This window comes from Sorex araneus, chromosome 6 (assembly GCF_027595985.1).
Source record: "Sorex araneus isolate mSorAra2 chromosome 6, mSorAra2.pri, whole genome shotgun sequence".
Taxonomy (NCBI): Eukaryota; Metazoa; Chordata; class Mammalia; order Eulipotyphla; family Soricidae; genus Sorex; species Sorex araneus.
In genome coordinates, this window is record NC_073307.1 from 137,465,586 (window position 1) to 137,609,764 (window position 144,179).

General features: G+C 41.3%; 2 protein-coding genes across 2 annotated transcripts; one reads left to right on the forward strand and one right to left on the reverse strand.

The window, feature by feature from the left end:
* Positions 1 to 11,531: 11,531 nt before the first annotated feature.
* Positions 11,532 to 72,097, forward strand: TRIM44 (tripartite motif containing 44). Its single transcript, XM_055143682.1, has 4 exons — positions 11,532 to 11,747; positions 11,888 to 12,283; positions 43,475 to 43,552; positions 71,861 to 72,097. Exons 1-4 carry the CDS (start codon positions 11,532 to 11,534, stop codon positions 72,095 to 72,097), a joined length of 927 nt encoding a protein of 308 aa, XP_054999657.1.
* Positions 72,098 to 85,686: 13,589 nt separating this feature from the next.
* On the reverse strand, positions 85,687 to 86,535 carry LOC129405660 (integrin beta-1-binding protein 1). The gene has a single exon (XM_055142601.1). The coding sequence runs from the start codon at positions 86,463 to 86,465 to the stop codon at positions 85,863 to 85,865; it is 603 nt and encodes a 200-aa protein (XP_054998576.1). The 5' UTR covers positions 86,466 to 86,535; the 3' UTR covers positions 85,687 to 85,862.
* Positions 86,536 to 144,179: the final 57,644 nt, after the last annotated feature.

Below are 144,179 nucleotides of genomic sequence, written 5' to 3' on the forward strand. Positions count from 1 at the left end.
ACATTTTTCTCCATGTACTTTATGGATTAAGATCTGATATTGAGGTATTTAATCTATTTTGATATGACCTTTTGCCTGGTGTTACATAAAGGTCTAAGGTATGTACACACACATATATGGCATGTAGTTGCCTAGTTTTCCCAGCACTACTGTGGAAGAGGTTTTCCTTGCTCCACTTCATATTTTTTGCTCCTTTATCAAAGATTAGGTGATCATAAATTTGAGTCAGAGTCATGATATTAGACTCTGTTCCATTGATTTGCGGGTTTCTTTTTATTCCAATGTTTTCATTGTTACCACTTTGTAGTACAGTTTGAAGTTGGGGAAAGTGATGCTCCCATTTTTTTTCCCCAAGAATTGCTTTAGCTATTAGTGGGGTTTGTTGTTCCATTTGAATTTCAGGACTGTTTGATCTGTTTCTTTGAAAAATGTCATAGATATTCATATAGGTACTATATTGAATCTGTATGCTGCTTCGGAAGAGTATTGCTGTTTTGACAGGGTGTCCAAATTTTTAACGAGGTGATAGAGCTGGAGTTAATTTTTTTATTATTATTAAATTTCATTGAATTACTGTGAGATAGTTACAAATGTTCATGTTTGGGTTACAATCTCACAATGATCAAACACCCATCCCTCCACCAGTGCACATTCCACACCACCAATATCCTGGGTACAACCCCCTTTCCCACCCTCCCTCTGCCTTTATGGCAGACAATATTCTCCATACTCTATCTCTACTTTGGGGCATTATAGCTTGCAACACAGACACTGAGAGGTCATCATGTTTGCTCCATTATCTACTTTTGGCATGCATCTCCCATCCCAACTGGTTCCTCCAGCCATCATTTTCTTTGTGATCCCTTCTCTATTCCATATGCCTTCTCCCCTCCGCTCATGAAGCAGTCTTCCAGCTATGGGGCAATCCTCTTGGCACTTGTATCTACTGTCCTTGGTTATCAGCCTCATATGATGTTATTTTATACTGAGCTGGAGTTAAATTTGTAATTGATTTTTGCCTTTGGGCTATGCCTGACTGATGAGCTTCCAAAAGTACAAGGAGATGGGAGGAGGTAGTACATGTTCTAACCCATGAAAGCTGCAGATTTCAGTCACAAAACCTGCATACCTGAGATTTTCAACAAATTAATTTCTGGATGAGGCTTGTCCGAGCAGTTATGCCCAGCCATGAGTAAAGCAGCGATTGTGGAGTGTGGAAGTTTTTGGCTGCTGGGGCTCTGTTTATGCGTATGTGGGGGTTCACCCCCCTGCTTCCAGATTCCTCCAGTACAACTCAGTCTTATGCAATATCTGGGAGAAATTCTGCCACTTGTTGATATCTTTTTAGATTTATTACTGAGTGTCTAGATCATGAATCATGAAAAAGATTACATGGCACTACAGGTAGTTCCTGGGCATCATTTTCCAAGTCTTAAGCTATGAGGTTAAATTATTTATGTGGGACCTTTCTTCCTTCCTGATGAATTCTTGCAGAGCTATAATCTTTCCTCTTAACACTGCTTTTGCTCTGGTAGTTCTGGTAACTTGTGTGCTCATTCTTATTTGTTTCCAGGTATCATTCGGTTTCCTCTTTGATTTCCTCTCTGAGCCACTGGTTGTTCAGTAGAGAGCTATTTAATTTTCAGATGTTTTATTTGATTCTTTTTTCTGTGTGTCAGTCATTTCTATTTTCAGTGCATCATAATTTGAAGAGATTGTTGGTACAACTTCTATCTTCTTAATTTTATGGAGGTATGTTTTGTGGTCCAGCATGTGGTCTATCAAGGAGAATATCCCTTGTGCATTGGAGAAGGATGTGTATTAAGCATTTAGGGAATGAAAAGTCCTCTGTGTGTGTGTGTATCTGCTAACCCATTAACTTTCATTTCTTCCCTCAAATAAAGTTTTTCCTTGCTGAGTTTTAGTCTGGTTGATATATTGAGAGGTGACAAAGTGATGTTAAAATCTCCAACTACTATTGTGTTGCAATCAATGTCTTTCCTCAAGTCTACTAGCAGTTGTTTTAAGTATTTTGCTGCTTCCTCATTAGGTGCATATACATTAAGGAGTGTGAGTTCTTCCTGGTCACTTAGAAATGAACTTCACTGTCTCTTATAACCTTGATCAGCCTTAAGCCTATAAAATCCGATACTAATATGGCCACCCCAGCTATTTTGAGGGGATTGTTTGCTTGTAGAACTGTTTAACAGCTTTTGAATTTGATTCTGTGTTTGCTCTGACTGTTCAGATGTGTTTCTTGTAGGCAACAGAGTGTTGGGTTCAATTTTCTAATCTATTCTGCCACTCTATGTCTCTTAATTGGTATGCTTAGCCCACTGACACTGAGATTATTGTTATGAGATTTCCCTCCATCTTTCTGCAGGAATTTGATGTGTTTGGGGGGCTTGTTTATCTTAGAGTAGCCTGTTTAGTTCTTGTATCAGTGGTTTAAGGGTCTATGAAGTTCCTGAGTTGTTTATCTGTGAAGCTGTGTATCGTTCAGTCAAATATAAATGAGAGTCTATCTGGGTAAAGTATTCTTGGTGAAGTGTTCATTTCATTGAATTTTTTCACTGTATCCCACCACTGTTTTTGGGAGCAGAGGTTTGTGATAAGCTTGATAAGTCTGTAGTAAATCTTTAGTATCCTCCTCTGTAAGCAATTTCCTTCTTCCATCTTGCTGCTTTCAGTATCCTAACTCTACCTATAGTTTTTGTCATCCTGATTAGGATGTGTCTTGGAGTAATTTTATTTGATATCCTTTAGATGGTACCCTTTGGTCTTCCTGGATCTGGGTACATGCTTTCTTCAGCTCTGGAAACTTTTTAGCAATGATAACTTTGACAGTTGCTTCTTCATAGGGGTTTTCTTCCTGTACCCCAGTGATTCTTATGTTGTATTTAAATTCATCCAAATGTTCTCTTGTTATCTGTTGGCTTATTTTGAGGCTCTTTTCCATCTTCTGCTATTGCCTGGAGATTTTCTGCACTTCATCTTGGAACTCACTGGTTCTGTCCTCAACAGCAGAGTAACAGCTGAATTTTTCATTTCACCCACCAGGTTTTTCAGATCTGTCATTTTTGTTTGTATTTTCATTTGTATTTTTCTCATTTCTGCTTTTATATTCTCTTTTAGTTTATTGACAGTGTGTTCCATTATTTCTTTGCATTTATTATGCATCCTTAACAGCTACATTCTAAATTCCTTGTCAGAGAGTTTATATAACTCATTATTGCTGCTTGGGTCATCTGGGCTAGCATCTTCCCTGTCTAAACCTGGTGGATTTCTGCATTGCTTTACCATTGCAACCTTTACAGTTTGGATTCTTGCACGCAGCATTGCTATTGTATTTTGGAGGGGATATTTGTTGGAGTAGGGGCTAATGGACTATTGACCTAATATGGTTGGGATGGTCAAGCTGCTCTACTGAGTTCCGAATAAGAGGCTACTTTGTGGTTCTAATGGCATACCCTGGGGGATATTACACTCAGAAGACCCCCCCTCCCAACTCCGGCCTTCTATCCTGAACTGTATGAAAATTACATCCTTGCAGATTCCATTAGTAGTCCAGTGCCGCTGCTAGCTTGGGGTCCATGCCCACCCTGATGTCTTTTTTTAAGTAGTGTTTTTCTGCCTTTGAGCTACTGGCCAAGGAGTAGAATTCTTGAGTTATATGGGAGCTCAATTCCTAGGGTTATTTTTTGACTGGATGTTCTTTTAAATAATTCTCTTAGTCCTTTTAAAATTTGTTTATTTTAATATAGGAGCACTGCTATTTATTTAGCCATTGATTAAGCTAAATGAATTGAGCATGAGCTCCACATTACTATTAAAAAATTAAAATTTTTTAATTTTATAAGTTAGTTCACAATGTTTTATTACTTTCAATATTCAAACACCAATCCCATCACCATTACTCCTCCCTACCACCAAATTCGGAATGTTTCCATCCCAAGCCCCAATCCCTGTCCCAAAACACAACTGAAATAGTATATTTCATATTGACTGTTATGAAGAACTGCTGAACATGCTTACAAAAAAGTGTTCATATAGGAAACAGTGTGAAGATTGTTCTATTTTGGCAGGAGCCTTTAAGACATCCTATAGGATATCACTAACATGTTGTTAAAGTTTGGTTTCTGTTAGTCTTTAGTCTCCACACTGTTAAAATGAAAATAATTATTATCAAGGGCTTTGTAGAATAAATCTTAAGAAAGCTAAACCATTGAATAAATAAAGCAATGGAATCTTTGAAATTTGGGGAATGGAGGTGAATAAAGAGGTGATTATAAAAATGAAATGAAGAATTTTAATGATTAGTTACAGAAATTATTTAACATTAGTTAGCAAGTAATATAAAATGAGTAATTAAAGTACATTAGTATATAATATAAAATGAATGTAAAATCATAATCAGAGTTTATCTGGGGTTATCTTTACACATATTTTCATTTTTACATACATATTTTAAGAGATTGAGTGTATAGAGAATTTTATTATGAACAGTTCACCACTTACTTATAAGAATTGGATGAAATGATAATGTTTAGAGGGCCTTGGTTCAAGGAATAATTTTGGAATCCATCTCCAAAAGGCTTCTAAGAAACAGAAAGAATCAGTCCCGGTGATAAAGGTTTCATTGTACATATCTTGGCAGGACTGGGATTGGCTAGGTGAGATCATATTTCACTGCACTGACTTTAATAGAGTAAGATGTTGGCTAATATGATAACAGCATGAGATGAGGCTTGGATGATCTCAGGGACTTGGGGCAGGGGAACTAAATCATTCACTAAAGTGGCAGTCTAATTACATAAGGAGATCAGTCAAGGGGTGCAGGCACTTTCCCTTAAGGAGTGGACTTAAGACACTATATACATGGTTCCCTTTTAAGTTTGAAGAGTTTCATCAGAAATTAAATGCATGATGCTATAAGTCTTATAAGCCCAGTTCTTTTGAATAGGAGAAAGTGATATTGATTTTACTGCTAGAAGGAAGAGACAGATGAGGTTATTAGGAAACAGTTAAGCAATTTGGGGCATCACCTATTCATACCACAAGTGAATAAGGAGAGACAGAGTTAGAATATGTCTGACTTTGAATCCCAACTTAGTTACTTTCTAGCCATCTAATCTTTAACAAGTTTCTTTGTCTCTCTGAGCATACACTTCCTTGTTGAGACTGCAAATGTCTACGGCTTGAAAACTATTACCTACAACTTGGAAACTATCACCTACCTAATTAACAGACATTTTTTTTAGAAACACATAATTTATTTCTGAAAATCCCCGGAACTACTTACAAAACAGTTTCAATTTGTCCTCTTGCTATACTATAAAAAATAAAGCAAAGGCAGGGCTTAGTGATTACTTTAATCCAGGGTCAGGGATCACTCCTTGCCGCGTCCCGTGGTTAAGTCGAACAGGATCCCCGAGGCGAAGAGAGAGGGACAACGGGGTAAGGAGGGCTGACAAGCAATGCTCATGCAGCATCTTTATTGAATAAGCAACAGACTTTTATAACTCTCTAGAAGGAAACAGACATTGTAAAAATATACAGGAATGTTCAGGATACATAAGTTTGGAATGTACTGGGCTTGTAGACCTCAATAATGTTTTTCTATAGTTACACAGTTTCATGATATTTTCCTTGGTTATATATTAATACACTTGAGCAACATGTTCTGCCTAAGAACTGAAAAGAGCCATCTAGAAAAACAAGAAAGTCAGCCCTTAGATTATGTAACCCCAAGACAATGTTTTCTATAAACCAGGCTTTAGACAACACACCCCCGGGACTAGGACTTTCTTTATACTAACTAGCATAGGCTCCCAACAACTCCTAATGATGCGCAGAGGACTATATTAGGTGCTGGGCTAAAACCTGGACTGGCAGCATGCAAGACAAACACCCTACCTCTGTACTATCACTCTGGCCTCAAGATGAATCAAAGTTTTTAAAACACAGCAATATACAACTAATTAAATTTTATTATATAGAATGAAGTGCTTCTATAACAATATCTAGAGATGTTAACTGGGTTTCAGGTTTAGTATGGACCTACTCTATGGTTCCTGTCTTTTCTCTTTTTGAGAAAAAAGAGAATGTTGATACAGGTATGACTGTATCAACTTTGGGTGTTGAAACAGGTTTGACTGTATCAACTTTGGATGTTGTGAGCATTGGGGAACACAGGTATTCAGGTAAAAAGAAACTGTTTACAACTATGTCCCTCAAATAACTTCTTAGTATAACCCAGTTAAGATACTGCCATATTCCTGACACTTTAAAATCATTGACATCAATTGCTTATTGTTTTGAGCGGCTATGTTTTAAGGTAATTTTCTATGTGATAATAGATAATGTGATAAAAGGGTGCAATCTCTGGAATACTCCCAAATATTACAAATCCTGAGAAACTAAACTTCTAGGCAGAGGAGTACAAAGAATCTGTCTTATTAAAGCTTCCGTGACTTGTTATCAGGACTTTTTAATAGTTCCATAAAATTCTTCCTTTAAGACTGTCACCAGAAAAGACCTAAGAAAGGTCTGTTAAGTATCAAATACTGGAATGGACTGTTTAAATTTAACTTTGTATCAGATAAAATTAAGAATAAACCATAATTATAATAATAATCAAATAATAATATTGATTATAACAAAATCAAATAACAATAATAATGACAATAAAATTTTTTTCTCCCTGAATACATAGTTTTTTTAAAACACATCCAGAACTGTTTCCAGTGAGAAAAAAATTGCAAATGTAATAATGGTTTGTAAAAGCTTAAACTAAACTATTTTTGTTAAGACTGGGGAATGGACATAACCAAGCAAGAAAAGCTATTCATTAAATATACTAATGTTTATTTTTGAGTGACATTTGTTGAATGTTGCTTTAGAATGGTGCATCAATTCTTGATGTTAATGCAAGCATTGAAATACTTTCCAGAGAAGTGCGAAATAGAATTGCATGGGATGTGTAACCAGAACAAAACAAACCTGTGGGGGTTCCCCCTCCTAAATTCTGTCGTCTACAGGCTTACAAAATATTTCTAAAATTATAACAAAAACTGAAAGGAAATTAAATGTACACTACATAGGAGATACTAAAAACTATTTTAAATAATTTTAACCTTATTCCATTCTGTGGCATTTTGGTGAAGATCAATTGGAAATATAGCTACAGGGGAATGCCAAAGGCAAACAGACACCTTCTCTCCCCAGCCCCCAGACCCCCCTCCATCACTTTCTTCTTGACTGTGCCTCAGCTACTTCCTAAGCAAACTAAAACGTCCCTTTCCCCTCCCAGACTTAAAACAAAAGTGCTTCTATGAAGAGAAACACTCAGATATGGAGTAGAGTGGAGGGACTGCTTTGCACTAACAGCAATCAGGCAAAAATGCCAGATGTGCACAAAATATGTTTAAGATTTCTCTCAAAGGGTCATTACATACAAAGTGTGTTATGTGCTGATGATATTGAAAATGTAGTGAACACTTTCATAGGACAGGCATCTACATAGTTCATCTGCAAAAAGTCATCTTCAAAAAAAAAGCCCTGAGAAGTAGGTATAACCATTATTTGAACTTGATATATATATATGTATATATATATGTGTGTGTATGTGTATACATATTGTACACATATATCATCGCTTCCCAGACTTTTGGCTAAGATCAAGTGTATATATATATATGTATACATATATATATATATATATATATATTGCTTTTGGGGTCACACCCAGCGATGCTCAGGGGTTACTCCTGGCTCTTCACTCAGGAATTACTCTTGGCCATGTGGCAGGACCATATGGGATGCCAGGGATCAAACCTGGGTCAGCCACCATGCAAGGCAAACACCCTACCTGCCGTGCTATCACTCTGGCCCAAGAACTTGATATATTTTTAAAAGCAGGGAAAAGAAAGACTTCTCTGTGGTCACAAACCAAAAAAGTTGTAGTGCCAGAACTGGGGGACTTTTGAGCAGTGCTTTTACCAAAAAAATTTTAAGAAGTTCTTTTAATTTATTTGTAAGTGGATTAGAAATGCTATTCAAAATATAATGTTGGAATTTTTCCCCTTCACAATATTTATTTAGGCACCAGGATTTACAATACTATTAATAACAGATTTTCGGACATACCGTATGCCAGTTCCACCACCAGTGCCAGTGTCCCTCCACCAGAGGCTCAAGGTCTCCTTCTACCTCCCACTGTACTCTACCTCTTTAGTAAACTCAGTTCTATAAATTGACTCAGATTCTATTAGCATTGGTCATTTGTTGCTCTCTTACAATCTTTCTTTATATCCTGCTCATGAGAATTCTGACTGCTTTCACTCATCAGGATACCCTCCAGTTCATCCATGTTGCAGTAAATCACATGATTTCATTTTTTCTTATAGCTGAATAGAGTTCCATTTTTTTTGTGTGTATATATATATGTGTGTGTGTGTGTGTGTGTGTGTGTGTGTGTTTCTTTACCCACTCATCTGTTCTTGGGCTCTTGTATTGTTTCCAGATCTTGGTTATTGTGCATAAGACAACAATGAACACAGTAGTGCAAATGCCCTTTTGAAACTGTTTCTGGGTCCTTGGGGTAGATGTCAAGAAATGGAATTGCTGGGTCTTATAGAAGCTCAAATTTTAATTTAAGATTCTAGATGTGGGACCCGGACCTGAGACCTCTATGCTCGGATCGGGACTGGGCCTCTTCTGCCCAGATTTCCCATTTTCCAGTAGCTAGGAGGTCACACCCAAGGACTGCCCCTGGCGTCATGTAATTCCACCAATGCCAACCAACATCCAGAGACTATAAAACCAAGCTCTCTGGAAGTCTCTTGCCCCAGTGCTTGGCTGTCTTCACCCGGGCCCCTCAGAGAGGGTGGGTTTCAGTTTCCCTCCCTGCCCAGAGCAGAGCCCCTGCGGCCAAAGACCTCCAGAGCCTAGCCACAGCCATGCTCAAGGACCCTTTCCACATGTTCAGATGAGCCTCATGCATGAAGGAATCAGCAGAGGAACTCAGGTGTGTGGGACCCGGGACCGAGATCTCCAAACCTGCTCAGATAGGGACTGGGCCTCTTCCACCCAAATTCTCCACTTTCCAGTAGCTAGAGGGTCACACCCAGGGACTGTCCCCCGAGCCGTGTAATCCCACCAATGGCCAACATCCAGAGACTATAAAACCAAGCTCCCAGAAGTGCGCAGCTGCAAAGCAGCCAAGCAACATCTTATAGCCTAGTTCTCCCTCTGGGGAACCTGGCAAGCTACTGAGAGTTTCCTGCCACCATGGGAGAGCCTCGCAAACTCCCCGTGGCATATTCATATGCCAAAACCAGTAACAATGATGGGTCTCATTCCCCTGACCCTGAAAGAGCCTCCAATGCGGCACCTTTGGAAAGGATGAGTAAAGAGAGGCGTCTAAAATCTCAGGACTAGGATGAATGGAGACGTTACTGAGACCGCTCCAGAAATTTGACAATCAACGGGATGATGATGATGATGATGATGATGATGATGATGATGACGATGATGATGAGGAGGAGAGAACTTTTTTTTTTTTAATAATTTATTTATTTTTAATTAGAGAATCACCGTGAGGGTACAGTTACAGATTTATACACTTTTGTGCTTATACTTCCCTCATACAAAGTTCGGGAACCCATTCCTTCACCAGTGCCCATTCTCCACCACCCGTAAACCCAGCGTCCCTCCCACCCTCCCCAATCCCATCTCCCCCCCAACCCACCCTGCCACTGTGGCAGGGCATTCCCTTCTGTTCTCTCTCTCTAATTAGCTGTTGTGGTTTGCAATAAAGGTGTTGAGTGGCCGCTGTGCTCAGTCTCTAGCCCTCATTCAGCCCTCAACTCCCTTCCCCCACATGGCCTTCGACTACAATGTAGTTGGTGATCGCTTCTCTGAGTTGCCCTTTCCCCGGAACGTGAGGAGGAGAGAACTTTTAAAGAGGAACAAGAAGATCTATCTTGGTCCTTGGCATCTTAGTATTGGTAATAAATAACAGGGAGGGGGCTTCATTCTCTCAGGGCCCAATTTGACTCTAGATAGTCTCCTTACATAAAGGAAAAAATGAGTAACTGCACACTAAGAACTTTCACTGGACAAAAATATTACCTCTCCCCACCTTACTTCACCTGGCATGCCAGCCTCACCCAAGGCAAACTGTAGAAAAAGGCAGAGCAGTTGTCACGTGGGAGGTTCTGAGCCCTGGCAGTCAGGAATGCAAACAGTCTTTGCAAACAGACAAAGCGTGGTATGGCTGGGGATCTAAAGTGTGTTTGCACATCCTGAGATTCCTGGAGCCTGGGAGCTCAAACAAGGCCCCTCCTGGAGCTCTCTGGAAATAAGAAACAATTCCACTGGGGGCCCCTGATAGAGCTCACAGCAGTGGGGCTGGGACGGACACCCCCCAACACACACACACACACACTCCCTCGCCCTTCCCCCACTTCTCCTCTGCCCCCACCCCCCCTCATCTCCACCACCAGGTGAAATAAGCACACACAGGCACACCTGCTCAACAACCTTTGAAGTCAGGTTGACACTTCCTGGGAAGTAGTGCAGGGGATGGAAAGGCTGCCCTTCCGCGTAGTGGTCTCCCCCTTCCCTCCTCCTCCTCCCCCTCCTCCTCCTCCTCCTCCCCTTCTCCTCCCCCTCCTCCTCCTCCTCCCCCTTCCCTCCTTCTCCTCCTCCCTTCTCTCCTCTCCCTCCTCTCCTCCTCCTCCCCCTCCTCCTCCTCCTCCCCCTCCTCCTCCTCCTCCCCTCCTCCTCCTCCTCCTCCCCCTTCCCTCCTTCTCCTCCTCCCTTCTCTCCTCTCCCTCCTCTCCTCCTCCTCCCCCTCCTCCTCCTCCTCCCCCTCCTCCTCCTCCTCCCCTCCTCCTCCTCCTCCTCCCCCTTCCCTCCTTCTCCTCCTCCCTTCTCTCCTCTCCCTCCTCTCCTCCTCCTCCTCCTCCTCCTCCTCCTCCCCCTCCTCCTCCTCCTCCCCCTCCTCCTCCTCCTCCCCCTTCCCTCCTTCTCCTCCTCCCTTCTCTCCTCCTCCCTCCTCTCCTCCTCCCCCTCCTCCTCCTCCTCCTCCTCCTCCTCCTCCTCCTCCTCCTCCTCCTCCCCCTCCTGCTCCTCCTCCCCCGCCCTGTCCAGAGGAGGAGGTGGGGGCGGGGGATGCTGAGCCGGATGGCCAACGCCAAAGAAGGGCGGAAAAGGGGGCGATTGTCGCTTTAAATGACTCCGGCTGGCGTGGGACCGAGTCGGGTTAGCTGGAACCCTGGTGGGGGCACGGGGTGCGGCGTGGGGGCCGCCGCCGGCGGTGGGGGTGTGGGGGGTCAGGGGGTCGCGAGGGCGCTGCGCCAGAAGTGCAGGAGCTGCGGGAGGAAGCGCGGCGGCGTTGGAGGGGGCGAGGCCGCGGGGCGCAGGGGGCAGCGGCGTCACGGGCCGGCCCCTGGCGCGGGGCGGGCGGACACTGGACGGGCCGCCGAGGAGGAGGAAGGAGCGGGGCGGGCGCAGGCGGCCCCCACATGGCGGCGACCGTCGAGGAGCCGCGGCCGCACGACGGCACGTGTGACGAGTGCGCGCCCGGCGAGGCGCGGGTGGGCGGGCCGGCGGCTTCTGCTGCTGCGGCCGCCACGCCGAGGCGCACGGGCGCCGCTCCCCCGCGCACCCGCGGGCCGGCCGCCGCGCCCCGGGAGCCCGCCGGGCTCAGCCCCGGGAGCAGCAGCAGCAGGAGGAGGAGAGTGAGGCTGACTACGACGCCAGCAGCAGCCACGAGGAAGACCTGGAGGACCAGGAGGAGGAGGAGGAGGACCAGGAGGAGGAGGACCAGGAGGAGGAGGAGGAGGACCAGGAGGACCAGGAGGAGGAGGACCAGGAGGACCAGGAGGAGGAGGAGGAGGACCAGGAGGAGGAGGAGGACCCGGAGGAGGAGGAGGAGGAGGACCAGGAGGAGGAGGAGGACCCGGAGGAGGAGGAGGAGGAGGAGGAAGATGAGGAGGAGGAGGAGGAGGAAGAGGAGCAGCAGCAGCAGCAGCGCAGCCCAGGGGGAGTGCAGGCCACCGGGGACACGGAGGAGGGCCCGAAGGAGCGCCACTTGGCCCCGGAGATGGAGGTGGAGGCCGAGGGAGTGGCCCGCGGCACGTGCCCCGAGCTCGAGCTGGACCTGAGCGCCTACTACCGGCAGGACCAGCAGCTCATCTGCACCCTGTGCCCCGTGGTCGGGGCGCACCGCGGCCACCGGCTCGCCACCCTCCACGAGGCCTTCGAAGAGCGGCGAGTAAGTAGAGGACAGCGCAGGACCGTGGGAAAGCTAGGCCGAGCCGCCCGGGTTGCCCCGCGGGTGCCCGCGAGGGACACCACCAGGACACCCTGCTACCCACCTCCATCCCCCACGCCCCATCAAAGCTCCTCAGTGTGACCTGAGCCACCGCCTGTGCGCCCCAAGCGCTTGACTGTCTTTGCACCCTGGGATCCCAGGGAGACGCCCCCACGCATAATTCACTGCACCGTGCCTACGGAGTTGCGGGTGCAGCGATAGGCCTGCCCTCCAGGATTGTGGGGACACACACACACAGTCTTGGAGATTTGCTCACAATTTATCATACCGTTGAACACACACACACACACACACACACACACACACTCAGGGAGATTCGCTCACAATTTACTGCACCATTCACACACGCACTTGCGAAGACTTTGCTCACACCATCTACTGCACCATTCCTGCAAAGTTGTGGATGCAGCAACAGGCCTGCCCCCTAGGATTGTGGGGAGAGATACACATAGCTGAGGAGACTCACACAATTTACCACACTGTTCACACACTACACAGGGAGACTTACTCACAGTTGGCCACACCATTCACAGAGATGCAGACATACACACCTGGAGAGACTCACTCACACGCAATTTAGCACACCAGTCACACAGATGGACAGACACGCACACACACCCAAAGAGACTCATTCACACACAGTCTGCTGCGTCATTCCTGCAAAGTTGTGGACACAGTGACAGACATGCCCTCTCAGATCATGGGGAGACACACTCCACTGCACCATTCCACCATTTCTGTGGGTAGAGTGACCATTTCTATAAAGTTGTGGATGCAACAACAGTAACCGACCTGACCTCTAGAGTGGGGAGACACAGACACACTCTCCTGTCTGTCTCTTTCTCTGTTTTGCACCATTCCTGTGGATACAGGGACAGCCTCAGATTCTGGACACACACACACACACAAACACACACACACCCGACTTCAGCATTCATACAGAGTTGTGGATCCAGTGACAGTCCTGCTCTCGGATACGAGGCACACATATTCACACACAATTAACCTCAGCATTCCTGCAGAGTTGTGGATTCAGTGATAATTCTGTACTCTGGGATTTCATCCCCTTACACACACACACACACACACACACACACACACATACACACAAACTACTGCACCATTCCTGGAAGGATGCAAATCCAGTGACAGTCCTGGGCTCTTGGATCCCTGAAAGAATACACGTAAATATACACAAAACTCAACTGTACCATTTCTGGAAAGTTGTGGCTCCAGTGCAGTCCTGCACTCAGGATCCCGACCACACACACACACCATCACCACCACCACCTTACAGGTCCTGAGTAAAAGGGTCCTTGGGAGAATTGATTCCCCTTAAGGTGGTTCCTGGAGCATCCCTAGTGCCTTAACCTACAGAACTTGACTATGCAAAGTATTTGCCTCCTGGAAAACTTGGGGCATGCAGGGTTGTTTTTTTTTACCACTACCACCCCTATTTATTTCTTTTATTTTTTCTTGGCCATACCTGGATGTGCTCATTCCTGCTGGGCTCAGTACCATACGCCACCAAGATTTTAAGCCCTATGAATCCAAGCCAGTGGCCCTGGGTAGGGGAAGAAGACCTCCAGGAAATGGTTTGACCATAACTTAATGTGTGCTGCATCTTTCTTTTAGGCTCCTCTGGCTTGGTTGTTGGATTGGGAGGGACAGAGAGAGGGAAGAGGCCAGAGAAGGCCGTGCTCCTCTCTCCTGTGTGTCAGTAGTGACTACCCGTGAATCTCCAGAACGCTATTTTGCAATTAGTAGATGCATAGTAGATACAGTTGAATGAATTTGTAAATGATACTTGCCTTTTATTTGAATTGTTGCTTTACTGTCTGTGAGGAAAACCATTAGAGTTAACCAAGGAGGCAAAGCTGAGTGAAGTAATCAGTCCGTAATGAACTGGTGCGTTATGAGGACCTTTCCTAAGCAGCCTTACAATTTCTGGTACCAGGATATGCAATACTTAAATAGGAAAAAATCCCCACTATTAAGTATTTCCTGACTTTTTTTTTTTTTGGCTGTTTGGGTCACACCTGGCAATGCTCAGGGGTTACTCCTGGCTCATGCACTCAGGAATTACTCCTGGCAGTGCTCGGGGGACCATATGGGATGCTGGGAATCGAACCCAGATTGGCTGTGTGCAAGGCAAACACCCTATACCCGCTGTGCTATTGCTCCAGCCCCCTGACTCCCTTTTTGACACCTTAAAGAAATTTATTACTTAATTGAGTCACCGTGAGATACAGTCACAAAGCAGCTTTTGTGATCTGGTTTCAGTCACACAATGTTTTAATACCCATCCCTCCACCAGTGTGCATTTCCCACCACCAATATCCCCTTTATCCCTCCTGCCACCCCCATCCAGCCTACTTCTATGGCACTTTTGTTCTCTGTATGTATGTCTGTCCGCCCCTCTCTCTCTCTCTCTCCTACCCCCTCCCCTTTTGGACATTATGGTTTGTAATACAGATACTGAGAAGCCGTCATGTTTGATCCTTTACCCACTTTCAGCACACACCTCCCATCCAGAGCCATGCCTTCCAACCATCGTTGTCATAATGGTCCCTTCTCTATTCAAAATGCTATCTCTCCCAGCCCTTGAAGAAGGCTTTCAACAGTGGACCATTCATTCTGGCTCTTGTTCCTACTGTCTTTGGGTGTTACTTTCATACTATGCTTTCTTGTATCCCACAAATGAGTGCCATCATTCTATGTCTGTCCTTTTCCTTTTGACTTATTTCACTCAGCATGATATTCTACACGTCTATCCATTTATAAGCAAATTTCGTGACTTTATTTTTTCTAATAGCTGTACAGAATTCTACTGTGCAGATGTACCATAGTTTCTTTAACCAGTCATCTGTTCTTTGGCACTTGGGTTGTTTCCATATTCTGGCATTTGTGAACAGTGCTGCAACATACAAGTTGTAAGTGTACATACAGTGCAGGATTTTAAAATTGTAGGACACATACTCAAAAGTGTGTTAAAGCATTCCCTTTCTGTATTACAACAATACTAGTGGAATTCAAAATAAGACTATTAGTGGCAATATTAAAGCCCTCCCATGTCCTCTTGCTATTTTAAACATTTTCCTTCTTTAAAATAATCATTGTCTTGACTTTCATGGTGATGTCTTTTCTTTATATTTTTACCATATTTTAATGCGTTACTGAAAATTGATAATCTCTTTCTTATGCTTTTTGTGGGTGGGTTGGGCACACCTGGCAGTAATCCAGGCTTACTCCTGGCTCTATGCTCAGGGATCACTCTTGATGGTTCTTAAGGGATCATGTGCCAGTGATTAAACCCAGATTAGCTGCATGCAAGGTAAGCACCTAACCTGCTGTACTCTCCCCAGTCCTATTGCACATCCTTGGGGGGGGGGGATTTGCTTCATTTAATAGCATTGTGTTTAGAGATTTATACAGTGATTGGTTGTGATTTGTTCATTTTTATTGCTGTATAGCACTCCATTTTAGGACTGCCCTAGTCTGCCGAACATTTGATTTCCAAATTCTGGAGGTTGGTCCTGACTATTAGAAGCAGTTTCTATAAGCTTCCTTGTTCATTTATCATATAGCACATCTACATACATTTAAGTGTAGTGTAAACCCCAAAGTAGAATTGCTGGTTTGACTATGTATGTATTTTCGATTTCAGTAGATTTGCATTGTCATGAATAGTGTGAGTTCTGTGGCTCTATGTCCTAGCTTCTTAACTGTGGCATAAATTTTAGCATTTTATTTTTAAATGTTTTATAATTTATTGTCAGTAAATATTTGATTTGTATACTTGTATATCTCTATATTGGGAAGGGGGTCACATAAATATTTCTCAGGCAAAAAGGAGTTGTGAGGAGGAAAAGTTTAAAAATCCTCTACAATAGCATATGTTATCACCAGCACATGCTATTGTGCAGGATTATTTTTGTTTTGTCAGATTTGTGAATATGGAATTATACTTTCCCAAATTTTATTTTTCCCCTCTTGTTACTATAGACTCTGAGTATCCTTTGTGAAGTGATTTGCATGTTTTTTTCTTATTTTCCTATTGGGTTGTCTGTTTTATAATTCATTTATAATAGTTTCAAACATGTATGTATCTGATTAATTTGTTATCCATGTGGGTTGCAAATATTTTCTACTCATTTTTACTAATTCATTCATTTATTTATTTGCTTTTTGGGTCACACCTGGAGATGCACAGGGTTTACTCCTGGTTTTGCACTCAGGAATTACTCCTGGCGGTGCTCAGGAGACCAAATGCGATGCTGGGAATCGAACTCGGGTTGGCCTCGTGCAAGGCAAACACCCTACCCGCTGTGCTATTGCTCCAGCCCAAATTTATTTATTTTTTAATTAATTAAATTTTCTTTTTATTGAATCACAGTGAGAACAGTTACAAAGCTTTCAGGTTTAAGTCTCAATCATACACTAACCAAATGCCCATCCCTTCACCAGTGCACATGTTCTACCATCAGGAATCCCAGTATACCCCCCTATCCTACCCCCCACCTTGCCTGTGTGGCAGCTGATTTTCACTTTACTCTCTCTTTACTTTGATGACATTCAGTTTTCGACAGAAAACCCACTATTATTATTTGGAATTTCCTTCCAACAATCAGACCTGCCGAAAAGGCATCATTACATAATTTGTTTTCTATTGCTGATAATGAAGAACATATGATGTCGAATGGCTGCAACAGCAGCCACGTGGTTTTGTAATTCTGGTATTTTAGTAATTAAGTCCAGAGGTATTTCTGCCAGCAGCCGCTGTGTTCCGAGATTGGTTTGTTTGCCTCTGGGATCATGACCGTTCAGGGGTGAAGGAGCCATTCCTGAACTTTTTTTTTAATATCAAGAAAGATTGCATAAGCATCCGTGTGGTTTGGAGAAATAGTCCTGGCCCCCACATACCGGAGCCATGTTAGTAGAAGCTCAGTGTTGCTGGGATTCCATCTGGAGAAAGTGGGAAATCTGCACCTTCTCTGTCTGGGGCACCCCGGTGTTATTGGCTTGGTTTGGGGTCCGGAGTATTCTCTCTCTACTCATTTTTTTCATCTAACAACAGTTCATTTTATGTAGTAGAATTTATCATCAGTTTACTTCATGGTTAGTATTTTATGTGTCTTGCTCCATTTACCATTGATTTTTGTAGTGAAGGTACGGGATTCATTTTTTTGCCCCCTGCACACAAATAGCAAATTGCTCTAACAGCATTTATTATTGTTCTCTCCCCCTTTTCATCTTTCCACTCTCTGGATTGCTCCCTGACTTTCTATAGCACTTACAACGTTGCTGCTTTGGAGTGTAGAGCAAGAGAGGATTGGGGAAGACAGAGAAAAAGGAAAAATGGTTCACCTATGGAAACCATTGGTTTGAACTGTGTGGATATATGTGGATTTTCTTATAATATAATTTTTTCTGTAAAATGCTTTATTGTAAGACAGTTTATATATGATGTACACAATATGTGTTTATTTACTGTTTATGTTATCAGAAAGGCTTCCCGTCAATAGCAGGCTGTTAGTAGTTACATTTTGGGGAGCCAGAAATTACAATGTAATTTTCAGCTGGGCAGGGTAGGCACCCAAAGCTGTTCAAGAATCAACTGTATTATTTATGTTACTGTGGTTTTTTCATTTTTGAACCACACCTGACTGCTTGGGCTCATTCTTGGCTCTGAGCTTAGGGCAGTTCCTGAAGGGGACTGGGGAGGGCGGGGCAGTCACATGTGTTGCCAGGGATGGGACCTGGCACGTGCCCTACCCTCTGTAGAATCTCTCTGACCACAACAGTTTGTTACTATAAAACGGCATTTTTGGTTACGTATTCCGTTTCTTTATGTTTTGTCTGTTCAAATTGTCTACGTTTTCTTAAAATCAGTTTTGATGTGACGTTTTCTCAGAAGTTGTATGTTTTATTTAAATTTTCAATGTACCAGTATACATTTGTCAGTCACATTCTGTTGTAGCTAGTCTTTATTCCTTTAAGAATAGCATCTGTCTGATTGCTCTAGTATGTGAAAAGCTTGTAGATCTCTGTTGTTTTGGTGTTGTTCATGTTTCGAATCTTTGCTCTCTTCTTCATTATGTTTGAATGCTTAGGTTTCATTGCTTAAAAATTTTTTTTATGATGGGGATTCCCTAAGCTTAGCATGAAGGTAAAGGTGTGTTCTTCCAGAAAGAATTTGAGTCTGCTTTTCCTATGATCTAAAAGTGCAAGTTATTTCCAACTCTCCTTAAGCTCGTGTAATTTTTTTTAAAGGTTTTTAATTTATTTATTTTTAATTAGAGAATCACCGTGAGGGTACAGTTACAGATTTATACACTTTTGTGCTTATACTTCCCTCATACAAAGTTTGGGAACCCATCCCTTCACCAGTGCCCATTCTCCACCACCCGTAAACCCAGTGTCCCTCCCACCCTCCCCAATCCCATCTCCCCCCCACCCCACCCTGCCACTGTGGCAAGGCATTCCCTTCTGTTTTCTCTCTCTAATTAGCTGTTGTGGTTTGCAATAAAGGTGTTGAGTGGCCGCTGTGCTCAGTCTCTAGCCCTCATTCAGCCCGCAACTCCCTTCCCCCACATGGCCTTCGACTACAATGTAGTTGGTGATCGCTTCTCTGAGTTGACCTTTCCCCGGAACGTGAGGCCAGCCTCGAAGCCATGGAGTCAACCTCCTGGTACTTATTTCTACAGTTCTTGGGTGTTAGTCTCCCACTCTGTTATTCTATATACCATAGATGAGTGCAATCTTTCTATGTCTGTCTCTCTCTTTCTGACTCATTTCACTCAGCATGAAACTTTTCATGCCCATCCACTTGACTACAAAATTCTTGACCTCCTTTTTTCTAACAGCTGCATAGTATTCCATTGTATAGATGTACCAAAGTTTCCTCAACCAGTCATCCGTTCTGGGGCATTCGGGTTTTTTCCAGATTCTGGCTATTGTAAACAGTGCTGCGATGAACATGCATGTGCAGATGTTGTTTCGATTGTACTTTTTTGCCTCTCTGGGATATATTCCCAGCAGTGGTATTGCTGGGTCAAATGGGAATTCAATATCTAATTTTTTGAGAGTCGTCCAAATTGTTTTCCAGAAGGGCTGAACCAGTCGGCATTCCCACCAGCAGTGAAGAAGGGTCCCTTTCTCCCCACATCCTCTCCAACAGCGGTTGCTTTTGTTCTTTTGGATGTGTGCTAGTCTCTGTGGTGTGAGGTGGTATCTCAAAGTTGTTTTGATCTGCATCTCTCTGATGATTAGTGATGCAGAGCACTTTTTCATGTGCCTTTTGGCCATTCGTATTTCTTCCTTGGTAAAGTTTCTGTTCATTTCTTCGCCCCATTTTTTGATGGGGTTGGATGTTTTCTTCTTGTAGAGTTCAACCAGTGCTTTATATACCATTGATATCAACCCCTTATCTGATGGGTATTGTGTAAATATCCTTTCCCATTCTGTGGATAGTCTTTGGATTCTGGTCACTGTATCTCTTGCGGTGCAGAAGCTTTTTAGTTTAATGTAGTCCCATTTGTTGATCTCTGTTTTTACTAGATTGCTTAGTTCCGTGTCACCTTTGAAGATACCTTTATCTTCAATATCGTGGAGGGTTTCGCCGACCTTGTCTTCAATGTACCTTATGGTTTGTGGTCTAATGTTGAGGTCTTTAATCCATTTTGATCTGACTTTTGTGCATGGTGTCAGGTCAAGGTCTAAACCCATTTTTTTGCATGTGGTTGTCCAGTTGTGCCAGCACCATTTGTTAAAGAGGCTTTCCTTGCTCCACTTCACATCTCTTGCTCCCTTATCAAAGATTAGATGGTCATACATTTGGGGTTGTGTGTAGGGATATTCCACCCTGTTCCATTGGTCTACGGCTCTGCCTTTGTTCCAGTACCATGCTGTTTTAATTGTTACTGCTTTGTAGTAAAGTTTGAGGTTGGGGATGGTGATGCCTCCCATCATCTTTTTCCCAAGAATTGTTTTAGCTATCCTTGGACATTTGTTATTCCATATGAATTTTAGGATTGCTTGATCCATTTCTTTGAAGAATGTCATGGGTATACTTATAGGGATCGCATTGAATCTGTATAATGCTTTAGGGAGTATTGCCATTTTGACAACATTGATTCTCCCTATCCACGAAGCTCGTGTAATTTTATTTTATTTTATTTTTGTTTTGTTTTCATAGATCAAAATTTTAGCCTGTTTTTCATTCATTTCCTCCTCCTAATTTGATTCTGAGGCAACACTCCCACACCCCCTTTGGAGAGTTAGAGGAATTTTAGTTCACTTTAACTCTTTGACAAGTTAGGAGGACCCCAAGTTTATATGGAAATGTTCTTCTTTAAGTGTCATCTTCTCTGGGGCCAGAGTGAAAGCTCAAGTGGTAAAGCACATCGTCAGCACCTTGTGGCTCCCCAAGTACTGCCAGGTATAATTCTGATTGTCTCCTGAGCACTGTTGGGATATCTGGAACATCTCCATTCTGGCTCTAGCTTTACCAGAGGAGCCTCTGGCCTCCACACATAGCATTGTGTTTGGTCCTATAAAAATAATAAATGTCCTACTCTGAGCATGCTATAAGCTTTACTTTCTATTACTTCCATCCTTCCTCTTGCACTTTCCACCCCTAATCAAATGCAGCCTGGTTTCTTGAGATCAATAAATGTCCTAAGATCAAGAGCTGCTTTCTGTGTTCTGCTTATGTTAGCTTTAGAATGGTATTACTAATTAGACTATAGACTTAATTAGAGTTTCACCAATTTTCCCCCTAATTACTTTTGTACTAGGATTCTGTGGGAACATTACGTTTCTTTTCTTTTGATGATCTTGGTTTTAAGATATGCTAGTCAGGTGTTTTGTGGATTATCTCTCAATATGGATATATGCGATTTTTTTTCTTATGGCAACCTGGAGTTATGGATATGGGGGAATCTCCATAGAGTTCCTTTTATGCTTTGCTTTCTTTACTTAGCATTAGAAATCACTCCTTAGATCCATATTTGTTTTGTTTTAGCTATAAATTATCCATCGTCATTCATTACATTCTTAGTTTACAATACTAAGCCTTTCAACCCAGAATGCTAATTCAATTTCTTTTAAAGGATCCCGACTCTTTAAGAGTCTGATACTTGATTATGTCACATTTTTCATGTTTTTTTATCATGTCCTATATTTTTTCATCTAATACTAGAAATTGTATTTAAAAGAACAGAGACTACATTACTGTTTTTTTAACCCCTTCATGCCCCATCCCTTAAGAAAAGCCATTTGCTTTACTTTGATAACCATCATGAGGTATTGATTATTTGGATATATTAAAGGTTTGAGCTTGCTTATAAGTTGGTTGTAACTTTTAGTTTGTTTTTTTTTTTATTTTTTATTTTTTAAATTTTTATTAAATCACCATGTGGAAAGTTACAAAGTTCTCAGGTTTATATGTCAGTTATACAATATTCAAACACCCATCCCATCACCAGTGCCCAAATTCCACCACCAGGAACCCCAGTTTACCCCCCGCCCCCACCCCCTACCCCCTACTGTATAACTAATGAATTTCACTTCATTTTTTCTTTACCTTGATTACATTCCATATTTCAACACAAAACTCACTATAGTTGACATAACTCTCTCTCTCTCTTTTTTTTCTCTTTTTCCTTTTCCATTTTTTCTTTTTTTTAATTTTTCCCCCTCATCCCCCTTCCTGCGCCTCATAGTATGGTGTACTCCACGCCACGTAGGCCAGCGTGGGCTTTTGCTTAGCTCATAGTCCAGAGGTGGCTGTTACATTAAGAACCTTCAATATTTCAACAAAAACTTACTGTTATTATTTGGAGTTTCCCCCCCAAGTCTGACCTGTTCAAATGGAACCCTTTCACATTGATGACAATTATAAATGTTAAGTCGCAGGGACGCGGCAGCGTCCGCGCGGTTTTGGATTTCTGTATAAAGTCCTGGGAAAATTCTGCCAGAAATTACATATTTCCTCCGTTAGCCGGCGTGGGGCAAAGGCTTAATTTTCACAGTCTCCATACATGGGTGCAGGCACTTGCTGGAACCCCAATTCCTAAAGCTGTCTCTGGTTCCCGCTTGTTCCACATCCACCGGCTCTGCAGGGGCATGGGCGCCCGGGCCGAAAACCCGGCCGGCCGGAGCCGAGCACGGGCCCGACTAGGGCTGGCTCTGTATCCTGCGGCTGTTTCAAGTTCAAAGCACACATTTTTTTTTTTTTTTTCCGCGCCACCAAGTTCGTACCTTCTCAACGGACCCACAAAATGTCGGACTCCACGCCTTCTCCCGGAGGGGAGAGAGACCAAGAAGGAAGGTTCTTTCCTCCGTTAGCCGGCGTGGGGCAAAGGCTTAATTCACAGTCTCCATACATGGGTGCAGGCACTTGCTGGAACCCCAATTCCTAAAGCTGTCTCTGGTTCCCGCTTGTTCCACATCCACCGGCTCTGCAGGGGCATGGGCGCCCGGGCCGAAAACCCGGCCGGCCGGAGCCGAGCACGGGCCCGACTCACTTTTAGTTTGTTTTAAGGCACTTCTGGATTTCAATGTTTTGAGGTCAGTGGGCATTTGCTTATTGACATGAAGGTAAGTATCTTGGAACTCTAAAAATGCCATTGTGTGATGATGGGTGAAAGAAGAGGATTTTTTTTTTGCTTTTTGGGTCACATCTGGAGATGCACAGGGGTTACTCCTGGCTCTGCACTCAGGAATTACTCCTGGTGGTGCTCAGAGAACCATATGGGATGCTGGGAATTGAACCTGGGTCAGCCGCATGCAACAGTAGGGGAAATAATTCAGCAGGAGTGACAGGAAGTATTGTTTTTGGGGTGTGGGGAGTATAAGGGATTGGTCCCATGACATCTGATTTGGCCATATTTCCATATAGTTAACACATGAATAAAAACCAATCAAGAAACATAGTAGGGATTTTTATTTGTGATAATTAAATTGCTTCATTTGTGATAAAATGCCTAATAATCTTTAATGCATTATAAATACCTAATAAATGTTAATTGTTGATTTTATTATTATTGCAAGGAGTCAAGTTAAGGTGACAAGTGTAGCTCTGAGAGGAGTTAATACAATTTATGTTTGATTATTCATTGTTTAAACTGTGGTGAACTTGTGAACAGTTTTCACAAGGCCAACTTGTGAAAACTGCTAACACTTTGAAGTACACTTCTATAGGCGAGAGCAGGCAGAAACCAGGCTGAAAATCTCACAAGGGGATTGGGATGGAAGAAACTGAGAGTTGTTCAACAGGACTAAGGTGAACATCTTGAAGGGGTAGTGTTAATACTTACTAACAGAAGTGATTTCAAGTCTTGCCTCTCCTGGTCTTTGCTGTATTTCCACTTGGATTCCAGGTGATTTGGTCTTTGAAGGATTTTGTGTGTCCAAATTTTTGTTCCACATTTATCCTAGAAGTATAGTTTAACAGCCTCAATTGCAATCTTTTATTGAATCTGACTTTTTAGCTACGTAGATTTCCTTTATTGTGACCATAATTTCTGACCTTTTAAAATGAGTAATTGTGTCTGACAGAGTAACTTGCTCTGATTTATGGATTTATTCATGTGAGAATTCCTTTTTGTTTGTTTTTGGCTCTGGATCAGCAGGCAGTGCCCAGAGTTTATTTATGGCTCTGCACTAAGAGATCATTCCTGGTGGTGGTCAGGGAACCATGTGGGGTGCCAGGGATAGAACCAGGAAAGAATTACAAACCATAAATCCCAAAAGTAGAGAGAGAGTATGGGGGAAATTGTCTGCCATAGAGGCAGGGGGAAGGTTGGGATGAGGGAGGAAGAATATTAGGGACATGGGTGGTAGAAAATGTGCACTGGTGGAGGGATGGGTGTTCAGTCTTTTTTTTTTCTTTTTGGGTCACACCCAGCGATTCTCAGGGGTTACTCCTGGCTTTGCACTCAGGAATTGCTCCTGGTAGTGCTTGGGGGACCATATGGGATGCCGGGGATCGAACCCGGGTCGGCAGCGTGCAAGGCAAACGCCCTACCCACTGTGCTATCGCTCCGGCCCTGTTCAGTCATTGGATGACTGAAACTCAAACATGAAAGCTTTGAAACTGTATCTCGTGATGATTCAATTAAAAAAAAAAAAGAACAAGGATCGAGTGTGTGCAAGGCCAACATCCAGCCTGCTGTACTGTTGCTCTGGCCCTTCATGAAATTTCTTATATTGTCAAGGGAATTTGTATTTGTAGCTACCTGTAAAGAATTGTTTTTATTAAAAAATAAAAATACAATTTTTTACTCATATTTCTAGTTTCTGAGACTGTGAGTCACAATTCCACATGGGGTTGTGTAACTTTCTTAAAATATGTTTTAAAATATATTTCATTATGATTTACCTGTATTTTATTTGTCTACCTGTTGTAAATACCAGTGTACCTTAGGATCATGTAAAAATATCCTAGTCAAAAAAAGGGTCTCAGGCAAAAAGAGTGTCAGAATCTGTGCTCTGTAAAAAGATTACTTTTGAGGTGCCAGAAGATTGTATAGTGCTTTTAGCACATGGCAGCATGCACCCAACTTGGGGATTGATCATCATGGGCTGAAATCCTGGAGGCCCCAACACCACCAGAGTTGCCCAGGTAATCCCCAGCATCACAGGACTGAGCTGTACATCGTCTAATGACCTAGCCTTGAACTCCCAGCTGGGCTGATTGAAAATCCCTTGCAGTTGGAACCTCCACCCCACAAACAAAACCATTATTTTGAACATAATCTGCCTTAATAAAACATACTTTACATTTAATCTTGTTTACACCTACACCTTTGAGTAATTCAACTGGAACACTGTTTACTGCATATGGTGTGTTTGGTTTCTTTTCTGTTAAAAAGAAAGCTGGGTGGCTAAGGATGTGATTTGGGACTTTGGGCGCAAGCCTTGCATCGTTTGACAGCAGTTCAATCCACAACACCACATGGCCCTTCCCTAGGTTTCACAGGTGTAGCCCTGTGATACTCCAAGTTCTGCTGGGGTATTCCTGGTGGTCCCTGCACCAAAGGGCCTGAGCTGCACTGCATCCTTACACATTTTAGTGCACTCATGCACTAAAATGCTACTAGCCCAATTGACTGAGAAACCCCCAGGAACCCTGAGCACCACTTGGGAGCCCCTTCCCTCAATATGAATTTTTCCAGTAGATGGGCCATATCCTATCAATTGAACAGCACTTGTCTAGTTCACTCTAAGATTATCTGAAGAAAAGGTAGCGTTAAAAATGAAGTACTTACAGACCGCCGAGATGTGATCCCGGGGGCCGCACGCACAAGCGTGAATCCAGACCCAGCAAAACCTTTCGGCGTGGGCAACTCCTCGCAGAATGTCTCCAGCCTGAGAACTAAGCCTCGGCCCCGTGCCCGCCCAGGAGGGGAAAGGTATTTCTTTCTCTAGCCTCTTTCTCTCCGGGGATGAAGGGCGCGGTGGCCGCCATATTAAGACGACCACAGATTGGGTTTTCAAGCCTGCAATTATCTAATATCTGGAAGAAATCTCCCTGGACTTCTTGTTAAAGTACAGAAATTCAAAACCGCGCGGCCGCTACTGCGGCCGTGCGACCTTATTTGTCTTCACAGTAGGTCTGAATCTAGTGGGGTACTCCTAACAACAATAGTGAGGTTTGTGTTGAAATATTGAATGTAACCAAAGTAAACAGAATGTAAAATGAAACTTATCAGTTACAAGGTAGGGGGTGGGGGGGCGGAATGGGAGGTGTACTGTGTGGGTTTTTTGTTTTTTTTTTTTTGGTGGTGGTATATGGGCACTGGTGAAGGGATGGTTGTTTCAGCATTGTATAACTGAGACCTAAGCCCGAAAGCATTGTAATCTTCCACACGGTGATTTAATAAAATAAAATTTTTTAAAAAATGAAGTACTTACAGGCATCTGAGGAATACTTCTCATGACTATGCTATAGAAAGCACCAAAGGTTTTGAAGCTACACCCTACGACCCTCAAATGTGCCTCAGGGTGGGGGTGGGGGGAGAGGGGCACTAACAATAGGAAAAATAGCTATGCCTATAGATGGACTGGAGGTGGCTGGGTGCCAATTCTGTATCTTTCCGTGTTCAGTCCTCTGGTCTTCAGTCAGTTCATAAGAAGCAATTCTGGTCAGGAGGTAGAGGTTGAAGGTCTTCCATAATGTATTCATATGTATTGTTTAGTTTTGTTTGGGGGGGCATGGGTACACCTCCAACGGTGGTTAGTGCTTACTCCTGGGTCTATACTCAGTGATTCTCATGGACTCGGGAGACCATCTGGAGTATTGGGAGTCAAACTTGGGTTGGCTGTGTGCAAGGCAGATGTCCTACATGCTATACTTTGGCTCTGGACCCCTTGTTTATATTTTTTATTTCTTATTCTTGTCTGAAAGGATCATGATCACATTCTAATAAATCATTAAGCATTGAGTACATAGTGGTTCAGTTACTGCTTTATTTGTATCAAATCACACAAAAGCTAAGATTATGGTAAAAGGAAAGCCTTGGTGTCAGTTGTAGCTACCCTAAAATAGTTGGGGTTTTTTGGGTCACACCTGGCAATGCACAAGGGTGAATTCTGGCTCTACACTCCCCTGACAGTGCTCAGGGGACCATATGGGATGCTGGGAATTGAACCCGGGTCGGCCACATGCAAGGCAAATGCCCTACCCGCTGTGCTATCGCTCCAGCCCCACCCCCAAATAGTTTTTATGGAAAATTTGTATAACGTCTGCAAGGACAGGATTCTGTTTGATTATACATCCCAATGAGCTTCCTTACCCTGTTTTAAGCCTTGGAAGTATGCATTGAGCAAAGTAGACAGGACTCTTACTTTCATCGAGTTTACACCCAGCAAGGGAATGAGACTAAACAGTTATATACACTGTGACAACAGCAAATTATGGTAATAAAAGAAAGTGGTATGCTAGGAAGGGGTACTTAAATATATATATATATGTATATATATATACCTTTTATTAAAGGTTCACATTTACAACATTGCTGGGCTTTTTGTTGTTGTGTGTTTGCTTATTAATTTTGGTTCCAGGGATCAAACTCAGGGTTTTGTACATGCGAAGCATGCACTCTAACACGGAACTTCATCCCTGGCCCTAATTAGACTGCTTTTTGATAAGATAATCATGGAAATCATTTATGAACATAAAACATTTGGACAGAGACTTGAATTATGAGATCTAACAAAGAGCTAGAGCAACACTACTTATTACCTTTCATTGCTACTTGCACAGAGTCCAGTGATTTTATTCATAGCAATGATAATTAGTTTGGTTCCTATATTCTTGTAAAGAAATTAATTGACTCTCAAAGTGAAAAATAACATAGTTCTGGAACTTAGAATATGATGTTAGCAAAGGTGAAACTATTATTAAGTATCCAAATGAATATGAGCTTATAGAGAGGGTTCCTTTTAATACAGTTTAGTTTCTCTAGGGTTGCATATTTGACAGTGATGAAGCTTCCCTAAAGAGAGAGCAAGGTCTTCTTCAGGGTTAAATAGTAGGAACAGGCCATCTAATTGTGTCTTGTTGAAGACATGACTCTTCCCTCAGTCATTATTGAAATTATACTTTATAATGCAAGAATTAAGGGGCTGGAGCAGTTGTACAGCGAGTAGGGCCTTTGCCTTGCACGTGGTCGACCCGGGTTCGATTACCAGCATCCCATATGGTCCCCTGAGCACCGACAGGAGTAATTCCTGAGTGCAGAGCCAGGAGTAACCCCTGTGCATCACCGGGTGATATCCAAAAAGCAAAAAAAAAAAAAAAGAATTAAGATAAAATGGCAGAAGGGCAATGAAGACACAATAGTGATAGCAAAGTCCCCAAGGAAGAAATGAAAGTGAGGTGTTGGAGGCATAGCAGAAAGGTCCTTGTGGGTTAGAGTGACTTGAAAGAGGAATAAGAGGTGATGTCAGCCAAGTAATTATTGTATTGCTCACCGTGGCACCATATTTTTTGACGTGTGTATTCTTTATAAAGTTATTATGATTGAGGGCTGGAAAAAGAGTACAGCAGATAAGGTACTTGCCTTTTGCATGGCCAATCTGGAATCAATCCGCAGAACTCTATATGGTACCCCCAAGCCTTTCCAGGAGTGATCCTTAAGCACCGTCAGTTGTCACCCAAAAACAGAAACATAAAATACTTGTGATCAGTCTCTTAAGTTCGAATCTTAGGTTATGATCAGATATTTTATAGATAGCATTTCTATCAGTATTTGTCTTCATTCATCTCATAATTAGACGTTAGTTATGGATTTCCAGGAAAAAGTTTAGAGGTAACATGCATATCATCAGTGTGACTTGGCACTTTTGATATGTGGGATGCAAGAGACAGAGTACATAGACTCTAACATTTTGTATCTCTGACCATTTTCTGTGGTGTCCCATGAGCAGGAGTTATGCAATACCTTGCATGTATCTAAAAAATGTCTCCTTGTCCTTCCTGTATTCAGTGGTCAACTTTTTAGCATAGTCCGAGTCTTGAAAAATAAAAATAATAATTTTGATAATAGCACTTATGCAGTACTATCTCAGGATCTGATCTTAGTATTTTATGAATATTAATTCATTTTATTTTCCATTTTACAGAGACAGAAACTGAGCCATGAAGAGATCAATAACTTACCTAGTGTTATTCAGTTGGAACATGGCAGAGTTTAGACAGAAATTTTAATAGCTGACCTGAGAGAGATAAGGTCCAAACTTTCCCTGCTTTTTCTCCCAGTGTTGTTGTTTTCTCTTTTCTCTGACCTTTTAGTCAAAATAAACGTGTTAATCGGCATTTTATTCTGCTGGGTTTCAGGATAAAGTCACTGACTTTTTTTTTTTTACTTTTTGGGTCACACCCAGCAATGAACAGGGATACTCCTGGCTCTGCACTCAGGAATTACCCCTGGCGGTGCTCAGGGGACCATATGGGATGCTGGGAATTGAACCCGGGTTGGCCGCATGCAAGACAAACACCCTACCCACCGAGCTATCACTCCAGCTCCAGTCACTGATATTCTTAAGCCTCTTTGGGAATAAAGAACTATGTACCTGTGACATCAGATTTTTTTTTTACCACTATCCACAACCTAGAAATTGCCCTTCCTGTCCATTAATATTCCTGCCTTATAGTTTCCTTTGCATCTGACCCAAGACTATGTCTCCAGAAATCATCTCAGTCAGTGCTCAGTATGTTATCTAGAAGTTTAATTCAGCCTGGCATAACCAACTCAGTTTCATATTTCTATTCCATTTGGTTGTCTTAGTATCCAGAGTTAGGGGCTAAACTTGTTGGGAGGTTGAGGAGCTCCTAAATGTATCAGAAGAGGGTTCTGAATACATAACCTGGGTGGAACAAAAACTTTAGTTATGGTATGTGGAGTAGAGCTAGAATGGGTTGTGAAGCACAGAACTTAGAACGAGAGAAATTTGAATCTGTGTGTATCTGTATGTGTGTAGGAGTATGTGTGTCTGTGTTTTAGCAGGGTGGGGGAAGGGAAAATTAGTATTGTGTTCCTTTATGGAGGTAAATCTTCAATATACTAAAGACTCCATAATTTATAGCAGATGACCACTTTAACAAGGATTGTATGATTTACATTGTGCATAGTAATATGCAAGATTATTCTTGTGGAACTTTAAATTTTGTATTAAACTCACTTCAGGAGTGTTCAATCAGGTAGCAATTTTCTTCAATAGAATATTTTAGAAAACATTATAATGTGCCCAAACTAAATCATAAAGTTATCTTTAATGTTAGAAATGATATTTGTGGGGGTGGGATTAGAAACCGATATTTGGGGGGTGGGATAACACCCGGCTGTGCTCCGGCTTACTCCTGGCTCTGTGCTAAGAGACTGTGTGTGGTGCTGCAGATTGCTCCTGGGTCAGCTGTGTGCAAGTCTAGTGCCTTGATCCCTGTACTGTTTCTCCAATCCTATTTTTCTGAATAATTTCTGAGCATTTATAATGAAATGTATGGCAAATATTAGGAATAAGAAAAGGTTTCAGACTTCACAACACTCACAGACAACAAAGATAATCTTTTCATGTCTTACGTATAAGTATTAGAGGAGAGACAGACAGTATGCTCTAACAGTTCAAGGAAAAGGAAAGGTAATTTCAGCAGAAAACAGAGCTAGGAAAGACTTTTCTGAGCATATGGTGTTCAAGGTGGGCCTTCAAAGATGTATAAATTTCATTAGGTATATATAATCTGTTAGGTTGCCTTCCTCTGTTCACATAGCAACAGCCTGTATTCATTTATTATAGCATTAAATTGCCCCCTCTCATGACTGTCTTCACCGGGTCCCCTCAGAGGGAGTGGGCTGTGTTTCCCTCGCCACCTCAAGCAGAACCCCCGAGGCTGAGGACCTTCAGAACCCAGCCACAGCCATGCTCAAGGCCCCTCTCCACATGTTGGACGAGCCTCACGCATGAAGGTACCGGCAGAGGAACCCAGGTGTGCGGGACCTGGGGCTGAGATCTCCAAGCCTGCTCTTGGGCCTCTTCTGCATAGATCCCCCATTTTCCAGTAGCTAAGCAGTCACATCCAGAAACTGTCACCAGCACAGTATGATCCCACCAATGGCCAATACCCAGAGACTATAAAACCGAGCTCCCAACATCAAATATCCTAGTTCTCCCTCTCGGAGAACCTGGTAAGCAACCGAAAGTTTCCTGCTCACATGGGAGAGCCTGGCAAGCTCCCCGTGGTGTATTCATATGCCAAAACCAGTAACAATGATGGGTCTCATTCCCCTGACCCTGCAAGAGCCTCCAATGCGGCACCGTTGGGAAGGACAAGAGAAGCTTATAAAATCTCCAGGTTAGGACGAATGGAGACATTACTGAAACCGCTTGAGAAAATCAATGATCAATGGGATGATGATGATGATGATGATGATGATGATGATGACGACGATGATGATGATAGCACTAAATACAGTATTTAATATCAATGTTATTTCTGTGTCCGGAATAATTTCTGTGAACATTCTGTGTAATTTCTGTGAACATTGATTCCTTTGGAATTAGGGCTGTATGCTATTCATTTCTGTGTGCTCAACATGCTGCATATTGTGTGTTGAACGGGAGATATACATGACAATTCGACAAATATATGATGTGAGGAATAATAGTTGTAGGGTTTCTATAGAATTGAAAGTCACACTATTGCATTATGATTTCATATATCAATATTTGTAGTGTTAAATTATTAAATGAATTTAAGATCTTAAATAGCAGCATCTTAAACAAGATTTCACCCCTGTAAAGAAATTCCAGAAATCTGGGTGTAGGCAGTCTAAGATTGGAATGGAGGAACACAAAAGTCAGGAACACAGGCTCTTTCCTAGTCGGCCATCCTTAAGAGTGTAGCCTTTGTGGACCGAGATGAGTCCAGTTGGCCCATCACAGTTACATGGTAAGTGAAGATGGACATGCTCCTCCTTTAAGGGTGACTCCTGCAACAGTTACTGAAAGGTTTATCATGTATATTACCTTACCTCCTTTTAGCACTCAGTTCTTATCCAGAAGGGTCATTTTCAGTTTTCATTGTCATAGTGGTCTCTGCTTTGTCCAAACTGCTCTCCCCAACACAATCTGTGGCAAGCTTCCTACCATAAACCAGTCCTCCTGGCCCGCATTTCCACTGTCTTTAGGTATTAGTTTCATACTATGTTGGTTTTTTTTTTGGTATACCAAAAATGGGTGCAATCACTTATGTCTACTTCTCTTCCCTGACTCACTTCATTCATGTATCTCACGATGCTGTCCATGTCCATCCGCATATAAGCAAATTTCATGACTATAGTTTTTCTAATGGCTACAGAGTATTCAATTTTGTAGATGCACCATAGCTTTTTTATCCAGTCATCTGTTCCCTGGCACTTGGGTTGTTTCCAGATTCTGACTATAATGAATAGTGCTGCAATCAACATAGGAATGTGGATTTCTTTTCTGCATTGTGTTTTTGGGCTCCTAGAGTATGTTTCCAGGAGTGGTATTACTGGGTTTTATGAAAGCTCAATTTCTGTTTGTTTTTTTTTTTTTAAGAAATATCCGTGTTTTTCAAAAAGGCTGGACCATTTCACATCCCCACCAGCAAGGAATGAGAGTTCCTTTCTTCCCACATCCATGCCAGCACTGGTTGTTCTTGTACTTTTTAATGTGTGCCAGTCTTTGTGGAATGAGATATATCATTGTTTTGATTTGCATCTCCCTGATGATAAATGATGTAGAGCACTTTTTTCATGTCCCTTTTTCTTTTCTTTTTTTTTAATTTTTGGGTAAAATAAAAACATATGATGAAAATAATGTTTTTTATTATAACAAATTGGGAGAATAATGCATCTAGAGGTAATTATACACACACATACACACACACACATATGGACCAGAGTGATAGCACAATGGGTAGAACATTTGCCTTGCATGCAGTCAACTCGGGTTTGATTCCTCCATCCCTCCCAGAGAGCCCGGCAAGCTACCAAGAGTATCCTACTCGCACGGCAGAGCCTGGCAAGCTACCCATGGCATATTCAATATGCCAAAAACAGTAACAACAAGTCTCACGCTGGAGGTGCTACTGGTGTCCACTAGAGCAAGTCGATGAACAAAGGGATGACAGTGCAGTGCTACAGTGCTTTTTGGGTCACACCTGGTGGTGCATAGTGGTCACTCCTGGCTTTGCATTCAGGAATTACTCCTGGTGGTTCTTGGTGACCATATGGGATGCTGGGAATCCAACCTGGGTTGGCTGCATGCAAGGAAAACGCCCTACCTGCTGTACTATCACTCTAGCCCCTCATGTGCCTTTTGACCATTTATATTCCATCTTTAAGAAAGTTTTTGTTCATATCTTCTCACCATTTTTGATGGGGTTGAATTTTTTTAAAAAAGCTCTACCAGTGCCTTATATTAGAATGGGTGATATTAGCCCCTTATTAGATGGGTGTTGGATAAATAAATTATTTTTCTCATTAAGTGGGCTGTCTTTGTATCCTGGTCATCATTTTCTTTGAGAACTGTCTCCTGGTCTTATCTAGTTGCAAGACAGGCTGGAATGCAACCAGTCTCTAAGGCATAGTGTGTTAGTAAAAAGGTAAGCTCTGATTCTAAGGAAAAAAATGGGTGTATTGATAGTGAAGGACCAAGGTAACTTTACCTTTGTTGGCTTGGCAATCCAGGAATTTGAGCCTTGGCTCTATGTTGAGCTATGTTCAGTTGAGTAATTAAGTCATTTTCTCTGAATCTTGGTTTCTTCATCTGTAAATTGGACAAAATCATTGCTTTTCCTCTTTAACTGGTTAGGAACAAACAAGATCATAGACATAAAGAGCTTAGCATACCCCTTGGGATATAATAAGCCCTTGGCAATTGATATTTCTTATTCTAACATTCTATCTTGAGTTTTGAATAATCTATTTAATGCTATTGAAGTAAGTCTGGCATTAGTATAAGTCCTGGACACCAAGATTCTTTGGGTGAAAGCTGTTCATCCCCCTCTCCTTCTGCTCCTTCTGCCTGCTCTATTCCGGTAGATATATAGATGAAAAATTTGTCTTCAGAGAAGAGACTCCTGGATATTTCAGTGTCCTGCTGGTGTCTTATGCACTAGCTAACCAAAACACAGCTGGTCGATCTAAATTTAGGTTCACAAGTCTTACTGGTTGTCCTCTTTAAATTATGTTTTAACATTCTGAACGGTGGGAATATTTTTTATAGAAGCACAGGGTGGCAGGGAAAAGCACCCTTTACTTTCTGGTTAGAATATAACCTCGGTTTTCTTCCCAAGAGGCAATCATATTGCTTACTGCTCTCTTTGTGATTGGATTTGTGTGGACTTTGGCAGGGGAAAGTCTGTGTTGAATGATAGTCTGACTTTATGTACGTGAAGAATGGAAATATTAAGGTTTAGCTGAAGTTTTAACACTAAAACAATATACAAACTTTTGTTTGCTGTTGAGTTTTGAGAATCTTTTCAGAAATGAGAATAATAATAATAGCTACCAAGTAGAGTGAGAGCAGATACTTTTAATTCATTATTTCATTTGATCTCAAGATAACTCCCATAGTAATCTGCCATTATTGTCATTTTATAGATGATGCAACTGATATTCAAAGACATTGAATTTTGTAGCAGATCACCTGGTAGTTGAATGGAAGTATTAGGATTTGAATCCAGGCCTGCCCAAAGTATATATTTCTACTATTCAACTTGCCTCTAATCTCACTTAATTTAAACTTCCTAAGTTGTACAGATACATTCTTGTGAGGTTTACTATCTTTATAAAGGTATTCAATATATAAATACTGGATATTTTATACTCATTTTCATCTGTCAGAAAATTTCTCCCTAGATATTTTGTAGAATATTTTGATTGGTAACAGATAGCTTTGTTCATTTTTTTTCTCTTCAGTAATTTTTGGTTCAGTACTTGATAGTAGTCAGCCACTTTATATATTGTTATTTAATAGCAGCAATAACTAAATATATTGAAAACTGAGTGTGCCAAGTTCTGTGCTATAAACGTTTTCCATATTCAGTTTAATTTTTGTGACAATTATATGAACACAGTATTTATTAAGGTAAGTTTATTACCTTAATAATAAAAGTTTATTTATTATTATTATGAAGTTTATGGCATGATTCTTTTTCTTTTGATCCATTCATTCAGGTGGGGAATTTGGAATAATAGGGAATTTGGCAGATGAGATCGGGTGCATTCAGGGTGGTAGCCCGGCAAGCTACCGAGAGTATCCTGCCTGCACGGCAAAGCCTGGCAAGCTATCTGTGGCATATTCAACATGCCAAAAACAGTAAAATTAAGTCTCACAATGGAGATGGTACTGGTGCCCACTCAAGCAAATCTATGAACAACGGGATGACAGTGCTACGATGCTACAGGAAATTTGGAATAATGGGAAATAATAGGGAATTTTGGAATGCCAGCTGCTCAACTACCTCCAGGTGCACTCCAACAACCTCATGGAGATAAACCTGAGGCAGCAGATGTCTCAGGTGTTGCCCAGAGATGCAGGCAGGTGCGTGTTTGTCAGTGTGAAGATGTTACACCATGCCAGTCGACCAAAAGCTTACATTCGGTAGACTGGGAACACTTGTAAAGGCGATTAGAGGCCGCCCCAGTAGCCTCCATCCCTCTGGAGAGCTTGGCAAGCTACCGAGAATATCCCACCCGCATGGCAGAGCCTGGCAAGCTACCCGTGGTGTACTTGATATGCCAAAAACAGTAACAACGACGGTCCTCATTCCCCTGATCCTGAAAGAGCCCCCAATATGCCATCAGGCTACACTAGCACATGACAGGAACGAATGGAGATGTTACTGGCGCCTGCTCGAGTAAATCATTGAACAACGGGATGACAGTGATACAGGGAATTTAACAATAAACAGTACTGTTCTGAGCTCATATAACTTAAATTTTATGAGTAAAACTAAGTCAGGTAGACAGTAAATAATATTAATTATTTATAAATACTATAGATAAAAATCTAGGCGAGAGGAGCAAGAATGGGTATGAGGAGTGATGAGAATGAGTCTGACTAAAAATCCACAAGATCTTTTTTGAAGTAGTAATTTAAAAAAAGATAGAATTAGAGCTAGTGATGGGAAGACCTGGGGGCAGTGTGATTTTTAGTGGAGTCTAGAAGCTTTGTGATAAAACAAACTTTCTGGGAGATGTAAAGGATATCTGGAGCATAAGATAATTACAGAGTAGTAACTGAAATTAGTAGGGGAGTAGTAAATGAAATTAATTTTCAAAGTATGGCTTTTGAATTTTATTTGAAGTATCCATAGACCTTTAAAGCAAGGGGAGGTGTGGTCTAATATAAATTTCACTCTGGTTCTTGTGTAGAGAATGGATTGTAGGGTATGGGAATAGTGTTACTCCTTAGGCTAGGGGGTCATGGATATAAGAAAGAGTTTGTGGATATGGCATATGTTTTTGAATTGGACCTGAATCTAAAAATATTCTAGACCCAATAAATCATTTGGGGCCACACCTGTCGGTGCTCAGGGCTTACTCCTGCCTCTGTGCTCAGGGATCACTCTTGGCAGGATTCAGGGAATTATATCGAGTGCTGGAGATTAAACCCAGGTTGGGTGCATGCAAAATAAGCATCTTACCCCAATACTATCTCTCTAACTCCTAATATAGCTTCTTAAACTGGGTTGTGACCCCACATAGGGTCACATAATGAATATTATAGAAAATTCTTAAAACTGGTTTAAATTTCATTATGATTTATTATCAGCATGTGCTTGACTCACATACCTCTTTTACCTATATGTAGGGTTGCATAAAAATTTCACTGTATCACTGTCATCACTGTCATCCCATTGTTCATCGATTTACTTGAGCAGGCACCAGTAACATCTTCATTCGTCCCTGTCGTGTGCTAGTGTAGCCTGATGGTGTACTGGGGGCTCTTTTAGGATCAGGGGAATGAGGACCGTCGTTGTTACTGTTTTTGGCATATCAAGTACACCACGGGTAGTTTGCCAGGCTCTGCCATGCGGGTGGGATACTCTCGGTAGCTTGCCGAGCTCTCCAGAGGGGCGGAGGCTACTGGGGCGGCCTCTAATCACCTTTACAGGTGTTCCCAGTCTACCGAATGTAAGCTTTTGGTCGACTGGCATGTTGTAACGATCTTCACTGACAGACACGCACCTGCCTGTGTCTCTGGGCAGCACCGGGGACATCTGCTGCCTCAGGTTGATCTCCTTGAGGTTGTTGGAGTGCGCCTGGAGGTTGTTGAGCAGCTGGCATTCCAAAATTCCCTATTATTCCTTATTATTCTAAATTTCCTGTAGCACTGTAGCACTGTCATCCCATTGTTCATCGATTTGCTTGAGTGGGCACCAGTAACATCTCCATTGTGAGACTTGTTACTGTGGGATTATGACTGGAAAAATTTAAGAAGCCCCATCCTACTTCAGACTTTAAGAGTTATAAGAGACAGAGAGGGTTACTTTAATAATAAAGGAACACATACATTAGAAAAAATTCATACTCCTAAACATATATTCATCTACTGAGGAACTAGAAAAATACCTAAGACAACTGCTAATAAACTTGAAGGAAGATATTGATAGCAACACAATAGTAGTAGCTGGAGAGTTCAACAGTACTCCGTCACCTCTCGATAGATCAACTACATCAAAATTCAGCAATAAAATGCTGAACTTGAAGGAAGAAAAGAAAAAGAAGGGTCTAGTAGATATAATTAGAATGTTATTTATTTATACTGAGTATTTATGTATAAGAAAAAATAATTTTAAATTATCCAATTATCCTCTGTACTATAATCGGTTCCCTGAAAAAAATTAGTTTCTTATGAAAATTGATGGACTGGAGTGATAACACAGTGGGTAGGCCGTTTGCCTTGCACACAGCCAACCCGGGTTCAATTCCTCTGTCCCTCTCGGGAAGCCTGGCAAACTACACCAGCATGGCAGAGCCTGGCAAACTCCCCGTGGCATGTTCGATATGCCAAAAACAGTGACAACAAGTCTCACAATGGAGACATTACTGGTGCCCACTCGAGCAAATCGATGAACAACGGCATGACAGTGCTACTAGTGCTATGAAAATTGATGGTATTATCTTTGTAAATTTAATTTCTAGTTTTTCAGTGTTGCAGAAGTCTTGAAAAGAAGTAATTAAACTTGCTGAAAACATTAAAAAAAAAAGAAGCCCCATCCTAAATCACTCTCCAAGTGATTACTTACAGCCTAATGATTACTTGAGGAAATGCTCTAATCTTGTAAACTTTGCATCTCCGAGGAAAACACTCTCCAAGGTGGATGAAGCCATTAAGCCTCATGTTTCCACACCTGATAGGTGTATGTTTTGGTCCTAGATATGGCCAAGGGGCAGCCACTAGAGAGGGATTTTCACAGAGCTTGTGTGTACTAGCTTGAACTCCTATGTGCAGGATCTTATGGTGCACTATGGGACATGGACATGAGAAAAGGAGGCAGATTTGAGACCAGAGTTGTCCATTTATACTCTTGGCAGCTGTCAGGGTTAGTCATGTCCAGAGGAGTTGCTCCCTTCTGACCAATTGAATTTATAGGTCGGGAGGGGAAAAAGACACGGGGGAAGGTTTTTCTCACCACCCATTTAGGGGCTGAGTATAGTTGTCTAAACATAGACCCCAGTTAATCCTTGAGAATATTTCTCAAGGGAGTGGGAAAGTAGATTTCCCAAAGGGAGATTCTCTGTGCCTCTCCTGGCTTTCATCTAGCTAGACAGTTCTGCTGACACTTTGTGACAGGAGCAAGGATCCCTTTGACATGGTAGTTTTAGGAAAGAAGGTATGGGTTCCCTTATTTCTTCACACGAGACACATCTACCTGCAAACAGGCTGCCTGTTCCTTAGGGATTCCTTCATCATTCTGTGCATTCCTTTCTGTTCTCTATAGCTGGGGAGAGTGAGGGGAGGAAGTTATAATACATCAGGGCTCTTGCTGAAGAGCTTTAAAATGGGTGCTGGCAGCTGGGATGTGGGGGAAGAGAGCTTTCCAGGGATAAGTGACCTTCTCCTTCAGCCAATGAGAGCAGGGTAGAGGAATGATATCACCAGACAGGCTTTATTGTCTGACCATCTCATAAAAGCAGGATTGTGTCTGGCAACTTAACCTCTTTTTAGATACTCTGGGTCTCACCCATTCCTTTGGTATGTGACCCCCCCAGATTCCTTTTCCCAGCTGTCTGCTGTGAGACCACAGAGATTAAAGACTTAAATTAGTGTAGCAACTAGGATTGTGAAAAAAGATTATTTTTAAAATAAGAATTTTATTTTAAAATGACTTTTTATCAGATCTCCATGATTTGCAAAGTTATTCAGAGTTGAGTTTCAGGCAGGCAGTGTTCCAACACCAATTCCCATCAGCAGTGTCAGCTTCCCTCCACCAGTGTTCCCAGTCCCCCTCCTGCCCCCAGCTGCCTCCCTGACAGGTACATTTTTTTAGGTTGGTTGTTGTAGTTTGGACCTCAGTTTTGTGAGTTCTGTGGTTCAGATATACAGACATAACATTCTGATATACTGCTAATGAAGCTGAGGCCCCTGCCCCTGCTATATCTCAAGGAGATAGCAATCTCGATTTTTATTTTACAAGTTTGGGGAATCAAAAGAGGTTCAAGGAAAAAGAAAAGACGTGTTATATTTGAATATGTCTGATATGGGGTCTCGTTAGAGAGTTCATGTTGGAAAAGAGTGAAAGAGGAAGGTTCATGAAAATTTAGAAAATGTAACCAATTCTCAAGTCATTTTCTACTAAGAGGCATTTGGCATTTGGTAGACCAGTTATACTCATTACTATACTACCAACAAAAATGAGTTAAGAGATTATTTGTAGTGTTTTTTTTTCTACTGCACTATATATTTTTTAGTTTTTAGGCCATGTTCAGAGGTGCTCAGAACCTAGGTTGTTGAAGGACACTCCTGGTAGTGCTTGGAGACCATGCAGTGCCAGGTATTAAACCCAAGCCCCCTGCAATGCAAGAATGTACTCCAATCCTTTAAGCTATCTTTCTGGTCCCTACTGTAGTTCTTTATCATCCTGCTCCCCTAAAACATGACAGTTATTTTATTTCTTCATGCTGCCTCTTCTTTACTAGTAAAATGAGGGTGATGGTCCTGTCTTATCCCACAAAGGAGTTGAGATAAGAAAATAAATTCATGCTATTTTGGATTGTAATACATAATCATTTGTATTAGAGTTACCATATCTTGAAATGTTATGTTCATCTATTCATTTGTTCAGATTTAAAACACATTAAAAAATTTAGGTAACATGGAAATGAATAGGATAATATTTGGTATTAAGAGTATTAATATTATGTTTTAGGTGTGAAGTGTTACCGCACTGCAACTATTAATGTTACTGCATTACAACTATTAGTATCAATATTTATGTTTTAGGCATGCACTGCATTACAATTGCCACCAAAGTATCAGTATCCCTTCAACACTACCTGTAAGTCCCTTCTTTACCCTCCTTCTGTCTCTCCCTTTTCCATGGTAAACTCAGTTCTGTTGGTAGAGTCTTAGGGTTTGTTTTCACTGATCATTGTCTAATACTTTACTTTGTTTCATTATGGTTAACATATGAGTGAGATCTTTTGATATTTGTCTTTCTCTGTCTGGCTTATTCAACTTAACATGACACCCTTTAGTTCTGTATAAATTGTAGCATAACGTAGGAATTCATCTTTTCTTATAGTTGAGTGGTATTCCATTGTGTATGTTTACCACAGTTTATTCATCCACCCACCCATTGTTTGGTTGCTTATAGATCATGGCTATTGTAAATTGAGCTGAAGTGAACATATGTGTGCATGTATCATTTTAGTGATTTTGTGTTCTAGGATAGATGCCAAGGAGTGGAATCATGGGGGTCATAAATTAGTTATATTTTCTTTTTTTTTTTTTAAAGAAGTCTCTGCACATTTCCATAGAGGCTGAACCAGATTACATCCTGACCAACAGCGAATGACGATGATTCCTTCTCCACCACATCCCCACCACCACTATTGTTTCTGGCCCTTTTGATATGAGCCATTCTCATGGTGTGAGATGTTATTTCATCAAACATCTATTTTGAGAAGAAATGGGTATCTCTCAAGTATGCTCAGGGGCCTAGGAACAATCTTGGTAATACTCAGCCCAGTGGTGTGGTAGATCATTCATTGTTGAGTCTTGTGATATAGTGCTCATTGGACCCAGCAACTTAGGGGGCCATCAGGGCCACCTCAGTAGTGCTCAGTGGGTCATAATATGCCAGGAGTGGAACTCAGGACCTTTGCATGCCAGGCATGTGCTGTGGCCATTTGAGCTATCCTTCAGACAGCTCCTTAATGCTGGTCACAGATACAGAAATAAAAGTTCTTGCTGTTACTTTGAAGGAATTTAAACCACTGTGAGTTATATAGGATAGTAACAGCATACATGTCTTTTTTTTTCTAAATGTAGGAATACTGTTATTTATGAAGCCACTGATTAAGCTAACTGAAGCAGGCATGAACTCCAAGTTACTTTTTTAAAATAAAAGTTTAAATTTTATCTTCATAAAGTTGTTCACAATAATTGTTTACATTCAACATTTCAACACCAACGCCACCACCATTACACTTTTTTGTCACCATTATTTTGAATTTTCCTACCACTACCTAGGCCTGCCCCATAATCAGATGCTAAATAATTTATTTTGAATTGCATGTTGTGAATAGTATGAAATGTCATGCGGCCGCAAAAGCGGCTGTGTACTCCTGGAATCCTAAATTTTTTTTTTAAATATTTGGGGTCTGGAGGCATCTTTGTGGCATGCTGCTCTCTTCTGAGATTCCTTTGTGAATCTCTGAATCATGGTTGTTAATAAGTTTAAATGGCCTGGTTTTGATCTCTTTTGAGATGTGCTTATGGGTCTCTGAAGCAAGGCCAATAAGTGAGCTTGTATATAGTTTAGCCGGAGGTGGTTTGTAGGCATGACTCCCACAAACTTTACTTTTGCCCATTTAATTTCTTGGGAAACATGGTTCCAAGTTGTTGGGGTCCAGCCAGAGGCACAGAAGAAATTTGGGGGTATCAGGAAGCCTGAAGGGACCATCAGGCTGCTGAGCACTCACACTGCAGGTACAGGTTGACTTGCTGGGCGGCACTGTACCTCCTACATGCCTTGTATGTCTCTTTTTCCCATATGCCATGCTCTCTTTTAACAAGTCTGGCATTGGTTAGCTCATTTAATCTTAGTACAACCCTATTAAGTAGATACTATTATTGGTTAATATTACAGTTAAAGAAATTGAGGCACAGAGTGGCTAAGTGGCTAACGAAAGATCACACAGCTTGTGGTAGAGTTGCGACTTGAATTCAAGCAGTGTGACTCTCTAGTTAATGCTGTAAGTCTGTGTTGATCTCTATAGTAGTGGATATATAGATGACATTAGAGCACTTGAAATATGGTTAGTCCAAATTAAATTAGGCTAAGTGTAAAATGCCAGTAGCTTTCAAAGATCTAGAATGGAAAAAATATATTTATAGTACCGTATGTTGAAATTTCAAGTTATAGTAATATTTTATAGTATCAAGTAAAATATATAAGTCAATTTCACCATTTTGCAGCTAGGAATGAATGCCATAAGAGACTTGTATGTGTGATTCTCATTGCATTTCAGTTGGTTATACTAATATAGATTATGCAATGCTATAACTGCAGCAACAATAGTAATAGGTGACATTATTAGGACTTAGTGCATGCTGCATAATGTGCATATGCTATTTTACTTAAACTCAAAATAACTATTTTATTATCCCCATTTTATAGAAGGAGAAGAATATTTTGAGAAAATCAGAAATTTGCCTGAGTTTAGTCACTACTTAACGGTAGACTCCAAATTTGAAGCTTTGTATGTCGGACTCAAACCTGTACTCAAATCCAGTAAGCTATAATACCATTTTCAATTTAATCTTAGGGTATTGTCTCATTTTTTTATTTTCAGAATAGTTAATATTGAATACTTTAAGAAGTAAAATATTTTTATTTAAGGCATATGGGGAGGAGAGAAAGTAATGAATTCACAAAAAAACACAGGCCTCTGTAGATCAGAGAAAGCCAAGCGTACCCCATAAAATAAAAAAGAGGAATTTTATATCCCAGGTTGAGATGTGGGTGATCCCCAAATTGCTAATATTGCCATTCTTCTGTATTTGTTTTGTAAAGCTTCAAAATAAAAATCACTAGGACATGAAGTAAACATTCCAGATGTAAGTCTCTCAGTTTCTGGCCTCAGTGAATGCTGGCACAGTGGAGCCCTGGTATGAAACAGAAAGTGACCCTGGACAAATTGCATTTAGTTTTCATTGGAATAGTTCTCCCAGGCCATTGTGCATTTTATATCCCGAACCTCTTTATTCACACAAAAGAGGAAGTGGGCCAACACAGTTCTTTGGTTGATAAGAACAAAGAGAAAAATCACTTTCTATTTCATTGTGACACATCAAAAGCTATTTGTGTTTGAGAGAGCAACAAAATGCTATTTGGTGACCTCTAACTTTTCTTTCTTCTAGAGCAAAGACTCAGGCAGACTGAAAGCAGCGGTGATAGAATTGGTCGAAAGATTGAGGTTCAAGAGCTCAGACCCCAACGTGAGTATGTTTTGGAATTGATTTGGTTTAGGTACCTCAAGCACTTCTTTCTCCTTGAGCTCCATTGGTGGGATGGTAATGATAAGCTATGTGACCACTGCATCAAGATCTAGTAAAGCCTGTTCATCAAGAGCAATCTTTTCATATGCCTAGAGATAAGTAATTTCTAAAAAAAAAAAAGTATTTTATGTCTTACAACACACACTCATTGTTTTCCATGGACTGCAGACAAGTACACTTTCAGTCTTGCTTTACCTTGGAGACAGTTGTCCACTTGCCCACTAAGTCCAGCCAACGCATCTCTCCGAGATACCATTTTAATGCCGGGGATTGGAGCAGGCTCCACATCCATCCAGTTGGAATTCAGCAGTAGCATCTTATCACTCCCCCAACTCCCCTACTTACAGGAGCCACCTGTTATGAATGCTTCTGTCTTCATAACTTCCGGCGTCTAGTCTGGGAAGTTGTATAAGTTTTTAAGTTGTTTTATATTCCCCAGGATGTTAGGGGGTTGTAGTACAGATATTCTGAGAGACAACGAGCCAGGATAAGGAGGACTAGGGACTAAACATCCCATAGGGATTGTGATTTGACACCATTTTTCTTTCTTTACATCTAAACTGTGGCCTTATCTAGTATTGGTGCCACCTGACAAACCTCAGCGCCAAATTCTCTCACAAATAGGGAAAAGAGCATGCTTTTTGACTTTCTATTTCTTTGAAAAAAAATTTAAAGTTATTTATAAGTATAAATTACTTTAAAGTTACATTTTAGGACTCGCATTTCTTGAATATCATCTGAAAAGCCAGGCAATGGAGTAGGAGACTTAACAAGCATTTTTTAAAAACCTGTGAAATAAATATACATATGACATTTACCATTTTTAAGTGTGCAGTTCAGTGGCATTAAGTGCATTTACGCTATTAGGCAGCCATCACCACTTCCACTTCCAGAATTTTTTAACTTCCCAGAACTGAAACTCTGTACAAATTAAATAGTAATTCCGCTCCCTCTCTCCTTATTTGAGATTACTGTCTGAGCAATCTTTGCGCCTTCTCAAATGGAGGATTCCCATTTATGGGTAAGGGCACGGAGACTGGGAGCGGGGCGGGGAGCTTTGCTCCAAATCCAGTATACTGTAATTCAGACTCTAACTGCAGTGCCTGTGCCCTTGCATGCTGCAGACCAACACTGGGTTTTAGCTCCTTCCCTTTCTAGTAGGTAATCAAATTGTCCCTTCGTTTTCTAATATTAAGCACTATATGAAGCAGAACCAGAATGACAGGCTCTTCAGAGTCTGGCTGCAGCCACCAGTCTTTATCTTCTATACCATTGAAAGTATTGGAGCAGTGGTAATAGCTCTTGTCTTCTGCTAGAGTTCCAAAGATAGAGTGAGAAAAAGGGTGGACACAGCCATACTGAAAGAGACCATTCAGTATTGGTTTCTGAGACAACAGCTATACTGAAAGAGACATTCAGTGTTTTCTGTTTGTCACACCCACATGCTTGTAGGCAGTGAAGAGGGAGAGGATGTGTACAAATTGCAGAGTGAATTATGTGTACAATGATAAAACAAGTGCTTTTGCATCCTTTGTGAATGCATATAGGGATTCGGATGAAAAACTTGCTCAGGATTTCTCCAAAGATAAAGGATATTTACTAGGAACGGATGATCTAGGATGATCTAGGATATGTGAACACATTCTTATCTTTTATCTTTACCTTGCCCTAAATTTTTTCGCACCAATTCATTTTATTTTCAAGCTCCTTTCTGATGTACCATATGCATGTTATCTATACCTAAATAGCTGGGAGAAGAACCAATATAAATGCAAAATAACTGTCCATTCACAAAGGGGCAGGGTGGGGAGTGGTATGAAGACTCACCACTTAAATTCATATTATTTTGCACCAAACAAAATTTTCCTAGAAATAAATTGGTGTTTTTCAAGAGAGCCATTAAGTTTATTCTGTGCTGTTTTCCTTCAGACCTTCCTCCCTGCCCTCCTCCCCCTCGCCCGCCAACACACACACACACACACACACACACACACACACACACACACACACGCTGCCATTCCTTCTATAAGTCAGTCTGTTTTAGAAGGGCAGGCTCTGAGACTTCATGACCTGTCACTTCCTGGCAGAGCAACTTTATTTAGAAGCACTGATTGAGTCATGGAGCGCTGAGCACTATCTCTGCCTCACTTCCTCTAGAATTCCCTGGAGTATCACAAAGCTTGATCAGTCTAGACACTGGAGTCTATGGGAACTGAGTTAATTTTTACCTCTGAGTATTGCCAGAGAGGAGTAGAAGACATTGAGATTAACCATCTTGTAAAATTTATAATATGCTTTAAGACATAAGAAACATAGATATTACAGATATACATAAAGGAAAGGAATTTCCCTAAAATGTTTCCCCTGAAACATCAAACTGTTAAGCTTGATGTGTAAACTTCTAGACATTTTTCCCATGTGGAAATGCTTGTAATATATTTTTTACAACCGTTATACTGTACCTTTGGTTTTATTTTGCAGACTACACCACTTATTTTTTTCTCTCACTAACATAGACTTAATTCTTAATGAGATGACTCATTTGGTCTGAAGTATTTATCAGACATCCTCTGTTCTTTCAGACCAGTGGTTCTGTCTTTTTTAAAAAATTATTATTATTAAATCACCGTGAAGTACAGCTACAAAGCTTTCATGTTTGAGTTTCAGTCGTACAATGATCAAACACCTATCCCTCCACCAGTGTACATTTTCCATCACCGATATCCCTAGCATTCCCCTCCCCCACCCAAACCCTCCCCCTGACTCTATGGCAGACAATTTCCCCCATACTCTTTACTTTTTGGCATATGGTTTGCAATACAGATACTGAGAAGCTATCACATTTGGTCCTTTATTTACCTTGAGTACACATCTCCCACCCCAAACAATCCCTCCAGTCATCATTGACTCAGTGATCCCTTCTTTACTCCAACTGCCTTCTCCCCCAGCTCATGAGACAGGCTTCCAACCATGGAGCAATATCCTAGCCCTTGTCTCTACTGTCCTTGGATGCCAGTCTCATATTGTTATTTTTACATTCCACAAATGAATGCAGTCATTCAATGTCTGTCCCTCTCTTTCTGACTTATTTCACTTAGCATGATACTCTCTATGATCATCCATTTATAAGGAAATTTCATGACTTCATCTTTCCTAATAGCTGCATAATATACCATTGTATAGATGTACCAAAGTTTCTTTAACCAGTTGTCTGTTCTCGGGAATGCAGATGTTTCCAGATTCTGGCTATTGTGAACAGTGCTGCAGTGAAACACAGGTGCAGATGTCATTTCTACTGTCCTTTTTTGTATCCTCAGGATATATTCCCAGAAGTGGTATTGCTTCATCATACAGAAACTCAATTTCTAAGTTTTTAAAGAATGTCCATATCATTTTTCAAAAAAGCTGGACCAGTCAGCACTCCTACCAACAGTGAAAGAGCCCCTTCCTACCCACATCCCAGCCAGCACTGGTTGTTCTTGTTATTTTGATGTGTGCTAGTTTCTGTCATATCAGTGGTTCTTAAACTTTAGATTACATGAAAAACCAGCAAAACATTAGAATACAGAGTACAGGTGTACCCCAGAGTTTCTGGTTCAGTGGATCTGGGGTTACTAGACGCTGTGCTGAATGTTGGCTGTTTTTCTTTCTTATTTTTAAAATTCCTTTCAACAAATAGTCATAAGAGGTCTGATAAATAGATTCATATAATTCAAATTAAAATGATTACATAAAAATGATTAAAAAAATACATACGCTTAGGAAATAAACAGGTGGAGCTGAGGTCAGAAAGGAGGTAGACTGAGGAATGTGCTTGAGCTCCAAAATAGCTTGATTCCTTTATACCATCATGTCCTGCAGAAAAAGACTGACGCCAAAGAGAGAGAAGGAGTACTAGTCAGGGTTCAGGAAGATAATCAAGATCCATGCCATGGTCTAGGAGTGGGCTGAGTCCTAAAACCACAGGAGCAGTAGGTGATATCAAATTCTAGTCACTAGTGGTAAGCCTGAGGACAGAAATCAGGGGTAGTGAGACTTGGTAACTAAGGTCCAGTGTGTATGCTTGTCACTATGGTGAGAGCCTTGTTTAAAAAGCTACAAACGAGGGTCTGGAGTGATAGCACAGCGGGTAGGGCATTTGCCTTGCACGTGGCCAACCCGGGTTCGAATCCCAGCATCCCATATGGTCCCCTGAGCACCGCCAGGAGTAATTTCTGAGTGCAGAGCCAGGAGTAACGCCTGTGCATCGCCAGGTGTGACCCAAAAAGCAAAAAAAAAAAAAAAAAAGAAAGAAAAAAGTAAAGAAAAGAAAGCTACAAATGAAATGATCTAGAACCTGGTATACAATGGGAAGCGATTTTTAAATTAAAAAAATTTTTTTGCAATGGTGGGGGGGGGGTGTTGTTTGGACCATACCCAGCTGTGCTCAGCAATCACTCCTGGTAGAGCTTAGGGGACCCTATAAGGGTGCTGGCGATTGAATCTTTGTTGACTGTGTGCAAGGCAAGTGCCTCACCCACTGTACTCCCTTTAGCCCCAAAACATTATTCTGGATAACAATATTTTGTTTGTATAACTGGAAGCAGTGTTTGGGGGTTTGGGAAGGGTATAAATTATCATAGCAGTGGGGCTGGAGTGATAGCACAGCGGTAGGGCGTTTGCCTTGCACGCAGCCAACCCGGGTTCGAATCCCAGCATCCCATATGGTCCCCTGAGCACTGTCAGGGGTGATTCCTGAGTGCATGAGCCAGGAGTGACCCCTGTGCATCTCCGGGTGTGACCCAAAAAGAAAAAAAAAGAAATTATCATAGCAGTGCTTGGAGGGTTCTGGGGCCACTTCTAGAAGTACTTGGCTCACCAGTCTGACAACTTAATGCTAAGGCTGAGGATGCAGAACTCCTCAAGCTCTATGATACCAAGTACTATTACGGCGGCCCTGGCAGTGCCGGGTACTCCAGGGCTATACCCAGTGGTACTTGGGGCCATCATCCCAGTGAAAGCATTCAGATTTGGGTCCTTGCACTTGTAAAGCATTTGCCCTTGGCCAATGAGCAGTCTTATAAAAGTAATTATAAATCTGGATGTATTTGACCTAGTCCAGCTTGCTAACACTTTCTTAAAGTCCAACTTGTTAGAAACACCTTTTGTACAATGTAGGTTTTTCATCTATAGATGTTAGTTGGTTTTTGACCACATATTGTAGTACTTGGGAGCTATTCCCAACGTGATGCTCGGGGTTTACTCCTGGCAGTAATCAGGGTATTTTGCAGTGTGGTGCTGGGGATTGAACCCAGGCTCCCTTGAACCTAGCATGTCATGCAAGCACACACTCTTTGAGCAGTAGTCCTGTTCCTTATCTGTATATATTTTTATATTTATGCTAAACTTCAGGGAAATAGAAAGATATCATTAATCCGGGGGTGTTTTTGTCAGGGGAGGGCTGTGTAATATGTGTGTGTTCGTGCTTTGACTTTTAGGAAATTTAAAGCTTTCTGACTTCCTTACTTTCATACCTTTTTGTTTTGTTTCACTTGTTTTGGGGCCACACTCAGCAGTGCTCAGGGCAGGCTCCTGGCTCGGTGCTCAGGGATCACTCCTGGCAGGCTGGAGAAGGGGGACATATAGGATGCCGGAGATCAAACCCAGGTCAACTGTCTGCAAATCAAGTGCCCTATCCACTGTTCTATTGCTCCGATCCCTTCACAACTTTTCTTTGTAATGACTATTCATTGTTGTTTTTTATAGTTTACCCAGAGGAAACAGAAGCTTGAAAGACACATTGATTCTGGTTGATCCCCCCTCCCCTGCCCATACCCCTCTACCACCTTCCCCCTGCGCAGGCTCTCAGAAAGCATTGAACCAAAAGCATAACACGCTAAGCTCAATCAAACTAACCTCTCATTATGCAGTTAATAACAGCCACTTTCTCTATTATATATCGATTGCTTCTCTTTCCCTCTCAGACGTGTTGTTCATTGTTTCCTGTAAATGGCATGCTTGGAACAAACAATTAAAATCACAGTTGTGTATCTCAAATTTATACTAATCTTATATGAAGCTTTTGTCCTAAAAAAAAAATCTAAACTTGAGCCAAGTGGCTCATATTATTCTGTCTGCAGTGAGATGAAACTTAGGATCTGGTCATACTAAGACTGTGTGAAAATACCAGGTTGCTTTTCTTTCTGATTTCCTTCCATCTTAAAAGCATTGCTACTGAAGTGTAAAACTAAAGAATTATCAGGCAAAATGAAAATAGTCAAATAGATCTCAATTTTTTTTCTTATTTTTATTTAGCATTTATATAGCATTTTGTAATTGCAAGAGAACTTTGCAGTTTTTTTATTTAATAGCTGGTATCATTGACATGGAACAAAGCCCAGTCCATCTCTTACCTGCATTAATCAGTCACTTCAAGTACTAGATTTTGAATGTAAAAAGAGTAATGTGTATATGCAAAACTTAACTTGAATTCCTCCTGTTTGTTTCCTGTCACTCGGCAGAGTGAAGCCAGGCCTGTGCTGTTCTTTGCTGGGCCCTAAATCAGAGACATTCTCTAGGGCAGTGAAGATGCCGCACCTGAAGCAGAGAGATGCAGTGAGATGAAACGAGATGAGATGATGACTGAAATGCCTCAGTTATCAAAGTTGACTCATCCAAAAGTATTCCATCAGTTAGAGGGTTATTAGAATTATTGACCTATTTATGCACTTCTTAAAAATAAAAGGTAACAAGAAATATCCTTGGAGGATACCAGTTGTATTAATTTTAACTTTTTCTTCAAGATCTATAAAGCAGGTAACCTGGTACGTACATAATAATAGATATGCATTATCTACTATTGATGAGAAATATGAAAAGAAATATTATTTGTCTTGTTTTGTGCACAAGCAACCCAAAACTTTCAAGTCAGTGAGAGGGCTAGAGATACACATATGTCTTGCTCCATGTTCTCCACTCCTATGCTGCTGTAAAGCCCATGGAAGACTGTGTATATGTACGTACATACATAATACATACTCTCTCATCCTAGAAGAATGACTTCATTGACATCACTGTCACCCCTCCCCCCACTGTCTGATTTCTTTTCTTCCTCTACTGTTCCGCAGCAACCTACACTCCTAACATGCCAAGAAGCTCTGACCTTTTCCAGCAGAGAATATGGGGAGATTGCAAAGGAGCCATGACAGCCCTGAAAAACAAAGAACTATGGCACATGTTTAAGCAGTTTTCTTTGGTTTATGTAGGACTCCAGGTGAGAAAGTACCTGTGCTTTTTCAGTCTGTCAGACTCTGAAGTATGGGAACCACCCAGAAGCAAATGCGTCTTCCTTTCATCCTCTGTTGACCCTTGAGCAGTAAAAAGAGAGAAAAAAGTTCTTTTCCTTCTCACCAATCCTGTCCTACAAAACCAAACAAAACCAACTCCCCCTTTTTCCTCTCTCTACCAGTTATAAAAGTTTTCTGGAGAAAAACGTGAAAAATCAGAGGTCAGTATAAAGAAAGGGAAAGAATCCATATCTTTCTCCTTTATCAAAGCATCTCACATGACATGATTAAAAATGTTAATTAAAATTAATTTAATTAATTTTAAAATGTTAACAGGGTTAGTGGGAAGTCAGGGACATTCTTCCCTGCCCCCATACTGTCCAAATGATGCCATGCGTCATAACGGTTCTTACCCAAGATTTTCCAGGCAGTTTAAAAGTCAGAGCAGGATAACAGCTTCAAGGTTTACAAGTCTGTAGTTTTCCCAGTAAAGATAAGCTTCATCCATCTGGCAAGGATGTAGAAAAATGTGAAGGCTCATGAATTTCTGGTGGGAACAGAAAATAGAAAAGTCGCATTGGAAAGCAGTTTTTTGTTGTTTTGTTTTTGGCTTTTGGGATCACCCTTAACAGTTCTTAGGGTTTATTCCTGGTTCTGTGCTCAGGGATCACTCCTGGCAGGCTCAGGGGACCACATGGGGTGCCTGGGATAGAACTCAGGTCAGCCTCACATAAGGCAAAATGCCTTACCTACTGTACTATCATTCAAAAATTTAAATCTAGAATTTCCATGCGACTCAGCAGTTTCATTCTTTACCTCACTGCAGAAGTGAAAGCAAGCATCCATACAAAAGCTGCATACTAGTGTTCATAGAAACAGTATTTATACTATCTGGGATATACCAACAACCAGCTAATAAATAGGTAAATAAAACATGTGGTATGTCCATATGATGGAATACTATTTGACAATGAAAAGGTAACATGTTGAAATATGAATAACTTTCACCAACATGTCAAGTAAAAGATGTCACTCATAAAAGAACAAATATTTCATTATTCCACTTGTAGGAAGTATCCAGAATAGGAAGATTCATAAATAGAGAACATAGAGTCATTGTGACCAGAGGCAAAGGGAAATGAAATAGTGGGATTTGGGGTGACTGCTAATGGCTATGGAGCTTCTTTTGGGGGTGATGAAAACTAAAATTGGTTGTGGGATGTTTGACCAACTTTATGAGTATATTAAAGCCAATGGTTTGTATACCTTAAATGGGTGAACTTGTCTTATGTGTAAATTATATCTCAAAGTTACTGAGAGAAAAGAGGCATCCCCAAGACACCCCTTTTGCTAGTATCAGCTCTGTAGAGCCTTTCTTTATCCTTTCCTCTCAGACAAAATGAGGATCAGGCGTTGGCTTCTGTCAGGGAGGCAGTATACACTACAGTGTTGGCAACCCAGAGTGTGGAGTTAGACTGGACCGGGACAAGGCCTTCAGCAGACATAGGACTCCCAAGATCCTGTGAATAACCTCTTCGTCTGTTGGCTGTGATGTAGGGGCCAATAGCACATTGTTCTATTGGCCAATAGAACCAATAGATTCTAATAGTTGTTCATGCTTCATAGGGTGGTTAGGAAGATTAAATAAGATAATCATCTTAAAGTGCTTAGTACAATATCCTGTAGATGGTGGCTTCTGCCTCTTTTACCTTATTTTGAGAAAATACCTCGTCTGCTAATTCCAGCAGATAGGCAGGGGTACATAGAGCCGCTTCTTTCCCCTACACCGCCCTGCTATGTAGAGTTTAGGAAATCTTCTAGCCCTTGTGGAGGAAGATAGTCACCTGTTTATATTTTCCAGGTCCTATATTTTAATCTTTAAGCACTTCCCAACACTGGTGAGAACTTTACAAAGTGAAGATTTTACAGGGTTGTTGCTTCCTCTTTGCATGATAATGACATAGAAATAAATTTTGTTAAACTTACATTTGGTGTGTGTGTGTGTGTGTGTGTGTGTGTGTGTGTGTGTGTGTGTGTGTGCAAAGGGTCTCCCAAGCAGTCCTCAGGATCTTGGGTCTTAGTGATAATTGGCCTGGTGTTCCTTGAGCCCATTTGGGCCACCTTGGTGTTGCTGAGGTGAGAGGGACATATGGTGCCAGGAATCGAACCTAGAGCTTCTCCCTGCCAGGCATGTGCTCTAGCCCTTTACGCTGCCTCCCTGCCCCAGTCTCAATACTTGGATCTTCTTAGTTGGAATCAATCCTCAATCCTCAACCGTTGGAATCACCTCTAGTTGGTGCCTGACTGTCACTGATATGTTAACTCTGTAGACTTTGTGTTGCTCTTTTGCCTGATATTAGTTCATTTTTCCCCAATTAATTAATTTTTTTTATAATTTTCCCCTTACTCTTTACATAAGCGCTGTGATTTACAGAGTTGTTCATGATGAGTTGTTACAAGCATTCAATATCCATCCGAACACCAGTCCCACTACAACTACACCTTCCCTCCACCATTGCTTCAATTTCCCCAACCACCCTGTAAGCCTGCCCCCATAGCAGGCCCTCCATAATTTACTTAGTTTTGCTTGTTATCAATAATTAGCTAACAGAATGATTTACAAGAAGCTTCCTCAGTAGAAAGTTAGTGAAAACTGTTGTATCTCACCTTGGAGCCATTAAGTCCTAGTATAAGAGATTATTTAGATGTTACAGGGTAAACCTTCTCTGTTTATGTTTTGTTAATTGAGATTGTTGCCTTTTGTGTTACATCCCAATCTGGTGTGATACTACTAGTTTATCAGTGTTGTTCAGTTTGAGATGTTGCTCAAGGAAGTCCAACATTTTAAACAGGGTTATACAGCTGGAATTAAATTTTTTAACTGGGTGGCAGCTTTGGTATATGTCATGTGAATGACTACTGGGGCTTCTAGAAGTACAGGGATATGGGGAAAGTTAGCCCATCCTGATTCGGTGAAACCTTGGAGATTTCAATCACAAAACCTGCATACTTGGGTGTTTTCAGCACATTATGGCAGTTGTGGAGTGTGGAAGCTGTCGGCTGCTAGGGCTCTGATTGGGTGAGCACTGTGGGTTAACCCCCCCCCCACACACACACACACATACACCTGGGTGCCATGGACAACTCAGCCTTGTGTAGGTATCCAGGAGAGTCTTCTGCCTAGTTATACTTGTTTTGTTTTGGGGTCACACCCAGTGGTGTTCAGGGCTTATTCTGGGCCCTGCACTCTGGGTTTGTTCCTGGTGGGCTTGGAGAACCATATAGGGTGCTAGAGATCAAACCTGGGTCAGCCACATTCAAGAGAAATACCCTACCCGTGGTACTATCACTTCAGCCCAAACCTGGCATTAGTTTAGTGTATCTGTGCTGCCTATAAAGCCAAGGCACATAGATCTGTTGTGGGAGTGTTTAGTGGTATGTCCATATATTCCCAATAGGAACAAGAAATCAATGCTTAGAAGCAATTACGTTTATTGTTATGGAGCAAATGCTCTTGTTAGCAAAATTGCTCGGTGCCAAATTTAAAGAAAAAGGAAATTAAGACTCATAGAAGAAATTGTATTATATTTAAGAGACATGGTCAGGCAGCAGTTCTCATCCATGGGCCATATAATTCCCGGTGGACCCTCAGGGTTTTTCAAGAGGTGAATATTGCATAGAGAGGAGCCACAGCATAAGAATTTGGGACCAACCATTTTAATAAGGGGGACACGGGAAGGAAACAAGGTTGGAAGGAGACCATGGTCAGACAAAAATTGAGAAACACTGCATTAAGAAACATAGACTCACTTGATGATGAACATCACTGAGATTCTTATTGGTGGGGGCGGATCACACTGATGATGCTCAGGCATCACTCCTGGTTGTGCTGTCAGGAATTACTCCTGGCAGTGCTTGGAGTAATTGAGATGTCAGGGTTCAAAACTGGGTCAGTTGCCTGCAAGGCAAATGACTTACCCACTGTGCTACTGCTCTGGCCCCCAAAACATCACTTAGATTCTTATTCCTTTCTCCAGAAGCTGTATCCTTGGGTTATTATCTTTATATCGGGTCTCAAATCTCCTAAGTGAAGCACTGTACCTGTCTACTCTAGGCAGTCTGAAACTAAGTTTCTGAGCTGCCTGGTGGGCACTGTTAGCAAAGATACTGAGTTTTAAGTGGCTTAATAAAATTAACACATGGTGATGTCCTTTTCCCTCTGCTGCAGCTCCTCTTATACTGACAGCAGGCTTGATAATATACTCTCTGCCACAGCTCAATGAACTGATTATTTGACCAAGATGGAGAGTGGAGAGAAGCTGTCAGGGACTCACCCATCATTGCCTCACTTCAAGTTTCCAGTGCAGGATTGTATTTGACATTTAATTTAGGAGCCTGGGTACCTAGATAGAAAATTTTAATATGATAATAGTGATTAAAATACTACCCAGACTTTCATTTAAACACCTTTTTTCCTGACCCCTTCCTTTTCTCCCCCTCCCCTTTTTTTATTATACTAGTCTCTTAGTTAAGAAATAAAACTCCTTGGCACTCTTAGGCGGAGTTTTATTTCTTAACTAAGATGTTGAATTAACAGAACTTGTGTGTTTGTTGTGTGGGGGGTTGTGCTTAGTGCTGGAGAATGAGGCAGACTGGTAGTTTTGGGGTTAAGTAATTATGTACATCAAAACCATAGAGTCAACACTCTTGGGTGTTCCAGCATTATGTAACTGAGACTTAAGCCTGAAAGCTTTGTAACTTTCCACATGGTGATTCAATAAAAAAATATGGACCCAAACTATAGTGAGTACATTTTTAAAAAGTGAGTTTGCTGAGGAGATGGGTTGGGATGGAGAGGTATACTATACACTATATACTGGTAGAGGTATACTAACACTTATGGATGGTGAAGAGAGGAAATATTGAATGCCCAAGACTGATATTAAAAGCTTTGTAAATATCCCTAAGTAAAAGAAAAATAAAATGTTGATACAATAATTATAGATAATTGGATAGAAAGGTCAATCAATATAAGCTCATAATTGAGTGAAATTGTTCCCTTATATAATTCTATAATTATACAAAAAAGTAAGTAAGAGTCATTACTTAAATTCCAGTATGTCCTGTAAAATGTTTTAAGTCCTAAACCTGTACTGCTCCCTTTCCCCAAATACTGTTTTTTCCTATCCATTTCCCTTTCTGATACCTCTATTCATAAATTATTTCATGAATGAGTTTATTAAGCTGCAAGAAGGTCAAGTAACTTTTATTTATTCCATTGATATAGTTTTCTAGATTTATATTTGATATTCCAATAAAAATAAAATCCACCGTGTAAAATAAAACTCAAGCATATTCAAAGAAAGGGCAATTTCTTTAATATAGTTTTGCTAAACCTACAAAACCAACTCTCAGCCTACCTCTGCCTTTATGTAGATGTTTGTATCATGTGTATATAAACAAAAATTTGAGAGCCACACCTTTTTCTTCACTTTCAGTCACCCAAAGAGCTAAATCCATCAAATCTCTCTAGCTGTGCAGAAAACTTCCATTCAACCCAATGAACTGGTTGATGGTCATATGCCTGTCGAATGACTTTTGTTTACTTCTTCAGCAGATGAAATAGTCTATGAAATCTCTTTAATTCCTAAAATAATCTGATTTATTAGTCTTCAGAATCTCCATTTTTATAGATTAAGAAGCCAAGGTTTAATTGAGAGAGAGAAAAAAGGGAACACCTTGCCACAGAGGTGGGGTGGGGTGGAGGGATAGGATGGGGGGGGTGGGAGGGATGCTGGGATCATCAGTGGAGAACGGGCACTGGTAGAGGGATGGGTACTCAAGCAGTGCATGACTGAAAGACAGGAATGAAGATATGTAAATTTGTATCTGTACCCTCATGATGATTCATTAATAAAAAAATAATTGAAAAAAATAGAAAAGATGAAGTCATGACCTTTGTTTATAAGTGGATCAACATGGAAAGTATCATGCTAAGTGAAATGAATCAGAAAGAGAGAGACAGACATAGAAATATTGCACTCATCTGTGGAATATAAAGTAACAGAATGGGAGACTAGCACCCAAGAATAGTAGAGATAAGTACCTGGAGGTTGGCGCCAAGGTTTGAAAGCTGGCCTCACATGCTGGAGTAAAGGGAGCTCAGAGAAGGAAACACCAGGGAAAGTGTGATTGTAGTACCTGCTTGAGATGGGAGATGCGAGCTGAATGTAGACTATAGATCAAACACGATGGTCACTCAATACCTCTATAGCAAACCACAACACCTAGAAGGAGAAAAAGAATAAAAGGGAATACCATGCTGTAGGATTACATAGCCTCAGGTAGTTTAGGTTTATTGGGTTACTTCCGTTATGGTGCTCCCATTCCTCTGTGTTTATTTGTAGCTTCTTTCTTAGTGTTCTGTTGACTTGTAAATATTGTTTTTCTCTTCTCCTTGAGTCCTTTGCATAGTTTATTCAGAGCAATGTCCTTTTTGTATGGACACAGGAAGACTTAGCAAATGCTATGCTTTTGTAACCTGGGAGTCATTTGACTCTACGTGATATTTTCTTCCTGGGCATCTATTCTCTCAACCTAAGACTCAGCTGCCCTTACTTCCTAGGACCCCCAAAAGCAAGGTCCGGACGAGGGACGAGACGGACCCAGGGCAAGCGGTGAGCTGTATGCTACCCTGGCATCGAGATGGGCCTGGCCAAAGTGCCTAATGCTTAAGTTAAGAGCTTGATCATGGACAAATGTTGTCATGATCCAAACAATATAACTAGATTTGGACCCTGCTTGGGTGAGGAATGATTAATCTGGCCTGAGTGCTGTACCCTGTGGCAAGATGTTGCCAGGAGAGCTGCCTTGCAAGCCTCAATGTATCTCTTGCTATGTCCATACAAAATAACTAGTATTAAGATGTTAATAAGTGTTTGGACTAGGGAAAGGAAAAAAACTTAAGAGTCAGAAAGGGCTTTGGATGCCCTGCCCTCAGGAAGGGCTTTCTTATGATGATTTTGCTACCTGGCTGGGTGTAGCCTAGAGGGCAAGGTGGGAGAGACAAGTAGGAGGAGAGACTAGAGAAGCAAGAGAGGCTGCAGTAGATCCAGAGAGAGAGGATGGAGCTGGGAGTGCGGGAGATGAGAACGATGGAAGATTGAATAAACGGTAACTAATCAGCAACTAGCTTGGTCCTCCTTCATCCTTCGCCTGTCCTTGGCCAACGGCCGTCCCGATCCAGCCCATACACAGCGGTTCCAGAGCACCGAACTCAGGTGGTGAGACAGCTGCCCGGAGAGCCTGAGAGTGCACACGCCCCTCTGCATGCTTTAGTTTTTTACACCATGCCACAGAGGTGGAGGGAGGGATACTGGGATCATCGGTGATGGAGAGTGGGCATTGGTAGAGGGATGGGTACTCGAGCATTGTATGACTGAAACACAAGCATGAACTTTTGTAAGTCTGTAACTGTACCTCACGGTGATTCACTAATAAAAAATTAAAAATAAATATGGAAAAAAATTTCTTAGGTAAGAGGGCCAGTAATGCCAATAAATTACCATTCTATGATGGCTGTATAAAATCATTACTATTTAAAGGAAGTTACTGAATTCTTACCTCTAGAAAAGATAGGTTGAGGATAGTAAACTGCTATAAAGTTTTTCAGACTTCCAAGAAATAAAATTTTACATTGAGTATAACATGATTTTGTTTCCTTTTATGATAAAGGAACATAAATTTTGGTGTCAACCTGAGTTTATGTGTTAGCACATAATTACCTGTATCAATTTATCTGAGCCTCAGTTTCATCTTTAAAATAGGACTAATAGTTACACTTTTATTGAGTACCGTGAAAGTAGAAACTTTAGAGGAGGATTTAAGACACATGGAAGATGATTGATATGTTGGCCTTTGGGAACACAAAAGTATTTTAACAGCTGTAATTAAAGAGCCCTGTGGTTCTTAGGTAAGCAGATTGTTAACTGCTTAGGGAGGTATAGTAGGATTCCTGTCTGCAAAGGAGAGTAACATGATAGGCAGGTATGAGGGTGAGCAAGTGACTATATCTGCAGACGATGGGTAGGTGCTGAGGATCAGAATGTAGCCTGTTCCTCCTGTGCTCTTTGGGCTTAATGTTTGTACCATTGAATCACAATTACAGCTCTTTCTCCCTGAACTTGTAAGAGAACATTTTCATAGATGAAAGGTGAAGGCAAGGAATTTATACTTCCACCTTCTTGCTCTTCCATGCTCACATTGTGTAAAAAAGTTCTTCCTGGGTTCCTCTGAGGATCAAGAATCTGCTCTCCCGGTCTGACTTTAGGGGAGAGACTCTCCAAACAATAATAGTGAGTTTTGTTGAAATATTGTATGCAATCAAAGTGAAAGTAAAGTGAAATTTATTAGTTACACAGGCCGGGGGGGCTTAGGGTGGGGGGGCTAGGGACTTGGGGGGGTTAGGGTGTGAGGGGGCGGGGTGGAGTTATACTGGGATTCTTGGTGGTGGAATATGAGCACTGGTGAAGGGATGGGTATTCGAGCATTGTATAACTGAGATTTAAACCTGAAAACTTTGTAACTTTCCACATGGTGACTCAATAAAAAATTTAAAAAAAAAAAAAGAATCTGCTCTCCCAAAGGTATAGATGCTTTCTCTAAGAGAGCGAGCTGGAGGCTGTGTGAGCTCAGTGTGCATGGATGAGAAGCCCTCTAAATATTCACAGTGACGTTAACATCTAAATGTTACATCTGACACTCACAGAACTAATCTTTACATGAGTTATTTTGTGAAATCACCACAAATCTATGTCTATTACACTGATAGTACCGTACAAATAAATTTTCACCTTTCTGAGCTTCAGAAGTATCGAATTAGCAGTACTCAAAACACTTTTTTTTATTTTGCTTTTTCTGGGTCACACCCGGGAATGCACAGGGGTCAATTCTGGCTCTTGCACTCAGGAATTACTCCTGGCGGTGCTCGGGGGACCATATGGGATGCTGGGATTCGAACCCGGGTTGGCCGTGTGCAAGGCAAATGCCCTACCCACTGTGCTATTGCTCCAGCCCCCACAAACCACTTTTTATACCACAGCAAACTCCATGTTCTTTTCCATTGTGCCTTCTGTTGCAAAGAGAACCTGGAAAACATAAATTTGCGACTTAGTACCAATCTCTGGCATTTCTGGTTATTTGTGATTGTTTTGGTTTAGTTGGCTTTGAAAGTATATAGAAATATGTGATTTTTTTCAGGGAAGGTGTTGGGATAGAGAAATGGAGTGGAGGTGGGGTGATGAGTCTTGTTTTAAAATTGCTTTAATTTTCTTCAATAGGTTTCCTTTGTATATTCAAATCTAACAGGTTTAAAAATGGTATGATTTCTATCTAGTTGTTCCCCAAAACAAAGTATTTCTAGGTTCCACTTCCTACATAATAATTCCAAAAGCAGAATCTGCCTTTATAATTTTGCCCACAGGGCAAGGTAGAAAGAAATCAGAAAAACTAGGGGCACTAGAAGTTCCGACATTTTTTTCTTCTTTGTTTTCCTCTTTTGAGGTCCTAGGTTCTCTGAGGACTCATACTTCTACTTTTATATTCCTATAAGAAGGTCACCCAGAATTCTTTTTCCTCTTCACATACCAAGAAGTAGTGCCCAGAACTTTGAGATTGCTTTCTTTATTGCCACTCGAGGTCAGGCAAAGAGAGAACCGTCTTAAGAGCAAGTAATAGCATTAAATCAAAGTGAGCCCAGCATGCCAGATGAGGCTGTCTGGTGCATCTAGCTTAGTGCTGCGACACCAGGTAACACATCAAAATGTCATGGCAATAAAGTGATAGCAAGCAACAGCATGAGCAAGCCTCCCTGGGAGGAGGAGGGGCCTGGCAAGGATGGCTCAGTCACTGAGCAGTCTCCATCCCTCCCAACAGGCTGCTCATCAGTCTGATGCGCCCAGGCCTCTGTCACATGAGACAACGTCACAGTTGATTACGAGATGAAATTCAGGTGTTTAGGAGGGACTTTCATGCACCAAGCATTTAAGAAGTTTGGTGGAGAGCAGCTTTTCTCAACCAAGGACCATATGGTCCCCTGAAAGTCCCCAGGATATTCCAGGGGAGAGGTAGAGGCAAAATTTGCAGAAATGGGGGCAGGGAGGGCACAGCACAAAACTAGGGAAAAGGTTGAGAAACACTGGTGTAGAGTATATATACTGTGTGTGAATGCATGTGTGCGTGGGTGCCTGTATGTATGTTTGAAGTGGTCAGGGCAAAGTGAGGCAAATGAGGCAAAGTGACCTCACTTGAGGTCAAGAGGAAAAAGCCAGTAATTCAGATCAGTTTCTTCCAATCATGCAAGAAATGTTTGTGATCCAAAATTTTGTTTCAATGAATTATTCGTGCAAATGAAATAGGAACTCACTTAAAAGAGTCTAGATAGGTGGGGCTTAAATAGAACATTTGGGCCTACCTAGTCCAGGTGTATGTGTAGTAGAGAGTAGTGTAAAGGCAGTCAAACAAGGGAGTTTTCATACAAAAGGATCAGACTTCCTTGGCATAGCTCTGGGGGAGACATTCTGACGTGATGTCAGAATGTATTACTCACCTTTATGTGCAAGATCCTCAGCAAAGTGCTATGATTATTCCTCTGGATATTAATAAGTCAAGCGACCTACTTTCTGCTAAATAGCTACAGATACGTCACTAGTGAGGTGAAATGCGTTGATGGTATGGAGATGGAATGGACCAGGAAGCAGATTGCAAGGTCACTGTATCACTGTCATCCCATTGCTCATCGATTTACTCGAGCGGGCAACAGTAACGTCTCTATTACACTCAGCCCTGAGATTTTAGCAGCCTCTCCTTCCTCATCTTTCCCAACGATTGGGTCACGGGAATGAGACCTATTGTTACTGTTGCAAGGTATCTTTCTAAATAAGCATAAGAATTAAAGGTCAGAGAGAGAACTTCTTGATAGGACAGCACTGTCAGAGGAAAAGCCTGTGCCACCATAATAACCTCCAAGTCAGATTCCACACCCTCCTAAGTTTGCTAATTTTGACAACAAGTGTAATCAGAGACAAAGGTGGATCTGCGAGTGACTTATTGCTCCCAAGAGTGCAAAATGTATGCAACTGCAGCATTTTATAGGTTAAAAAGACCTACTTTGGCTTTTCACTTTTAATGACTCTGGAGCCTAAGGCCCTGAGAGATAAAGTGACTTGCCCAAAATCACTCCGCTGGTTACCTTCTAAGTACATGACTGACATTCAGAATATCTAGTTCCCCATCCTGAACACTTTGCTCTGTACAGAATTCCTCCCCAGTGGCCTAATCCTGCCACTCAGAAGCTGTTCTCTTTTCTTATAGCAGAATAGAATATGGATGGTCATCAGAGCATTGTCTTTGGGACAGCACCAACCTGAGTGATTTTCATCAGTTGACTAAACCCACTGCAAATTTCAATCTCCAGTAGCATAAAAGAAAACATCAGATCTTGCCACATTCAACAGAGAAGAGGCCAGGCGTTCTGGTGAGCAACTCGGCCGGAGAAATGCTCTGGACCCAAAACCGGGCCAACAACACCGGGGACCCAGACAGAGGAGGTGCAGCCACAACACCTTCTCCAGATGGATCCCTGGCGACACTGAGCAGCAACTAACATGGCTCCGGCTTGCGGGACTGGGACACATCCGAGCCGCGCGGCCCATTATGCGACCTTTTCTAAAAACTGAAAACATGCAATCTCTTAATGGAAAATCAATTATCAAATGCTTCCTTAGTAGGGCTGTCTTTCTTTGGGGAAACTCCCACAACAATAGTGAGTTTTGTGTTGCAATATGGAACGTAATCAAGGTAAAGAGAAAATGAAGTGAAATTCTTCAGTTATACAGTTTGGGGTGGGGCAGGAGCGGTGGGTATACTGGGGATTTTGGTGGTGAAATATGGGCACTGGTGAAGGGATGGTGTTTGAATATTGTATAACTGAGGCATAAATCTGAAAACTTTATAACTTTCCACATGGTGATTAAATAAAAATTTTTAAAAAATCATTGCAGACCTGAGGATGAAATGAGGATTCTTTATAAAGTAGAATCTGGAATAATACCTCTAAGTGGAAACTTCATATTTTCATTCCTCTTACTTACAAGACCTTCTCTGTCATGATTTTAAATAAAAGAGAATGTATAATAAATAAAGTTAGGCATGCCTAGTTACTATTTTTTGTTTGTCACTCTGTCCCACTTTATGCAATGAGCAGTGTGATTATTTTGGTATACAAGGCTGGAGCGATAGCGCAGCAGGTAGGGCATTCGTCTTGCAGGTGGCTGACCGGGGTTCGATTTTTCTGCCCCTCTCAGAGAGCCTGGCAAGCTACCAAGAGTATCTCGCCTGCATGGCAGAGCCTGGCAAGCTCTCCGTGGCGTATTTGATATGCCAAAACCAGTAACAACAAGTCTCACAGTGGAGATGTTACTGGTGCCCACTCGAGCAAATCAATGAGCAACAGGATGACAGTGACAGTGATACAGTGATACAAGGCCATGAAGCACTTGTCACTCTTTGTAGATTGTGAGAATATCTGTGTTTCAGCATTTAATTTCCAAAAGTAAGTGACTTAATGAATGAGTCATTGGATCAACTCATAAACCTTCTTTGGAGTTTTCTGAGGTGCCCCAGGATGACTGAGGCTCCCAAAAAGTAATGACCAGGAGCAGCATGTGCCAATTACTTGGTGATTGTGGAAATCATTATTTTAATGGGCCAAAATAGGAACTAATTTTTAAAATATGTGATGTACTTGAAAGCTAATCATACCCCCAGAATTCATGAAGCTTGCCTCTGCAAAGTTAGTGTTTATAAGATCTTTCAAAAATGCCCCCGAAATCTATTGCTAGGGTGTTGCCAAGGGAGAAAGCTTGGAACAGTTGATGATCTTCTTTGATATTCTTATTACAACCTTTGTTTTTGCCTAGGAAGTTCTCACAGGGAATCCAGCCATCTTTGACCCATATTTTTATTAACTTGTTGGTTAAGCTTTAAGTGCTTTTTTTTTGCATATTTTATATAGTACTCCAGATTGTTTGAAAATAATTTTTTCTAGTCTGGCTTATTTTCTAATTCTCTGAGCAGTATTTTTTCACAGAAAAGGTTTAATGAAGAAATTTTAATGAAATAAAAAAATTCATCATCATACCCAAGGTCATTCTAAATTTTCTTCTGTGCTATCATGTAGGATTTTTATAGTTTTGTATTTTACACCTAGGTCTGTGATCCATTTTGTAATTAACTCTTGTGAAAGATGTAAGTTCTATTACCTAAATTCTCTCTCATATAAGTAACTTTAAGATTCTCTCCTAAAAATTTTCATGGACGTTGGCACTTGGAGAGGGGATTGAAGTGAAGACGGGTCATAGTATATAAAAAAGTTCTATTTTCTACTTTAAAATTTTTTAATCTAAAATTAGTGGCCATTCAGAACATTAAAGCAGGAAGAAAGTGCACTTTTTTATATTGGATGAAGTATTTAGAATCTTCAGACTCTTATTTTATGCAGTCGACAATTTTCAAGTCATTTTTGGAGTAGGCTTCTTTAAATGAGGAATTTGCCTGATAGAAATGTTTTTTTTTAAATCTTCAATCAATACAGACTTGAATGCTTTTCTTTTGTGTGACTTCCTGCTTTTTTTGTTCTTTTTCAGTTCAGCACTTTTTAAAGTGTTAAAGCCAGGATGCTTTGAGACAACTATGTTTTTATAATCTTCCTACAACAGAAAAATAAGGTGCAAGAGAGTGATAAGTGGGTAACACACTTGCCTTGCACACAGCCAACCCAGGTTTGATCCCCAGCACCTCATATGATCTCCAGAATCCTGAGAGAAGTGAATCCTGAGTGAAGAGCAAGGAGTGAGTCCTGAGCACAGGCGGTTATGACCCAAGATTCTCCCCCACCAAAAAAAGGGGGAAATAAAACCTTAGTTTCCCATAAGCCAGCTCTGTGGGACTTAATGACTCCTAATTCATATCAGACACATTGAATGGTGTTGTTTTTAAGTACAATCACTAATCCAAGGTTTATTGTGTTTAATTATGTATGTGGAAAGTGCTAGTCTGCATGCCTCTTGGGTCTGACCTAGCTTGGAACATTAACTACAAGAGCACATAGAAAGCACCGTGGGAGGGGCTGGAATGATAGTACAGTGGGTAGGGTGTTTGCCTTGTACACAGCTGGTCTGGGTTTGATCCCCGGAATCCCATACGGTCCCCCAAGCACTGCCAGGAGTAACCCCTGAGCATTGCTGGGTGTTACCCAAAAAAGCAAAAAAAAAAAAAAAAGAAAGCAACATGGGATGAGATTTAACTCTTCAGCTGTACATCTGTTACCTCAAACCTCAAGAATCAGTGAGGGTGGGGGAATGACATCCCAGTGGGGATAACAACAGGTGCAACTTGTTAAGTGAGAGAGCATTTTCATCAAGAAGAAATAAATGTCAAGAACCAGAAATAGGTAGAAAAGAATCATTACAAGCAATATATTGTAGCAGAGAGTACACTGAACTGGACCAGAGGAAAGTTGATTTCCCAAACCTGACTTTTTCAGTGGACTCCTCTAAGCCTTTGTTTTCACATATAAAATGAGGCAGATAAAGGCGCTTTCCTTGCATGCAACTGACCCCAACCCCATACTCAACAGGCTTCCCCGAGCATTGCCTGAAGTGATCCCTGAGCACAGAGCCAGGTGTAAAGCCTGAACACAGCCATCTGTGCCCCCAAAACAGAAAACAACAAAAAACGAAGCAGATGGACTCAGCTCTAACAGTAAGATGTTCACCATGAGCCTGATCATTTATAAATACATTTATAAATACACTTGCCTTGCACACAACATTTGGGGCAGGCCACACCCTGTGGTGTTTAGGGCTGGCTCCTGGCTCTGTGTTCAGGGATCACTACTATCAGATCACATCCCATAACTACATGGGATGCCAAGGATCGAACCCAGGTTGGCTGCATGCAAGACAAACACAATGCCCAGTGCACTATAACGCTGGCCCCAAGATCATTGCATGTTTTTTCAAGATGCAGGTTCTGGTTAAGTAATCCTGTGGGAAATGCTTTATTTAGTGAAGGCATAACTCTTTAAGCTGATGCAAGTATAAGAAAGATTTATCAACTTGTTATAAACTTAGAGCCTTAAAGTTTCACTTGCTTTGGGGACCTATCACTTGACCCAAGGAAGAAAACTCCTTGTGGTTTTATTTTTGTAGAAGACCTGGTCATTTAGGAGAGATTTCTTGCAGACCACTTCTAGTCCCCGAGGAAGTACTTTGAAGAGAGGAAGGTGATATTTTTCTTTAAACTGGAGGTTATGCTTTTGTTATATTTTGGAGTTCCACATTAAGATTTTATTTTGTGCAAGGGATATCTGTAGTATTTAAAAGGTTTGACAACTAACTATAGTAAGGGCCCACATCACAGCTCCTGCCTGACCTTTCACTTGCTGCCCCACCATCCCAGGTGAGGCTTGCTGCTGGCTGTTATCACTGGACCTATTCTGGAATGGGAGGCATGGCCTCTTCCTAACAGCTGGGTCCCAACAGCCTCCACACCCAACCTGCACCACATGAAGAGCCCACACCACAGCTCTTGAAGCTCATGGCTGCTTATGTGGCCACACAACAGATCTACTCAACAAATTACATGCTGCTCACAATTGCTCTTCCTGTCATTCTGTGAGGACAGGCAGAGAAGATGAGAGCAATCTCCAGCTTAATCTTTCAGTATCTTCCAGGGTAGCTAACTATGGAGACTCACCCTCAGCACGACAGGAACACTAGAAAATCAATGGGGAAAACAGTCCGAAGCCCACAAAGCTCAATGAACAAAAACAATATCACCCAACATAAACAAAACCAGTAAATCCTCAGACAGTGTCCAATGACACTATGATGGGGATGTTCAATGAGTGTTAAGGACACCTTTTAGATCATCAGTCTCACACTTCTTTAAGCGCTTTGCTCTTCTTTGCATGTTGTAGAATTTCCTCCTCTGGTGTAATACTGCAAGTAGTATATTCAAGTATGTGAGACTGTCACTCCTTTTGGGAGCAATAGAGATTGAAAAATCCTAAGAACCATACTCAGAAATGATATCAGTGGCTACCAGACTCTTGTATGGCACCTCTGTTCTAAAGGGACAGTGCCTCATTTTTTTTAAAAAAAAAAGTAGAATGGAGTTTTGAGGGTCAGTGAAATGGAATCTGAAGGGAGTTTTAAGGCTGCTCACAAGATTCCTCCTGTGGGGTTCTAATCACTGTACATCTATGCCTTCAGGGAGTCCTTCCTTTCACCCTTTCAGCTCTGAATTTGAATGAGTGCCTTGACTCAAGAGTTTGTCCTTACTATTTTGAACTACTTGGTGACTACTTCTGTTTGTTAATAAGTAGAGAAGGGGAGGAAATGAGATGGTGGCCAAAAGTTTTGTGAATAATAATTTTGCTATCCTAAGTTCTCATTTGTGACCTGATCTATAGAAAGTCAAATGCAATATTGAAAGATCTATGTAAAACAATGGAAAATGGGGAATTTAATTTTTAGGCCCTGAATTCTTCAGCTGCTGCTGTCTGGGACACACCTTTTTTTGACTGTGATGTCAGCTTCCTACCACACGTGTATTAAGGTCTAAAACAGATTGCAAGTCACTTTTTATTGTTATCTTTGTTTTTACTCACTTGAAATTGCTAACATAGATTCTTAGGTATCTAGAAAAGTTCATGTCTTAACTAAACTTTCTAGATTTAGAATCTATGAGAAGGGTCAATATCTCTTAAGGTCTTTTTATTTATTTTTTTAATCTTTTTTGTTTTGTTTTTAGGGTGTTAACATTTTATTTCAAGGTGTAGAAATTCAGTGATAAATGATCAACATGATGTATAAAAGCCTTGAAATATACACATTAAAAACAAAAAGGAATTTTAGAGATAAACACAAAATACAATTCTCAATCTGGCATAGAATTTTCCAGGGACATTAATAACATTTAATACTACCTCTTCTCTTTTTTAGCAGGGGTGAGAGTACCTGCAGAGTAAATGTGTTCCTGAGAACATTAGTCATTTGCTCACAAGCATATATAAACTTTGCTTATAAAATATAGATACAGTGTATAAAATAATGTTATTTTGTGTTAACCTATTTATGGCAGTGTTATAGAATCTGCTTAAGTACCAGGATTTTTCAGATTTTAAGAGACTTGTTAAAAATGGCCTTATCTTCCTTTATCTTTTAGTCTTCCCCTTTCTGAGTCTCCTTTCTTAGGTTTTCCAGTGTGACTTCCCCTCTGACCAGATTAGGGCTAACAAGATTATAGTATTCTGAATCATCTCTAAGTTTGTAGCTGGGTCTATTTCTTTTTTTTATACATTTTTTAAATTTTATTGAATCACTGTGAGATAGTTACAGGCTTTCATGTTTGGGTTACAATCTCACAATGATCAAACACCCATCCCTCCACCAATGCACATTCCCCACCACCAATATCCCGGGTATACCCCCCCCTTTCCCACCCTCACCCTGCCTCCATAGCAGAAAATATTCCCCATACTCTCTACTTCTGGGCATTACAGCTTGCAACACAGACACTGAGAGGCCATAATGTTTGGTCCATTATCTACTTTCAGCATGCATATCCCATCCCAACTGGTTCCTCCAGCCATCATTTTCTTAGTGATCTCTTCTCTATTCCATCTGCCTTCTCCCCTCTGCTCATGAAGCAGTCTTCCAGCTATGGGGAAATCACCCTGGCCCTTGTATCTACCGTCCTTGGGTGTCAGCCTCATGTGATGCTACCCTACACTGCACAAATGAGTGCAGTCCTTCTATGTCTGTCCCTCTCTTTCTGACTCATTTCACCTAGCATGATACTCTCCATGTTTATCCATTTATAAGCAAATTTCATGACTTCATCTCTCCTAATAGCTGCATAGTATTCCACTGTGTAGATGTACCAAAGTTTCTTTAACCAGTCATCTGTTTTAGGGCACTTGGGTTGTTTCCATGTTTTGGCTATGGTGAACAGGGCTGCAATATAAATATATAGGTACAGATGTCATTTCTTCTGTGCTCTTTTGCATCCTCGGGATATATTCCCAGGAGTGGTATTGCAGGGTCATATGGAAGCTCAATTTCTAGTTTTTGAAGGACTGTCCATATTGTTTTCCAGAAAGGCTGGACCAGTTGGCATTCCCACCAACAGTGAAGGAGCATCCCTTTTTCCCCACATCCATGCCAGCACTGGTTGCTTTTGTTCTTTTGAATGTGTGCAAGTCTCTGTGGTGTGAGATCATATCTCATTGTTGTTTTGATTTGTATCTCCCTGATGACTATAGATGTGGAGCATTTCTTCATGTGTCTTTTGGCCATTTGTATTTCTTTTTTGAGGAAACTTCTGTTCATTTATTTTCCCCATTTTTTGATTGGGTTGGAGTTTTTTTCTTATACAATTATCCAAATATCTTGTATATCCTGGATATTAATCCCTTATCAGATGGGTATTGGGTAAATATTCTTTCCCATTCTGTGGGATCTTTCTGTATTTTGGTCACTGTTTTTTCTTTGAAGTGCAGAAGCTTCTTAGTTTGATGTAGTCTTATTTATGTTTGCTTCCACTTGCATGGTCAGTGCTGTTTCATCCTTAAAGATGCTTTTAGCTTCAATGTCATGGAGAGTTCTGCCTACATTTTCTTCTATGAACCTTATAGATCTTGAGGTCTTTAATCCAGTTTGATTTGACTTTTGTGCCTGGCATTAGACAGAGGTCAGAGTTCATTTTTTTGCAAGTAGCTATCCAGTTTTCCCAGCACCACTTGTTGAAGAGGCTTTCCTTGTTACACTTCGCATTTCTTGCTCCTTTGTCAAAGATTAAGTGCCATACAGATAGGAAAGGAAGAGATCAAGTTATAACTATTTGTAAATGACATGATACTATACTTGGAAAACCTTAAAGACTCTACAGAAAAGCTCCTAGAAACAATAAGTCGATATAGTAAAGTGGCAGGCTACAAAATCAACACCCAAAAGTCCATGGCTTTCTTATATACAAATAATGAGAGAGAAGAAAGAGACATTAAGAAAAAATCCCATTCACAATAGTACCTCATAAAATCAAGTACCTTGGAATCAGCTTACTCCAAGAGGTGAAGGACCTATACAAGGAAAATTACAAAACTCTACTTCAAGAAATAAAGGAGGACACTAGGAAATGAAGACACATCCCCTGCTCATGGATAGGGAGAATTAACATTATCAAAATGGCAATACTGCCCAAAGCACTATACAAATTTAATGCAATCCCTATCAGGATACCCATGACATTTTTCAAAGAAATAGACAAAACACTCCTAAAATTTATATGGAACAATAAATCCCCACGAATAGCTAAAGCAATCCTTGGAAAAAGAAGATGGGTGGCGTCACCTTCCCCAACTTCAAACTATACTACAAAGCAGTAGTAAGTAAAACAGCATGGTATTGGGATAAAAACAGACCCCCCAAACCAATGGAACACAGTTTAATATCCTGTCACAGACCTCCAAATATAGGGCCTATTTCTTTATCTTTAAAAGGAAAAGGCTTTTTGATGAAAACTATCTTCTTTAGCTCTAAAATTCACCATTGACTTTTCTCCCTTTGTTTACTCTCCTGCCTCTTCCCTGATATCTACCTCAGCTACCCAGTATGCAAAGTTGCCTAAAAATACTCATAAAATAAAATGCAGATATGAGGAGAATTGGTATGTGCAGTTACTAAGAAGAATCAGAGTTTAAAAGTTGCTACTTTGGTAGTTTTTCACTTTGTTGGCTTCTCTGGTACCCTAATGAAATATATTTGTCATATTTTATTTGGCTATTTGTTGTTGCAATGTTAAACTAATATATTTTAAGCCTTTTGGGTAAATATTTAAGTTTTTATATGATCTAATATTGACAAAAGTGTATGGAAATGTTTCCCTTCATATATTATTATAGAAGTGTAATTAAAGCATCTCTTTTTTGAGGTTAGTTTACCATTACCAATCAGTATTTTTAAGACTGTATATATATGTATATGTGTAGACATATATATATATATATTGATTCAGTAACTTCAAAAGTCTCTAAAGAAATTATATGCCAATAATAAGGGTATTAAGAGGTATATACAAGGATTGTTTGTTTGTAATAAAAAATTAGAAATATCCTATTTTTACATTAACAAGGGAAATATTTAGTGGCAGGGAAATGGCTCAGAGGACTAGAGTATATGTTTTGCATGCTGGAGCCCAGATTTGATCCCCAGAACCACATGGTCCACTGAGAACTTCCAGGGAAGCAATACCTATAGGTATGAGTCCAAGACCAAAAAATAGCTGGATATTTAAAGATTATATTAATCCACATATATTCGTATCCATTCATACAAATAATAAAAATAATACAAAGAATGAAGTTGACCTGTATGTAGTCTCATATGTTAGGTAGAAAAATAAGACATAGAACTAAATATTAACTATGATCTGTTTTTATGAATCAAATTATTATATATGCACATTATATATAAAACTACTTACAAATGTCTAAAAGTATTAATACCAAACTGTTAATTATTTTCCTCCTCAGAGAGCAATAATTACTGTAACAGGATAGATAGAGAAGGATAATTTCATTTTTTAATGATGTAAATTCATCTGTTAGTATTTTAAAAGTAACTGTTTTGCTGACTATAATCAAAGAGGGAAAACCTCTTTCATAAGGAATAAAAGAGGCAAAACATAAAATTCAACAGTATCAGAGAAACATTGTTGAGGATATTGAAAAAAATTCAGAATCAGATAGGAACTATAATTTATTTGTATTTTGACCATATTTGCCTAGCACTTAAGTAACTACTTTACCCTTCTAGTTCTTTGTCTCTTCAACTCACTCTTGTTTTTCTGCATTCTACAGGTATCTCGAGACCAGATGAAGGTATTTATACAGCAGGAATTTAACAAAGTTCAGAAAGTAATTGCTACTGAGGAGCAGAGGACACTTCATCTAGTGAACATACAGGAAGCAATGGACACAGCTCATGTTACTGAGATTCTGGCTGACATTCAATCTCACATGTATAGGTTGATGACCCAGATGGCCAAAGTCAAGGAACAACAAAATACCTCTAATAAAGCAGCTGAACTTTATTAAAAAGAGAATGCCTACAATTACTGGCATTTGGAGCGATAGTGCAGCGGGTAGGGCATTCGCCTTGCATGAGGCCGGCCCAGGTTCAATTCCTCCGCCCCTCTCAGAGAGCTCGGCAAGCTACCAAGAGTATCTCGCCCGCACGGCAGAGCCTGGCAAGCTACCCGTGGCATATTCGATATGCCAAAAACAGTAACAACAAGTCTCACAATGGAGATGTTACTGGTGCCCGCTTGAGCAAATCGATGAGCAATGGGATAACAGTGACAGTGACAGTGACGGTTACAGAAAAAGAATAGGAAGGAATTGACAGCTAACTCTGGAAATGCCCTATAAGTGTTGCCCATAAGCATGAGTAATTAAAAACATAGACAAGTGTGTATTTAGACTGCTGTGTAAACCTTTGTGGGAGTATTGGCTGCTAGAGCCTGTACTCAGCAAACGGTCTGGAAAAATATTTATCCATTGTGACTTAGAGAAGTGGAGTCAATGAAAGCAACACTAGTCACAGTTAAGGAAGGACAAAACCAGAAATCATAGCCAGAGAAGAGGGGAAGACATATCCCTAATTGTAAAATAAAACTTAGCTCTGAGAACTGAGTTGATTAAGTCAGGAATTAGAGCAATAAGCAGGCCACAATGAAAGATTTTGGACTAATTCTGTTTATAATGAAAAGGTATCTTGAGCTGATTTTTACATGGTCCCAACTGCATAAATTGGATATGGATATAATGCCAAAAAGTAGAGAGAGAGTATGGGGAATATTGTCTGCCTTAGAGGCAGGGGGAGGCTGGGAAAGGGGTATTGGTGGTGGGCAATGTGCACTGGTGGAGGGATGGTTGTTTGGTCATTGTGAGATTGTAACCCAAACATGAAAGCTTGTAACTATTTCACAGTGATTCAATAAAATTTAAAAATTAAAAAAATAGAGAGAAGTATGTAAACTTGGGCATTGAAGGATCAAAAAGAAAAGACAATGTGAATGAAAGATGAGGGTTTAATTGTAAAGTTGAATTACTTTACAAATGTTAGTATATTTATATTTTTAATATGTTTGTTTTTGGTAACAGGGATAAAAAGGTCTTGAGTATTTCCCCAAATATTTATTTTTATCTATAAATTTTGAATCTATTTATACATTTAGAATCTATTAATTTAAAATGAATGAATTAATTAATTAAAGCCAGAGAAACAGTACAGAATGTAGGATACTTGCTTTGCACGCAGACAACCTGTGTTGGATCCCCAGCACCCCATATGGTCCCTCAACCTTGCCAGGGGTTGTCCCTGGGGAAATAGCCAGGACTAAGTCCTGAACACTGCAGAGTATGGCCTGAAAACCCAAAATAAAAAGAAAGGTAGCTATTTAAAAATTTTTAGCATTTTAGCATTTCAATTCATCAAGTGTCATAAAATTCTGGTCAAGTTTATTCCTACCAGTTCAGGGTAAGTAAAAGACCTCCAGGCATCTTTATGGACTTTTCAGGTCTGCTGTTCTCTCTCATTTCAGCCTTCACTGTCATTCTTACCTTGGTCAGGAGAGCCTTGGTACAGAGCAAACTAGACAATAAACAAGCTAGGGTCTAATTCAGGAGCTAGTATTGTCTGGGTGATTTTGACAGCAAAGGTAAGAAACAGCTGGGCAGCTACCAGCTTATCCAGAGTTCTTATCCAGAGTTCTTGATTAAATTTCATCAGTATGTGAAAGTAATAGTAACACTTGTTTTTCACATTTTGCCCTTCCAGGACTTAAGCAAATATGTGATAAATGGGTTTCTGAGTATTCAAGACAGCTCCTTGTAACCTTTATTTCATTTTTTCCATTTTTGTATTAAAGCACTGTGATTTATGAAGTTATTAATAGTTGGGCTTTAGACACACAGTGTTCCAGCACTGATCCTGCCACTATTGTCAACTTTCCTCCACCAGTGTCCCCAGGATCCCCTTCTTACCCCGTGCCTCAAGGCTGCCATCTTGAAAGACACCATATTATGTTTAGTTGCTAAAGTGTATGTCTCATGATTTTAGTGTTGTTCACTCTGTGGTTTGGATATTTAGCTCTGTCATTCCTTAACACCACCAATGTACCTGAGTACCCTTGGCCCTGCCCCCTATAGCTTTTCATCTGCCTTTTTTCTCTCTTCACCACTGCCACTCAATTTCTTTCCCTCCCATTCTTATAATCTGGGGCCAGGGGTGATCCAGTCATTCCCCCCTTCAACCATTGCATTTCCTTATCCAGTTATTCTAAATACCACATATAGATGACATTATCCTGTGTTTGTCTGTTTTCTGGCTTATTTAATTAAATATAATGTCTTCCAGTTCTGTCCACATTACAATGAATTATGTGATTTCATTATTCTTTACATCTGTATAGTATTCCATTATGTATATATCACATCTTCATGATCTTATTCCATTGTGTATATATCATATCTTCATGATCTTCTTATCTATTGTTGCTAAAAGTCTTAGCTATTTTACTGAGTACTGCAATCAATAATGGTGCATACATCCTTTTGAACAAATGTGGGGTTCTTTTTGTCCTGGGAATAGTTATTCAAGTGAAATTGCTGGGTCATAATAGTGGCAATTCAATTTTAAGTTTACTGAGAATCTTCCATACTGTTTCCATATGGTTTGAACCGGACAGCATTCCAGTCAGAAGTGGATGTGAGTTCCTTTCTCACCACATTTCTGCCAACCCAGATAGTTCCCAGTATTTTTGATATGTTCCATTCTCACTTGTGTGAGATGGTGTCTCATTGTTCTCTTGATTTGATCTCCTTAGTAATAAGTGATGATAATCATTGTTTATGTACCTGTTGACCATCCTTTGGTCTTCCTCAGAGAAGACCCCGTTCACTTCCTAATTCCCATATTTTGATGTTTTTGGAGTTTTGGGTTGTTGATCTTTGTGAGTACTTCATATATCCTAGATATTAACTTTTATCTGTTTTTATCTGTTGTATTTACTGCAAATATTTTCTCCTATCCAGCTAGCTATCTTTTATTTTTAGCCTGTGCTTCTTTTTCCATGCAGAAACTCATTAATTTGATATAGTCCATTTGTTTATTTTTTATTCAGTCACCTTTGGCAATGGCATTGTATCATTGAAGACACCTTTGAGGTCCAGATTTGGTCATGCCATCTATATTTTCCTTAGAATATTTTATAGATTCTGGTCTGATCTGAAGGTCTTTGATTCAACTGACTTTTTGTGTGAGGTGTGATATACTGATCCAGGTGTGAAATACTGATCCAGCTTTAATTTTTTACATGTGTTTATCCAGCTTGTCCAGCACCATTTATTAAAGAGGCTGTCTTTACTCCATTTTATGCTCTCAGCTCCTTTGTCAAAAATTAGCTGATAATATATGTGGGGGATTGTCCTTGGATATTATATTCTGATCCATTGGCCAGAGAGTCTGTCATTATTCCAATACCATGCAGTTTTGGTCACTATGGCTCTATAGTATAGTTACAAGTTGGTAATGTGATATCTTCCAGTTGCTTATTTTTCAGTGTTTTTGGCTAGTCAGGGACTTTTATGTTTTCATACAAATTTTATTATGAATTTTTTGAGTCCTTTCAGAATGTTGTCAGTACTTGAATAGGGATTGCATTGAATCTATATTAGTTTAGATAGGAGGGTCCTTTTGACTATATTGATTCTTCTAATCCAAGGGCATAGAATATTTTTCCATTTCCTAAGGTCGCCTTCTATTTCTTTCTTAAGCTTTCTGAAGTTTTCAAGGTATAGATTTCCCATCTCTTTTGCTAAGTTGATGTCTAGGCACATGATGTTTTTGGACACTATTTTGGATGGTGATAGACTCTTTATCTCTTTTACGTCTGATTTATCATTTATATATAAGAATGTAACCAATTTTTGTGTATTGACTTTGTGGCGGCCACTTTGCTAGATTGATTTGTTGTTTCTGGGAGCAATTTTGTGAACTCTTTAGGGTCTTTTATGTATAATATCATGTCATCTGTAAGCAGAGATAATTTGACTTATTTTCCAAATTAGATCCCTTTGATTTTCTTTTCTTGTTTTATTGCTGTTGCTAGGACTTCTAATACAATGTTGAATTAGAGTGGGGACAATGGACATCCTTGTACCTGATATCAGTAGGAATGTTTTCAATTTTCACCATTAAGAATAATATCAGCTGTGGGCCACTTCATTTAATTTTTATATCAGTATTTATTATTGTCATTCTAAAGATGGAATATCAAAAATGCAGAGAACCTCAGAAACACTGATACAGTGTCATAGTGGGAAATAGAGTTGGGGTTTATACTTAAGTCTGTGCTATTCCAGTTGCTCTTTTTATCTCCAAGACATTGTACATCAAGTGTAACATTTGTACTTACAGAAATAAGGAGAATCACTGTCCTAGGAAGCTTTGCATTTCTAAGACTCCTTACAGTGTGGAGGTCATGATCTTATGTCATAAGAAACAAAAAATTAAGCAAGATTTAACTAAGGAATAAATGGTATAACTCCCAGGTCCCTTCAAATTCCATTCCTGCACTTTGTGTTGAATTTCAAAAACAAAGACTTAATTTTGAGAGGTATCAGCTTCTCTTTTATTTTTATTAAAACAATTATTCCCTACCAACATTAACTATTTTTACTATGTGGTTTAGTTGGACTATGCCTGTTAACTTTGATGTAATTACTCTGAGGGATCCAAAGTCAAAAAGGCCTCAGGACTGACCGTGGAAAAAATAAGCTATTAAAAACAAGAAATAACATTAAACTTATAGTGCCTTTACAAAAGCTGTTATTATCTAATAGTCTCTGGTTCCAGCTAATTTGGTAATTTATTGATTTGAAAAAATTTTAGTAATTATCTTTTTTTAACATAATTTTTTTCTTCCTTAGACTGCTTCCTGAATGGTGGGGAGAAAGCAGATGGAATAGAGAAGGGATCACTAAGAAAATGATGGCTGGAGGAACCAGTTGGGATTGGAGATGCATGCTGAAAGTAGATAATTAACAAACATGATGACCTCTCAGTGTCTGTGTTGCAAGCCATAATGCCCCAAAATAGAGAGAGAGTATGGGGAATATTGTCTGCCATAGAGGCAGGGGGAGGGTGGAAGAGGGGGGTTATACCTGGGATATTGGTGGTGGGGAATGTGCACTGGTGGAGGGATGGGTGTTTGATCATTGTGAGATTGTAAGCCAAACATGAAAGCTTGTAACTATCTCACAGTGATTCAATAAAATTTAAAAAAGAAAAAGAAAAGAAAATTTTTCTTTCTTTTTCATGGTATAGACTTAAAAATATACAAAAACTGCATTTTAAATTTGCCTGAAAAATCTCCCTTCCCACATTATATTATAAATTTTACAAAGATACAACAAAGTTAGAAGAATTTTACAGATTATGTCCATTTACTATCTCCACCTACATTTTACTCTACTTGATTCATTGTGTGTTCTTGTGTGAGTGTGTGGCTCTATCTTTTCAATCTTTCACTCATTAGTTTCTCTTGTGCATTTTACGTCTTCTAGTTTTGAATGAGGTGAAATAAATATATGGAGTTTTATTTCTTACATTAACCACAACAAAATGTTTGGGCAGAATATATAAGTCACCTATCAGTAGACTCTGAAAAGTGAAGGAAAAATTGGCATACTGACCAAGAACCTTAAGATTTGAGGAACTACAAAACAGTGAGTTGTCTGAGGTTTTTCATACATGTTATGTATCTTGGACTGGATGTCCATTTTAAGACTAGAAGCACTAGTGGGCACAGACAAAAGAAATTCCTTAAGCCAAAGAAAATCCTGATTTCTTTAGCCAAAGGACTGGAATGAGGACATAGAGATAGAGCTGAATGTTTAGAAAGGACTAGATAAAGTTAAATGTCTACCGTTCAGTGCTTAGGACTTTTTGGTCTTTGCTCAGGGACCACTCCTGGAAGTGCTCAGGGGAGCATGTACAGTGTGGGGATCAAATCAGGATCATGCACATTTACCTTAGTCCCTGTACAATATCTCCAGTCTAGGGTAATAAGATTTGTATAGTACTCAAAATGTCCAGAATGCAGTCTGAAATTACTCATCATATATATAATGCATGCTAGTGTACAATATGTATTATATAACATGTAATGTTATATAATGTTATTATATAATGACATTATACTATGCATTGCATAGTAGCACTCTAGCACTGTCGTCCTGTTGTTCATTGATGTGCTCAAGCGGGCACCAGTAACAGCTCTATTGTGAGATTTGTTGTTACTGTTTTTGGCATATCGAATACACCACGGGTAGCTTGCCAGGCTCTGCTATGTGGGTGGAATACTCTCGGTGGCTTGCCAGGTTCTCCAAGAGGGACAGAGGAATCAAACCTGACTCTGCTGCATGCAAGGCAAATGCCCTATCCACTGTGCTATCACTCTAGTCATAAAATAATAATTATATCACTGTATCACTGTCATCCAGGCAAGCTACCCGTGGCATAATAATTATATATATATATATCACGATCACGAAATCCCGTTAATCATCGATCTCTCGGGCGGACTCAATAACCTCTCATTTCGTCCTTTCCCTGAGATCTTAGAAGTCTATCTCGACTCAGCCCTCCCAAGGATGTCGCACTGGGGACTCTTTCAGGGTCAGGGGAATGAGATCCAGCTTGTTACTGGATTTAGCATATGAATAGACCATGGGAAGCTTGCAAGGCTGTCCCATGTGGGCAGGAAACTCTCAGAAGATTGCTAGCTTCTCCCAGAGGGAGAAGTAGGCTACAAGATATAGAGAGATATAGATATAGATATAGATATCTATAGATATAATAAGATATAGATATCTGAGAGCTTGCTTTTAAGTCTCTCTCTGGATATTGGCTGTTGATGGGATTACACACACCTGGGTTCCTTTGCCGGTACCTTCATGCATGAGGCCTGTCCGAACATGTATATATGTAATTATATATATATATATATATATATATATAAAATAACAGCTTGGAGAAAAGACATAAGACACTAAAAATCTTAAAGTCTAAAGATTTAGGCAACTGAATAAAAAGGATAAATTGTACAAAACTTCATCAAATTGCTGAAATCTAAGGACAAAGAAAAGGTCTGAAAAGTTAAGTATTTGAGTTGCACATATTGGCTCTGGGGAGAGTGGTTAAAATGAAACAGGGTGATGTTGAAGAGACCAGACTTGCGGGGAAGGACTTGCAAAGAGTAACTAACTGATGACATGGAACACAGTTAAAACATGCTGGTTTTTAAGGACAGATTTTTCCCCCCATTTTTGCATTCTGATCTTTGTAGAACATGATAGAAATTCAATCAATATTTACTAAAGAAATTCTCCTTTGTGGCCACCACAGTACTGGCATGAACAGAGAATAAGCCAACCCACTCAATCTGGTAACCCACCCACCACTGGGAGCTCAGGATTCTCCCCACAGCCATCACGTTGCTGGCCAGGATCAAAGAACCAGCCCACCACCACTCCCCACCAACTCAGCTTCCGCCCCATCAGGTAATTCACCAGCCACTGGGAATCTAGATTCTCCCTACAGGCCACTACACTGCCTGCCATCAGCAAAGAATAATCCCATTCCATAGCCCCCACTCACCCTCAGTTTGCATTGAAATCACATGATGTTATAAAGCAAGATTCACTGTGGGTGAGAGACAGCCCTGGAGATATTAATGGCCAAGCCTCACCCTGGCAGTTTGCAGAGGGTCTCCACTCATTCTCACAAATGCATGAAAACTAAACCCTGCTGGAGAAAGTTGTCCTGGAGTCTGGAGTATTAATCAGTCATAGCTCCATCCCCCTAATCATGTAGTACCAAAAACAGGGAAGAAAGAAATAAAGGAAGAAAGAAAGAGAGAAAGAAAGAAAGAAAGAAAGAAAGAAAGAAAGAAAGAAAGAAAGAAAGAAAGAAAGAAAGAAAGAAAGAAAGAAAGAAAGAAAGAAAGAAAGAAAGAAAGAAAGAAAGAAAGAGAGATAAAGAAAGAAAGAAAGAAAGAAAGAAAGAAAGAAAGAAAGAAAGAAAGAAAGAAAGAAAGAAAGAAAGAAAGAAAGAAAGAGAGATAAAGAAAGAAAGAAAGAAAGAAAGAAAGAAAGAAAGAAAGAAAGAAAGAAAGAAAGAAAGAAAGAAAGGAAGGAAGGAAGGAAGGAAGGAAGGAAGGAAGGAAGTAATGAAGGAAGGAAGAGAGAGAGAAAAAGAAAGAGAGAGAAAAAGAAAGAGAGAGAAAGAAAGAAAGAAAGAAAGAAAGAAAGAAAGAAAGAAAGAAAGAAAGAAAGAAAGAAAGAAAGAAAGAAAGAAAGAAAGAAAGAAAGAAAGAAAGAAAGAGAAAGAGAGAGAAAGAAAGAAAGAAAGAAAGAAAGAGAAAGAGAGAAAGAAAGAAAGAAAGAAAGAAAGAAAGAAAGAAAGAAAGAAAGAAAGAAAGAAAGAAAGAAAGAAAGAAAGAAAGAAAGAAAGAAAGAAAGAAAGAAAGAAAGAAAGAAAGAAAGAAAGAAAGAAAGAAAGAAAGAAAGAAAAGAAAGGAATCCAGATGCATCACCATATGGCTACAAATAGTCCAGGAACATCCTTAGCTACATCAGATCTATAATTTTGTTTTATTGGGCTTTTTTGGGCCACACATGGCTGTGTTCAGTGATTATCCTGGTTCTGTCCTCAGGGATCACTTGAGGGCTCCAGGGATCCTATGAGATGCTGGTATTGAATCATGGTCAGTCATGTGCAAAGCAAGTGCTATTGCTCCGGCCCTTACTTCACATCTTTTCCAACTGCTGAAGAAGACTTCAGAATAACAACAATTCACTTGATGTTTAATAATCTATGTAAAACAACAAAAATAGTTGAAGAAGAATCAGTTAACTTGAGAAAGCTGATTAAAAAATAATCTAAAGAATTCATACAAATAGAAAAAAGGGAACTAAAGAATACAATAGACATCTGTAGAGTTGATGAAGCTAAAACGCTAATCAGTGACCTCAAAGACAAGATACACAACACCATCAATAAAAAGTTAATAGAAAAGAAACAGGGGAAAGTAATGAATTTGATCAGGCCAAGTAGAATCACAGAGCTTCTGTTTGAATGAGTCCACATATTTCAATGTTTCCTTGAACACTTTTAAAAAATGTTTTAGGGGCTAGAGAGATAGTATAGCAGATATGGCGCTTGCCTTGCATGCAGCCAACCCATGTTCAAACTCTGGCACCACATAACTACATATAATCCTTTGAGCACCATTAAGCCAGGAATGATCCTCAACATCCCCCCAAGAGAGTTATAAATAAGTCATTTGGGACCACCTTACAGAACGTAGGATAAGGGAGGAATCTTAATTCCTGTTCCATAGGTTAAAAAAATCATTTTCTTTTTTTCTATTCAGGTTTCTAACTAGTTTTTTTAAACTCTTTTTTTTTGTTTTGTTTTGTTTTGTTTTGTTTTTGGACCATACCCAGTGGTGCTCAGGACTCTCTCCTGACTCTGTACTAAGAGTTCATTCCTGGCAGGGCTATTGGGACCATTTGTGTCTCAAGGATTGAACCTGGGTCAACCACATGCAAGACAAAGGCCCTACCCACTGTACTGTCTCTCTAGCCTTAATTGCTTTCTTAATTATTAGAGAATGCTTAAGTTTTATAGACAGCAGAAAGTAAACTGCATTGTGGCACTGTAGCATTGTCATCCTGTTGTTCATCAATTTGCTCAAGCGGGCACCAGTTAACATCTCCATTGTGAGACTTGTTGTTACTGTTTTTGGCATATCGAATATGCCACAGGTAGCTTGCCAGGCTCTGCCGTGCAGGTGAGATACTCTCGGTAGCTTGCCCGACTCTCTGAGAGGGATAGAAGATTTGAACCCCGGGTTGCCCGCGTGGAAGGCAAACGCCCTACCCGCTGTGCTATCACCCCAGTCCCTAGAAAGTAAACATGTATGCTAAGTTGATAGCTATTCTTAAGTTTTGTAGTCCCATTTTTTGGTGTGTGTGCATTTTGGGATTTCATCTTTTTCCAGGTTTATTTGAGATATTGATGCATAACATTTATGATTCTAAGTTGTATAATATGGTGATTTGACACGCTTATATTGTACAATAACCAGTACAATTATTAACATTAGTTAATTATTAACTAATAATAATTAACTAATAAAAATTAGTTAACTCCTCCATCACCTCATATAATTTTTTTCTTAACATTGTATTAAAATTTTTCTTTATATTTCTAAATATTCTTTGTAAATGTTCTAATCCTATGTAGTACAGATTTAACCTCTATATCATTATTTTTCTTTATTTAGTTTATTTCTGGTTTTTTTTCCTGTTATTTACAGCATTGGAATGGATATTTTCAGTTTCAAATCATAAGAATTACTTATTGTAGATATTGATAGGTGTTTTTGTTTTGCTTTATCTTGAGCCACACTCAGTGGTGCTCCGTGCCTAATCTTGGCTCAGTGTTTGGAGATTTCTTTTGGCAGTGTTTATGGGGTATTATATGTGGTTCCAGAGATCAAATACAGACTTTTGCTTGCAAAGCATGACCTTCAGCCCTTTGCACTATCTCTAGCCCAGGTATGGGTACTTTTTGGGTTTATATTTACCTACTTAAAAAAAAAGTTTTTTCAATCATTGCTCATTATTGTGTTGCCAGTTTTAAAAATAACTTTCTCAAATTTTATCTACATTTATTTATATATTTTATATAATTATTTGCTGAAGTCAAGTATTAAAAATTCTTTATTTTTATTTGTATATTTAAGCATTTCCATCTTTGTCTAATTTCGAGAGATGAGTGATATAGTGAAATAATCAAAAAATGGATGTCTTCATTGCTTTAAAAATGATATGTACAAATCTTTAAATATTTCAAGTTGAAAATATTTTGTGTAACACTTTAAACTTGAAATGCATGTCATTTCTATTATACATTTAGCTATACACATTTTAAAATTTCACGTCAAAGCTTTTTCTGTCACGGCCAAGGAAGTAGCTCAATGGACTGATGAACATGCTTTTGCATGTGGAAGACCTGGGTTCATACCCAACACCACTTGGTCCCCTGATCACCACTAGGTGTGGCTCAAAATCAAAAACAAATTTTTAAAAAGTTTGCTGCTTGAGAATATGGGAGTAAAATGTTATGTTGCTAGCATTAACCACAGTTATATTACATTATTTCTAAGGGCCAGCTTAGTCTGCCACATGCAAAAAAAAATGACAGTAGATTATTATTTAACACTATACCAAAATTTATCTCAAAATAGATTAAATATTGTCAGATATTAGACATGAAACCTTAAATTACAGAAAAGAAAACATTGGTGATAGACTCCAGGACCTAAACACCAGTGATGTTTTTGGAGATTAAACTTCATGGCCAGGGAAACATAAGCAAGAATAACCAAATGAGGTCACATCAAATAACAAAGCTTTTATATAGCAAAAGAAACTATACAAAATAAAAAGGCAACTTAACAATTGGAAAGATATTTACACATCAAATCTCCTACAAGGGACTATATTCAAGGAATATAAAGAACTCACACCATCAACAAGAAGTTAGTAATCCAATTAAAAAAAGAAACCTGAATAGACAGTTCTCTGAAGAAGACATGCTGATGATCCACAGACACATGAAAAAAAAAAGTTCGACTTGTTTTACTAAGGAAATGAAAATAAAAACATGCAAGAATGACCTATTTCGGGGCTGGAGCAATAGCACAGTGGGTAGGGCGTTTGCCTTGCACACGGCTGACCTGGGTTCGATTCCCAGCATCCCATATGGTCCCCCGAGCACTGCCAGGAGTAATTCCTGAGTGCAGCGCCAGGAGTAACCCCTGTGCATCGCCGGGTGTGACCCAAAAAGTAAAAAAAAAAAAAAGAATGACCTGTTTCAAAATTATCGAAAACAGCAAGTGTGGACAAGGATTTGGAGGAAATAGAACATTAATGGATTGCTTGTATATAGAATTTATGGGAAATGTCATGGAAATTCCTTTTAAAAATGAAAATGACCTATGATGCTGTGACACCACTTACAGGCACTTATCAGAATGATCTGAAAATGCTAATTGCAATTTACTCTTATATTTAGAGCAGTCTTATGTAGCCCAAACTGAAAAGTTTCATCTTGTTGTTGTTTGGTGGGAGAGTGTGTTGGACCATACATAGCACTGTTCAGGGATTACTCCTGGCTTTGTGCTCGGATAGGTCCTGGCAATACGTATAGATGGCTGAGATTTAATTGGTCAGCCATGTACAAGACAAGGATTTAACATCTCTACTACCTTTCAGACTCAAAAGTTTTATTTTTTGACTATTGTGTATAAAGAAGTTTGGTATATGTATTTAGCATACTACTACTCTAATGTTAAAAACAAAAGATATGAAATCGTTCCCTTTTTGGACAAAATGAATGAAATTTGAGGTGACTGTGAGAAAAGGAGAAGTAAAGGCATAAAGTTATACCCCTAAAATGCGACAGTATTGTAATCTAGTGTAGAAGAGAGAACTAAGCTTCAGGAAAATTGAGTAAATTACCAATAGCTTCACTGTTGGAATGAATGAACCAGAATTTGAACCATGTTTCTGTAACACAGAAACCCATCTCTTGTCAATTACACTGTTAGTGATTGAAGGGGAGCGTGCTATAAAGCATGAGAGAAAGTTTGGATATTTTTCCCTAAGTTTCTTCTAAACAATTATGGTTTTAGCTTCCCAAGATAGTTGAAAATTGTGCCAAGGTTTAATTGTGTCACAGTTATGTAACTCATATTAAATTTAAATTATGATTCTTTTTTCCTTTCTAGAATAAGTTCCCATAAGACATGCTAGTCCATCAAAAGGCACAAAAAGCTTCCACCATCCCTGTAACCCTGCTTTGGAGCACTGCACACCACAGTTCTCTCTGATCAGGACACAGTGATTAGCACTCTGACCATGGTTTCAGATCCGTAACAGTCTGCTCAGAACGCCCCATCCGCTAGAATATCATTGACTTTTAATCACCTTTCTGGCCTGTGTCCTGTCAGTGTTCCTTTACCTCAGTTGTACTCTGGATTCCCAACCCATATACTCTCCCAGGTCACACACATACACATTCTTTGTCACAGGACTCAATGTTTAGGCGTCACACTTAACTACGCTCAGGGCTTAGTCCTTGCTCTGCATCTGGACTCACTCCTTGGAGAACCATATGCCTTGCTGGGGATGAGACCTGTGTTGGATGCGTGTAAAACAACTCCCTACCCACTGTACTCTCTGACCCTAGTAGCGCTGTAGCACTGTTGACCCATTTTTCATCGATTTGCTCGAGCGGGCACCAGTAATGTCTCCATTGTGAGACTGTTTTTGGCATATCGAATACATTTAAAAGCAAAACAAATCAAACCGCCTCCACCCACCCCCCACCCCCCAAAGATGTGACTTTGCTCTTCCTAGTCCAATACCCATCCCACTTTTCCATAAAAATGTCACCTCCTCTGTGAAGCCTTCCCCACCCACCTTCTACACTTCTAGAAGTGTAGACACTTCTAGAGAAGAGTGTTTTCTTTCTTTTTTTTGTTGCTATTAAGACACATTTTAATAGAAAAGCAAATATTGGTATGTCATACATTGGATTTTCTTCTGAAAAAATCTAGAGCAAGGTATTGCTTTGTATTTCCACAAAGGTTCAATGGTTCGACACTGCAGATTGGAACAGTTCAGCTTTCACACGAGGCTGACTTCCACGTGACTGCAGAATTCAGGATTTCTCGGATGTCAATACAGAGTCAAAAGCAGTGGACAAAACTTTGCAGATTGCTTGTGCTTGTTCCAGGCTATGACACTGATAGACCCAGAGGCTACATTCTTCGTTGCTCGCATCTGTGGTCTTGAGAGCCAGCAAGCTCTTTCCTGCCCCGAGACCATCGTCGTAACACACCATCCGGATGATCAGATACAGGGCGTGCCTGTGCAGGACGTCATATTGATCTGATGTTGATACTTTTATGCCGTACTTGGAAACTCCCATGATAAATTCTTCCTCCAAAGGAACAAAAGGTAACTTTCCATCTTGCTGGGCAACATCTATGTAATTGATCAGGTCTAGAGGTCCTTCGAGACTTTCTCCCTCAGACAGCCTCAGTTTCTCAATGGCACCAACATACTTGATTCGAAACTCGGCACAGGTATCTGAAGTATTGTTGCTCTGTCCTGAGCTCTTGGTGGAATCAGTATCAAGGCTGGCCACAGTGCTGGAGCGAGAAAGGCCCCCGAGGCTGGAATCTACAGACTTGCTCTTCGTACTGATTTCACTGCTTTGGGAACTGCTACTACTGTGTCGCTTTTTGCCTTTTCGGAACATTTTTCACCATAGCTTGATCCCTCGGAGTGCCCCGTAGCACTGAATACTATTTCAGTGCCTTCTGAGGTTTCGCCAGCTGCACGGAGAGTTTCCTGTCATGGTTGATCTTTTCAGAAAAGCAGTGTACCATTCGGGGAGCACGAGGCCCTGACTCCCACCTCACAGCCGCCGGCCCTTCCGTGGGACAGAGCCCGCACTCCGGGCTTGAAGAGTGTTTTCTTTCTTCCTGACTTTCAAAAAAATTCTATTTAAGTCTTTGGTAGAATCATAAAATTACAGTTCACCTTTGATCTCTTTCTGTTTTACCTGTTCCTGGACAGAAACTTCAAGTAAGTTAGATAATTATGGGTTATTTCTCTTTCACCTGTAGCACTTGTATATGGGAACTTTTAAATGAATCGTATTGCTTTATTATTAATAATGATAAATACCTTTTAATTAAGTGCATCCTGTGTATGAAGCACAATATTTGGCATCTTTACATACTCTTTTTATTGTTTTGTTTTTGCTCTTTTGGGTCACACCCAGTGATGCACAAGGGTTACTCCTAGGTTTGCACTCAGGAATTTCTCCTTGTGGTGCTTGGGGGATCATGGGATGCTGGGAATTGAATCCAGGCTGGCTGTGTGCAAGGAAAATGCCCTACCCACTGTACTATCACTCCAGCCTCTACATATTCCTTTATTCGTCCTATGATACAGTTCCTATCCCCATTACAAATGAGGAAATTGAAGTTAAGAGAGGCAATAAAACTTGACCAGGTCAACATGGCTAATAAGCTAAGGAATCAAGGTTTGAATCAGGGTGTCTGACTCCAGAGCTCCTTCTCCTTTATACCCAATATTTATTAGGAACAGTCAATCAGAAAGTAAGTTCTCTGGGGAATCATCAAAAACTAGGAGATAAATTCTCTATTTGGACCATGCCAAGATACAAAGAATACATTTTTTTTCTTTTGCTTTTTTGGTCACACCACACCTGGCGATGCACAGGGGTTACTCTTGGCTCTGCACTCAGGAATTACTCCTGGCGGTGCTCAGGGGTCCATATGGGATGCTAGAAATTGAACCCGGGTCGGCCGCATGCAAGGCAAACGCCCTACCCTCTGTGCTATTGCTCCAGCCCCAAGAATACACTTTTGACCAAAAAATGAGTAAGATCTCTTGGAAAAGGCTTGAGGGTCATTTGGAAAATGTCGCTTGGTCATAGAGGTTTAAAGGAATCTCCTGTAATCACTAGTAAAATCAGAGAAAGCAATTACTGGAAAAAATAACTCTTATACTTTTTTTTCAGTTCTTATTTAATTTATTAATTTAATTTTCCCAACGAACATTAATTTTTTAAATTACTATTGCATTTGATTCTTAACACATTTTTTAAAACCTTCAAAATTTTATGTTTAATTTTTTTTTAATTGAATCACTGTGAGATGTACAGTTACAAAGCTGTTCGTGACTGAGTTTCAGTCATTTCAGTCACAGAATTCCAATACCCATCCCTTCACCACTGCACAATTCCTGCCACCAGTGTTCCTCCTCCCCAGTTTCCCTCTGCTACCACAGTCTGCCTCGGTAGCAGTTACCCACCCTCTCTCTCTCTCATTATCCTTTTCTTCCTTTTAGGCACCGTGGTTTGCAATACTGTTACTGAAAGGGTAACCTGCATATCACTTTACTTCCTTTCAGCACTCAGCTATTGTCCAGGCTGATCATTTCCAACTACCCTTGTTGTGGTGGCCCTGTCTCTGTCCTAACTGCACTCTCCCTTCCCCTTTGTGGCGAGCTTGATACCATGAAGGTTGGGCCTTGTTTCTACTATCTTTGGGCATTATTCACATACTGTGGTGTGGGTTCTTTTTATATTACACAAATGGCTGTAATGATTCTATGTTTGTCCCTCTCCCTCTGACTCATTTCACTCGGCATGATATTCTCCATGTTTCTCCATGTATAAGCAAATTTTATGACTTCATTTTTTGTAACAGCTGCAGTGTTCCATTGTGTAGATGTACTATAGCTTATCCAGTCATCTATTCTCAGGCACTCGGGTTGTTTCCAGGTCCTGGCTATTGTGAATAGTGCTGCCATGAACATAGGAGTGCAGATGTCTTTTCTGCATTGTATTTTTGGGTCCCTAGATCATATTCCCAGGAGCGGTATTTCTGGGTTGTATAGAGCACAAATTCTAGTTTTTTGAGGATGTCCATATTGTTTCCTAGAAAGGCTGGACCAATCGGCATTTCCACCAGCAGTAAATGTGAGTCCTTTCTCTCTGCATCCCCTCCAGCACTGGTCATTCTTTTGATGTGTGCCAGACTTTCTGGTGTGAGATGATATCGTATTGTTTTCTGATTTGCATCTCCCTGAGAATTAGTGATGTAGAGCACTTTTTCCTGTGCCTTTTGGCCATTTGCATTTCTTTTTTGAGGAAGCTTCTGTTCATCTCATCTCCCCATTCTTTGATGGGGTTGTATTATTTTTTTCTTGTCAAATTCTGCCGAAGCCTTATATTTCTTGAAAATTAATCCTTTATCAGATGAGTGTTGAGTAAATATTTTTTTCCCATCCTGTGGGCTGTCTTTGTATCCTGGTTTCTGTTTTCTTTAAAGTACAGAAGATTCTTAATTTAATGTTGTCCACTTTGTTTATATTTGTTTCCACTTTATCAGTGGTGTTTCATACTTGAAGATGCCTTTAGCTTTAAAGTCATGGAGTGTTATGCCTCTGTTTTCCTCGGTGTACCTTATGAATTCATATCTGATACCAAGGTCTTTAATCTATTTTATTTTACTTTTGCGCATGGCATTAGAAACATGTCTGAGTTTAGTTCATCGCATGTAGGTAACCTATTTTCCCAACACCATCTGTTGAAGGTGGGGAGGCGGGGGTTTATGGGTATTGTTCCATATGAATTTCAGGTGTGTTTGGTCTATTTCTTTTTTAAAAAATGACACAGGTATCTTATAGGGACTACATTGAATCTGTACAATGCTTTGGGGAGTATTGCCATTTTGATGATATTAATCTTCCCAATCCATGAACAGGGAATGCGTTTTCATTACCTCGTGTCCTCTCTTATTTCTTGAAATGTTTTGTAGTTTAGATCTTTCACCTCTTAAGTTAACCTGATCCGAAGTGCTTGGTTTTCTGAGGCACAATTGTGAATGGGAGTTTTGTTCTTGTTCTTAGAGGGAAGGCTTTTTATTTTTCCCCTTTGAGTATAATGTTTGCTGTGGGTTTGTGGCAAATGGTTTTGACTATATTGCGGAAAGTTCCTTTAGCTCCAGTATTGTTGCGAGTTTTTATCATGCCTGGATGCTGGATTTTGTCATGCTTTCTCTGCTGTTGATATTATCATATGGTTTTTATTTTTTCTTTTGTTGATATGGTATATTATGTTGATTGACTTGTGTATGTTAAACCATCCTTGTATCCCCGGATGAATCCTGCTTAATTATGGTGTATGATCTTTTTGATGAATTATTGGATTCTATTTGCTAGTATTTTATTGAGCATCTTTGCATCTCTGTTCATCAGGGATTTTAGACTGTAATTCTCTTTTCTGTAGTCTCTGCCTGCTTTTGGTATCAGGTTGATGTTTGCTTCATCGGAACTGTTTGGTAGTGTTTGTGTTTCTTCAGTTTCCTGGAAGAGCTTGAAAGGGATTGGCAGTAGGTGTGCTGTAAAGCTTGAAAGGATTCACTAGTAATTCATCTGGGGTTGGGATTTTGTTTTGGGAAGACTTGTGATTACCATTTTAATTTCCTTGATAGTTGTAGGTCTTTTCAAGTATTCCAAATCATCTTGTTTTAGCTTTGGGAGATTATAGGAGTCCAGAAATCTATCCATTTCTTCTAGGTTCTCTCATTTCATGGCATAAAGATCCTCAAAGTAATCTCTGGTGATCCTTTAGATTTCTGTAGTTTTTGTCCCTCCTTCCATTTCTGGTTCAGTTTATTAGGGTTCTCTCTCTCTCTTTGTGAGTCTTGCATGTGGTTTATCAATCTTACTTATTTTGTTCAAAGAACCAGCTCTTGATCTCATTGATCTTTTGGATATTTTTTGGATTTCAGTTTATTAATTTCTGCTTGAAGTTTTATTATATCCCTCATCCTGCCTGCTTTAGGCTTCCTTTGTTGCTCATTTTCCAGTTTCTAAAGTTGTGCGGTCAAGATACTTAAGTGGGCTTGTCCTTCCTGATGAATGCTTTCATAGCAATGAACTTTCCTCTTAACACCGCTCTTACTATATCTCACAAGTTCTGGTAGGTAGTGCCATTCTCATTTGTTTACAGGAATCATTTAATTTCTTCTTGACTTCCTCTGTGACCCAATGATTGTTCAGTAATGAGCTATTTAATTTACAGGTGTTTCTCCATTTATCTTTGTGATTAACTTATACTGTCAGTACATTATGGTCTGAGGAGATAGTTGATATGATTTTTGTGCTCTTTGTGGAGGTATATTTTGTGTCCCAACATGTTTCTTACACATCTTTTACGAGCAAAAAAGTAAGAGAAAGCCATTGTTTGAAAAATGATATGGATCATCCAACTTTTGGAGCGATAGCACAGTGGGTATGATGTTTACCTTGCATGCAGCCGACCCAGGTTCAATTCCTCCATTTCTCTCAGAGATCCTGGCAAGCTACTGAGAGTATCCCGCCTGCATGGCAGAGCCTGGCAAGCTTTCCATGGCATATTCAATATGCCAAAAACAGTAACAAGTCTCACAATGGAGATATTACTGGTGCCCGCTCGAGCAAATCGATGAGCAATGGGATGACAGTTGCTACAGTGCTACTTTTAAAAAGACTAATTTTTTTTTAGTGAATCGCCATGAGGTATAGTTAAATACTTACAGACTTTTGTGCTTGCATTTCAGTCATACAATGATCGAGTAACCATCCCTCTACCAGTTCCCATTCCCTACCACCAATGATCACAGTATCCTTCCCACCACCACCCCCACCCCACCTCTGTGGCAGGGCATTCCCTTTTGTTCTCTCTCCTGTTGGGTGTTGTAGTTTGCAATAGAGGCATTGAGTGGCCATCGTGTTTGATCTGTAGTCTACATTCAGCACGAATCTCCCAACACAAACAGGTCCTCCAAACACCCTTCTCTCTCTGAGCTGCCTTTTCTCCAGCATTTGAGGCCAGCTTCCAAACTGTGGAGCAAACCTCCTAGACCTTATCTCTACTATTCTTGGGTGTTAGTCTCCCATTCTGATACTTATATTCCACAGATGAGTGAAAAAAAAAGACTAATTTTAACTACTACCAGGGTCCAAATTAATCAATTAGCCTGCTTAAGAGCAATGGCTAGTAAATAACTGAGCTTAAACCAGAGCCAACTTTCCTGAGTCCCAGTTCAGTGCCCTATTCCCTATATTTTAGAGTTTCTGTGCTCGTTTTTGGAGGAAAAATGCTAGACCAAGGCAGAAATGAGTCTTTGAGTCAAACAGCTTGATGCTTTTGGAGGTGGTCAGCTTTTGCCTAAGATCTGCTACTATTTTCAGCTCTCAGTTTGCTCAGAACTAAATAGTGCCAGCCATACAAATAAAAAGGCAAGGCTATTATTTAGGCCTCCTAGGTCTGTACATTCATTCCCTGCTTGCAGGGGCAAATTATTAGTTCTTCTCTGCTGGACAGTTTGAACATAGGATTATACTAGCCCTTGTCTTAGCCCTTATACATAAGTCTGCTGGTGTGTCTGTTATAAGAAATGCACAAGTCTTACTTTCAGGTTGGGAGAAGAGGGAATGAAAGAAACCTAAATCAGTCTCTGCTGATTTCTAATGCTGTTTCTTTCTATTTGTCTTTTAGGATGATGAGGAAGAACCCAGGTAAGATAACAGTACTGCTGCCTGTCTATTCTCAGAATTGATGTAGAATGACATTTGTGGCCTTTTAATGCCCTGTGAAATATGAACAGCCAAGGAACAGCACAGAAAATGGATCTCCATCTTAAGCCAGGGCTTTGAAGATCTTATTTTGTAAGACTCCCATCTCCTTTCCCATCTATGTCATTTCCTGCCTGTAACCTTCAGATAAAAGTAGACTTTAAAGTACGTAATGACAGCAACTTTGCTTTATTCTTTAGCACATTCTGAATGCCTTGTTAAGAAGAGTAGGTACCATGTTTGAATGGTAATTAGACCATCAGGTGGACTGACTAGATAAACTTTCGCATTATTCTTTCTTGATTGAAATTGGATTTCTTTTATTTAATGGCTTCTAGTTCCAGTACTCTTTATTTCTCACCACTAAAAGTCTTTATATCTGACTCAAGACACCTGTACAGTGAGTCGTGGGTCATAGGTTTACAAAACTTTGTTCAGGGAAAAATGCTCCTTTGTGCTTCTACGTCACCACATGAAATTTAAAAGTGCATCTTATTATTGCCTCAGCCTTGCAGTGAATCTGCAATTCGGGAAATTTCCTTTTCTGACACTCTGTTTCAGGCAGTGAGAACAGGCTCCAGATAATGCTGCAGCACAATCAAGAAGCATTTGTACAAAGTTAAATGCCTGGCCCAGATTGGTTCCTACTGACTCATATGATTGAGAACTGTGAAATCTTGGAGGCGATCAGAAAGACCATCCAAGCCACTGCTATTCAAACTTTAATTTTAGCAGGAGCATCATTTTTCAAATGGGCTTAAGTGGAATCCCAGTCTATAAAAACAAAGTTTTTAATTGAAGTTGTGAGCCACATATTCTCTCTTTGTTACAACAGATCCTGTGTAACTTCTGCAGAAAACTGGAGTTCCTTAAAATTCCTTTTGATGTGGTCTGGGAAGCAGGTGTTTCAGGATGGAACACACTGGGATAATGGTTCCAGGATCATGACACTGGTTCTTGGCATGGTATAGCAACACAAAATATAAAGCAGTGATGATATAAAAATAACGATGTTGGTATCATCTACATCATTACTGTAAGCCAACTGAAAAAAAAACCCTTCTGTTTGAAAATACCTCACCTCATTCAAGTTTCTCACTGAAAGATTCAAGTTAAATTAATTGTCCAAACACATGGTAGGACAGCTAGGACATGTTCCCTTTCTTGATTTTATTTACACACTAGCAAATACCACTCCATCTTTTTAAATTGTAGGTTTGAAGGCTTGTTTTGCAGGGCCAGTAGGGGGAAGGGAGGTGGGCACTATTGGGTTGGGGCAGGGGTTGCCACATCTGGTGGTACGCAGGGGTTATTCCTGAGGTCACTCTTGAGGTCACTCTGTGGTCAGAAGTGACCCTTGACAGTGCTCTGGGAACCGTATATTGTGCTGGAGGTTCAAAACAGGGTCAGCCACAAGCAAAGCATATGTTCTCTCTCTCCTGCACAGTGCAGCTCTATTTTTTCCTTCTCTACCCACCTCCTGAGTCCCATTCTTAGTGCCAGTTGTTATTCCATATTTGCCTCTCCTTCATGTCCTTATCAACACCCTTTGCTCCTGCTAGAGCATCTTTCTGGAGGGGTGCAGCCTTCTCTGGGCCTGTGCTGGCACCCGTTATTCTTATAAGACCTCTGTTCTTGTATCCACAAAGTGGGTTCCACAATAATATTTTTAGCTGATTTAAGGCTTCTTCAGATCCCATTCTTGGTTCCTTACATCCCCAAAACTCATTGTCACATCTTCTAAACACCCTGTCCTCCCCTCCACCTACCTCCCTGTTTCAAGGAGATAGTCAATTATTCTAGGCAGATGGAATAACTCACATAAAAACACCAGACAGGGGAGCCATGGAGAACAAAACAGAGACTGGATTATTTTGGATCTTTTAGATATTAAGATGTTTGAGCTTAGGGGCTGGAGTGACAGAACAGTGGGTAGGGTGTTTGCCTTGCATGCGGCCAACCTGGGTTTGATTCCCAGCATCCCATATGGTCCCCCAAGCACCACCAGAGGAATTCCTGAGTGCAGAGCCAGGAGTAACCCCTGAGAATCATTGAGTATGACCCAAAAAGCCAAAAAAAAAGGATATTTGCGCTTAGAGCATTGGTGGATCTTGGTCACTTTTGTGATAGTGAGGTGAAGTAACTGTCTACCAGGACCATAACTATTAGCACCATTATAAACTAATCACCTAAACTATAATACATTTTTAAATAATTCTGAAAAGATGTTTTATATCATGGGGACTGTGGGGAGAAATTAAAGAATTTGAAAAGGAATGAATCTGAGTAGATTTACATGTTGGAAGTTTTCCCTGCCTTCTGAGTGGAAAATGACTTGGAGGTGGCTAGGTCCACACTAGGACTGGGAAACTAGCTTGACTAGGCTATAGATGATGGGAGCCTAAACCAGGATATTCTCTAGTTATTAATCAAGTTTTCATTTTTCACAGAACTTCAGTTCAACTCTCTCTTTAGCACTTCGCCTCTACTACCCTCACGATTAACACTAGATCCTTAAAATTCAGGCCAAGCAGAACCCCAGATGACTGTCCCCAGAAAGTTCAAACAAGACTATTATAAAGAGAAGACCTTATCAGATGAAATATGTAGACACTACTGAGTAGAAGTGACATGTCTGTCCTGAGAGACTTCCATCAAGATGAATTCATTCATCTTGTCTTTATGGCTAATTTGTAGAATCCACTTTGATTAAGAGAATACAGAGACCTCCTGAAGAGATTGGCTCTATTCAAAGATACTATCCGGTTTATGATACCTGCATTAGAGTTTAATTGCAGATGCCTTCGAGTCATTTTAACAAGATAGTAGTGAAGCACGGAGTTTCATCACTAACAGCTGAGATGCCAGGCTTTCTCTCTTGATCCCGGCTGCCATGGCTGTCAGCAGGAATCCTCTGGAACTGGGACTTGACAGACCCTTTTATTGGTACAGTGAACATTTGAAGGGCATATTCCAATTTGACAGAAAGAATAGGAGTTAAATTTTCTTTTTAACCTTTAAATCCATACTTGTTGATTTCATTCAGTTTGTTTGTGCTGAACTACCATTTGGCTCAATGCATCCTAATTAACACTTGAGGGCAGATTGCCTTTGATCTGAATTTCTCTCATTTATGATATACACTGTACAATTTCAGTAAGCCAAACAGAGTTTTAGTCCAAAGGCTTTTGAACTGCCAGCAATCTTAAAACAGGGTCTGATGTATCAGGGAGACAGAAAGGAAGTGTGGGTTGGCCTGCAGGAGGGAAGAAAAGAAGGGAATCTGGAGACCCGGAGATGCAGGTCCACTTGTATTGTTAGACTCATGTCTCCTTATGCTAGCGTTTTTTCCACATGGTTATAACCCCACGGTCTGTGCTGAAATCCAGGGAGAATTGGATTGTAACCACTCTCTATAGTGGCAGGAACCAAGGAGAATTCTTGTCTTATGGAAATGCTTTTGTATGTAGTAGATCTGTGCTTTCCTCCCTTGCTACCTGCTAGAACCTCTCCTTTCCTCTTTTAAGCTTTGACTTTCCAGCTGTTTGAAATAAACTGACCAATAGTCGTGCTTTGGGTCATGTGTAGTCTTTGTCCTGAATTTTGCTGTATAGTTGTACTCATTATCAGCAACAATAATCAGAGCTATCATTTACTGAAGGTGTATACTTAAGTCTAGCCTGGCTTTTTAGAGTTTGTGCTTTCAACCAACGTTTGGGGTTGTTTCAGCTTTTTTAAATTGTTTTATTGAATCACAGTGATAGATACAGTTACAAAGTTGTTCGTGATTCGGTTTCAGTCATATAATGTTCCGACACCCATCCTTTCACCTGTGTACATTTCCCACCACCAATGGTCCCAGTTTCCCTCCTGTTCTCCTCTTCCCCAAGCCTGCCTCTATGGCAGGCAGTACTTTTCCTCTCTCTCTCTCTCTCTCTCCTTTCTCTCTTTCTCTCTCTTCTCTCTCTTTCTCTCTCTCTCCTCTCTCTCTTTCTCTCTTTCTCTCTCTCCCCTCTCTCTCTCTCTCTCTCTCTCTCTCTCTCTCGTCCCCTTCCCCCCTACATCCCTCCCTTCCCCCTCCCGCCTTTTGGGCCTTATGGTTTGCAGTATAGATAATGAAAGGTTATCAGGTTTATATCAGGTTTATATCTTTACCTACCTTTAACACTCAGTTCCTGCCCCAAATGATCATTTCATCTTATTGTCATGTTAGTTCCTTCTCTATCCCAACTGCTCTTTGCCCCCCCCCCACACACACTCTTTTGGCAAGCTTGACCAGTCCTCCTGGCCCCTGTTTACCCTGGCCTTGGATATTAGGCTCATTATATATATATTATACATATAATATTTATAGCCCACAATGAATGCAGTTATCCCATATCTGTACATCTCCTTCTGACTCATTTCACTCAGCATGATATTGTCCATGTCCATCCATTTATAAGCAAATTTTATGACTTCATTCTTGCCAATGATTGCATAATATTCCATTGTGTAGATGTGCCATAGTTTATTTGTCATCTGTTCTTGGGTTTTCGGGGATTGTTTATAGATTCTAGCTATTGTGAATAGTACTGCAATCGAAGTGCAGATGACGTTTCTGCTGTGTGTTTTGGAGCACCCTGGGTATATTCCCAGAAGTGGTATTGCTGGGTCAAATGGGTCAACCAACATTTAGACTATCATCTCCAAGAGACTGCTACATTTTTTTTATTACTCTGTGTGAAAGCCAAAAGAATTCACCCACAGTCTTCAAAAGATCAGTTTGGATTAGCTCCTCTAATCTGGGAATTCTTATTTGTTTTGACATAGAATTTCTGTGACTTAAGTTTTCTGCAAACTCCTTCTCTGTCATTGGGAACTTCCATGATCCAGATGAGATATTCTTTTATCTTTTCGTTACAGAGTGTACACTGAGGTCAGAAAATAAGGTGCCTTTAGACTTTCTGGGAACAACTAGCCACACTCTCCTTTGATGCCACAGAAAAGCCACCCCTTGTACCTCCATTTTTCAATATTTGATTGTCATATGGATGTCAAGAATCCTAGAGGGCCATGGAAGAACAGATTCCTAATATGTAGAACATGGATATTAACTGCTGCTGTGGAGTCATCTTTTAAAAGGGTGTCTTTGAAGCTCAGAGTGATTTTTTTTTTAGGCAAAAAAAGCAATTTACACTTTTGGCAGCAATTTTCTGTCTTCTCAGTGCTATTATGGGAGATCTTGTGTTCACTCTCTCACAGATTGGTTCCCTCTCTGCTCCTGCCAGAGCCTGCTGAGAAGTAATATATATTCAAGGAGAGGGGGTGGCAATATGATCTGCTCCCTTGAAAGCTGTTGTGTAGTGGGAGGAAGTCAGCGAGGGAAGGACCCTTCAACCCTTGTCCTCAGGGGGAAAAAGGAACAAAATCAGTTATTAAGTTTTGATTTGCTGTTCAGATTTTCCATGAATTAAAAAAATTAATATAGGCGAAAAACGGGTTTTTAATAGTAATAGCTATATGGGAGTTCTGTGGAATTTTTATCTTCAAAGAAGTCTCTTCTTATTCAGGCAAAAAATACTCCTGCTGAGATGAGTGTGAATTTGACCCGCGCTGGTGCTTTGATCAAACCGCCAGCTTGTCCTGACCCCGTCAGAGTTAGTTAGCAGACCCACCTTCTTCTCTCCGTGGTCTGCTTGCAACTGGTTGTGTGACCTTGGGCAAGTCTTTTAACCTCCTTGCCTCTTGGTAGTCTTGTTTTTATTTCCCTGTAAATACTTGTCTTTGCTCCACTCCCTACCAGTGTTTTGAGATATGGTTGTCTAGAGGAATACACACTTATGTTAAATACAGAGTGGAAAGAATGTTGGGCCCTGGGGTTGGCTCACTGACTGAGTGCCTTGCTGGCAGATGGCAGTCTCATCCCTGGCACCACCCACAAGCCTGGTGCCATCCCAGGAGCACTGCTATTCCTGCCATCTCTGGTTATAACACAGTGAGTGAGGCATTGCAGCTAAAAGTGTGAAATCCCCAATGAGCACCACAACCCAGTGTGAGACCACTACAATCATTTATGTGTAACTCTTAGACATTGCAGCAGCAATAAAAAAAAACAAATGGAAGGGAAGAGGTAGAATCTGCATAGATGCTGTAATTAGGTATGGGTTTTATTTTTTTAGTCTTCTAAGTGTGTTTGAGACTATATGCTATGTATGTCTCCCCCCTGCCCTTTCCCCGCATGCTCTAAAATAATAGCTGCATGCTTCTAGATATAGAAGTTTATGAATGGGACTAAGTCAATAATACACTCAGGTTTCTTTTGTCTTCTCCTGTTTATATATTCATGATATAAATTCCATTTATCTTCATTTCAGAAGACATAGCTGGAAACCAAAGAAAATGGCTTTTATACTTGTTATCTGGAATGGAGTCATTGGGGCTGCTTATTATGCCGAAGTGGGGCTCCAACATCTAAGTTGACCTTTGTCACAAAGAGTCTCCTAATTCACATTTCCCGGTTTATGAAGCCAGAGCTGACTTTGTTTCTTCCTGCTGATGGAGATTGTTTATCTTCTAGTCGCCCCAGTGACGGATGAACCATGCTATGCACTGTGCTGCCTATCTATAATAAAAGCAACCCTAGTTGGTTGAGTAATTGATTTTCAGTTATTTGCCTGTAAGAGTCACAACTTTATTTTATTTTCTTCATATTGGTATGTAATCACTGAATCTGTTCACAGCTGGAAAATTCAGCCAAGGTGGCTCTCATTTATTCCGTCTGTCTCACGCTAGAAATGCTGGCTAGGAGCAGCTTCTGTTTTAACATATATCTGCTTGCCTTTTCTGCCTTCATAATGCTAAGAAAAAAGTCCCAGTCAAAAGGCCTAGATGTCCCTTTGCGTCTATTCCAGGACAGTCCTTAGAATCCTTAAAAAAACTAACTTTATGCATATCTTTGACCTCCGAGCTTATTAACATAGGATTCACCTAGGACCTCTTTTCCTAAACATTTCTTGAACAAGAAATGTTTCAGATGAATCCTTTTGCTCGTTTGTTCACAAGCCTTTTTAAGTGTCTACTATATTAATAGGCACTATGCTAAGCCTTGGGGATATGAAGATGATAAAGATTTTGTTTCTGCATTTAACAAGACCTCTAAGTCTATTTTGAAATAGAAGTATTAAGTAAAATAATTGGGGCTGAAACAATAGTACAGTGAGTTGGGCACTTGCTTTGCATACAGCCAACAGGAGTTTGTTCCCTGGCACCCTATATGGTCCCCTGAGAACTGCAAGGAGTGACCCCTGAGTGCAGAGCCAGGAGTAAATTCTGAACACTGCCAGGTGTGGCCCCAAAACAAAGACCAAAAAAAAGCAATAAAAAAATTTCACATTCAAGTTGTACATTGTTATAACTTGATGCTATTCCGGATGCTATCAGGAAGTATTTTTAACAAGTATATACATGATCTCATTTACTTCTCACAATAGTCCAAACAAGTGATTAACATATTATCTTCATTTATCATCTAAGGAGAAATAACTGAGTCTCAGAGTTTTTATAATACATAAGGTCACACTGACATTCAGATTCAAGGAGTCTGCCTAGAGAATGCCATCTCCTAACCATAGTTATTCTGTATAATACGAACATTTGCTGAAGAGTAGGGTATGACTAACTCAGAATGAGAATCAGAAAAAATAGTCTTTGTGCAACACTGAGATGGATAATAAGAAAAGACTTTTTTTCTTAGTGGAAAGGGTAAGGAGGTCATCCAGGATGAGAGACCTAAATATTTGAAGGCTCACAGACGCATAAGCACCTGGGCTGTGTATGGGGAATGGTGAATGACTGGACTATGGGAAGAGAGGATACTAAAGGTAGGTTAACTTACCATGTAAAAGGTCTTGTGATCTATGTTGAGATGCCAAAGGATGTTTACTGTTTTTTTGTTACACTTCTTGACAGCATGGTTCTCTCTATAGAAAACTGGACAGTCTTCTGAATCTTATGGGTTTCTGCCTGTAATCATAGCTTATGATTTATCATTATGAGTAGATGATTTGCTTTCTTTATGACCCATTTTCTCATCAAAATAGCACATCTAACGGCTGGAGAGATAGTACAGGGAATGGGGCATTTGTCTTGCACGTGACTGACCCAGGTTCAATCCCCAGTATCTTGTTGGTCCCCCAAGCACCACCAGGAGTAACTCCCAAACACAGATCCAGGAGTAATCCCTGAGTATTGCCAGATGTGGTTCCCAAAACAAACAAAAGCATACTTAATTATACTCACAAAGTAAGTCTCCTATAAAGCACTTATTTCTTTATGATTTCACTTATAAATATCATATAAAGGAACAAAACAAGGGACCAGTTTTGTCCATTGTCCAAAGAAAACAAATCCTTACCTGGAGACAGTGATAGAGAGACTAGCTTCTCTGGTGGTAGGTGTGGTACAGTAGCATTGTGAGCCTAGAATGTGATAATACTATTATAAATCATGATACCTCAATCAAATTGTGATTAAAAAATAACAAGTCTTTGTACCTTAGAACTGAGGTTAGGTGGAGAGGTGGGGGTGGAAATGGATTGTGCTAGGAAGGATATTGGTACTTGATGTTGGGGTAGTATGTGTGATGTGTTAACATCGTACCTCTAAGACATATACATAGCTATACCAGAAGTTTCCAAACATGTTTGGCCTATAACTCTCTTTTTAGAAAACAAAGTCACTTAATGCCCCTACCCCTTGTAAAACCCCCTTCTTTTAGCAAGTAAACAGACCACATCCTCCAGTTGCACCTAAGTCTAGCCCCTGAATCATTTCAAACACGCACACACAGAGACACACAGACACAGACACACACACAGACACACCCCTACCTCACCCCAGAAAGCAGTATTGCCCACTTAAGGAAACAGCTATATATTCTAGTAAACCAATGTTACCACAATAAAAATAAAGTAATTGCCTAATGCAAAAAAAAGGTGAAACTATCCTTTGGGTTTTATTCTTCTAGATGAAGCAACAAGCAACAGAAATAAACCAGTTGTAAAAGGAAATTGATTTGTATCTTATTTACACCTTTATTTTGATAGTTCCTGCCTTCTAAATTAAAACCGAGTTTGGAAAGTAGTAATCTAGTTTCTTCTGAATGGTTAGGTTAACAGGAATACTAAAGCACCATATAGATTTCCCGACTAGATTTAAGGCTATAGATGTTTTACTTAAAGACTAGTCAAAGAATTACTGTTAAAACTAGAACATGCTGTCGTGGCCTATACCAAGTCCACTTATGGGCAGACTATTTTTTTCTAGTGGGGTGGCAACTGTCAGTTGTAGGTGGATTTTTCAGCGGTGAAGGATGGAGATTGGCAGTCCGAACCTCCATGCTGCTCAAGGGCCAGCTGTAAGTTGATGTGAAAAAAAGTCCCATTTGCTCATTTATTCTTTGTGTTCATTCTGGACTCACAATATGCATAACGGATTTCTTTGGAAATCAGAAGCTGCAGTGTATGTTTTAAGAATAACTGAATGCGATACCCTTGGCGGTGCATCCCCATCACCCGAAGCAGCCACACGCGTTGTCAGTGGTTGTTGGGGAAACTTGATGGTCTCTAGCGTCTTTTCACTTCCTCTCAGCAAGAGGCAGGCAAGAGGTCAATAATTCCATTTTCCCAACAGCTTCTAAGGATCCTTACCCTTTTTTGTAAACTCTGTGTGGCTGATCTGCATTCACCTCTTTACCCAGAAACCCACAGCAGGCATCTGTAACTGATGCTGTGAACAGAACCCGTTCAAGTTTTTGGTTTGGGTTTGGTTTAGTTTTTCCTTTTTTCTTTTTCAAGAATGGTAGAAAGTTTCGAATCAAGGAGCACAGGTTTCTTTAAAACTTTAACTACCTGCAAAGAGTTTCGAAACTGGAAGGTGACCAAAGGCTGAGATAAAAGCAAGAGTACCTTGACAGTTACCTAGGACTAATATTCATATGCCTGTGCCCATTTGATTAGAATGGAACTGTGAGTTGTTATAGGTTCACACAAGAAATACTTTCTAATCCTCCAACAGGGTTTCAGGAAAGAAAACCACATTCTTGAATAAACGTCTCATGCCCACCCCCACTACAGCACCGCTACCAGTGGTTCCCCATAGGTTGCTGTGTGGTTGTAAAACAGAAAAACATTTTGTTTCCTTGGTGAATACATGCCTCCTTCCTCCTTGGATCCATCAGTTCTATTTAAAGGAAAGTGAGATTGAGCATGAGGAGAAAAAGGCACAGAGAGGCAACTGATAGCATCGCAGCTAATTGTTAGGAGAGAAGCATGGCTCAGCTGCTCTGGCTGCTAGATACGTCTCTAGAGGCAGTGTTGAAGCATGCTGTTTTAGTCCACCTGCACAGGTCCTTCCACGCAAATACCGGTGTCCCGGATTCACAGCTGCATTTCAGTAATGGAGATGCCTGCCTAATGTGCCGAGCGTCAAATCGGACAAAGGCCCTATAATATTTCGAAGATTTCAAGCAGCTCCGTGAGGTCTGGTTAATCTAATCCTTTTATTATAGATGAAGGAATTGGTATTATGAGGTTAAGTGATTAAGCCATGGTCACACAGAGAGGGACTCCGTCAGGATTAGAATCGTCACCTATGAGGTGTGAAATTCTATACTTCAACCACTATCCTATCCTGCCTTTGACAGGAAATGGGTGCTTCGGATCTTCCATGGTCTTGACCAGGACTAAGTAAGGTTTTGTGGATGGAATTTTGGGCAGCCACCAAAGATTTAGCATTTTATCAAGAAGCTTATTTTCTTTGTTAAGTGCCAAGGTGCAGTTTGTCAGAGAAGGAAGCTGAAGCGGAGCTTGCTAGGAAAGTGTTTAAGGTGGAATGAACAGGAACATCTCTCCCCAGACAGGTAAACATTATTTTATTCCCTGGCTTTAGTGGAACCAGCAACTGCCATTGCCTCTTCTGAAAGAGTCACTGTGCACCCAGTGGCAGGTGCAGGCCAACAGTTGTCATGGTAACGGCAGGAGAGGCACATAGTTTAATTCCAGAACTGATAATTAACCGGAGGGTGGGGAAGAGAAATGGGGGATGATTGTTTCAGGGGGGCAAAACTTAGCAATTACCAGCAAGCTGCATGGACAGAAAGGCCAGGCACAGATGCTTTTGCCCAGCATGCTCCAGAACTCCACGTTCATCGCTTCTGGTTAGGAATTTTTATAAGCTGAAATGAAGAGTCAAATCCCCAGTCAACTGAGACTCTTGAAGGAACCAAGTGAAGAAAGAAGGATGTTCTGTGAAAAGAAATGCAGAGAGCCGAATGAATGTCTACTCTGAACGACTTCTTCCAGTCAGAAGCAATCCAGAAGTGCTGTCTTAACCGTGCAGAAAGAATTTGTGCTCTAGGATGACTAAGATTCATAAAGCATACTTGTTGTGATCTTCTACTCCAGTGGATGGGCTGGGAGGGAAGAGCTGATTTAAAAGAAAATAAAGGGCCAAAGGGATACAGCAGGTAAGGTGCTTGCTTTGAATGTGACCCACCCTGGTTCGATCCTCAGGACCACATATAGTCTCCCAAGACCTTCCAGGGTCCCTTAGTGCAGAGCCAGGATTAATCCCTGAATATCTCTTGTGCCCCCTCTCCCCCCAGAAAAGAACATAAGTATATAAAGGAAAACTTTTAGAAGCAATGAACATGTTTAGGTACCTGACCACTGGGGCAATTTGTCTATCTGCCTCTTATTACAATCCTCAGAGATTGTAATAATAGAAGCAAGCTAGGGTTGTAGCTATAGTGCAGCAAGTAGGAATTTGTCTTGCATGAGGCCAGCCAGGGTTTGAACCCAGGCATACCCTTGGGTCGCTGGAGCCCAGCTAGGAGTGATCAATGAGTACAGAGTCAGGAGGAGTAAGTCCTGAGCATTGTTGGGTGTGACCCAAAAACTCTGTGTGTGTGTGTGTGTGTGTGTGTGTGTGTGTGTGTTGACGGAAACAAGCTAAGTATTACCGAAGTGTTATCTCCTTTAATACAGCAACCAAGGCAGAGAGCTCTACTACTGTTTTCATAGTACCTTACCAAGACAGTAAAGTGTACCGAATCCAATTATCCTATTAATTTGTATCTATAAACTAGAATCTATACTACTCTATAGAGGAACCTACAATCTTTACCTCCTATAGGGGAACAATGGTCCTAATCTCGAGTAAGAAATAGATATAAACTCTTTATTGTAAAAAAAGGTGAACTCGTTTTTCTTCTAAAATAAGCTATAAAATTAAACTTGCCAAATTAATAGTACTAGAAACTGTTCTATGGAGCATTTTAGATTTGTCTCATGCCTCCTTCATAGATTAACCGATGCCTCACACCCGATTAGGAGAATAAGCTGAATCATGTTGCATTCCTAATTGACTCTGCAACTCACGGTGAGTCAGGACTTAGTAAAGATGACTTGAGGAGGGGTCTGGAGATGTCGCTGAATGGTAGAGCACATGCTTTGCACATATATGACTGTCTAAAAATTCTGTAATGATTATTTTGATTCTGTCTGTGGGCTTCATCCAGAAGTGCTCAGGGGCTTCTCCTAGCTCAGTACTCAGAAGTCACTCCTGGCAGTGCTTAATGGACTTTGCAGTGTTAGGAATCAAACCCAGGCCTCCCAGATGCAAAGGATGTGATCCAGTCCATTAAGCTATCTCTCCAGCCACTCTAATAAATGTTAAGCATCCATGTTTGTACATTTTTCATAGGAAAACTGCATAGTTCATAGAGCAAGGGCTTTCTTATATTCTAGTATGTATGTTTGTGAGCAAGTTAAAGTGAAAGAGGGAAGAGATTGAGTTTTCTGTGAAACAGTGAGTCTCAAGGGAAGAGAAAAAACATTCAGCAGTATTTATGAAACACGCCTTGTTTCAGGTACTATCTTCAGTACTAGGAATGGTTTACAACAGAGCACTTGTGCTCCATGCCTTTTTCTAAGTCTGTAACTATATTTCATGGTGATTCATTAAAATGAATTTTTTAAAAAGTTTACTTTGTAGAGTCTCAGCTAAGTGAGACCCTACATAGTAAATGGTATTGTAATTTATAACCCCCCCTTTTAAAGAAACTAATTCATCTTTTAAAACATATTAGAGTAGCCAGAGCAATAATACAGTGGATAGGATGTTTGCCTTGAACACAGTTGACTGGGATTTGATCTTCAACACCTCATAAGGTCTCCTGAGCAGCTCCAGGAGTGATCCCTGAATGCAGAGCCCAGAGTAAGCCTGAGTGCCACAGGGTGGGGCCCCAAGACAACAAATAAAAAAATACAACATATCAGAGAAAATTCAATTTACCTGTGCCTCCCAGCTAAAAGGAAATAAGTAGATGATAGATAAAAGTAGAAATATACATTTTAAACTATGAGCATCCTCTCAGTTTCCCAGAGGTTTGACAAACTAATAAGTTGATGTTTCCTTTAGAAGTAAAACAATTATTATTAAATTTTGGGAGCCTGACTGACAAAATAATTATGTTAGAATATGTCATTTTGCCTGCATAATAGAGGTGGTATTATTTCTAGGATATCTCATTAATGTACTGTTCATCAACAAAGAGTAATGTAACCTTTCTCTTATTTGATTAGTGCAAGGTCAGAATAGAAAAGACTGCTGGAAGAATTCTCAATCTTTTGTTCTCGGAAAATAAATTAAGCACTGTCTTATAGGTCTAAACACGGAAATTGGAACCATTGAAGACAGGCAAACAGTGTGACCACTTATTCTGAGATCTATGTGAACTTCCCATCATTGCTGCAAGTCTCATTTCTGTATTTCACAAATCTTATCAAGTGTCTACTGTGTGCTAAGAAGGGGTAGGTGGGGGTGCTATAGTATAAGTCAAAACCAAATGTAGTAGTCCTTGTTTTCATGACGCTTTCTATGTATACAGAGTGTTTTGTCTCTCCACCTTTGAGGGCATATGTCAGTTCTCTGTCTACTCAACTCGCCTATTGAAAAGCTTCATGCTATGAGTATTTATCAATGAAATCCCCCACCACAGGGCGTCCCAGGTCTGTCAGACTGAACAGCAGTTATCTGAGTTATTGACTTACTCTTCCAACCTAGGTCTCTATATTCCAATATATTAGGCAAATGCTCATATAAGAAAATCTTTGAGCAGACCTGTTTACTTTGGCTAGCCCAATATTCCTAAATTTTGTGACTCAAAGGCTTATAACCTCTACTACATGAATGGTCTTTAGAAACAGTGTTCCTCAGATGGAGGAAGGTGCCTGGCTCATCACCACCATTGAAACCGTTACTGGTCATCTGCCATCCAGATAAAAGGCATCAATAACACATAAGAGATCGCATCTCCCTAGTTGAAAAGTTCCCTTTCATTGTACTGTTCTTAAGATAACTGGGATTTCAGAACCACTTATATTACTTCCACAAACTCTGAAGTCTAGCTGTCAATGGTTGTAGATGCCAAAACTGGTGATAATCTATTCTGGGGAAGGAAGCCTCGGGGAAGACACTGGAGTGTTCATAAAACTCTCTGAAAAAGCGGAACGTTGGCTGTCCACAATTTCATTCCCCAAAATGAGGTGACTGTCATAAATATGCTATTTTCCTCGTCTATCAATTATGTCATTCCTTTCACTATTTAGCAATAAAGAATGTTGTGGCAGCAACGTCTACCAATCCCCACCACATTGCCTACTGCAAGTAGAACCTCAAATAATAGTTGAGTGAATAAAATGAGTCAGCCAGCCAATTACATGGAATATTACTAAATTTAAGGAATACAGAACTGGCATTTGTCTCATTTTAAGGTAGTGTATAAATGTGTTTATTTTTTGGCACATAATAGTGCCTCTTGCATCTGTTTTCCATCATCACAGATTGGGGACAACGAAGAAAATAATCCATAGAGCAGTATTTTGCAAATTTTGAAGTGTTGCATCTAAGGAATAGTTGTGTAGGTCTTTTTCTCATTAATGATCTTGGAAAGTGTTCAACTTTTTATGTGTCAGAAATTTCCCGAATATAATCAAGCCCTAATGCCAAATGGGTTCTGTACCAGGATTGCAGTGCTCAGGCTGAAAGGCCAGTACTGTCTCCTTCCTTCAGTTTTCCCATCAGTCATCCAGAGGCAGTGGTAAGGTTCAAGGCAGGAATACATGTGAGTGATAGTAAATAAGAAATCTAAATGATGTCATCCTCTGTCACCAGTGAAAGTAGAAAGCAATGGGGGCGGGGGTTTCAGGAAATGGCTCAGTAGCTAGAAGCACCTGCCTTGCATGCATGAGCCACACATTCAATTCCCTGTGCCTGTCACAAGCACAACACAACACAACACAAGCACTTTTCCTCTGCCTTGAAGCCAGCGCAAGCACCACAGTAAAGCAGGTGCTGCCCTAGCAGGCATCACACCCAGGAGTGTAACCTCAGGTTAGCACTGCAGCTAACCGGGTTCAACCCCAGCAAGCCCCGCAGGCTATCGTGTGCCTACCCTACACTCATCACAACAATAATGTGAACAAAGGGACGGAAGAAGGAAGAGTCATTAATTTTTAAGTATAAATTACTAAACAAGTCAAATTGCATGGCCTGACATAAAGGTGCCTTTTGTACTGGTATATGTTCAGACAGGATTGTGTTTGCAACCTAGACACAAAGTGTGAGTCATTTAGACATTTATTGGAAACAACAAAGAAGCTAAGAAAATTGACCTTGTAAAGTAGCTTTCCAACATCCAGGAGACCTACAGGCATCTCATTGTCTTATTCTAACAAACCTGACATGTGGTTTAGGTATTCCTTTATTACGTAGATGGTGTAATTGAGAGTGACTCATCTGAGGTTTCCCAGCTAGAATTAGAAGTGTCCAGAGTCAGGACTTGAAATAAGGACTGAAATAAGTCTTTTTCTACATTCCATGCCTTTCCTCTCATAATGCTTTTGTTCAAACCCTACCTCTTCATTTCTCCTCCTCTTTGATGTTCTGCCCTGGACTTTGTTTCCTCAGTAAAATTTGCAAAGGTGGAACCACCCTGCCTCAGGCCACGCACCTAGGAGTTACACACATCCTCTCTCTTTCCTTCATATTCTATATTTAATCAGAAACTCTGTCAGGTTTACTTTCAAGTATATTTCAAATCCAATGAGTTTCTACCACCATCTCCATCTTGATCTCAGCCAGAATCCTACTGTGGAGCTGAAGAGATAGCTCAAGTGACAGAGCACATTCCCCCCTGAGTTTGTTACTCAGTCCATCCTCACCCCAGGGCTAAGCACCACACGGCCAGACTCAGCACTAAACACCCAGACAGGTCTACACAGTGACTGGATGATTGCTGGGTTATTCCCATAGCCCGAGCTCCCCACCCCCCAACCCCCAGCAACAATGCTGGGAGTGCCTGATGCCTTTTTTCTTTTTTCTTCTTTCTTTCACTAGCTTTCTCTCATTATTCTTATCCTTTGTCCTCCATCTTCTATCCAGCCCCCTTTATTATTCACATAGATACTAGAATCTTTCAGGATGCAGAGTTCATGGACTTCTTCCATTGAAAATGATGAATTATATCACATGTGCAGTTTGCTTCAGAATATCTATAAAATCCTACAAGATACCACTTTCCCCATTCCTCTATGTTTATGTATACCACCTCCCTGTTACCTACTTCCACTTACTGCTTATGCACTCTTCTTCATCATGTGTGGAAGCCTTTCCTGTTCCAGGGACTTTTTGTTTGTGGTCCTTTTTACCTGAATTCTGACCTCAGGATCTTCCTGTGACCCTTCATCACTTATGCAAGCCTCTACAAAATTAGCTTTTTGGACCTCCATTAGTTAAAACTCAGCTCTGTTTTTTTTTTTTGCATACACTTGCTACTACATGAAAATATTTTATGCATCTAAACTTATTTTCTTTCTCTCCAGTAGAAATTAAGAGTCATGCAGGTAAAAGCTTTGTGTTTTTCATCACTATAGTCTCAGGACCTAGAATATTGTAGGCACAGCTAATTTTATAATAAAAATAATTATATCAATCAAAGTTTATAAATCAGGGAGAGAAGCATGGTTTGGAATAGAAAACCCCTAGATTGGTTTGATCAGATTCTCAGTCTGTCACTATTGTCCAGGTTACTTATAAGTCAGTTTTGGTATTCATAAAACTCCACAAAATGGTGATAGCCAGGTTATTGAGTTTGGTGTGTGGGGAGAATGAGTTAAATGAGTGTGTGTGTGTGTGTATGTGTGTGTATTTTCTAAGTGCTTAGTATTTTCTAAGCATTCATATAAAGCCCTTTGCTATAGTTTTAGAAAATACTAAGGTGTTATAGACATGGAAAAGAATTTTAGAGCCTGGCTCCCTGAAAGGCTGCACTATAAGGAACTTATACAAATTCCTTTCTTTGATGCTTTTCTTAAGCTCTTTACCCTTAAGGCTTGGCAGAGACCCTACTCTGGTAGTGTTAGAGTTGCAGCATAGGCCCTTTCATTCATTCTCAGACCTTTGCCTAAAGAACAATTTGATTAAGCCGTATAAGTTACCACATGACTATGTGGGATAATTCTTATGCATCCTATTTTTTTTCAAATAGTAACATAGCCAGGGGCAGTTTTCTTAGGCTAGGCTACTTTAACAATAGGAATGTCTGGTCTCAGTTTTGTTTTGTCTCTCAGAACCTGCCAGATTGTTTTCATTTTATTTTATTTAAAAATATTTTCCATTATTTAAACACTGTGATTTGCAAAAAGCTGTAACAGTTGTTACAGCGTTTAGTATTCCAACATCAATCCCACCACCAGTGTGATCTTCCCTTGACCATTGTCCCCATTTTCCCAATTGCCCTCTAGGCCCGCCCCTTAGAAAAGACACAGAATAATTTATTTTGTATTGCTTTTTATAACTCGCTAAATGGATAATGGAATATTAAAAATACTTCAATAAAAGAACATTTGTGAAAATTGTTATATCCTCAACATGTGACCCTTACATCTTGTCTAAGTGTTTACTAAGCTGTTTGTTGCACGTTGAGCCCTGTGCTACTGTTTACTAAGCATAGTTGTCATCTGTGTTACTTTCCATCGAATTTGGTGTGCTCCTATTGGGATGTTATTTTTTAAATTTTTTTAATGCAATCATTGTGATAAACACATTTACAAAGTTATTCATGATTGGATTTCAGTCATATAATGTCCCAACACCTGTCTTTTGTTTGTTTGTTTGTTTGTTTGTTTGTTTGGTTTTGGTTTTTGGGTCATACCCAGTGATGCACAGGGGTTACTCCTGGCTCATGCACTCAGGAATTACTCCTGGTGGTGCTCGGGGGACCATATGGGATGCTGGGAATCGAACCCAAGTCCCTACCCACTGTGCTATCATTCCAGCCCCCAACACCTGTCTCTTTACTACTTTACTTTTCCCATCACCCCATTTCTCTCCCTACCCTTCCCCCCTACCCACACCTGCCACCGTGGCAGGCACTTTTCTTCTTCTTCCTCTCTCTCTCTCTCTCTCTCTCTCTCTCTCTCTCTCTCTCTCTCTCTCTCTCTCTCTCTCTGCCCCCCCCCACCTCTTTTGGGCTATATGGTTTACAATATAGATAATGAAAGGTTATCAGTTATATCCCTTCCCTTTGCCTACTTTCAACACTCAGTTCCTGTCCAAAATGATCAATCCAACTATTATTGTCATGCTGATCCCTTCTCTATCCTAACTGCCCGTTGCCCTCCACACACTGTTGATGGCAAGCTTCCAAGCACTGACCAGTCCTCAGGGCCCCTGTTTACCCTCTCCTTGGTATCTTCTGGTTATATCCATTCCAGAAACTCCAGGATATGTAACTGGACCGTGAGTTTACCACTGTGGTTGTGGCATGTGTGCATGGTTTCTGGGGGTCCCAGACATGGAGATGGGGGAAGGCTGCCCGCCTCCATTCTGAAAAGACCCCAGAGTTCTCAGCCTAAAAATCAGCGTAACCTGGAATTTTCATCAGTTTGGCATCTCTGCAGAAATCAGTTGTGAGGTAGTTGAGTTGGGCCGTTGACATGGCGGCAGCTGTGGGGTGTGGGTACGGCTGCCACTGCGGGGCTTAGGCAGGGCAGAGTTTCAGTCCACACCCGCCTCCTGGGGACACTCCAGAGTTCTCAAACAGAAGACCTGTGTACCCATGATTTTTAGTGGCTTGCTTGCATCTCATCTCTTCTGCTACTGAAGTGTGAGTCTGTAGAGCTGGGCCAAGGGATGAGCTTACCTGGCAGCACTTTCAGAAATTGTTTCTCTGTTGTGTTCTGCCCCTGACTACTTACCTTCTATGGTCACTGTCACTGTCACTGTCATCCCGTTGCTCATCAATTTGCTCGAGCAGGCACTAGTAACGTCTCCATTGTGAGACTTGTTGTTACTGTTTTTGGCATGTTGAATACACCACGGGTAGCTTGCCAGGCTCTGCTGTGCGGGAGAGATACTCTCAGTAGCTTGTGGGCTCTCCGAGATGGATGGAGGAATCGAACCCAGGTTGGCTGCATGCAAGGCAAACATCTTACCAGCTGTGCTATTGCTCCACCCGTGGTCTCAGTAATTCCAGCCTCTTCTCCCTCAAACCTCACCTTGCTTACCTCTGACCGGTGCAGGCACTCATCTTTCTGAAACATTTCTTTCTCAGTAGAAGCCAACAGGTTAAACGAGATAAAACTGTTGTAAGATCAGTTGACACTTGTAGCATGCATGGATCCTTTTGCAATGAAGTTCCTTACCAAATAAATAAAAGCAGGCGGTTTATTCCAGAAAACAGGGAGATGGTTTCTTTGTGGAGGGGCGGAACTTTTCACCTTTTGCTGAGGTAGCCTACACCTCCCCAGTAGCAGGGAAGAAAATATGGATGGGGAAGAACTGTTACTTACCTCGACCTACAGTGTGACGACTGAGGCAGATTATAGTCCCAAGAGAAGCTCCAGTAGCATGGTCTCTACCTCAGTGGTGGTACTGGCAGAATCCTCTACTGCCCTGCTTCCACTTTGGTCCTCTGGCACTTTTTTTCTTAGCTTTTTGGGTCACACCCAGTGATACACATGAGTTACTCCTGGCTCATGCACTCAGGAATTACTCCTGGCAGTGCTCGGGGACCATATGGGATGTTGGGAATCGAACCTGGGTCAGCCTTGTGCAAGGCAAATAAATGCCCGACCAGCTGTGCTATCGCTCCAGCCCCACCTCTGGCACTTTTTGAGTTGAGTCAAATTACAAAGATGGTCTCTATGCCAAAGTAACAAGGGGAGGGGGCTGTGAGAGAAATGATAATTGTTGATAAAATTATAGAATACAACTATTGAATCCTTCCTGTGTGCCTAGTGACTGTAAGCATTGCACACATGAATGTTGGCCTATGTCTTGAGGCTTTCTATTCGTGGTTATCTTGCATTGGCGGTGTCTCCTTGAAGGCTTCACAGAAGCATCACGTGGCCTCCAGCAACAGCTTCTGTCACCGTCCCCTCCAGATCTCTGCTATAATGGAGACTCACCCACTGTTTAATTTTTTACCCTTTGAAACTTCTACTTTTCCTTCAGGACGCTCTTCTTCCATGAATCCTTTGACCCTCTGGCTTTTTGGTTCAGTTTTGGGTGTGTCCTCTTCTTTTCTGTTTTGTAATTACATATAAGCTATATCCCACCAACAGCCAATGAACCTCTGAATGACATTTGTGCTTGATTTTTCTTTATTTCAGTATTACGTAGAGGTCTCTTGTGCTGTTCACTAGCTTCTCATGGGAGCAATACTTTGCCAGGTTCCCGATCTAAAGAATGACTTAATAGGACTCCTGAACCCTTGGCTGTTCCTTAGATCATAATCATCATGGTAGTGAGACATGGAGGGCATGGTAAGGGGAACTCAGATAGTGATGGAGAGAAACAATCTGGTTGGGGTTGTGGTGTTGGAATTTTGTATGCTTGAAACACTCTAATTATTAGTATTGTAAAATTGCAACTTATGGTGACTAAAATTTTTTTAAATACCATCATTGACCATAAGAAGTAATACTGATGAAAGGCTTACTTTGTGCCAGCCTCTGCTCCAAGAAGATTAAATATTGAGATGCTACTCAGTCTTTAAATTAACCCCCTGGGGGTTTTGCTACAGTAGAGAGCCAGAGTTAGACCCGAAGCCAGTCTGTGTTCTTAGCCACCACCCTCCTTACCTTCCCGTATCACCATTTCAGGATCACACTGAGGAAAAAGACTCAGCAATAAATAGTAATAGTACATAAGTAAGTCACTAAATATACATCTGCCCTAAAGAGGGTTGATTTTTTTGTTTTTTTGGGTTTTTTTTTTTTTGGATCACACTCAGCAATGCACGGGGGTCACTCCTGGCTCTGCACTCAGCCATCACCCCTGGCAGTGCTCAGGGGACCATATGGGATGCTGGTAATCGAACCCGGGTCGGCCGTGTGCAAGGCAAATGCATTACCCACTGCGCTATCGCTCCAGCCCTAAGAGGGTTTTTTTTTAATCTAACAATTCAATAGCGTTTTTTCCCCTATATGTTTTCTTCAGAAATGTGATGCTTCCTCTCTGCTCTGTTTGCACCTTCCAAGAAGGGCAGGAATGGAGCTAGGGGAGCTTTGGGGTCATTTGACTGCTTCCAAAACTGGTTACGGAATCCCTGGAGAGATTGGGACCCTCCTCATCCCCTGGCCTTGGTAAGCAATGGGTTGCATGGGGCTTTCTGGACTGTGGCTGTTCTTTAGCATGAGTTGCGTGTCCTCTAAAGGTTGGAGAACAACAGCCTGTCTGCACAGTGATGTGGGGTGCAGACTCAAATGCCTTGTGCTGAGACATCTCCCAAAATAAACAGACTTTTTGTGCTGACTCCTACTTTTCCAACCGAGTCCTGCTTCCTCCTCCTTCCTTCCTTAAAACAATCTTTCTAGAAGAAGTTTCTTTTCCTCCCTGTCTCTGAGTGATAGGACTGACATGCGGAGAGAAAGAAGTGAGCTCTCCTTCAAAAAGGTTCTGTCTGCATCAGACCTGAAACCAATTTAAAATTCAGACTTTGCCTCTGGAGCTCCGAGTCAAGGTGAAGAGTGCTCAAGCCAAACTCTGACTTCTGAAAGGAGTGGAAGTAGGACGGGTGAGCTCTTGCCCCGAGTTAGCCATCGTCAGGCAGAAAACAGGGCAGTACTGAGCCTCCAGCTGCTGCCTAGACTTGTGATAGGCTAGAATCATCGCCTGAGAATTGCTTACAACCAAGCAGAAGTGGTAGTAAGTAGTCAGTATTTTAATATGTGAGATAATAAGGTAACAAGATCAATATGTAGTTAAAAACCAAATGTGTATTTCAAACTCTAGCAGTCTTTTTTTGGGGGGGGTCACACCCAGCGATGCTCAGGGGTTACTCCTGGCTTTGCACTCAGGAATTTCTCTTGGCGGTGCTTGGGGGACCATATGGGATGCCGGGGATCGAACCTGGGTCAGCAAAGTGCAAGGCAAACGCCTTACCCACTGTCCTATCGCTCCGGCCCCGAAACTCTAGCAGTCTTAAGAGTTTTTGAATCAGTTTGATACATTGGTTGAAGAATATAGTCTGTGGGGCCAGAGTGGAAAAAAAGCGGGGGGAGGGGGGCACTTGCCCTGCACTTGGCCATACTGGGTTTGATCCCCGGCACCCATTAGTCCCATGAGCTTACTAGGAGTGATCTCTGAGTGCAGAGTCAGGAGTAAACCCTGAGCCTAGCCGGGTGTAGCCCCCAAAACAAAATATGTATGTATAGGTCTTGAGGCCAGAGACTCTACATCTGATTTCCAGTCTTGACCTCTGCTAACTGCATAACCTTAAGGCCAGCTGTCGAAGTTCTCCAGGCCCTGGTTTTCTCTGAAGCAGAGTGAAGACAATTTCAGAGAAAAGAATAAGAGTTGAGATAAGAATTGTTATAGTAATTCAGATGTGATGCTGGTTTTCTAGACTAGGATCAGAAGGAGCAGTGGGGAGAAAAAGGATCAGTGGGGAATTACAGATAGGAGAAATGAAGAGGACTTAATGGCTCTGTTGAGAAATAGAGAAGGAGGAAGCTAGTCAAGATCACTGGATTTAAAGCCTATCTCTGCTATTACTTGCTGGATAAACTCAGACAAGTTGTTGAACTTCTCTGGGCATGAGTTTGAAGATTTATAAAATGAAAATCCTGTTTTTTTTCCCCTCTGGAAAAGCTCATGTTCTCTCTTGAACATGTATCTCTCTCTGCCCTTTCCTCTCTCTCTCTCTCTCTCTCTCTCTCTCTCTCTTTGTCTCTCTCTCTTTCTCACTTTCTTCCTCCCTTCCTTCTCTTTTCTCTAAATTTCTTTCAATGAAAGATATTTTGTTTCACAAGAAAAATTAAAGTAAGCAAATGAAAGCTTGGAGTATCATGTTTCACTCAAGTGAGAAAAGGAATCCAGAGTTCTGACCTCCATCGACGATTGAAAATCAGGGACACTGTCTCGTTTGCCAAAGCATCGAAAATCAGATAGGTTGGACATGTAATTCGACTTGGAGACGACTGCTGGACTAGAGCACGGAACGTCAAAAGAAGGCCGGGCCCACCTATGAGATGGTCTGACTTCTTCGTCAAGACCCTGAACAAGCGGTTTGATGCTCTTCATGTTCCTGGAATGAACTGATGCCACTGGGCTATACTAGCACGCGACAGGGACGAATAGAGAAGTTACGGTGCCGCTCGAACAAATCGATGAGCAATGAGACGACAAGTGATACAAGTGAAACAAGTGAAATGAAAGCCCCAAATTTGATCTAAATCTCCAAGGTCTGTCTGACTCTCTGAGGAAGCCTCTGACTAACTAATAAGAGCGAGAGGAGAAAAAGTCGGGAGAGAAAGATGTCTCAATAACTCTGCTCTGTCTCAACCCTTTGGACTGTGTGCCTCTCTTCACTGCATTTATCCAGAGCCCTTCACTTTCTCCTTGGCTTTCTCGTGAATGCAGGTTGAAGAATCAATGCAAAATAGGATCCTTGGGAAAACAGAGGACCTTGAGTTCCTGGAACTAACATAGGCTTGGACACAGTATTTCTCCAATGTCTTTTGGTATCCTAGCATCTTTATATGCTTCTAGCATATTCCACATTATTTTTAACTTCTTTGTAAATGTCAACCCAGGAGTCTGTTTAGGAAGAAAACTTATTTTTCTCCCACCCCCTCATATCTACAGAACCTTCTGCCAACTCCTTTTCAGGGGCATGCATCTCCCTCTCTTTTATCCTTGACTCCCTTTTTCCCGTGGGAAGAGGAACGACTCATCTGACTGGCAAGAGTTCGGCAGTCAGTTGGCCTCTCTTCTCCGTTGTACAGGGTTAATGTGTTAACAGTCACCACCCCGGAAAGGCAGCATAGCTGCTGCTTTCTTTTTGCCTTCTTTGGATCATCTGGGTCAGGCCGCATGGGCCTGTCTCGCTCGCCTCTTCTCCATTGCAGTTAACAAATTAGGGAGGAATTGCCTCTGATGGATCCGCAGAGGTCTTTGTTCCACTTTGCCGCCATTGACGAGATAAGTAAATTAAGTCTCTTCTTCCTTGGGATCAGATAACTTTAATTGAGTGGGAGAGGATGACGGGAGGCACCTACTACAGCTTTAGACACCATTCAGCCCCAGTCAGCATTTTTCCTGCTTTAATAGTGTATCCATTAACCGAAGTGGTACCTTGCCGGTAGCTTTGCCATAAGTCTCTGATCTCTTTGTTTGAAATCGGAGAACACAGTGAGTAAGTGACACCACTACCTTAGAAAGATCACATTACAGTTGTTAATGGCTTTCTGTTAGCAAAGCTAACAGGAAGCCAACTTATTAAAGAAGACAATGGTTTTGTTATACATCATAAGAAATAGCTACCAAAACTGCATTGCTGTCAAGCACTGTCTGTTTTGTTGGTTTTTTTTTTTTGTTTTTTTTTTTTTTGCGGACCCACACCCAATAGTGCTCAGGGGTTACTCCTGGCTCTGCACTTAGGAATCATTCCTGGTGGTGCTCAGATATGGAATGCTGGGGATCAAACCCAGTTTGATCAGCCACGTGCAAGGCAGGCGCCCTAACTGTTGTACTATTGCTCAGGCCCAACTATTGTCTGTTTGACCCATAAAGTATGTCACCAGAAACTCGGTCCAGTTCTACATCCTGGCATTCTTACAATGTCAGCTAAAATGCTGGGTTTGGTACTTTTTTTCCATATCATCATTTCACTTAAAGATGCTACTTTGACTTTACAGTATTAAATGTATTGCATAGTTTGAGCTCACCAAACTCACCAACTATGAGAGTAGTACATCACAGTTGGAGGGTTTTAACCTACATCCTTTCCCCATCATTATCCCATATACTATGCAACCTTTTAAATGGTACATATTAAAATTCTGACATGGTTGGTATTTTTCTTCTTTCTTTTTATTTTTCTCTTTTTAAAACTGAAAGGATAAGCTAGCGTAGTTGAAATGAAACCAATTTGTGTGCATAGTTGTAACCCCTGTTGCCTTCTTGCAGAAAAATTTAAGGCTTAATTATTGTTTCCTCTCCTCTAAGACAAAACAAATGGACGATGATTTGGTCCACTAACTGGTATGCCCACAGATAGTAGGCAGGACACAACAGAGATAAAGAATGAGCCAGATGCCCTTCTCTCAAGACACATGTGGTCCAATTGAGAAATGAAACTCATCAAAGAGTTGTAACAGACCAGTCTGAGAACCTTGATAAGAAAATGTATTCAGTAATATAAAGCAGTGATTGCATACTATGAAATATGTACTGAGGGAAAATATGCACTAAGGGAAAAAGATATCTTAAATGATGATCCTTTCAAACCCGTGACCTGAGCAGAACAATACAGTTGTTAAGTTGAGTGGCCAGAGCAATAGTAAGGCAGTTGGGAGCTTGTCTTGCACAGGGCCAACCTGGGTTCAATCCCAAGCACTGCCAGTAGTAATTCCTGAGTGCAAAGCCAGGAGTAACTCCTGAGCATTGCCGGGTGTGACTCAAAAACAAAAACAAAATTAGGGCTGGAGTTATAGCATAGTGGATAAGATATTTGCCTTGCACACGGCCAACCCGGGTTCGATTCCTCCACCCCTCTCAGAGAGCCCGTCAAGCTACTGAGAGTATCTCACCCGCACAGCAGAGCCTGGCAAGCTACCCACGGTGTATTGGATATACCAAAAACAGTAACAACAAGTCTCACATGGAGACGTTCCTGGTGCCCGCTCAAGCAAATCAATGAGCAATGGGATGATAGTGACAAGTAGAAGTGAAAGAATAATAGTTGTTAGTTACATGGAGACTTGGAACCATGATTCACCAGAGAAAAGTGTACACTCTCACATTGCTTAAGTCTTGTTAGCATTGTACTTCATTTTATAAGAGTTTTGCCAAGGTTTATCCTTCTGGGTTTTAAACAACAGGGACTAAATAGAAATAAATTTGACTGGGTCTGGAGAAATAATATAGTGCATGGAGCATTTACCTTGCATGCTGCCAACCTGGGTTCAATCCCTGGAACCCCATATATAGTTCTTTGAGCACCGCTAGGAGTGATACATGATTGAAGAGCCAGGAGTAAGCCCTGAGCACCAGAAGTTGTGGCCCAAAAAAGAGTGACAGACACAGACACACACACACACAGATAGAGAGAGAGAGAGAGAGAGAGAGAGAGAGAGTCTTTTTGTTTGCGAGTAGCCATAATTTGGGACGTTTTCAACTTGAGGTTGAGGTTGAGTCATTTATTCTTTTTCTCTGTGCAATCTAAAATTGATAGTTTGCTTTTAGCCATCTACTTTTTCCGTTGTTCTCGAATTGTGACTCCTATTCCTTACTGTATTAGAGACTGGTTATAAGAAACAGAAGTCTAGCTGAACTACCCAAATAACACAAGAGGGTATGGAGAGAATATGGTACATTTTATAGGGCTCAGTCAAATGAGGTATGTCTGTGCCCGGTGTAGATAGGAGTGGTAATTGTTTCAGACAAGAAGTTGCTTTTCTCTGTTTCTTTCTCTTTCCTGATTTATTGTCTGCCCTGCAGAGAGCACTTCTCTTTATTTCTGTCTCTCTTCCATGAAATTCTGGCTTACCCTGGCAGCACTTTGGCCCTGAAATTTACTTCCTTTTTCTGTTTTGTTTTGTTTTTGAGCGTTGAGCCACACTTGGTTGTGTTGAAGGTTACTCCGGGCTCTGTGCTCAGGAATTACTCCTAATGAGGCCTGAGAGACCACAGGTGGTGCTGACGATCAAATCTGTACTATTATTTTGGTCCCTAACCCTGGTATTTAACATTTTTTTTTCATTACAGGATTCAACATTGTGTCACCACTAGTTCAAACCCTGCCAATTTACCGCCTGTTAACTAGCTACCTTTGAGGATGATGGACATACCTGGTCCCATCAATTGCAGTGAAAAATAAAATGCAGCAGGGATGAAAGATTCCAGTGTTTTCAGGTTTTTTTTTTGCCCCCACCCAATTCCCCCAAAAAGGTGAGGGCAGGGCAGCAGGGTAAATCAGGAAATAGAGCAAGAATATTTTTCCTTTTTGTTTTCTGGTGCTGAATATTGAACCCAGGGCCTCACTCATGTAAGGTAAATCCTCTACTTATTGCTGAACCACATTCCCAGCCATTTTCCATGACTTATACAAATTTCACAGATAAGGCAAAATAGAAGTCGTTTAGCAGAGGACACCTAGTAGCATACATGTTTCATTTGTTATGGCCTCTTATAGACCAGGATATTTGCAACAAAAAAAAATTTTTTAATCAGTGGAGTTTTAGTTCTTGCTAATTTGGTGACCAGAAGCTGATTTCAGCTTCTTAGAGCCTGTTTCCTGGTTTAGAAAATGGTGCTGACATATTTCACCACTGGATGCTTTTAAAAATACATGATAAACCTGTACTGAATAATTTGTGAATAGTGAAGCACTATGCTGGGGCGATAGCACAGTGGTTGGGCGTTCGCCTTTCACGCAGCCAACCCTAGTTCGATTCCTCCATCCCTCTCGGAGAGCCCGGCAAGCTACCCGTGTGTATTGGATATGCCAAAAACAGTAACAATAAGTCTCTCAATGAGAGACGTTACTGGTGCCCGCTCGAACAAATCGATGAGCAACAGGATGACATAGTGACAGAAGCGCTATGTAGATCAGGTATCAGTTATGTTAAGAGGTGACACAAAGGCTAACATTTGCTTGCAGTAGAAAGGAATAGATCCTCTGGCTTATTCTCGTCTACAGGTCCTGGCTTTAGGTAAGACTCACAAACATGTCAACTTTTTCTAATTCTCCACCTCCAGATCTTGGGTTGTCATCATGCATCTGAAGTTCCCTGAACATAAGGCGTAATGAGAGCTAATAGGTGCATGTTCCTTTGTAGTAAGTAATAAGCACCACCGTATCCCAGGAGTTATTGTTTAGCATTATGTCTCACCCTTAACAAGCACCCGGTCATTCAATGCTTATTTCACTCCACAGACACAGAGATCACTGTGTGTAACTTCAGGACTCCTAACAGGATTTTTTTTCCTTAATCATTTTTTTGGCTGTCACTGTTTTTTTAATCATTAGAATGATATTCAATGAACTGTTGTGTTATTTTAATTAGGGGATGAGAGAAAAACATGGATCACAGATAATTCCATTTTGCAAATGAATTAAATAAGCTAAATAATTTGTTGAAGATCTCTGACCTAGTAAGTCGAAGAACTTGAATTCAACCCAGTTCTGACTCCACCACCTGCGTTTTCCCCAATATGCCTCACTATCATCCGATCTTAGATGCCTCTTAGTTAGTACTGTAATTGCTAATTTGTGTCCACAGATCCCAAGGAAATTTGTAAAGATAGAAATAAAGTCTCTGCGCTATTGTCAATATTTGTTAAGTTGTATGGAGAAATACTTCCTTTGGCTTTAATAGTAGAGCTGTAGTAACAACTGTTCCCTCCCTTCCCCCTGCAATTTACTTTGTTAGTTATTTATTGCTTAATTCAAACAGGAAGATTAAATAAATATTCAAAAATGCTGTTTGTTAATTTTAAATTCTGAAGTCCCTGAAAAGCATATGAGAGTGGGGGTCCTTGGTAATGAAGAGTATTAAATATATTTTATTAAATATACTATATACTAGACAGATGGATCTTTGAAACTAGCATGAGGCTGTGTTTTATTTGACTAATAAAGTTGTTTTTCAATTTATGATTTATATATTGATATATAAAGATAAGGAATTTTCACATCTAAGAGACATGTTTTTTTGTTCCTTTTGAAGATTCAAAAAATTCTGGCAATAATGAATTCACATTTACCCGTGACATTGACTGACTGACCCTTAAATGAGCTATGTTGTTTCCAATACACCAGACTTCACTTAGCCCAGTTCATATATTTCAATATTTTACATTACCTACCATGTCCTTGTAAGTATACAAGTCTGTAAAATCTGAGCTAGTACAGACTTTTTTCACTCTGCTGCTTGGTTATTAAGTGAAATCCATTTCTTGGCTATATTCTTGCACAGTTTTATACCTTGGCCTTATGTTACTAGTTCAAGTTTCCATGCAAGTGTCTATTTTACTTTGCTATCTCTTTAATGAGAACATCCCCATTAACTCAGTAATCATATTGGAAGTGTAGGGAGCCTGGCTAAACAAAGAATAAGACAGCTTCCGCCCTAAAGACAGTCATATTCTAGCATTATTTTTTTTAATCCACAAACACATCAAACACCTGATAAATTTCAAAGGACTCTTCAAGAGCCACTTGCTAGAGTATTTAGGTTAATATCATGAGGTTTTGAATCACAAATATTTAAGGTAGAGTTGAAAACTCACCAGTTATTGACCCGTTATTTATATAACTTGTCAACTTTAGTCTTCTTAATCTGTAAAATGGAAATAATCCTAATGTCTTTGAGGTATCACTTGTCATCCCGTTGCTCATCGATTTGCTCAAGCAGGTGCCAGTAACGTCTCCATTCGTCCCTGTCTTGTGCTAGTGTAGCCCAATGGCGTCTTCTCACTCCAGGAACAAAAAGAGCCTCATACCGTTCATTCAGGGTCTTGACGAAGAAGTCTGACTGTCTCGTAGATGGGTGGCCAGGCGTTCTTTTGACGTACCGTGGAATCCAGTTGGTAATGGCACTAGTCAAGCAGTCATCACCAAATCTGTGAGGCAAAGTAATAATTTAATAACTCTTGATTATAAATGGTTAGGTACAACACATTGTTTAAAAACATTTATTTTTCCCAAAACTGTGAGGCTGCTAGTGCGGCCCCCCGACCTCATATCTCTTCATTCTCAGCAATGGAAAACAAATTATCAAATGCTTCCTTTTCAGCAGGTCTGACTTTAGGGGGGAGAAACTCAAAACAATAATAGTGAGTTTTGTTGAAATATTGAATGTAATCAAAGTGAAAGTAAAATGAAATTTATCAGTTACACGGGGGGGGTAAGGGTGTGGGGGAGCTAGGGGCGTGGGGGGGCGGGGTGGAGCTATACTGTGATTCTTGGTAGTGGAATATGTGCACTGGTGAAGGGATGGGTGTTCGAGCATTGTATAACTGAGACTTAAACCTGAAAACTTTGTAACTTTCCACATGGTGACTCAATAAAAAAATTTTAAAAAACATTTATTTTCAGTTTTATTGATTATATTACATGATTATAATAGTGTTAATGTTTATGATTTTGGCATACAGTTACTGCAGCTCAGCTCCGCCAAAATGCCGAGACCTTTACCCACTGTCCTGACGTTCCTTCTAGTTCACCCTTTCCTACCCCATCACAACCTTCACCCACACTTGGTAATCTGAGTTTTGTAAACCACTACCAAGAATTTGTCATAATTTGATACAGTTTATTCCCCCCTTATTTTTTTTTGCTTCTCAGTATATATCATTGATGAATGAGATCACCCAGTATTTGTCCTGACTTACTTCACTTTTTAGATTGAATCACCATGAGATACACAGTTACAAAGCTTTCATGATAGAGTTTCAGTCATGCAATGTTCCAACACCCATCTCTCCATCAGTTTTCCATTTTCCACCACCAATGTCCCTTGTATCCCTTTGGCCACACCTCCACTGCCCCCAGCCTGCCTCTGCGGTAGGCACTTTTCTTATTTTTCTCTCTCTCTACTTTTGGGCATCATGGTTTGCAATATAGATACTGAGAGGAGGCTATCATGTTTGGTCCTTTATTTCACTTTATGTCTTCCAATTCCATCCAAATTACAACAAACTTCATAATTTCATCATTTATTACAGCTGCATAGTATTCTATTGTGTGTATATATAAGTATCACAGTATCACTATCATCCCATTGATCATCGATTTGCTTGAGCGCACCCAGGAATGTCTCCATTCATCCTAGCCCTGAGATTTTAGCAGCCTCTCTTTACTCATCCTTCCCAATGGTGCTGCATTAGAGACTCTTCAGGGCCAGGAGAATGAGACCCATGATTATTACTGTATTTGGCATATGAATACGCCATAGGGAGCCTGCAAGCCTCTTTCCTGTGCAAGCAGTAAACTCTCGGTAGCTTGCCAGGTTCTCCAAGAGGGAGAACTATGCTATCAGATGTCGGGTGGCCACATCACCATATATATAGGTATCTATATCTATATCGATATATATGTGTGTGTGTGTATCTCACAACTGCTTTATCCATTCACCTATTGTCTGTTGTTGAATATTTGGATTGTTTTCATGACCTGGTTAGTATATTCAAACCATCATGAACATAGATGTGCATCTATCTTTTCGAATTAATATTTCTGTGTTTGGGGAAATAGATTGCAAGAACTGCTGGGTCATATGGAAGCCCAATTTTTACTCTTTTAAAAATCTCTATAATGTACTCCATAGACACTGAGCAAGATGACATTCCACGAACACTTACTAGGGGTTCTTTTACCACCACATCCAACCAGCACCAGTTGTTTTCAGTCTTCCACTTAATTGAGTCCTTATTACTTCATTTAATATGTAATCAGTGAGGGTTGGTGTAAGGTGTCTTTTTTAAAAAATTAATTTTTAATGTAGACAATAGTCACAACTGTTGATACAATTCTAGAGTTGATATTGGTTAGATAACAAGGGTCCAATATTAACATAGATAAGTTTAAAAATACATTTTATGTGAAAATTGTTATATCTCATCACTAATTATAAATCCTTTTCTAAGGATTTACTAAGGTGTTGATTTATAGCTGAGACTTCTGTTATTCTTTTTTGTTTGTTGGGTTTAATTGGCTTCTATGTTACTTTCCTATCTAATTTGGTGTGCTCCTACTAGAACGTGAGTATTGAGGAACTAGTAGGTGTTCCAAGATACAGGGACTTAAGGATCTATGGTCTGGACATATGAGTTAATATGGTGGTAGCTGTAAAAAGTGGGCATAGCTGCCAGGGCTTCCGGAAGTACGGGGTTGAGGGCAGGGGAAGCTGCCCACCCTCACTTCAAGAAGATCCCAAAGTTTTCAGCCTAGGCACAGGGGTACCTGAAAGTTTTCGCAGTTTGGTGTCCCTGCAGAGAATATTAATGAAGCAGTGCAACTGAGCCCTTAGCATGGCTGCAGTGGTGGGGTGTGGGTGTGGCACAGGGCAGTTACGTGACCTTCCCCCCTTTCGAGGGTGCCCCAGAGTTTTCAGCCACAAGGACCTGTATGTTTATGAATTTCAGCTGTGTGGCTTGCATCTCCTCAGATTTGGTCATGAGTTTGTGGAGTTGGGCCGGGGGGCCAGTCAGCATGTGGCAGCTGTGGGAAGCGGACTGTTTCCAGTCTTTTTGATAAATGCCGTCTTCACTGGTGGGAGAGGATACCTCATTGTCATTTTGGTTCGCATTTATTTCTCTGATAGAAAGTGATGTTGAATATTTTTTCATAGACCTACTGGTTTCCCATATGTCCTCTGGGAGGAAGTGTTTGTTCAGCTCGCTCCCTGTTTTTTTGATGGGACAACCCTTAACGTTTCATAACTACTAGTATATGATTATTCCTGTTGCTTGAGCCGGACGTGCACTTGGCACCCCACTGAAGCGTGTTGAATGAATAATGAGACTGAATTGAGTATAAAACTAAATGTTTTCAAATGGACAATAGTCTCACATCAAAGATGTGAGACATACAGTTGTCTTCAGCAGGCTTAAAGACCACAGAGCACCCAGTGGCTTAAAAATGTGCTGCTTTTGATGTATCTACAGGAAGCCCATGTTTGGCAGAGTCAGCATTTCAGGTTCTTTCAATTGACTAGCAATTTACCTGAGTGAGATTACACCAGCCCCGGTTTAGTATAAATTGATAGAAGGTTCAGAAGAGAGGAATAAATAATAGAATCCCATCTAATTTGGGATAGCCATGCTCAGTGTTTTGAAAATATCCCCATGACTTCAAGATAGACCCAGGGGCTATACTTCCTGGTACAACAGATTGAGATTATCTACTTGCAGAATCATCTCATTGTTCCAGGGACGGCTGAATACGATGAAGCATGAGGACACTTTCCCCAGCCTCCTGGATTGCTTCCTCTTTCACAGACTTACAGGCTAGGCAGTGGAGGACTAATTTATTTACTATATACCATCACTATCTCCGTTTATTATTACACTGACTCTCATAAACAATTTACAGCTGATGGGACAGTAACAGAGATTAAGAGACTTGCTGTGGTATTTACACATCTCACAAGTGGCAAGAACAAGACTGGCTCTTTCCATCACTCTGCCGAGCTTCCTAAAGTCAATACCATCACTCCTCCTGAGTTTATTCACAGTGGCCACCAACCTCACCACATTCCCAAACAGAAACCCTCGTAAGGATCAGCAAAATAGATTTATTAAATGAACACACTCTGTCTGTTTCCTTCTTACTTATTTTTTACATTGCTTTTATTCAATACATATCTGTAAAATGCCAGGCACAGCCCTTGTTGTTGGGGATAAGGAGAAACAAGACAGATGCGATCCCTTCTCTGGTGGAATTAAGTTCTAGTGGGAAGAGGTAGGAAAAAAAAGCCAAGTAAATCACTAGATGAACAAAATAATTTCAGATAGCAATGTTAGAAACGAAACGAAACGAAACAGTGATATGATAGAATGGGACTGGAGAGATGAAGCTTCTCTAGATAAGTTCTTCAGAAACAGGCCTGCAAAGTTGCTTATGAACCGAAACTTTGCTCAACAATGGAGCCAATGAAGTAGAAATGAACATGTGGAGCATTACAAAGGGACCGTGCATTCTGACTTGACGTCCGTCACCGGGAACTGTCACAGGCAGTCCATTCGCCTTGTAAATTTTTAATGTAAAGTGCTTAAACACTGGAACATATTTCTGATTTGTAATCTGAATGGCAATGTGACATTATTTGACACTTTTCAGGATATTTTGGCAGTGGGGCTAGTAACCTCGCCTCAAGAGGTTCTACCCTCTACAAATTATAAAGACAAACTGAATTTATAGGAATAGAGTGAGTAGGAGGGTTTACCTCTGTTTCCTGGTGGAGGAGCACATACCTTAGACTCCACCTGCATTGCTCATAGCATTCAGGAACCAGACATAGCAGAGTCAGCAGTCATTCAGACGGACTCGGACATCTAGCAAGACAGCCTCTGAATGAGGTGACCAATTGTTTGGGTACCAAACGAAGTTTGTTCTAGAATGTCCTTGTTCATCACAAGGAATAAATTTGAAAACCCCCCTAAAGGAAATAAAATTATTTTTGTGTAGACAAGTCCATACTAAGTATACTGTACATTAGTCTATAAGCATAGAGAAATGTGCTAAACTCAAAGATTAATGGATTAATGGAATAACATTTTTAGCAGGTTTTTTAATTTTTTTTTAATTTTTAAAAATTTTTACATGAAACCATGAGGTACAGTTACAGACGTACAAACTTTCATGTTTACTTTTCAATCATACAATGATCAAATACCCATCTCTCCACCAGTGCCCATTCTCCACCACCAATGATCCCAGTATCCCTCCCACCGTCCCCACCCCACCCCACCTCTGTAGCAGGGCATTCATTTTTTCTCTCTTTTGGGAGTTGTGGTTTGCAATGTAGGTATTGAGTGGCCATCATGTTTGGTCTATAGTCTACTTTCAGCTCGTATTTCCCATCCCAAGCGGGCCCTCCAAGCACCCTTTACTTGATGGTCCATTCTCTATCTGAGCTGCCTTTTCCCCTAGCATATGAAGCCGACTTTCAAGCCATGGAGCAATCCTCTTAGTACTCATCTCTACTATTCTTGGGTGTAAGTCTCCCATTCTGTTACTTTATGTTCCACAAAAAAGTGCAATCTTTCTATGTATGTCCCTTTCTTTGTGACTCATTTCACTTAACATGATACTCTCCATGTTGATCCACTTACATGCAAATTTCATGACTTCATCCTTTCTAACATCTTCATAGTATTCCATTGTGCAGATGTACCAAAGTTTCTTTAACCAGTCATCTGTTCTCGAGCACTAGGGTCTTTTCCAGATTCTGGCTATTGTAAGCAATGTTGCAATGAACATACAAGTTCAGATGTCATTTCTACTATACTTTTTTGCATCTCCGGGATATATTCCCAGAAGTGGTATTGCTGGGTCAAATGGGAGCTCAAACTACTCCTCGCAGAATGTCTCCAGCCTGAGAACTAAGCCTCGGCCCCGTGCCCGCCCAGGAGGGGAAAGGTATTTTTCTCTCTCGCCTCTTTCTCTCCGGGGCTGAAGGGCGCGGTGGCCGCCATATTAAGACGAGCACAGATTGGGTTTTCAAGCCTGCAATTATCTAATATCTGGAAGAAATCTCCCTGGACTTCTTGTTAAAGTACAGAAATTCAAAACTGCGCGGCCGCAGTAGACCTTATTTGTCTTCACAGTAGGTCTGAATCTAGTGGGGTACTCCTAACAACAATAGTGAGGTTTGTGTTGAAATATTGAATGTAATCAAAGTAAACAGAATGTAAAATGAAACTTATCAGTTACAAGGTAGGGGGTGGGGGGGCAGGATGGGAGGTGTACTGTGTGGGGTTTTTTTTTTTTTGGTGGTGGTATATGGGCACTGGTGAAGGGATGGTTGTTTCAGCATTGTATAACTGAGACCTAAGCCCGAAAGCATTGTAATCTTCCACACGGTGATTTAATAAAATAAAATTTAAAAATAAAATAAAATAAAATAAAATTCCAATTCATTAAAAAAAAATGGGAGCTCAAGGAATAACATTTTAAAAAGTAAAAATAATTAATAAAAAAAAGTGCCTAAATCTTTGATTTTCCATCCTATATTTCCTGGAAATACTAACAGAAATTAGAATGCCACTTGGATAAATGATAAAGCAGTAAAGTTCATTGTAACTTTATGCCCTTTCTTTGTTTCATTGGTTTATTTGATATTTCAGCAAATCGTTAATGTTGTCTGCTATGTTTGGATATTATGCCAATTGCTAGGGGTGAAATATTAATAGCTAAAACAAGGATCTTAGCTATTATTAGTTTTAATCATCTAATGATCAGTGAGACAAATAAGTCAATTACAAAACAGTATAGCATTGACTATTAAAGGGTCTACAGGAATAGCACAATTGTTAGAGCAACTGCCTTGCAAGCACATGGTCACAGGTCCAAATCTTGGTGTCCCACATGTACTGAGCATGATCCTGGCATCTCTGCTATTGGACTGGTAACCCTGCAGTCCACAATCCCTGGCACTGCTAACCTCACTTTGACCTCACTGCAGCCAAGTGTATGTAAGCACCGCAAAAGGCGGATGCAAATGCTGCCCGGCACTCCAAATAAAAAGACGTGGGGGCACCATAGCCTCTGTGTGACCTCTGGTGAGTACATGGGTAAGAACTCCAGTGACCCCTGGAAAACTCCACAACCACTAGTTGTGTGCCTCAACCAAAAGTGTGACCCCTGCAGCCCTGCAGTGAGCACCACAGCTAGAAGTGTGTGTGTGACCCTTACTCATTGCAACAACAACAACAAAAGCAAAGGAACTGGGATAGTGGGAGGCAGTAAAAGATAAAAGTCAACAAATAAAATAGTTAACCATTACTTAAAAAATTTACTGATAGAGATGTTTATAGAGAGTTCTGACAACTCCATAGTGTGGCAGAAATGATAGGAATAAGAAGCTTCCAGAGTTTCACTAAATCTACATTTATTTGGAAGGAGTGGGCTTCCACTCTGGCAGGATACTTAAGTTCCATGGGGCAGAATATTACTCAGACCAGCTAATTAGTGCTCAGGAACTTCTGTGGTCACCCCTAGAGAGGCTCAGCAGACCATGTGGTGGCAGGACTGAACTGGGGTTGGCTGCATGCAAGACATCTGCCTAAATCTGTGTATTCTCTCTCCAGTCCCACTTAATCTGAGTTTAGAAGAAATATATATATGTATATGTATATGCAAATTTGCCATATGTGTACAAGGGAATGAAATCCTGGCAAAGGAATGAGTATACACTTTAAGATTTTAATAACTCAGAATTCATCAGTATTGTATTAGAATTATGTTCATCTTTGAGTAACAGAATACTGTAATATAGAATAAATGGCCAGTTGTATTTGTTTCACTCAAGTTTCGAGGGAGAGGGCCAGAGAGTTAGCACAGGCGTTAAGGTGCATTGCGTTGACCTGCCATGCAGGTTGGCAGAGAATGACCAGGACTGGCCTCCAACCCCCTGAGCACCACTTGGGAACCACCTCCACCTTCCCCCACATAAAACAGAGCTTAGACTGCAGGCTTTGACTTTGAGGCTAAATACAAATACTAAACACAATACTGCCGTCAATGGCCTGTGTTTCTCTGTGGCTCTCTGAGCTTTTCCTTTCTACTTATGCCTTGGGATTGAAAAAAGTCTCTAATTGTGAGTGTCATGCACATGTTTAAGCATGTAGAAGGAATTAGAAGAACCACGTCTCTATTAATCAGAAGTGTGAACACCTTCCCAAGGAACAACCCCCTCCCCCAAATAAACACAAAAAAAGTGACTTATGCTTTTGTTTCATGGACTTCAATTAGGCTATTTGCACCCCAAATGCAGCATGGGATATATATGCAAATATTTGACCTGTCCACCCTAACTAAGTCAGGAGGAATGACTCCACTAGCCAGTAGCATCTGCCAAATGTTTCATTTACTCCTCATAATAAATAAGCCCATGAAGTAGGAAGAACTGCTATTATTAATTCCACTTAACAAAAGAAGAAATTTATTTGAGAACCTACTTATGTTTTAAAATCGAAGAACTGTGCATTTACTTAGTGATACCAAAAGGCAAAGAGTCTCTTGCCCACGCGGCTGGCTCTCTTCCCTGGGGCCCCTTGGAGGGATGGGCTCCAACTTCCCTCCCCACCTCAAGCAGAGCTCCCGCAGCTGAAGACCTCCGGAGCATAGCCACAACCATGCTCAAGGTCCCTCTCCACATGTTTGGATGAGCCTCACACATGAAGGTACTGGCAGAGGAACTCAAGTATGTGGGACCCGAGACTGAGACCTCCAAGCCTGCTCGGATCGGAACTGGGCCTCTTCCACCCAGATTTTCCATTTTCCAGTAGCTAGGCAGTCACACCCAGGGACTGGCCCTGGAGCCGTGTAATCCCACCAAAGGCCAACATCCAGAGACTTAAAACCAAGCTCCCAGAAGCAACATCTTATAGCCTACTTCTCCCTCTGGGAGAACCTGGCAAGCTACAGAGAGTTTCCTGCCCACATGGAAGAGCCTTGCAAACTCCCTATGGTGTATTCATATGCCAAAACCAGTAATGATGCTGAGTCTCATTTCCCTGATCCTGAAAGAACTTCCAATGTGGCATCGTTGGGAAGGACGAGTAAAGAGAGGCTTCTAAAATCTCAGGGCTAGGACAAATGGAGACGTTATTGAGACCGCTCGAGAAATTCGACGATCACCGGGATGATGATGATGATGATGATGATGATGATGATGATGATGATGATGATGATGATGATGATGATGACCAAAAGAAAAGGCTAATGGTGGGTCTAGTCTTACTACTATAAGACTCTATACTGACAATTTCCTCCTTGTGAAATCCCATAAGGTAGACTCCCATCCCTTTATATACAAGCACTCTGAGCATAAAGAGGTACTGACATGGGGCTGGAGTGATAGCACAGTGGGTAGGGCATTTGCCTTGCACGTGGCTGACCCAGGTTCGATTCCCAGCATCCCATATGGTCCCCTGAGCACCGCCAGGGGTAATTCCTGAGTGCAGAGCCAGGAGTGACCCCTGTGCATCGCTGGGTGTGATGACCCAAAAAGAAAAAAAAAAGAGATACTGACATAACTTGCACAGGATCCTGAAGCTCGCAAGGCATCAAACAGGGTACCAATGCAAAGCTCATCTCTCAGAACAGTGATTTTCAATGTCATTTTGCATGTGATGATGCCAGTTTTCAAGTGTAAAAACATTTTAAAATAAAAATAAAAACCTGCTATTGTACAATACAAGCCCAGAACTGTTCATAACACTTTTTTTTCTTTAAACTTTTTAAAATTCAGAACTTTCTCCAGTTAAGCCGGTGACTATGCCTCTCACTGACATTGTCCAGAACCCTTGGAGCCACCTCATGTCCCTATTACTCCTTTTAATTTGTTTGACCCGCTCCTGTTTCTTCATTATTGCTTTTATGGACACAGAATCCAGTAACACATTATTTCAAATGTCCTGCCATTATGAATGCATTTCCTTTCATTGTAATAGCACGGATCATAATGAATACATTTTGTATCTGTGCAGATGTTACTGGTGTTTCCGACGCTCCATTCTAATTTATGTTGGAAAATGAATACTTAAAGTATTGCCCAGGCTCCCATTACTCTGGAGGAAATGAGGGACACCCTGTGTGTGTGCATATACTTTTGCATTCATCCAACAGACAGAATGTTCTGGTGAAAATGAATCATGCACTTGGAATAAGTCTGGTCCTTCCCTAGAAGGGTGCATTGGAGGTCATTTGCTGTGCATGTCAGAAACCTGGGCAGGCAGTTTACAAAAAGTGTTTGGGCTTAATGGATGCAAATTGTAGTCAGGTTTCATTAGTAGAAGAAAAGCTTGCTGATAAGGGGGAATCTAGGTTTGGGCCTACCCAAGATCTTGCCTATATGTACATAGCTCACAAGGCTGCTATGTGCTGGACGCCAGATAGCCACACACTGCCACTGTCTTTTTGGTAGTGAGGGTGAATTGAAACAGAAGCCCACTTAGAAGCAGAATTATCTCGGTTTGGGTCATGTAAACTGATCTGAAGCATGAGAGTCTGTGAGGTGGAGGGATAGTAACTGGCTGAAATGTTGGCATGTAGTAGAATATACCTTGTGGAAGGAAACAAGTCTGAAGTTCCGAGCTATAATTAGCTTCCTCTATTTTTTTTTGTGTGGGGAAGGGCCACACACTGTGATGCTCAGGGATTATTCCTGGCTCTGCACTCAGAAACCAGTCCTGGTGATACTAGGATGCCAAGTATCGAACCCAGGTCCACTGTGTGCAAGGCAAGCATCCTAGCTACAGTACTATCACTCTGCCCCTGCCTCCCCAATTTTAAATAGCATATGGACCATATGACTCTAGACACTAATCCTGGTGATACCTTTTTAGATATATCTATGCCAAGCAGACAGAGTATAAGGTCTCAGCGGTTCCAGGGAACTTGGATGGTAATCTGTAAGACCCAGTGTTCTCAGTCCTCAAATTTTCAGGGTTTGGGGAATTAAAGTGGAGGTGATATGGTGATTTTCATAATATGAGTATCTGAACTTTCTATAAGATGCTATTTGTTCTTGTTTTGTTTCGTGGCTTACTCCTAGCTCTTCTCTTAGGAACCACTCATGGCAGACTCAAGGAACGATATGGGATGCCAGGGTTCAAACCCAGGTCAGCCATGTGCTTAGGGCATACTCCTGGCTCTGCACTCATCACTCCTAAAGGGCTCAAGGGATCATCTGGGATGTCAGGGACCTAACCTGGGTCAGCCACACTCAAGGCAAGTACCCTCCCCACTGTACTATCTCTCCACCCCCTTAAATGCTATGTTTTTATGCCACACTTATCCCAGCTAAATCCTTTAAATGTGCAGGAATTTTCCAGTGATTAAAAATTGGCACTCAGTTCACAGTAATTGACAGTAATTGCAAAGCAAATTAAAAAAGGAATAGAGGTGGGCAACTTAGAGTGGGTGTGTTTAATATGTAGATGTGGATGTATGTGTGTCTGCATACTCATATGCAGTATGCACCCATCATGAGGGGTCAGAAATGTTTGCTTTGCCTTTAACACAGAAGGGCAAGATCCTTTTGAAAAATTGCCTTGCAAAAGAGCACTTTTTCTTGGTGGCTTTGTAAGTGACATAAGTGACCTCAGTTCTCAACAGCTTTTTATGGCTGGAATAAAATTTAGATTTTCATCAAAAAAAAATGAAGCCATAAACGTTTCAGTATATTTCGTTTTCTGTTGCATAGGACATGCTTTCGGACCTTTGAATCTCTGCAGTCTTAATTTTTTTTTAATTTTCGATAGCACATCAGGTAGGGCATTTGCTTTGCACGTGGCCAACCCAGGTTTGATTCTTCCATCCCTCTCGGAGAGCCTGGCAAGCTACCGAGAGTATTCCACCCACACAGCAGAGCCTGGCAAGCTACCCATGGCATATTTGATATTCCAAAAACAGTAACAAGTCTCACAATGGAGACATTACTGGTGTCCGCTCAAGCAAATCGATGAACAATAGGATGACAGTGCTACAATGCAGAGCTATATCAAGGCACTATAACTTACAGTTATTCATAGTTGAGTTTTGGGCATACAGTGTTCCAGCACCAACTTACCGCCAGTGTCAACTTCCTTCCACCAGTGTCCCCAGGTTCCCTCCCACTCCCCCATCCACAGCCTGCCTCACTGACAAGCACCTTTTAAGTTTCGTTGTTGTAATTTGGATCTCATGTTTTCTATGTTGCCATTTTTTATATACAGCAAATCACCTGAGTCTTCTATTCATATTTCAAAGACAGACTTGAAAGCAAAAGTTTTCCCAAACCTGCCTAGAGATATGTGCTCAGATAAGAGCAGTACCACAGCCATAAAGAAAGTTTTTGTTCTTTGCTACCATCCTGCCACAACCCTTGTAATTCAAAACAAAATATGCCGTTTGGTGGATTTCTTAACACACAGATGAATCTAACTCTAAGTGGAACCACTGAGTCCATACTATCCATTCTTCCACACCCAGGTGGCATAAATGCCTACTTAATGCTCTAGAAGGAAGCCACATGAGACAGAACATTCTGAGCATTGAATGTCTGGGTAGACTGCCTTGCTGTTCACCATTTCTTGAGCAACAGTGAAGCACATTTCACTTTACTTCTTAATTTATTATTTTTTATTGAATCATTGTGAGATACAGATATAAAGCTTTTGTGATCTGGTTTCAGTCTTACAATATTCTAACACCCATCCCTCCACCAGTGCTCAGTTCCCGCTACCAGAATCCCCCATATCCCTCATGCCATCCCCTACCCTACCACCCCCTACCCCCAGCCTGCCTGTACTCCTCTATGGCAGGCATTCTCCCCGCCCCTCTCCCTCTCCCTCCCTCCCTCCCTCCCTCCCTCCAGCCCTCCCTCCCTCCCTCCCTCCCTCCCTCTTCCTATCTTCCTCACTCCCTCTCTTCTTCCCCCGTTTTGGTTTGCAATACAGATAGTGAGAGGCTATCATGTTTGGTCTTTTACCCACTTTCAGAGTTGGAAGGGATGGTTCTGAATGGAAGCATATTTCACTTTTTGCCCTGGTGTAGGTTAGTCTTGCTTCAACCTGGAAAGCTTTTCTAAAAAGGCACCTAAAGGAAGATGCAAATAGAAGCTATCTTCTGCAACACTTATTTCAGGTTCTCATCGGCAAGGCCCAAGACACAGTTTACAGCACAGCAGCTTTGGGTGGAAATGGCCGGAGACTAAAACCTGAGGTGATCCTCTGGGTCATCTGCCCGTGCTGGGGCCAGAGTGAGGAGCAGAATCCTGTACATTACACCATCTGAGTTCTCCTTCAGGTCCTACTATCTGTTCAGTTAAACTAGCATGGATGCCCAGGCACCAGCAGAAGTTATTTGTATTAATCCATTCTACATATGTCTTTCACCTCCTAAGATGACCAAGATGTCTGCTTTATGGGGTAAGTGTCCACTCTCTAAATAGTCTGCTCTTCGAGGATTGATCTACAGGAGACAGGAACAGACTCAGAGACATTATAGCTCGATTATCCCCAACCCTAATTGTCCCTGCTTCTGCAACATTCTAATACTGGGGTTATTCTTTGCTAAGGAACAAGCCCTCAGAGGGAAAAAAAATTTTTTTTTCAATTATAAATAACACCTAGTAAATGAAAACAAGTTGATGCCAAACCTGTGCATGTTTCTAAAACTTTATCTGAAGTAAAACAAAATTCACAGTTTAACTGTTGTTTGTACACTGTTTTGTGTCACTGATGATTAAAGACCTGAGAGCTTACAAACTACACTATTGTGCATATGTTTTATTGAACTGTACAGGTGAGAGTGAAACTCTGAATGGAAAAAACTGAGACGTTTTGAGGCTTCATTATCTACTTATCTGAGTTTCCAGTCCTTGTGTTTTATTGACAACTTGGAGATGGATGAAAAAAGTTCCCTCAAAGAGACTCCATTAGCCCACTTCACATAGAAGGGTTTACTTTTAACCATGAGAATGGCCCTTTGTTCAATACATCACTCTCCCTACACACACACACACACACACACACACATACACACACACACATACACACATGCACACACCCACACACAAGATGCTAGGCTTGGTAAAAATTCATAGTCCAGTCTGACATTCTACTGGGAGACTGTAGGGAGAACAAGAGCTTTGCAATTGGACAAACTTGGGTTCCAAGTGTGATCAGTGATTGAGCTCTCTCAGCCTCACCTCTGTAACAGGAAAAGTATCTTTTGCCAGAGTCCAACTTGAATGAGAGCTGGCTATAAATACTTATTGTCATGCATGTTCATTTGAACAGTTATCTTTAATTTGTAATTGCTTAAAATGTCACATAACTCTGGGTGAGCCATACGGTTCCCAGGGACCCTGAAGTATTCTGGCCCTGCAGGAGAGTGGTCGAAAGATGCAGTGTTCTATGTTTTCCCAAAGGCAGGTTCATGCTTTCAAACCCACTTTACATTTTTTTTTCTCTTGTTGGGTTACTCCTAGCTCACACACTCAGGAATTACTCCTGGCGGTGCTCGGGGGACCATATGGGATGCTGGGAATCGAATCCATGCAAGGCAAATGCCCTACCCACTCTTCTATCACTCCAGCCCCCAACTTTGCATTTTCCATGTTTTTTTTTTCCCTCTGAGGTTGAAGGTGAATTGGTGCTTTCTCTTCTGCCCTCCCTTCCTAGACCTTTCCCAGAATATTCTCTTCCCTCCCTTTTGTGATTCCCTTAAGTGCTTTTAATGGCTCTTTGCCAGGAGGGAGATTCCCACCCCCCCACCCCAGCAGGCACACAGTGTGTAATCACTGCTTGTTGCCTGAGGCGCCTTGTGGCTGACCCCTGGGAAAGCAGTGGGCACTGGAGGATGGGCAGGTGGGCTCTGAGCAGCTGGCAGGCAGCTGGAAGAGTGACTCTGAGATGACTGGTTCACTTCCTTCCGCCTCCATCCAGAACTTCCGAAAGTGTACCCGGTAGATTATGGTGCGGGTGAATTCCTCCATGCATAACCACACCCAAGTCAAAAACAAAAGATGAAAACGCAGGACAGCTGAAAGCTTCTCTGTGTTGGCACCCGAGGCGGAAGGCAGGGCCTGGGGGAGCAGCCTCCATGGGTGCTTGGGAACCAGCCTGCCTGGATTCTCCAGCGTCTTAGGCTTTTGACTGTGCCACCTTCTTTCCTGGAACAGGAAGTGGAGGGAAAGGGCAAGTAGGTCCCTAGGGTCCTCACAGACCTGAGACATGCTGCTCCTTTGGGGCGTGAGTGACGTGGCACAATCCAGATTCTGAAGAAGAAGTAGTATTCACGCCCTAGGCCCGAGTCTCCCAACCTAGTTCCCTTCCTGTGCCCCCCAATCCTATTGGTTTGCCACCCACAGTCTCATCCGTGGCTCCCCATTGAAACGATTTTCACCTGTGGCTCCCTCGGACCACCCGAGGCCCCACAGGGAGCCCTGTGACCCGGAGTTGAGCTACACTGGTCTAGAGGAGGAAGTCAAGTCTCTGTTTGGTTAATAATTCCTCCAGGGTGCCTGTGTCAGCAAGGAATCCATGCCCCGGAAATAGACTTCACAGGAAGTGTATGGTGCCCAGTCTCTTAGGTGACGACATTCTGGAACATTCTGGACTTTGCACATCCAGACTCTGTACACACAGACCCCCACACTGAGCACCTCATAAAGAGGCTTCCAGGGTGCCAGAGAAATGATACGGGGGTTAAGACTCTTGCGTTGCTCATAGCCAACCCCAGTCTGGTCTCCGGCACCAACTCTGGGCCCCTGAGCTACCCCAGGAGTGGGCGGGAGACAGCAGAAGAGAGGCTTTCAGGGGGCCCTCCCGAACCCTGCAGTCCTGCTCGCCTGCCACTCCACTTCCTCGCCCGCCCGCGCCTTCCGACACGGTGATGAATTGCCGCGTTTGCAAACCTGGCGCGTTCCTCGGGGCAGTCACTCAGGCCCACTCCCACTTCTCCAGCTGTCTCTCCAGCTGATCATGCGTGTTCTCTTCATCAGGCTGCTTCTATCGAACGGTGCTCCCCAGCCCTCGGGGGCCTGCGTTTCTACCACGCCTCAGGAACAGTCTGACCCCCCCCACCCTGAGCAACCCCTAGTCCACCCCAGCAGGAGTCAGCCCCGCGTCTGAGACATGAGTGATGCCTAGTCTCTGCAGACCGGAGCGGCCGGCAGTCTGCATGGAAGACATGGACTCACAGGCCACTAATGATCGGGGTAGGGGAGGAGAAGGGATATTGATATTCCAGGCTGGAGCAGGAGAGATCCTTGTTATGACTTGTTAACAGCTGTTAAAACCGTCAGCGTGAAGGAGGAGTTTAGAACTGGAGCTGCCACCGAGATTTAAGGATTATCTGTGGGATTTCAATGCCATTACTGTTCTTTCCCAGCGGGGAGGGCAGGGGGACTTGGAATGAAAGAGCAAACAGAGGCTCTAGTAGGGAATTATGTCCGATTCGGGGAGTCCCCAGGACCGTTTTCACACGCCGGCGCTGGGGGGGGGGTGGGGCCTAAGTTTAAGAGACTGATTTTGACCCCTAGCCAGAGTGCCCCCCACAACATGTTGTGACCGTCTATGCCAGTTAAAATGAGGAAGTGCTGAGTGGGAGAGCATCTGGTCTTTTAGGCATCCTCCATCCTCCACTTTGGTTGCTCGGCCCACACAGTGCGTCCAAGACCACTCCCAATGCAGGGTCTCCCTCCCATCTCAGGGGACAAGAAGAGACACATGACTGACCAACAGAGTCCCTCAACCTATCAGGGCCCAGGCCCAGGCACTGGCACGGGTTCAATCCCAGTGCTGCCTCATGTGGGCAGCTCTGCTCTTTCTGATCCACGGGGCTGCAAGTGGTTTTCAGCCACACACACTGTCAGCTGTGAGTGACAGCACCATAGAAGGGGTGCACTGCACCTGGGGAACACTACAGCTAAAGACAGACCATAAAATGCAGTTGCTGATGAGTGTGTGTGTGTGTGTGTATACACTGCAGCAGCCCCTGCGAGTGCTACAACGGACTTAGATCATGAGAGCAAGGACGAGTAAAGGATGTGTTAACTAACCTTGTTCTGGCAAACGTTTCACAATGCACAGGTACACCAGATAATCATCCCATACGTCCACATCCCTCCGCGCCCACAGTGTCAGGTACATCTCCATAAACCGAGGGTTTGGCGGACAGGGGCGCAGGCTGGAGAAGCAATTTGGGAGGGAAATCAGCTTTCTCTCTGCAGCTGAATATAAAGCAAGCAGTTCCATAAGCTTTGCTGAAGCCCACATATACAGAATTACCATGTTTTGTAACTTCTTTTTTCTTTCTTGCGTTCCTTTCAGCCAGGGTCCCTAAAATAGTTTTTAGGGAGGATCAGCCTTATTGTCTCCCAGCAAATGCTTTTAAATTTAAAAAACAACCCCTGAAAGAATTCTCTCACCCTTTTCCCCAAAACGATGAGATAAAATATTTATTCTGCTATCATTCCCTGTCTCCCCCCCCCCTCGTGCGATGGGCTGAGTGAAGGCTGCAGTGAGAGGTTTGAAGTGGGAAGTGGGTGAGGGGGTGGGCACTTAACTTTCCAGGCTGCTGTCGAAGAGCCAGGTGACATATTTATTGTTCTTTGTTCAATTTAATTCTGATTGGAGCTCAGAACGCGAGAGCGTAAGAGATCATCTAGCAGGATATAAGGGGACTGAGCACCACCATTCACTGTGTACCCTGTGCTTTGCCCAACTATTGGTCCTGCTGTAATGACATGGCTGAGGCCCAGACAAGTCCGCTTTGTCCCAGGACACCCAGGTAAAAGCTGGAGGACTGAGACCCAGCAGATGAGCTCAGTGCCTTTGAACGCCTGCTTTGTGAAGGTCCATGTGGGCACGGGTTCAATCCCAGTGCTGCCTCATGTGGGCAGCTCTGCTCTCTTTCTGATCCATGGGGCTGCAAGTGGTTTTCAGCTACACACACTGTCAGCTGTGACTGTCAGCACCATAGAAGGGTGCACGGCACCAGGGGAACACTACAGCTAAAGACAGACCATAAAATGCAGTTGCTGATGAGTGTGCGCGCGCGCACGCGCGCATGTGTGTGTGTGTGTGTGTGTGTGTACACTGCAGCAGCCCCTGCGAGCACTATAGCTGAATGCGCATGTATACTGAGCATTCAGGTGTGATCCTGGGCAAGCTCATGCATGAGCACCACAAAATGAGCCTAGAGCTCTATGGGCACAGTAGCCAGGTGGGTGAGCATCAGAACTGCTATGTGAGCCCTGGTGAGCACCAAGCATATGTGATCCCCAGCCCTCACAACCAGGACAACATGGAGGGAAAGGAAGGGAGGGAGTGGAGAGGTAATGAAATAATGTCACTTGTCACTTGTCATCCTGTTGATCTTCGATTTGTTTGAGCGGGTGCCAGTACTGTCTCCATTTGTCCCTGTCGCATGCTAGTGTAGCCCAATGATATCTGCTCGCTCTGGGAACAGGAAGAGCCTCAAATCATTCATTCAGGGTTTTGACAAAGAAGTTTGACCATCTCGTTGGTGGGTGACCATGCAGTCTTTTGACATCCGTGGAATCCAGTCGGCAGCAGCTCTAGTCCAGCGGTTATCTCTGAATCACATTTGTCCAGCCCATCTGATTTTTGACGCCTTGGCAAACGAGACAGCATCCCTGATTCTTGACCATTGACGAAAGTCGGAACTCTGGGTTCCTTCTCTCACTTGAAACATGATATTCCAAGCATAGCTCTTTCTATTCCTCTTTGGAATACCCGAATAGCGTTCTCATCCTGTTTTTGTAGGGCCCAGGTCTGTAAGGCATATGTTAGTGCAGGAAGAACGGTGGAGTCGAAAATATGTGCCCTGAGCTGGAAGTTCTTCATCCTCATAACCACTTCTTTGACGCTCTTGAAGGTGTTCCATGTTGCTCTCTTCTTCCTGCACAGTTCTGGCACCAAGTCCTTCCTCATTTTGAGTTCTCAAGCAAGGTAGACATAACTGTTGCATTCAGAGATGTTCGTTCCATTGAGAGCAAATGGAACGTCAGGGACTAATGAAATAATGAATAATTTATAAATGTTGTACTCAGAGTTCAGATACACAAGTGAAAGGACTGGCTTCAAGACTCATTTCTGGACTGGAGCGATAACACAGCGGGTAAGGAATTTGTCTTGCACGCAGCCCACCCAGGTTAGATTCCCAGCTGGGTTAGATTCCCAGCATCCCATATGGTCCCCTTAGCACCACCCACAGTAATTCCTGAGTGCGGAGCCAGGAGTAACCCCTGTATATCGCCAGGTACGGCCCCCAAACAAAACAAAACAAAAGACTTGTTTCACCACATTCTTTCTGCACCTGTTGGTCTGAGAGGCAGGCCTGCGTGTCTGACAGTGGGGAGCAGTTTAGAGGATAGAACTCAGCACACTTGCTTATGGCTGACTGGGCCCTACCTCCTCAAGTTGTAAGGGGACATGTTCCTAGTGCCCTTCGGGCTGTTTGGATGGTCTGCTTTAGCCGGGCCCCATAATAGAGTCGCGGGAGAGCAATCACTTTATAAGTATCATTCATAAAAATGTACGGCATCTGCTTTAGGTTGAGGCTGAGCCATAAACAGGTTTTTCTGAATGAAGTAAACAGATGTGAAGGGGTAGCGTTGGGTCAGCGCGAAGTTCTGTGGATGTGGTACCCCCCCAGTCTTTCTCCCCTAGGAGCAAATTCCTCTCTCAGCCCTACCTGTCAGTGGTCATGAGCTTTGGGGGTTCTTGAGGTATGTAGCCTCCTGACCTTCATCTCTTCCCAGGAAGGCTCAGAAACACGGTGTTTACGGGAAGGTGCAGAGGTGGGCTGGAGTCATGGACAGGTGGAGCCTAGCCTCTGTCTGTACGTTCCCCACTTACCAAGGTCCACCGGGCACTGGCCACAGAGAAAACGTGTTGAGACCCCTCCTGGAAGTCTTCATTCCCCATCTCGGCGCCCAGGCCTGGGCTTCTGACTCCTGGTTAAAGGAACCCGGCTTTGACGGAGTGGGAGCCTTCAGCTCTGCTAGAAAGCAGGTGCTCATTCACTCCAGACCCTCAGCAGCGTTGTCCTGGGACCTGCGAGATTCTTCCAAGCAGAGTCCCAGACTTGCACTGATAACATAATCACATCGAGCATCCTGCTGCCTGCCTGCCCGCCTACCCCATGCAGGCTCTGAGTTTCTACTGGGTGTTTGTTGTTTTTCCCCCAAAACATCTGTTTTTGCTGCTTTGGGGAGTGTCACAGAACCCCGCCTGAAGGTTGTGAGCAGAGCAGCCTCGTTCCTATTTGAGGGCTGGCAGTGTGGTAGACACCATATGGAGCCCTGACACCCTTCTCATCTGCTCTTTCCCATCTACCTCCTCCAGCCCAATCTCCTAGGAAACTGCAAGCCTGACCCAGGGAGATGCACAGTAGGAGCTGCTGCTGAAACACTCAGCCTCACACTGTGCCCTCTCGCATCTCATCTCTGGCCAGCCAGAACTTTTCACAACTCCCTGAGAGTGCCAAGCTCTTGCACATCCTCAAGATTCCGTCAAGCTGTTCCCTCCACCTGGCGGGCCCTTCTCCTGCCCCCTCTAGTCTTGCTGTAAAATACCCATCCATCTGGCAACAGCGAGAAAGCCTGGTTGGGTCTGTAGGTGAAATTCACCACTTCTTCCTTCTCTCACAGTGCATGGGTTCCGTTCATGGCCAGACTGGGCACTCCCAAGGATGAGAACCCTTATTCCCCTCTGGCCTGACTCTCCCAGGAGGTCAGGCCTCAGGGACTGAAAAGAAGGAGAAGTGGCAATCTTTTCAATGAAAGTAATAATAATAAAAAAAAAACCTGTGGAGTTTGCTTGAGTGTTCATTTTTTGTTAGTGTAAGTATGTTAAATATTTTTATACCCGTTGTCTCATTAATACTAATAAAAATTCAAAGAGGTAGGCTCTGGCATATTTTTCTCCCTCTTTGTTCCCCACACCAACCCCCTGTCCCACCACCACCACCACCACCACGACCACCACTACCAACACACACACACACAGAGTCACCCAACATCATCCCAACATCTTGTTTGTGTTCTTTGTCACACTTTCCTTTATCTGAAGTTATTTGTTCACTGGTTGTTTGTCTCCTTCTTCGAAACTCAGATCCATGAGAATGCGTGCCTTGTTGGTCTTTTGTTTTTGTTTTTGTTTTTTCACCACTGTATTGCCAGCATCTATTAATTCCTGTGCCTGAATAAATATCCACTAAAAGAGTGAATTAATGACTTGCCATTATGCAGAGAGGAGAGCTAAGGCTCAGGTGAAATGATTACTAATGGCATGCAGCTCAGTTTTTAAGGGCTTGGCTAGGAATCCTGAACCCTAAGTTTGGTTCTACCTTCTTTAAGTGTACAAGCAAACATCCAGCTGCTCTGAGGAGAAAAGCTTGTTTCCTGCTAGAGGGAGAGTCTTCCTTAAAGGTCACCCTTCCTCACTTTTCCCCCTTAACAGCCACATCTCTTCTGCTCCTCCAGGACTGGCTGTGAGAGGGACCAGATATACCAGCCACCAAATGCACCTGCCAGGTGGCAAGCGTCTTACACTGAGGGGATAATGTTGGGGGATTTTCACTGAACCTGGGGACCAGGAGCTGAATAAGAAACACGTTCTGCCTTCATAGAGCTCAGATGGCAAAGATTTTAATTTATAATGCCACCCCATGAAAGCTGCTGCTGCCCAGAAGCCCTCCAGGCTGTCCGAGCCATGCCCAGATGTGCCTGGCCACTACCAGCCTGGCTTCCAGATGCAGAATTGCTACTTACCTCAGTTTCTGTCCTCAAGTGGCAGGAAGCAAAAAAAGCAAAGCCAGGAAAGAAATAGTTGATGCAACCTCATCAATAGAATTGATGGTACATCTCGTGTTCAGACTGGAGTCTGGGAAGTTTTCTACCACATTCCACAAGTCAGTAGAAGTAAGATGGACTCTAAGCATCACAACTGCCTTGCAGACATGTTATGACAGGAGAAACACAGGCTGGATCCAGTGAGAAAAACAAAATGAAAC

Excerpts from the sequence above, each read along its gene's own strand:
- TRIM44 (XM_055143682.1), top strand. The coding sequence starts at position 11,532 with ATGGCGGCGACCGTCGAGGAGCCGCGGCCGCACGACGGCACGTGTGAC. Across the intron at positions 11,748-11,887 it reads GCAGCAGCAGGAGGAGGAGA|CAGGAGGAGGAGGAGGAGGA; the intron begins GTGAGGCTGACT and ends GACCAGGAGGAC. Across the intron at positions 12,284-43,474 it reads AGGCCTTCGAAGAGCGGCGA|AGCAAAGACTCAGGCAGACT; the intron begins GTAAGTAGAGGA and ends TCTTTCTTCTAG.
- LOC129405660 (XM_055142601.1), bottom strand. The coding sequence starts at position 86,465 with ATGTTCCGAAAAGGCAAAAAGCGACACAGTAGTAGCAGTTCCCAAAGC.